Raw genomic sequence first — 144,179 nt, forward strand, 5'->3', positions numbered from 1 at the left:
GTTATGTCAACAGAGTAACTGTCCATGTTTGACCAAAAAAACAGAATTAAGAAATCGATTTTTGCGATTTACAGTGCATAATGGTTCAAAGTAGAGTTAACCTGTAGTTCAAGCAAAACATTTAGCACCGCAGAGGCCATTGTGAACACCATGAGTACTAAACACAGGAGCTCTGAACCCTAAACGGAATGGTGGAAATTCACAGAAAACCTTTAAGCGTTAAAAAAAATTGAAACAAAATTGAAGACCTCATTGAAAACAAAACTTCGGAAAATTTTTGTTTTAGCGAAAAACAACCTTAGCAAAACTTTAATGTTTTGTCTCATAACTAAATTGGAATCATTTTTATTGTCCATCTACTATCTCTGAGTTGCTTTTGACTTAATGAAGCTAGATATAGCGAAAAAAATTGTCAATAAAATTTTAATTGACTTAGTTCCTTAACTACAAATTTAGAAAATGAACCTGCCCAACAATGGAGAATAATGGCTGGTCGGGGCCTTCCCAGCACTACTTCTTCAGAGCACATTTCTTATATTTCAAATGCACCAAGAAATGAAAATATTACGCAAACATTAGCTCTGTGAAAATTGAAAAAAGACAACACATAAAAACAAAGAACCAATGGCGATAGCAGAGGATTTAATCTAATGAATTCCCTTTTTCAACGACAACTCTAATTGAAGCATCATCAGTTTCCAGCCACCTATGCGTTCCCGAACGAAAACAATAGAGCTTCATAAGAAATAGAAGCTGATGGTTTATCCTCAAATATGACAAGTGTGCGTAGCTGTCCTATCTTCGAGAAGAGGGTGTCAATGTGAGTTGTTTTAGCGTTTTCGGAGCTGTTGGGCAAGCTCCAACAGTGCATGTCTGAGTGTCACACGTATATGAAAATAATACTACACACCATGGGCTGCAAGGTCAAAGACTTAGTTTAAAAATTAATTCATTACCTTATTTTTGGCTGACACAAGTTCGATAGGTGTCAAGAAAACAAAATGGACATCTGATTAAACAAAGCTCGGGCTTCGAGCAATATCAACAAAACTGACATTTCACTGTTGATTTGAAATTCATCACGATGATAGAATCGATATTTGGTACTGACCAAAGCAGAGGATTTTATTCCTTCATAGACCACCAATCCTTCTTCCCATCTAACCACTCTGTCGAATCCTAATTTAAATTAACACTTTTAGTTTTCGCATAAGTTACTTATACATTGGACTTCTTCTTTGTGTTTTCACAAAGAATCACGCTTAATTAACTACACTCATAATATATTGCGCACGTGCGGCCATCATAGTGACGACAAAGAGTGAATGTCAATTGAAAACCACCTGATATTGATAGTGAGCTGAGTACTAACTGCACAAAGAATCAAAACTGCTACAAAATCGAGCTTTAGCGCAAGTTTGTTGACGTCCCAACATCACAACCAGGAAAAACCTGGAGCGTTATCGGGATGTGGCATGAAAGACTGACATCTTCTCATTTTCACGTGAGTACCCCCAAAAAAATTCGAATAGTATAAGTCGGGTCTCAAATGTTTTCTGGATTAAAAAATTTCAAAAGCATTCGTACTTGAATTTGAGATATTTTGAAAAAAGACCTATAAACCTCAAGTTTTTTTGCCACTTGGTCAATAAAACAATACACAATCAATGAGATTTGTAATCTGTTTTAATTTGGGTGTTAAAAAGTTCGGGTTTCGAACACAACTATGGAATTATTCTGAAAAACAATTAGCCCCTATATAAAACACGTAGGGCCCAGTATTTCTCAAACATGCCGTTACTGGAGCCGTTTACAGGATCAAATGTTTTTAAAAGTTAGGTTACACACTTTGAGCTATCATCACATCTTCAAAATTGGCAAAAAAAATGGCAGCGAGACCGCACCGAAATTTATTTTGAAGCGCCGCATTTTTCACGTTAAATTACGAAAGGTGACTATTAATTTTTATCGTACATTTTTGTTGGACACGGGGAAGAGCTATAGTGAGACAGTAAAAGCCTTCAGACAAAATTACCAAGAGAAACTTATACTGCTCCGGTGAGGCCAGCTAGGAGAGTCCAGCAGCTTGATAAAAAATATTAACAATTTTTCTTGATGATTTGAAACAGCTAGATTGGAAAAAGCACCCCCAAGGGACTACTGAAATAAGAGAACTTTTTAAGACTATTAAAACATAGATAATAGTGAAACTCGACCTTAGTACGAACTTAGGTGACGCGGATCGGACTTCAGAGAAATCATTAGAAAGAGCAATATCAGAATAGAAGCAGTCACTCGAATTGAGGAGGAGGATATTGAGCCGCGGACTTCGGCCATCCAGTCGAATGAACATTCTCAGTTAGTTCATTTGATTTATGGTTTTTTGATAACATTGCAGACTAGTTAAACCAACAGGAAAGATAATGAGAAATTTTCATTGCCAGGTGCGTAGTCAAAAGAATTCAAATGAACTCTGACTGGTGATATAAATAGAAACCATAATGGCTATACCAGAAACAGTGCTGATAATAGACTAACCACGTACAAAACTAGAGCGCGATTGCCAACATCAGAAGGCAAACACAGTGGTCCAGATTAGTTGGACGAGAAATGTGCCGAACAGCCAAAATCAACATTGAGTTTTGAAGAAAAAAGTTGCCAATGCTGTCAAGGATACCATGCATCAGGAAAATGCAGGAAAAGTTTTTTATTTGGGAGCCCAAGTCTTGCGAAAATAAATTGTCCATTTTGAAACAAGAAATAACACAAAATGTTAAGTCTTCTTTTTCATCTCGCTACGCAGAAACATTGCCTGCCGGAAAAAGCACAGTTGAGGCCTTGCGTGCAAAAATAATGATCAGCCCATTTGATAATGCCCCCAATTAATAGTGGAAATACTGTTAATTGTTTAAGCGACACATCTTTTAAGTATATGAGCAGCTGGGAGAACTTAGCCAGATCCGAATGAGAAATAAAAATTTAACAGTTGCCATCAAAAGAAAATGTGCTTGTAAAGTGGTCAGCAGTTATCCATTTCCAACTTCAGAAGTTCACCTCTGAAATAATTGTTGAGTTTCTGCTGACCAAAATTGAGATAACGCCTTGTTTATTAGGAATGGAATTCTTATGCAGTTTTGATTATTTTTTGAATCCGAGAAAAAATGAAATATTTTGCTAGACAAGTGGGAATAACTTACAGTCAATGCCATCACAACGCGGCGTCAAGCATTTGTTTGTAATTGCAGCAGAAGACCATGAACCACCACGTCACTGAGAAGTTTCATTAAATGCAACATTGTTAATGAAGATGTTACACGACTAACTGAAAATTTAATCGAATCAACAAATAATTAGAGACAAATCATTTTCATTAATAGCGACATTGCTAATTAACATGGTTCATGAGGTTTTAAGGGTTCAAGTTTTGAATCCCACTTGAAAATACAGGTTTTTTTTTATAAAAAATTGAGGGGCGGAAACCATTGAAATATTAAAAAAAAACTGCAAAACAAATCTGAATTAAAAAAGAAATCAAAGGTGGAATTTGATTTTGAAAACCATGTATACTCGAGTCTGAGTAATTTGTCCAGCGAAGAAAAGACGATAATTAGGTCTCTCTGCAGAAAATATGAGACCATAATTTCGCGAATTTCATTATTAGGAATCTCAAATGATAAAGATCCGTAGACATTAATTACGGATGCTTTTTCAACAGGCACTGGGGCAAGTTCTACACAAAAAAAAAAAGCCGAAAACATAGATAGTGCATGTTCCAGCAAACATCTGAATAAAGTCGAAGTACTTACTCACCAACTGAACGGGAACTTTTTCGCTAATGTTCATTTAACGAAACAGTTTAAAAATCTATTTTTTTGGTCAACACCTTCGAATTATAATTGACCACAGAGCGGTCGTCTGTCTGGATCTAAAGTTTCAAAGAACCCGACTGTGTGGTTGCAAGACCGATAGAAGAAATTGAGTGAGAAAACTTTGAGAATCATAGAGCTGGAAAAAACTCCGGCATGAACACCTGTGATGAGAAACAAACAGTCTTTTGTTAATCTCAATGAGCTGGACGCAGAGCGAGTCAATATGATCTATGGGAGCCGAGGTTGGTGTTCACACAAACTGCAGACCGTGAAACTGTGATATTCAAAGCACAGAAACAACCTACTCAAAGAAGTGCACTCATAGTTCAAAAAAAAAGACCAAAACCAAACAAATGGAGCATCCAACCGAGACAAATGGAGCATCCATGTTGTAGAAGGACTGAATTCAGCATACAATTTTCCGCCTCATGGACCGGATTTTATCTCAAAATCACCAAACGGAACCTAACTTTAAAACTGTTCACAAAATGCTAGTACTGTGTGAGAAAGCTTCCCACGAGCTTGAACTGTTGCATGATATTACTAGCGCAGGTTATTTTCTCATGAAGAAAACATACCAAAAAACATATAAAAAGCTCTGTTAGCCGTTTATGAAATGTGACGCCAGAATTTGGATAGAAATTTAAATTTTTGATGGGTGCTTCAGAGAAGACACCATGCAAAAGCATCAACATTCACTTGCTTACAGTGGGCCTACTGCCCGAGTCTTGTGCAAACAAGTACACTTTGCTTACCTGAGATCAATTCAATAAATGGTATAAAACTTTAGCTTTACCCATTCAAGAGGCAGAAACCGTGACAAGAGAATTTGTTGAACACTGGATAGTGAGGTTGTGTTTTCCAATTAACTTACAGAATGACCAGGGTTCGAATTCTATGTGGAAAGTACTCCGTTATCTTTATAGTTATTAGGAATACAGAGGGCATCTACATTTCACCACACACAAAGGAACGCGATGTTTGAAAGAAAAAACTGGACAACAAAAGAAGAAATCTCCAAATACATAGGCCAATACCAACAAAATGGTCAAATTTTCTACCTTCAGCGATGAGGTCTACCAATCATCAATGCATAGTATACCAAACAAATGGGTTTTTCCTAGATCTATAGCAGACCCCTGACCGCAATACGTCAGACACCAAGTGACCATGTTTCCGCAAGAAAACAAAAACTGATTCAGTTGATTCAAGATTTGTGGGACGTCCAGCATTAACGCCAGAAAAGTTAATGTGATTGCTATAAGTAACGACCAAAGTACAAAATAGAGGTGTTTGTTTTTAATCCAGCTGGAAAAAAGGGAGAAGAAAAAAATTTACCTCTTTCTATAGAAGACATTATGTCTTGGGCGAAGTCAGAAGTTATTTGAATTTCAATGTGGCGGATAAAAAGACGAAGAAAAAGTTAAGATCCGCCGCCAAGATTGATTACCAAAATACTGAAGAAGAGAGAAAATACATTTGCACCTGAGTCTCAGGCAAAAAAAACAACAGTTAAGGATGAGGAAAATATTTTTTGGAAAACTCAGAAAATGATGATCTAATTGAAATATAAAGATTCAATTACAGTGAAAGTAATCTAAAACCAGAAAATCAACCCGAAGCCGAGAATGCTTAAATCCACTAAATGCTGCAAACGAAACGTTTGAGAATGAATCTAAGGAATCCGAGCAAAAAACTCCCGAAGGCAAGAGAAGGCAAAAAAGATGACGACTAAGGAGTGAATAATCTTTGGGGCCTAGAGACAAAACTATAAAGAAAACAGCACAAAACACGAATTTCAAAGTTGGAGAAAAAGCTGCAAGAATCGAGTAGTAAAACAAAAAGTACAGAGAAAAAATTTAAAAGATTTTCGAAGGCGCAAAAAATTGCTACAAGATCTAGCAGCAGATATAAATTGGTTGCTAAAAGTTTGAAAGATTAATATTTAGCAATTTTAAGAGTTCTTCAGTAGTCACAAAACTAATGATATTTTTGTTTCAGGAAAAACACAAAAGAATTAATGGATTCTAAAATCTAAAAGAAACACAAGTTCGTTGGGGTCATCGTGTGAAGGAGGCTCACATTGTTTGTAACTGTTAATACTAGCCAACCTTGCTTCTCCTTCACTTTGTATCAAATAATACGGGTTCAATTAATACAATATGATTTCAACAAAAATGTATTCTCTGTTTCACAGTACAAACTGTGAGAAGAGAATTCGAATATCGAAAAAATAGCAGAATGTTTATATCTCAAAATTTAACCATAGATAAAAATAAAGTTTTTGAAGTATGAAGCCTTATACACAGTTTCTGCACTCAAAAATAGCTACGCATATGAGGATGTTGTTTTTGTCAAAGAAAACGAAAGCCTCTTAATATCAGAATACCTTTAAATGATGGAACTTGTAGAAAGGTTTGGCACAACAAAACTTCTGCCTTACCAGGTTTTGGAGATACGACCTTTAAGAAAAACATTTTTGATGTATGACAACTTTTCTTAGCTAAACCAATTGACAGGCGATTGAAACCAGTTAAATTGAGGGGATAGCCAAACCTTCATAAAAAAGATACCCTCTATGGTGCTATGTATGCTGAACCTTTAGAGTGGGTTTCACCTGCAAGAGGAAAAATAAACGGAAGCGTTGAATCAAGACAAAAGTTTACATTGGAACAATTTGGGGATAACCGCTAAAAGAAACAAATTCAATTTCAAGGTTCCCATATGTTTTTGAAAAATTGTTTTCATCAAAACATCATTTTTTGAAAACGGACAAGTAAAATGTTTTTTTTTTGATAATCAGGAAAACCAAACCAAAGTAAATCTATTAAACGTTTTAACAAGGATGACTCTGCAAAAATTTTTGGTAACAACAAGGCGACCCTTATTAGCTAGAAATTTGTGCAATAAAAAAAATTGAGGTTTTTCATTAGAAATTTTAGAGGAAAAAGTGGTTTTCGTGAGGACAGCAGATAAAAATAACCTGAGTTCCATTTGTTTTTTACTTCAAAAAACTCAGAACTAGCAATTGGTAATTTTTAAGTAACCATGGAAATGCTTCTTTTGAGCTCTATTGACAACTTTAACTTTGAACAACCCGAAGGGAGGGAATTTTTCTCATTCAGATCAGAACACATCAATTTCAGATTCAACGATGGAAAAATCAAACCATGCTTAAATTTCCAAACATGTTGTGATTTTGTCATAAGCGTTCTTTGAGACCGGAACTCATATTGAAAGAGCAAGAGCCGTTTAATTAGTTCGGTAATAAATTTGCCAAGACGGGAGCATCAATAACTGAAATTCCATTTTGGTCAGATGAATTTCCTTTGTTGATACAGGGTCAAATTGTTTCTTTTATTATATAATTGGACCTTTTTATCAAATATTTAAATCTTATTTGTACCTTCACTGCATACAAACTGCTGTACACAATTGTTTTCAAAATAGAAGATGGCAATTACTTTCAACAGTATGGAGAGAAAATGAAGAAACTCAATGACGAAATAAATCATTGGCCAATGAATATGGCTTTAAAAACTAGTAATAAGGATCTAAACCTCAGCCGTTTTAGTCAGTCTCAAAAGTCTACCCCTTGTCTTATTTTGTAATATTTTTGTAATTTTTTTGCAATATTTATAATATTTTTCCAAAAATATTCATCTACATAGGATTAGTCACTAATGGAGCATCTTGTAGCAAATTTTTGCCGATTTTTAACCCCGTGACGAGAACACATATTTTTAATCATATACCCATATCAAATAATGAACGCCGAGCGCAAAAAAAAGCCAACGCCGAGAGAAAAAGAATTGAAGAAAAAGAGTATTCAAAAGAGTCGGTTGTGTAACAAAAGCGATGAAAATGTCTCGAGTTCAAGACTAACCAAAAAAGGGATTTTTGTGAGATCAAGACCAAATGAAAGAAAAGTTTTAAGTAAAAGACCAAAAAATGAGAAAAACGTCAATGTCAGAAAATGTCTAGTGGTCATGATTAAAAAATATTGAGAATATACAGAATAAAGGAAACAAGTTGTTGAAGAAAAAAGTACTTGAAAGTGTTGGTTGTGTAAAAAAATAAAAAACGGTCTCGAGTTCGCGTCTAAATCGAGATAGAATTTCTTGATTTCAAGACCAAAAAAAGAATAGCCTTGAGTACAAGACCAAAAAAAAAGTGAAAACGTCAAGTTCAAATAAGAAAAGTCTAGTAATCAAGACTAAAATTAATGAAAAAATACAGAAAAAAGCAAAAAAAAATGTTTTTACAAAAAAACATTCAGCGAGACCCACAAACGGTGAATATGTAAAGTACATGCCAGAGTTGTGAAAAGTTAAATCCGAGTTTTTCCCTAGAGTATACCGAGTGGAGTTTTGTCTATACCTGACTCGGAATGTGTCCATGACAGTAATTCTGGCACCTGTAGATTTTTGTTCACGAGCCTAACAGACTAAAGTAGATCTGCAAAGCCATTGCGTGAAAATAAAAAAGTTTAAAGGTAGTTGTTCGTTATGGCAAAAAAGACTTTGTCGAGCATCGATAAAAATTGGGCGATCCTGATAAGGTCAAAATGGCAACAAAAGAAGCAATGGGCAAAATGATTGCTGACTGTAAGGCGCTAAGAGATAGTCTAATTCCAGCGGCAGCTAGACATGCCAAACAAAAGAAATCAATCAATTTATTGGAACAAGAGGTGTGTAATTTAAAAATTAATGCTGCTATAAAGCGCGAAGCCACCGCAAAACTGGAAGATGGAGAGTGACCAATTGTGTGGGTTTCACCTACAGGAAAAAACTAATTTGAAACGTTGTAATCAATGCAAAAGTTTACATTGGAACAATTTGGGGATAACCGCTACAAAGAAGCAAATTCAATTTCAAGGTTCCCCTATGTTTTTTAAAAATTGTTTTCATCAAAACATCATTTTTTGCAAACGGACATAAAAAGTGTTTTTTTTTGACAATCAAGAAAACCAAACCAAAGTAAATCTGTCAAACGCTTTAATAAGGATGACTGCAAAAATTTTTGGTAACAACAAGTCAACCTTTATTTGCTAAAAATTTGTGCAAGTAAAAATTTATGTTTTTATAGTGGTTTTCGTGTAGACAGCTAGTGGAATTAACCTAACTTCCGTGTATTTTTACTCCAAAATTTCATAACTGGCAATTGGTAATTCTTAGGTAGCCATGGAAATGCTTCTTTTGAGCTTTATTGACAACTTTAACTTTGAACTACCCGAAGGGAGGAAATTTTTTCATGCAAATCAGTACACATCAATTTGAGATTCAACGATGGAAAAGTCAAACCATGCTTAATTTTCCAAACATATTGTGATTTTGTCATAAGTGTTCTTTGAGCCCGGAACTCATATTGAAAGAGCAAGATCCGGTTAATCAGTTTGGTAATAAATTTGCCAAGATGAGAGCATCAGTAACTGAAATTCTCTTTTGCTCATATGAAGTTCCTGTGTTGATACAGGGTCAGAATGTTTCTTCTATTACATATTTGGACCTTTTCATAAAAAATTATAATTGTAATTGTACCTTCACAGCATACCAACCGCTGTACACAATTGTTGTCAAAATAGAAGATGGCAAATTTTTTCAACAGTATGGAGAGAAATTGAAGAAACTCAATAATGAAATATATCATTGGCCAATGAGGTTGGCTTTAAATGCTAGTGATCAGGATCTATACCTCAACCATTTTAGTCAGTCTCAAAAGTCTACCCCTTGTCTTATTTTGTAATATTTTTGTAATTTTTTTTGCAATATTTACAATATTTTTCCAAAAATTTTCATCTACTTAGGATTAATCACTAATGGAGCATCTTGTATCAAATTTTGCCGACTTTTAACCCCGTGACGGGAACACATATTTATAATCATATACCCATATCAAATAATGAACGCCGAGCGCAAAAAAAAACGCGAACGCCGAGAGAAAAATAATTGAAGAAAAAGAGTATTCAAAAGAGTAGGTTGTGTAACAAAAACGATGAAAACGTCTCGAGTAGAAGACTAACCAATAAAAGGGATTTTTGTGAGATCAAGACCAAGCTTTAAATAAAAGACCAAAAAATGAGAAAAACGTCCACGTCAAAAAATGTCTAGTGGTCAAGATTAAAAAATATTGAGAATATACAGAAAAAAGAAAACAAGTTGTTTTTGAAAGTGTTGGTTGTGTAAAAAATACAAAAACTTCTCAAATTCGCGTCTAAAGGCAGATAGATTGTCTTGAAAAAAGGGAGAAGAAAAAAATTTACCTCTTTCTATAGAAGACATTATGTCTTGGGCGAAGTCAGAAGTTATTTGAATTTCAATGTGGTGGATAAAAAGACGAAGAAAAAGTTAAGATCCGCCGCCAAGATTGATTACCAAAATACTGAGGAAGAGAGAAAATACATTTGCACCTGAGTCTCAGGCAAAAAAACAACAGTTAAGGATGAGGAAAATATTTTTTGGAAAACTCAGAAAATGATGATCTAATTGAAATATAAAGATTCAATTACAGTGAAAGTAATCTAAAACCAGAAGATCAACCCGAAGCCGAGAATGCTTAAATCCACTAAATGCTGCAAACGAAACGTTTGAGAATGAATCTAAGGAATCCGAGCAAAAAACTCCCGAAGGCAAGAGAAGGCAAAAAAGATGACGACTAAGGAGTGAATAATCTTTGGGGCCTAGAGACAAAACTATAAAGAAAACAGCACAAAACACGAATTTCAAAGTTGGAGAAAAAGCTGCAAGAACCGAGTAGTAAAACAAAAAGTACAGAGAAAAAATTTAAAAGATTTTCGAAGGCGCAAAAAATTGCTACAAGATCTAGCAGCAGATAAAAATTGGTTGCTAAAAGTTTGAAAGATTAATATTTAGCAATTTTAAGAGTTCTTCAGTAGTCACAAAACTAATGATATTTTTGTTTCAGGAAAAACACAAGAGAATTAATGGATTCTAAAATCTAAAAGAAACACAAGTTCGTTGGGGTCATCGTGTGAAGGAGGCTCACATTGTTTGTAACTGTTAATACTAGCCAACCTTGCTTCTCCTTCACTTTGTATCAAATAATACGGGTTCAATTAATACAATATGATTTCAACAAAAATGTATTCTCTGTTTCACAGTACAAACTGTGAGAAGAGAATTCGAATATCGAAAAAATAGCAGAAAGTTTATATCTCAAAATTTAACCATAGATAAAAATAAAGTTTTTGAAGTATGAAGCCTTATACACAGTTTCTGCACTCAAAAATAGCTACGCATATGAGGATGTTGTTTTTGTCAAAGAAAACGAAAGCCTCTTAATATCAAAATACCTTTAAATGATGGAACTTGTAGAAAGGTTTGGCACAACAAAACTTCTGCCTTACCAGGTTTTGAAGATACGACCTTTAAGGAAAACATTTTTGATGTATGACAACTTTTCTTAGCTAAACCAATTGACAGGCGATTGAAACCAGTTAAATTGAGGGGATAGCCAAACCTTCATAAAAAAGATACCCTCTATGGTGCTATGTATGCTGAACCTTTAGAGTGGGTTTCACCTGCAAGAGGAAAAATAAACGGAAGCGTTGAATCAAGACAAAAGTTTACATTGGAACAATTTGGGGATAACCGCTAAAAGAAACAAATTCAATTTCAAGGTTCCCATATGTTTTTGAAAAATTGTTTTCATCAAAACATCATTTTTTGAAAACGGACAAGTAAAATGTTTTTTTTTTGATAATCAGGAAAACCAAACCAAAGTAAATCTATTAAACGTTTTAACAAGGATGACTCTGCAAAAATTTTTGGTAACAACAAGGCAACCCTTATTAGCTAGAAATTTGTGCAATAAAAAAAATTGAGGTTTTTCATTAGAAATTTTAGAGGAAAAAGTGGTTTTCGTGAGGACAGCAGCTAAAAATAACCTGAGTTCCATTTGTTTATTATTTCAAAAAACTCAGAACTAGCAATTGGTATTTTTTAAGTAACCATGGAAATGCTTCTTTTGAGCTTTATTGACAACTTTAACTTTGAACAACCCGAAGGGAGGGAATTTTTCTCATTCAGATCAGAACACATCAATTTCAGATTCAACGATGGAAAAATCAAACCATGCTTAAATTTCCAAACATGTTGTGATTTTGTCATAAGCGTTCTTTGAGACCGGAACTCATATTGAAAGAGCAAGAGCCGTTTAATTAGTTCGGTAATAAATTTGCCAAGACGGGAGCATCAATAACTGAAATTCCATTTTGGTCAGATGAATTTCCTTTGTTGATACAGGGTCAAATTGTTTCTTTTATTATATAATTGGACCTTTTTATCAAATATTTAAATCTTATTTGTACCTTCACTGCATACAAACTGCTGTACACAATTGTTTTCAAAATAGAAGATGGCAAGTACTTTCAACAGTATGGAGAGAAAATGAAGAAACTCAATGACGAAATAAATCATTGGCCAATGAATATGGCTTTAAAAACTAGTAATAAGGATCTAAACCTCAGCCGTTTTAGTCAGTCTCAAAAGTCTACCCCTTGTCTTATTTTGTAATATTTTTGTTATTTTTTTTCAATATTTATAATATTTTTCCAAAAATATTCATCTACATAGGATTAGTCACTAATGGAGCATTTTGTAGCAAATTTTTGCCGATTTTTAACCCCGTGACGAGAACACATATTTTTAATCATATACCCATATCAAATAATGAACGCCGAGCGCAAAAAAAAGCCAACGCCGAGAGAAAAAGAATTGAAGAAAAAGAGTATTCAAAAGAGTCGGTTGTGTAACAAAAGCGATGAAAATGTCTCGAGTTCAAGACTAACCAAAAAAGGGATTTTTGTGAGATCAAGACCAAATGAAAGAATAGTTTTAAGTAAAAGACCAAAAAATGAGAAAAACGTCAATGTCAGAAAATGTCTAGTGGTCATGATTAAAAAATATTGAGAATATACAGAATAAAGGAAACAAGTTGTTGAAGAAAAAAGTACTTGAAAGTGTTGGTTGTGTAAAAAAATAAAAAACGGTCTCGAGTTCGCGTCTAAATCGAGATAGAATTTCTTGATTTCAAGACCAAAAAAAGAATAGCCTTGAGTACAAGACCAAAAAAAAAGTGAAAACGTCAAGTTCAAATAAGAAAAGTCTAGTAATCAAGACTAAAATTAATGAAAAAATACAGAAAAAAGCAAAAAAAATGTTTTTACGAAAAAAACATTCAGCGAGACCCACAAACGGTGAATATGTAAAGTACATGCCAGAGTTGTGAAAAGTTAAATCCGAGTTTTTCCCTAGAGTATACCGAGTGGAGTTTTGTCTATACCTGACTCGGAATGTGTCCATGACAGTAATTCTGGCACCTGTAGATTTTTGTTCACGAGCCTAACAGACTAAAGTAGATCTGCAAAGCCATTGCGTGAAAATAAAAAAGTTTAAAGGTAGTTGTTCGTTATGGCAAAAAAGACTTTGTCGAGCATCGATAAAAATTGGGCGATCCTGATAAGGCCAAAATGGCAACAAAAGAAGCAATGGGCAAAATGATTGCTGACTGTAAGGCGCTAAGAGATAGTCTAATTCCAGCGGCAGCTAGACATGCCAAACAAAAGAAATCAATCAATTTATTGGAACAAGAGGTGTGTAATTTAAAAATTAATGCTGCTATAAAGCGCGAAGCCACCGCAAAACTGGAAGATGGAGAGTGACCAATTGTGTGGGTTTCACCTACAGGAAAAAACTAATTTGAAACGTTGTAATCAATGCAAAAGTTTACATTGGAACAATTTGGGGATAACCGCTACAAAGAAGCAAATTCAATTTCAAGGTTCCCCTATGTTTTTTAAAAATTGTTTTCATCAAAACATCATTTTTTGCAAACGGACATAAAAAGTGTTTTTTTTTTGACAATCAAGAAAACCAAACCAAAGTAAATCTGTCAAACGCTTTAATAAGGATGACTGCAAAAATTTTTGGTAACAACAAGTCAACCTTTATTTGCTAAAAATTTGTGCAAGTAAAAATTTATGTTTTTATAGTGGTTTTCGTGTAGACAGCTAGTGGAATTAACCTAACTTCCGTGTATTTTTACTCCAAAATTTCATAACTGGCAATTGGTAATTCTTAGGTAGCCATGGAAATGCTTCTTTTGAGCTTTATTGACAACTTTAACTTTGAACTACCCGAAGGGAGGAAATTTTTTCATGCAAATCAGTACACATCAATTTGAGATTCAACGATGGAAAAGTCAAACCATGCTTAATTTTCCAAACATATTGTGATTTTGTCATAAGTGTTCTTTGAGCCCGGAACTCATATTGAAAGAGCAAGATCCGGTTAATCAGTTTGGTAATAAATTTGCCAAGATGAGAGCATCAGTAACTGAAATTCTCTTTTGCTCATATGAAGTTCCTGTGTTGATACAGGGTCAGAATGTTTCTTCTATTACATATTTGGACCTTTTCATAAAAAATTATAATTGTAATTGTACCTTCACAGCATACCAACCGCTGTACACAATTGTTGTCAAAATAGAAGATGGCAAATTTTTTCAACAGTATGGAGAGAAATTGAAGAAACTCAATAATGAAATATATCATTGGCCAATGAGGTTGGCTTTAAATGCTAGTGATCAGGATCTATACCTCAACCATTTTAGTCAGTCTCAAAAGTCTACCCCTTGTCTTATTTTGTAATATTTTTGTAATTTTTTTTGCAATATTTACAATATTTTTCCAAAAATTTTCATCTACTTAGGATTAGTCACTAATGGAGCATCTTGTATCAAATTTTGCCGACTTTTAACCCCGTGACGGGAACACATATTTATAATCATATACCCATATCAAATAATGAACGCCGAGCGCAAAAAAAAACGCGAACGCCGAGAGAAAAATAATTGAAGAAAAAGAGTATTCAAAAGAGTAGGTTGTGTAACAAAAACGATGAAAACGTCTCGAGTAGAAGACTAACCAAAAAAAGGGATTTTTGTGAGATCAAGACCAAGCTTTAAATAAAAGACCAAAAAATGAGAAAAACGTCAATGTTCAAGATTAAAAAATATTGAGAATATACAGAAAAAAGAAAACAAGTTGTTTTTGAAAGTGTTGGTTGTGTAAAAAATACAAAAACTTCTCAAATTCGCGTCTAAAGGCAGATAGATTGTCTTGATTTCAAGACCAAGAAAAAAATAGCTTTGAGTACAAGACTTAAAAAAGGTGAAAAATTCAAGGTCAAAAAAGAGTAAAGTCTAGTAATCAAGACTAAAATTAATGAGAAAATACAAAAAAAAGCAAAACCGTTTTTGAAAAAAAAAGAATTCAGCGAGACCCACAAACGGTGAATATGTAAAATGCATGCCAGGGTTGTGAAAAGTTAAATCCGAGGTTTCGCCTAGAGTATACCGAGTGGAGTTTTGTCTATACCTGACTCGGAATGTGTCCATGAAAGTAATTCTGGCACCTGTCGGTTTTTGGTCACGAGCTTAACAGACAAAATTGGATCTGCAAAGTTATTGCGTGAAACTAAAGAAGTTTAAAGGTAGTTGTTCATTTTGGCAAAAAGTCTCTCGAGCATCGATAAAAATTGGGCGATCCTGATAAGGCCAAAGAGGCAACAAAAGAAGCAATGGGCAAACTGAATGCTGAGTGTGAGGCGCTAAGAGATAGTCTAAAATTAACGTCAGTCAGACATGCCAAAACGGAGAAATCAATCAATTTATTGGAACAAGAGTTGGGTATTTTTTAAAATTAATGCTGCTTAAAGGAGCGAAGCCACCGCAAAACTGGAGAATGGAGAATGACCAACTGCGGGGGTTTCACCAACAGGAGAAAAAATATTTTGAAACGTTGTAATCAATGCAAAGGTTTACATTGGAACTATTTGGGGATAACCGCTATAGAGAAGCAAATTATAGGTTCTCCCTATGTTTTTGAATAATTGTTTTAATCAAAAACAACATTTTTTGAAAACCGACAAATCAAATGTTTTTTTTTTGATAATCAACAGAAACAAACCTAAGTCAATCTAATAAACTCTTTAATAGGGGTAACTCTGCAAAACTTTTTGATAACAACAAGGCAACCTTTATTAGCTAAAAATTTTTGCAAAAAATAAATATTGAGGTTTTTTATGGGAGGTTTTAGAGGAAAAAGCGGTTTTTGTGCGGACAGCAAGTTAAAATAACCTGAGTTTCAAGTGTTTTTTTACTCCAAAAAATTCAGAATTGGCAATTGTTAAACTTTAAGTAACCATGGAAATGTTTTTTTGGAGCTTTGTTGACGACTTTAGCTTTGAACTACCCTAAGGGAGGGAGTTTTTTTCATGAAGATCAGAACACACCATTGTGAGATTCAACGACTGAAAATTCAAGCCATGCTTTTAAAATCCAAACCTGATGTGATTTCGTCAGTAGCGTTCTTCGAGCCAGGAAATCTTAATGAAAGAGCAAGATCCGTTTAAGTAGTTCGGCAATAATTTCGCCAAGATTTGAGCATCAATAATTGAATTTCCTTTTCGCACAGAAGAAGTTCCTTTGTTATTAGAGGGTCAGAATGTTTCTTCTATTACATATTTGGACCCTTTTATCAAAATTTTGTATCGTATTTGTACTTTCAAAGCATACAAACCGCTGTAAACAATTTTTTTCAAAATAGAAGACAGTAACTTCTTTCAACAGTATGTAGAGACATTGAAGAAACTCAATAATAAAAAGTAATGTTAGTCAATGAACATTGACTTAAATGCTACTAATCAGCATCTTCATTTCAACCGTTTTCGTCGCTCTTAAAAGTCTACCCTTTGTCCATGTTTGTAAACTTTTTCCAAAAACGTTAATCTTTTTAGAATTAGTCACTAATGTAGCATCTTGACATCAATTTTTGCTGAATCTTAACCCCGTGACGGGAACAAATATGTATAATAATTTACTCATATCAATTATTGAACGCTGTGAGCAAAAAATGCGAACGCCGCGAGCAAAAAGATGAAGAAAAAGAGCATTTAAAGTGTCGGTTAAATAACAGAAACGATGAAAATGACTCAAGTTCAAGACTAATAAAAAAAGGAAGTTTTGTGAGATCAAGACCAAATAAAAGAATAGCCTTAACTAAAAGACCAAAAAAATTAAAAAAACGTAAAGTTAAAAAAATAATCTAGTGGTCAACACTTGAAAGCATTGAGAAAATAAAAGAAAAAGAAAACTAGTCGTTGAAGAAAAAAGTGTTTCATAGTGTTTGTTGTCTAAAAAAGACAAAAACATCTTCAGTTGGCGTTTAGGAAGGGAAAAATTATCTTGAGTTTAAGACCAAACAAAGAATAGCCTTGAAAAATAGACCAAAGGGTGAAAACGTCAAGGTCAACAAAAAGAAAACTCTTTTGATTAAGACTAAAATTAATGAGAATATACAAAAAGAAGCAAAACTGTTTTTGCAAAAAAGCATTCAGCGAGACCCTCAAATGGTGAATATGTAAACTACATGCCAGAGTTGTGAAAAGTTAAATCCGAGGTTTCCCCTAGAGTATACCGAGTGGAGTCTTGTCTATCCCGGACTCGGAATGTGTCCATGACAGTAATTCTAGCACCTGTCGATTTTTGGTAACAAACCTAACAGACTAAAGTGGATCTGCAAAGCCATTGCGTGAAATTAAAGAAGTTTGCAGGTAGTTGTTCGTTATGGCAAAAACACTTTGTCGAGCATCGATAAAAAAGGGCGATCCTGATAAGGCCAAAGAGGCAACAAAAGAAGCAATTGGCAAAATGATTGCTGAGTATGAGGCGCTAAGAGATAGTCTAAAATCAGCGGCAGCCAGGCATGCCAAACAGGAGAAGTCAATCAATTTATTGGAACAAGAGTTGTGTAATTTTAAAATTAATGCTGCTATAAAGCGCGAAGCCACCGCAAAACTGGAAGGTGGAGAATGACCAATTGTGGCCGCTAGAACATGACAATCAGTAGCTGGCCAGCGAATGTCGACAACCACATACTGCCATTTGTAGCAAAAAGAATTCATTGAAAAACGATAAAGCTAAAACAAACACCAGTGAATTTGTCCTTTCTAGATTTGAGCAAAAATAATATGTATCGGCTTGTAACCCTTCATGAAATCTTCTTGCTGAAATGTTCTGCACCTAAAGAACAAATTGAGAACCACACAACGGGCATACTGACGCACCCTGCTTCTGGTGAAGATGAAGAGTTTTTAACACCACCAGTCGGGTTCAATAAATCTTGACTTAAATGCAGCGCTAGATTAGTACCAGGTTTTGGACTTGAAGAGGCAGAGAATGCTTTGAACGGGAGAGAACTGACCTTAGAACCGCTTATATGAAAAAAAAATGTTTTTTTTTGTTTTAAGACCTTCATGTATTAAGAAATTTATATGAAAATGTTTCTTGATTTTGTGATTGTGTGGCACACTTTATTCTTATAAAGAGGGGGCAGCAAATGTCAAATTTTTTAGAAAAAATACTACAAATCATGCGCTTCAAGGTCAAAGGCTTAGTTTCAAAGATCACTATTGCCTGATTTATGGCTGACACAAGGTTGATGGGTGTCAACAAAAAAATAGACATTTGATCAGACAAAGTTCGGGATTCGAGTAATATCAACGAAACTGACCTATGATTGTTGACTTGGTTAATTACCACGGTGATAGAACCGATAATTGGCACTGATCAAAATAAGAATTTTCCTGCATTGAACACTAATCCTTCTTCCAAGCTAAACCCAACTCGAATCTTAATTCATTCTACCTTTAGCATAACCAAGACTTCTTGTTTGTACGTTCACAAAATAAAAAGCTCAATTAAATACAAGCATCATTTATTGCGCAGGGACGGCCGCTGTACTCGCAAAGAGAAGCCGACAAAACGATGCTTTCTCAACATTATTTTTTGTTCAAATTTTTCTGTTTTTTGTTTCTGTGATACCTGTAGACATTCTGCTTACAACTTTCGAGGCAAATTTTTGCTGGCTCAATGAAAAATTTCACTAATTATGTTTTGAACCTGGAATCTCAACGTCCGTTAGCCTTACCGTCTAGGGAGCTTCCCATAATAGCCCCCTCCCCTGTCTGATGTGCCTGTATCTTCCTTTTGAACAAGGGAGGGCATGTTCCACTGCGAAGTTTTCATTGCAAGCGAATAGTCATGGCATCTACACTGAGTTCGAGCCATAGCAAAGAACAATGCCATAACGAAACCCGCTTTTTGTTAGGTCAATTTGATAATATCGCTTTAATGACAGAGCTTCCTACCAGTTTGATGCTCCTTTCTCACTAGCTGTTTCAAGTGAGGGAATGTCGTTTTTATTCAATTCGCTCTGTCTTTTTTTCATACCAAAATCGTTTGCCTTTTTTTCATATAGGATTTGTTCTTGCTTTAATTCGGCTTTGGGCGGGTTAGGGATAAAGTGCTCGAACCGGAAAAAGTCTCGATAAGCAATAAGTACACGCTGTTTAAGATAACAGGAGCAAAATAACCACGATCAACTGGTCAAGTAAGGCACTCCACTGAAAGATGGCTTAACTTATTTTTTCGCTGTTTGTTCAGTTTTCGGATCTTTCTCGTTTGTGCCCCCCAGTTAAGTGGGCGCTTATCGTTTGCAAACCCCGACGCACGTGCCACATTTTTACTTAATGATTTACTATGTAATGTCACATGCTCTGTAATTGGGGACATCATAAGCACGGGGGAGACAAACGCAAAGGATCCCGTTCTCTCTCTTTCTGTGATGACGCGTTGTTCTTTGATGCTTTCGTTCTCACCAGACACTAGAAAGGAGTTGGGTCTCAAGTGTGCGATGCAACTGTACAAGGTTGGAGATGTCTTTGTTATCCCTCTGTTATGGGTGAACGAAGCTTCTCTTTCAGAGTCTTATATAATAGCTTCAATTTATTGTTGGAGCTATTATATAAGTTTCGTGCCATAACGTTGAATCTATTATATAAGTTTTATGCCATAACGCACGACAAAATTGAAATAGTTGAAGAGTACTTGGTTGTGTATTAGGTTCTGATAATGATGTAGAGAAATTTGTAGACAGATCACTAAAATAGCAGAAATCGTTGTTTAAAAGCGGCGAAGCGATAGCTGAGGCTATTATTGGCCTTCTCTTGTTCGCACATTTTCATGAGTTTTGAAGTCAAATTGGAGTGGTGATTTTGGTCACGTCCAAACAGGAAATGGAGAGCGAAAAAGCGAGTGGTTTTGCGGCGTGAAATTTTTTCGCTCTAATTTTAAAGTCGAGTGAGAAAACGGTGTTTGAACAAAAATTCTCTTTCTCGCTAGTGATTTTTTGTTTACATGCGGCAATTTCACTTTGAGTTTTACTTTTTTTCAAATTTTTGGATCGGATTTTTTTTCCCAATCCATTCATAATTCTTGGTTTTCCCATTCCATTCATAATTCTTTCTAGACGTAGTTTTTTGTTTGAGCCAAATTTCTTTTTCTCGCTAATGGTTTTTCGTTCACATGCGGCATTTTTACATGGATTTTCGGTTCTTTTATGTTTTTTGATCTGATTTTTTGAAATGGCTTTCTCAATTCACTCACAGTCCTTTCTAGGTCTTTTTTTGTTGAGTCAATGAAAATTTTTTGAATTGTACGTCAGTATTTTTCCTGCTATATTTTTTTTCGTCGTCAAGATTTTGTCACGACCATATGACGTCACAATCAATTAAAATCTTCTTTTTGTTCATTTGTTCATGCCATTTCAACTGAATTGCCTGCGTGAGGTCAATTTCACTCTTAGTGGAGCGAGTTTTTTGTTTATTTGCGTTATTAAATTTTTGGTCACAAGTGACTTACCTCACTCACAAAAATGACTACTGTTCCTAAATTGAATTTTCAAGTGGGAGATATCAAGTGGGTGCATTGAGATAATGTCAAATGGGTGCATATCACTCTGATTGAAGGTTCATTAAGAGCAGCTCATAGAAGCAGTAATTAGTTATACAGATTCTTAATCGAAATATAACATCTCATTTTTTAATGAAACGACTAAATATTTTTAGTCCTGTCTATTTAAATCTCTTTGAGAATGGAAATCATCTGCAAAGCTATTGTGGCTATCTTTCTGGCAATCTGCCAGCTATGTTAAAAAATCTGGCCTTTCATACCAATTTTTCTTCAAAAAACTTTTATAAATTGTTCAGCTCATCGTTTGAGCATAAATTGACGTTCTTAGCTCGTACAAAATCTTATATTGAAGACCTGTTAAAAAAATGCGAGAAATCATTCAATGATGAAATATTAACTAATCGATCAAAGAATCCCACAATCAAAAATACCGGAATATGTTTTTATTGCCGATAAGAGTGTGTGACCTGAGCATTCTCTATCCTGGAGACCGTTTTAAGGAATATGAACGATTATTTCATCTGTCCAGTCCTTTATCCCCAACTTTGCCGGAAGCCAAACTAAAGCAACAACAAATCCTAAATAAAAACAGTTGGAGAGCTTGGTATCAAATCAAAAAGACGCGAATTAAGAGCGAATTGATGAAGAACGAGAATTAAAATTACTTCTGATATTAAAAACAAGCGTTTTCGAACTTTACGTTCATCGTCAGGTTAAAATTGTTTCACAAAGTGTTTCACAAAGACAAAATGAATATGCACTAAAATTTGTCTGAGACCACATTTAAAACATTTTTGGGAACTATCCTAAATATTAAATTGAAACTTTGTTCCATATTTAGCCTATTTACAACTCATATTTACATCTGTTATCAATTTCTTTTTAATTTATTCCTATTCCGGATTTTTCGATTTTGGCTATGTTTTTTGTGACTCTAGCGTAATTCCAAAATTGCCATAAGCCTAAGTATCCCTCATGTAGAGGTTTCACAAATTTCGTTTTGTCATGCACAAATTGTTTTTTGCCCTATGTATCTTTCTCAAGTCCAATTTTATTTGAACGAATAATTTAGCATGAGTTCCCGTCTCCTATATTCAATGCGTGTGCTTAATGCTGGCTTCAGCTTGCTGATTTATATAGTTTCGATAGTCATGAGCTTCTCTACTGTTCGATAGGCATCCAGAATTTTCCATTCAAAAAAGTTTGGAGCCCCAACAATCAATAAAATGTGGAGCCACCAAATGTGAATCCCTCTTCTAAGATTCTGATAACCTTGTGGTGACATGCCTGCTTGTTTGCCCAACATAGAAGGATTGGCATCCAATACATTTTATCTCATATACCACGTAGGTTTTCAGGCCTCCTTCGAAAGATGATTTCAGGGTGCAGACAAATTCATAATTTTCGCATTATAAAAATCACTTGCAAGTCTATAGTATCTCCAATTTTACTGCAAAACTTTGAGTAAGGTTGCTTCTTTATTGCAGAGAAGCAGTTCGTTTATCGTGAGATCTAGTCTTGTTTTTTTGATGCTCTTTTGGTGTTGTTTTCAATTGTCTTTACTGCCACTTGTTATCTTTTCTACAGTCTGGTTCACTTTTTTTGAAGACCATTCCTCTGGATAATGATATTTGGTCCAGCAAGTTTTGTCTTTTTCAAGAGCCTAGTCGAAGGCTAATCAATTAGATGTTTCATTAAAAATTCCGTCAACCGCCCCCTGAATCACATTCTGAATCAATGCTGAAGCGCTGCACAGCTGTGAAAATTCAGTATTATTCCAGTGTCAGTTGGTTTTTGATAATAATTTTTCTGCTCACATTTACGTTGATATCAAGAAAAGTAAAATCACTCCATGTTAACGTTTCTTAAGGTAAATTGCAGGTTTATGTGTAAAGATTTTCAAATTTTAAGTACTCGTCCGGGTCACCACGAACCGTGCATATAACATCATCCACATACCTGTTGATCATTTTCATCTTGTCATACCGCCCCTCTGTCTGTTGATTGCAGCAATTCGTATAAATGCAATCAACATCCTGCATGTTGGCGTATTCTACATTTGCTATATTTTGGCATTTTGCTTGAAACCAGTTTTCGCATGACTCATATTCTACTCCACTTCCTCGGAAAGTCATTCTCCAGTTGCAGTCTTTGTACTTCCCGTTTTGATCAGATCTAGAGAAATTTTAACTAAGCTCTGGTTTTTGCAGTGATGCTTTAAACATTTTCATCCACATGTTTGCTAGTATTACTGCCAGTGATGCAACCATAGCCTGACTATCTGATTCTACATACAAGTACTCGTTACATTCAAAACGAACATTTGTCACCACTAGCTTTTACAAACATTTCATTGCGGACCTTGGGATCTCTGCAGCCAAGTTGCTTGAATAGAGTTCTCTTAGAGAAATTTCTATAGCCTCTCCATCCGACACGTTGGTGTACAAACTTTTTTGTCAGGAGATACTATCTGCTCGTTATCTTCAAGAGAGACTCTAAGGCCTTTCTAGTATCTTGCGAATTGGTTTCAATGTTTGCCTGTGGTAGTTTCTGGAAAAACGGTACCAGGAATCTGCTTAATTTTTTGTAACTGCTAGCAGGTATTGAGAGAACTGGTCGGATAGGTGTATCTTTTTTGACAAAGCTTCTCACCCTCACTTTCATTCTCGCGTAATTCACATACAATTTTGTCCACGTCTGTGAGCAAGTGCATCTTATTGAAACTGTCTCTCGATGGGCGTTTAGCTCCCAACGATATGATGTCAAGTACAAATTTTGGAAGTTTACCGCCATCCATTACCACAACATTAATATGGGGGCGATTCCGAAGTGGTCTATCCTGTCTCTCTGACAGTTTATCAAGTTTTCCAATAAGTCTACTTTGAACTATTGCAGAGTGATTCCTCATTTCACGCCTAATGCTGCTAACAACGAAAAACATAAGTTCTGGTCTCACATTCTCCCTAAGTTATTCCTATCTGTTTCATGTTTGTCCTTGAATACTCTACGGCTTTTTTCCGCAAGGTTTATTTCTTGTTTCAGGAGTTCTAATTCAAAACTTAGCACCTTGTTTAGAAAAAAAATCAATTTTAGGAGCACGAAACCTCAAAGTATCCGGAGATATATCATTGATAATGCCTTGTTTCTCAGTGTGGTAAAACTCAATTCGGTAATTGTAGCTTATGGCCTTATTTGGGGTTTTCAAGTAATCAATATAAAGTTTACAAAAATTTGATATTTTTTTCAAAAATATCTGATCCACGTCTCCGGTAGCAGCCTTGGCTCTCGCTTTCCTCTGCCTCTTGCCCAAGTTCTTGCCTTTTCTTTTCTCGAGCAAGACTTTTCAATTGTGTTGATGACATCACTGTGCGCGTGCAATGAAAAATTCATTGTGGAACATGCCCTCCAGTGTTCGAAAAGAGGATTCACCCACATGTGAACAAAAAATATCTGAGGTTGAGAGAGCAACATTTTGTCCGTTTATGTTTGAATGCTCTGGTGGTGCTGGCCCATCAACATATAAAGCGCTGGAGCAGCGCATCAAAGCTCTCTGCGCGAAAAGAGGACAGCTACGCTGATATCATATAAAATCTAAGGACAGAAATCTGCTTTGCTCTCCTAAGGAGTTCCATCCTCTGCATTCATGGGTCAAGGACGTTTAGGCGGCGCAAAATTATTGATAATTCAATGGAAGCTCTGGTGAAAAAAGGAGGCGGTTAGTTTGACTCTTCTTTTCTCCTTAATTCTTGATTTTTAATGCTGTCTGTCTTTTTTAGTGTCTCAGCTGATGTTTGTATGTTTTTTGAGTAATTTGAAAACATCTCAGGGGTTAATTAATACAAGTTTAAAAGGTTATAAACCAATTTAGTACAATACTATCGTTTTTTTGATAGATTTAAACAATACGAAATGCTTTATGAAGACGTGGTGATGGGAGGGCCTGCGGACCAGTAAATATTCACCACGGAGAGACGGAGCTTTTCTTTATTTACTTTTTCATTTAAACTTGTTGTTTGATTGTTGGGAGCTTTTTGCATAAATCGTTTACGCTTCAGTTGATGTTATTGTTGCTTCACTGTTTTGTAATTGAATAAATAATGTTCCCTTATAAATGTGGCCTTAGCGGCTTGTTGCTTTTTGCAGATGTTTTGTGCCCCCCGCTTTTTAACCCCCTGCTTCCAAGTAGGTAGGGCTTTTCGCAAATGACGACTTTTGTAATTCCATGTTTGCAAATTTTTCAAGTTAGGAATGACTTCATTTACGTCTGTCCTTTAAGACTTTACGCCCTTTTTCCGCACTGTTTTTTTCTTGTTTCAGGATTTTTAATTTAACACTAAGCACCGTTTATTCAGAAAACAAACTTCATTTTTAGGAGAGCGAAACCTCAAAGTATCCCTCGATAATGCCTTGTTTCAAAAACTCAATTCGGTAGTTGCAGCTTCTGACCTTATATGAAGTTTTCAAGTAATCAAGATAAAGTTTGTAAAAGTTTGATTTTTTTTCAAATATACCTAATATGTCTTTGGTAGCAGCAACGCGTACCTCAAAGAAACTCAAGGTCAGTGGGCAATCAAACCCTATTGTTCAGGAGCTCCTAATTCTGTGTCTAATGCCCCTCCCTCTGCCTTTTGCCCAAGTTCTTGCCTTTTCCTGTCTTGAGCAGGCCTCTTCAATTGTGTTGATGGCGTCACCATGCGCGTGCAATGAAAACTTCGCCGTGGAACATGCCCTCCAGTGTTCGATAGAAGGATACACCCAAATGTGACATAATAAACTTCAGAAAGCAGATGGGAATGAAAAAAATCACTTTTCAGGAATAGAAAGCCTTATACCCGGGATTTTCATAAAATCCGGAATAAAAATTGAATTGGATTTAGTGTAATAAGTGTAAATAAAATGTTGTAAATGTGATTTTAACTGTAAATAATTTCAAAAATTCGATGTTACTTTAACTCATTTCTTAGAATTATAGTCAAAGACAAGTTTATATACGTCGTAAATGATTTCATTTAATTTTTTAATCCTGACGATGAACGCAATGTTCGAAAACGTTCGTTTTAGTTAATCAATATAAGATTTAATTGACAATTACTTCTCTGCATAATAAACTTCACGTTTCCTTTGCGAACTTGTTAAGTGATGCCTGTCATGATGTCGAGTTCAGCCGTTGCTAGGTGAAACCTTTGCTCTTAAATCAACGACAATTGATGACGATGATCTAATTTTAGATATCAAGGCCAACGGGAGTCCAGGTTCAACAAAATATATTTTGATGCAAAAATTGTCACCTCGCTAGAAATAAGTTGCCCTGAAAGCAGTAGCGAAGCCTATAAGTATCATGAATCTATTAAAAAGAACAAATATGAACAAAGAGTAACTGAGGTTGAGAGTGCAACATTTTGTCCCCTTGTCTTCGCATGCTTTGGTGGAGCTAGCTCATCAGCTGAAACAGCCGATCAAGGCTCTCTGCGTGAAAGGAGGACAGCTACTCTGATAACGTGTCTAAGGACAAAAATCAGCGTTGCCCTCATAAGGAGTTCCATCCTCTGCATTCAAGGGCCAAGGACGCTTAGGCGGCGCGATTTTTTAAATACTTTATAGTGAACCATAATGTATGACATGGTCATAAATTACATATTAAACGCATAATTCGAAATTTTCACAAACAAATAGTAGAACAAAAAGAGATGGTTACTAATAGTAAACCGGATTTTAACAATATAGAGAAAGCATCATAAATAATGATGGGAATCATCATGGAATCTCATCTTGACGGGACACGTCAAGGAATGTTTGTTCATGACGGCACATAAATAATGATGGGAATCATCATGGAATCTCATCTTGACGGGACACGTCAAGGAATGTTTGTTCATGACGGGATTCGTCAAGATGAGATTCCATGATGATTCCCATCATGGAATCATTATGGTTCACTATACTCGTAAACAGTGCACGAGTATAGTGAACCATAATGTATGACATGCTCATAAATTACATATTAAACGCATAATTCGAAATTTTCACAAAGAAATAGTAGAACAAAAGGAGATGGTTACTAATAGTAAACCGGATTTTAACAATATAGAGAAAGCATCATAAATAATGATGGGAATCATCATGGAATCTCATCTTGACGGGACACGTCAGGGAATGTTTGTTCATGACGGGATTCGTCAAGCAGGTAAACCTGTTATCTGTTAGTTTAACTAACAGGGACCCGTGCGGTAGAAAATAACTATGAGAAAATCCCATAGAGATTAACGAAAATGGGTAAAAATAACCTAAGATTAACTAACCATTGATAGGACTGAAACCAAAGAACATTAAAAACAAAACCTTACACAATCGAGCTGCCTCCCTTTAATTGCTTTACATTTCTCATCTTCACAAAACTTCTAATATTTACAAGCAATAGTTCTAACTTTGTATTAAACTGATTGTGCATATACATCTGTTCAATTAAATTCAAGTCTGAAACTTGGAAAATTTTACTCAGTATCTCCGAGGTTTAAAGTGCTTAAGAATAACATCCAACCCACACCGTAACCGTAAACAGTGCACGGATATTACACTGGCGACAGAGATTTAAAGGAAAGTTAACATTTTAAAATCTTTAACAAATTTGTCGGTAGGGAGACGCAAATAAAAAGCACTTTAACCCCAAAAACTCCGAGAATCGAATTATTCTCGAAACAAACACAAAGATTTGGGATAACAAATCTTCAATTACCAACAATTTCCATCAACTTTTGTGGGAATCAATTGCAGAAGCCACAGCGGAGGACATCAGCCACAGGACATCAGTCGCAGGAAAACAAGTGAGAAATTACTCGCGTGGTGCTATCTTTTACTCGTTGGTGGAGACAGAAACTTCCCAGTGCACGGATATTACAACTTCAATGGGAGCTCTGGATGAAGAAGGGAGGCTGTTAGTTTGACTAATCTATTTTTGTCCTTAGTTGTTTGGTTTCTAATACTGTCTGTCTTTTGTTTTACTTTCTCAGCTGATGTTTGTGTATATTTTTTTAATCAGGTAAATTGAAAATATAACCCAGGGGTTAAGTACTACAAGTTTAAACTGTTATATACGAAATTAGTACAATATTATAATTTTTTGATAGATTTAAACAATACGAAATGCTTTATGAAGACGTAGTGCTGGGAGGGCCCCCGAACCAGCCAATATTCACCCAGTGTTGGGGAGGGGCTTTTCTCAATTTACCTTTTTTCAATTTGTTGTTTGAATGATCGGAGGATTGTGCATAAATCGTTTACGCTTCATTTGCTGTTATTGTTGCTTCAATCTTTTGTAATTTTATAAATAATGTTCCCTTATAACTGTGGCCTTAGCGGCTTGTTGCTATTTTAGATGTTTTCTGCTCCTGCTTTTTAGACCCCTGCTTCCAAGTAGGTAGGGATTTTTGCAATTAACGACTTTCGTAATTTCATGTTTGCAAATTTTTCCAGTTAGGAATGACCTCATCTACGGCTTCCAGTCCTAACAAGTTGCGAAAGCAATGGACTATGACAGCAGAGGAACGCGAGGAATATCTTCAAATCGACGAAACAGAACTTCTGGATGAATTGCAGGACGAAGACATTGAGGAGCTCGCTCAGTTTCTAGATGATATAGATCCAGAGGTTTGTTGCAACAGTTTTTGTGATTTTTAATACTGTTTTTTAGGGATCCTTAAAAGGGATCCTTTTTAGGGACCCTTAAAAGGAATCAGAAGAACAAGTTTGAAGCAATCATTGTAAACGTGAATTTCATTATGCACAATTTGCTTGAGAGTTTTGACTTTTACCGCCTTGACTTTTTGCAAGATCTGATTAATAGCCGCACAGCGATAGCTGGGGCTATTATTGGCCTTCTCTTGGTTTTTTTTACAATTCAAAGAATTTGAATTGTATTGGGGCGCTGTCTTTTTTTTACGACTCGAAGAGGAGTATTGGTTTTCTCTCGGTTTTTTTTTTTACATGAAGTAGATTTGTTCACGCGGCATTTTGACCTAAAAGCGAAAGTGAGCAAAGCTGTCTCGGTGAACAAATTTTCGCTAAGCGAGAGAAGTTTTTCTGATCATGCGCTGCGTTTAGTGAATGACTTTTTGACTTTGAAAAGTAGTTTTTGACTGAATTGCACATATAGATAACCGTTTTTAGCCGTTTTTTCGTCTAAGTGGCCCAATTTTTTTGCTTTTAATTTGGTTTCTTGTAGAAATAAATTTTATTCAATATTATATTGAAATGTCAACCTCGGAAATTGATACCACAGTCTTTTGCAGAGCCTGAAAATGCGTTTCAAGTTGAAAATTGGCACATAATTCTTGATTTTTTAGTTAATTTTTGGCTATTTTTTAATTTCTTCATTTTTGGTTCTTTTAACCGTCTTTATGTCAAAAATCAGTTAATATGGCAACTTCTCTTCGATAATTCCTATAATGAACGCCTCTTTCTACATCGATGTAATTTTGTTTCATAAAATTTTACATATGATAATCCGATTTTGGTAGTTTTTTTTCTGATTTTTGTCAGTTTTTCGTTTGTATTTTGGTTGTAATTGCTAGAAATAGTTTTTTGTGCAACACGAGGGACTTTAATTTCGGTTCAATGAAAATTCAATCATTTTTTAGCGTTAAGTTTTGAAAAAACAGTTAAAACTTTTTCATAAATGCAGTCTTAACTTAAGTTCTTTGACCATTTTTTTTGCAAAATGTCTCAAAATGTTTCGTATTTTTGAATTCTACTTTTTCCTATTTTTTGTTCTCTTCAGAAGGATAGATCTTTGTATCGGACGTGTAGTTATCTTTTTTATGTCTTGAATGCTGAACAATGAAATGAATTCGTTTTTCTTGAATTTTTTAAATTGATTGTTAACTTTCAAAAATCAAGAATGTCTTTTTGTTACGAAGTTCCTTACATTGTACCCATATTAACATCCTAGTTAGTATCATTCTACATCATTAGTTAGTTTCGTCCTGGCACCTTTATTTATTTTCGGTATATTGATTTTTTTAGTTGTAAAAAATGAATGATTTCAGCTTTTTCTTAGATTTTCGTCATTTCTTTGATTTGCTATTGATTTTTCAACTTACGGCAGTACTGAGAGTTTGACAGCAAGCTTTTTCCAAAATATCCACTTATGACTAATTACTACAGCTTTCTTCCGGCCTTGGTATTAATCTTAACGATTTTTTGCCTTTGAATATTCTGCTGGCTGCTTATGTCTTTTCTATGATCAATTTTATTTTTTGATTTAGTATGAAATCATGTTGTCTAGCTTATGTACAACAAAGAACATGTGTGTGTTGTTTTTTGTCTTAATCGGAGTGATTCGAAGTTTTATTTTAGGTTTTTTCTGATTCTTAAATTTGAGCTTTCTTTTTAAAAGATTTAACTTAAATTCTAAGATTATTATCTGCCGTTTGCTTTCGCGATCTTTTTCAGATCAGAATCATGAATTATTTGAGGGCTATTGATAACCTTGTCAGCTTTTTCAGACTATCAGGTTGCTGACCACCTTAATTGTTTTTAAGGTTACCAAACGTTTTCAATAATATAAAATTTTGCTGCATTTCTCTTGTTGACAGTGGTTTGAGTTTCACCAATTTTTATAGCACACCTGGAAAGGTAGTGAGTTAATGGTTTAATACAAAAGTTAGTGGCTTCCGTTGCAATTACGGTTTTTTAGTGAAGTTCTGACGCTTCGAGTCGCTTCCGGAATTCTTCCGTCTATGTTTTTTTAAGATCTGTTCAAACATTTTCATGATTTTTGAAGTCAAATTGGAGTAGTGATTTTGGTCACGCCGAAACAGAAAGTGGAGCGAAAAAGCGAGTGGTTTTGCGGCGTGATTTTTTTCTGCTCTAATTTTAAAGTAGAGTGAGAAAACTGTGTTTGAACAAAAATTCGCTTTCTCGCTAGTGGTTTTTTGTTCACATGTGGCAATTTGACTTTGATATTTACTGTTTTTTTGGATCGGATTTTTAAATGGTTTTTCAGAATCCATTCAATGCTCATTCTAGGCCTAGTTTTTTGTTTGAAATAAATTTTCATTTCTCCCTAGTTGTTTTGTTCACATGCGGCATTTTGACATTGATTCTTTGTTTTTTTTCTTATGTTTGATCTGATTTTTTTTTAAATGGTTTTCTCAATTCACTCATAGTCCTTTCTAGGTCTAGTTTTTCTGTTTAGTCAATGAAAATTTTTTGAATTACACGTCAGGACTTGTCCTGCTAGGTTTTTTATTTCGTCGTCATGGTTTTTGTTTCGACCATATGACTTCATTTTTCGCTCTTAGTGGAGCGAGTTTTTTTGTTCATGCGCGTGATTATTTTTTTGGTCACACTTGACTTACCTCACTCTCAAAAATGACTTCCTCAATTTGAAATTGACTTTTATTTACTTTAATTCAAAGAGATAAGGTCAAATGGGTGTGTGTCACTCTAAATGAAGGTTATTTGAGATCAGCTAATAGAGGCAGCAATAACTTATACAGATTTTTAATCGAAATATAACAGATCAGCCTTCAATGAAAAGACGATTTTTTTTGGTCTGTCTTTTTTACTGTTTTTTCAGACTGCCGATCTACGAATCTATTGCGGCTATTTTCTGGCAATCTGCCAGCTATGTTTTTCATTGCCGTGAATATTAGCCGAAAGGAAAAGTAGCCGAAAAATTGTGTTTTTCATGTCAGGTGACTATCATCAAATTCAACAGAATACAAATTTCGGCTAATATCAGATTTTCTATCCCAATTTTGCTGAACAGACAAATTACCACCTAGATACAATTGTTTGAGACGAGTTATTTTCTTGTGTCTTTCTTGATATTTGCGGTTTTTTTGTCCACCTGTTTTTCACCACGAGATAACCGATGGAGATTGAGTCGAGATTTGCACTCTTGATTGGTAAGTTTTGACAAAGCAACACAAAAACTTGGGTTTCTGTGATGAAATTCTGCATTCCACTGTGAGTTCCAGCCTTCGAAATAATTTTTTTGTCCTGAGAGTTGGCGGCGATCCAAAACACAAAAAAATTCCATTTAAATGTTTCATTTTATCCCAAAATCTCATACAAAATTTAAAAAAGACGAGAGCAGAGGATGGTTTTGAAACATGTCCGCAATTGTTGTTTTTTTGGAACTAAAAGGAGGAAGCCTTCTCGTGTTCGGGTAAAAATGGCAGAGGAAAATTTAAGTCTTTTGTGTAGGCTTTTGAAATACCGAGCTCTTGCAATTTTCGAAAAAAAGGCACTCGGTCGAGTGGAACCAGCATCCATAATGAATTGGAACCGGACGAGTTGTGTTTCAGGCCATTAATAGTTCGAGTTTCGTAGTCAGTCAGCAATGTTTAATTTCTGTGAAAATTTCTCTAAACATTTTGTCCAATTTTAAAAATTGTAAATTGTGATTTTGCACCCAGAACCGCCCATACTATTGTATTGGAATTTTTCACTCATTGTTGCGCCCATTTGTTCGAATTGTGTAAATTTGCGAAAATGGTGTAGGAGCGATTTTGAACGGACCGAAAATTCTAATACTTACTTTGTCGCAAAAACTAAAATTCTTTTCTGATTTGGAAATCTTTGATTGTTTGTTAATCTCCAATTTTCTGGTAGCAAAATATCTTGCAAAATTGGACGGCGCTGGAGGCATGCAATCTGATCGTTTGTGATTTAATCCACGTCAAATCTTAAAATACGTGGGTGGAAAACTTTTTTGATCAGTTTCCTGCATTTTTTTGTAATATGGGCGAAGTGGTGTAGCCGGTCTCGGAAAACGAAATCTTTCTCTTTTTTTCAATTTTTGTCGCCTCTGCATTAGCTTTTTTCAGTTTCATCTGGGCTAGAAACCGCAAAATATTTGAGTGACAAGGTGGAGTTCTTGTAAGATAGTTTCGGTTGCGTTTTTCTACTCTTCTCACTAATTAGTTCTGCTGATAGGCATCGGTGTGAATTTTTCGGCTGATGTTCACGATGTTGTTGTGGCTGTCGCACAGAGCTGGAATTCGCAGGCAGTTTTGGCGGGATGCCGGCACTTATTGTCTTTTTTTAATGGTGACTTAGTGGCATTTGTATCGTAATATAAATAAATGTATTAGTAGTTTCTGCCCTGTTTCTCCAGATATTAGCCCTGCTTATTCTCCTCATCCTCGGTGGCATTGAAAGTAACCCCGACCCAGCGCCTTGTGCTATTAGTCATCGTAGCAACTGGAATCAATATGGCGACGGGAGTGGCCGCGGATGATGAGTACACCTGAACTGCATCAACTTTAATCCGTAGAGCAATGGAACAAGTTCGACTCTAAGCGCTGCTTCCGGTGGAAGATAATAGAAGCAAATCATACAAGGCAAAGTTTCCGCACGACATTACACTTCAGCATTATTCAACTGAATTGTATTGGTCTCAAATAAAAACTAGACAACATCGTAGACTGGATGCAGAAAAATAACATCCAAATAGCTGCCATTCAAGAAACCAACCTCAATGAAAAATCCTCCCTCAAAAGCCCACCTGGCTACTGCATAATCCAAGAGATTAGGCCCAAAGAAAGAGGAAAAGGTGGCGGGGTAGCTTTTATCATTAAGGGCACAATTCTGTTCCAGGAAATCAAACTTAAGATTTCTGACAAACACCTAGAAGTCCAAGCTGTAGAACTCACCTCAGGTGGTAATGACATGAAATAATTGAACACCTACATTCCACCTTCTTCTTGCGGTGATGCAGAATACAAGACATCCGTCAGTAAACTACTAGAGTTAGATGACTGCATTGTTGGCGGTGATCTCAATGCGCATAGCCCTCTATGGCACTCGAAACTACTGGAAGGAACAAGAGGGAACAATATTGAAAGTGAAATAGACCTCTCTAATCAGTACTCAACGAAAAGGCCACCACAAGAGTAATGTTCCGTACACTGTTATTTTTCCTCTCATTTGTGAATATTTTGGTGCCCATTGAGAATAAAATACGCGAATAAAGTTACGAGAAATTTTGATGGGAGAAGAGAAAATAACGAGGAGGATAGAAAGTACGGATTATTATAAACTGATATTTCAACCTCTCAGCCCTAAAAACTTACCAAAACTTCAGAACATACGATCAGTTTATAACTAGATGTATATTGTCGGAACTTAACCAATTATGGTTAATGTTGGTCTTTTCATGTAAATTTTTGCTCGACTTGACTTTTCCTTTCTGACTCCTTCGTTTTGCATAATCTAAATGAGTCTCTCATCCGCAATTTTGAGCAGCTGAATTGCATCCGTCTTACAATGCGATAGGAGATAATGATATCGTCTTATCTGTGAGAAGATACACATGGCTATTTCGGCTTATGATTTCGATGCCATCAAATCAAAAAATGTGAGCTGTTTCGAAGCAGAAATCTTTATTCTCACTTTTAATTAAAACCACCTATTCTTCAACGAGTTTCTATAATTCATGTACGAGATACTTCTGTATTCAAATTTTTGGCTTAAAGTTTCAAGAAATTTGAATTTTTTAATTTTTAATTTCAAAAAAAAGCATTAACAGCTAAATTAGAGGGGGCATTAAGTTCGCTTAGAGCTTTACAACTCACTAGTTTCTAAGTATGCGATTGATTGAAACTGTTCAGGAGGCATAAATTCACGGTGTGAATAGTGGTTTTTAGAATTTGAAAACCCCGGGGGTTATGTTTTTCATGTAGAATAGCCAGCCTGTTATAGCCTTAACATTCTGATTTTTAGATGTGGATAAGAGGCCGTCTTCGAAGATGGATCTTTGAAGCCTCCCTTACCTTAACAGTTTTTATTTTGTCTAAGGTGTCTAAACTTATAAGCTCTATGCTCCATTTCAGAGCGGCTTCGCGATTAGCCAGTTTAGATGCTGTTTATCCATTATTGTTTGCACTCGAAAGATTTCGCAATCGTAGAAGTGTTTAGGAGACCTATTGAACCAACATAGTTAAACGACCTCATCAGTAGCGCTCAATGACCGAAAATGCGCACAAAAAGGCCAATGCGCGCAAAAGGTCCAAAAAAGTAATTCGGCCAATGATCGAAAAGAGGCCAAAAGGTCAAAGATCGAAAGCGAATGTACAGAAAGTGGCAATGACCAAAATTCAGTCATTGGTAGAAGGGTCCCTACAAGATGTTGATAAAAACATTGCTGAGCACAGAAAGCTGTGCAGTGCAAAACTTTCGAGATTTGAGGAAACCGCTAATGTTTTTTCTCCCCTTTTCTCCCTTAAATTGCTTCTGCTTTCTTGATATTTTCTCATTTCTTTGATTTCTATTTTCTCTTCCTGCCTTTGTTCTTATGTCTCTCCTTTCTTCTCTCATTATATCGTTTTTTTCTTTATTCCTGTAATTCATTCTTTTTTGCTGTCTTTCTTGGTGTTTCTTTTTCTGTTTTCATTTTTTTCAGTATTTCTATTTCTGCTTTTCTATATTTTTCTTGTTTCCTGTTTCCATTTTTGTTCAATCAGCTTTTTGGAGTACTTTTTACTTGTTTTCGACCAAAGTTTGAGGCATTCATAAAAAAAATTGTGCGTCCTTCTCATTGAAATAGGGCCTTGTGATCGTTTTTGCAATTTTGTTCTGGAACATCTCATTTTTTTCAATCTTCCTGATTTTGCATTATCAACTTTCATGCTAAAGCAAAATTCATGCTAAAACAAAAGGAGTTGTTAGATAGGATATTTCAAGGCCCTGATAGCCGAGTGGTTAATGTGTCCGTCTAGCATACAGAAGATTGCGGGTTCGATGTACATGGAATAGTTTTCAACTTTAATTTTTGCATTTTTTTTATAAAACTTGCATTTTTTTGAACTTTTTGACAATTTTTGTCATTATTCAGATTTTTTCTGCCTCAGGGGTCATGAAACCTCCTTAAGGGTTTGATAATAAATTGCTGAAAAATTGTTATTGGCCATGGAATGCTTTTCAACTCTTTAATATCACAAATGCTAGCAATTTTCGCTAAAACTTGCAAATTTTTTCAAACTTTTCGTCGTTTTTTGAGTTATCAACCCTAGGTGTCAAGCAGCCTCCTCTAGGGTTTGATAATATATTATATAATAAAGTATATAAAGTTTTTTGTCGTTCTACAATTTTTCCAGACGCAGGGGCCAGAAATTCTCCTTGAAAGTTTGTAAATTAGTTATTGAAAAATTTTTACTGGCCATGGAATAGTTTTCAACTTTTTAATATTACAAATTTTAGCAATTTTTTTTGATAAAACTGCGATTTCAAGTTTTTGAAATTTTTGTCTTTTTTTAGGTGTCTCCAACCTCAAGAGCCTCCTTTAAGGTTTGATAATAGGTTACTGGATAATTTTTGATGTAATGAAATGCTTTTAAAGATTATAACATCACGAATTTTAGCATTCTTTTTGACAAAAATTGCAATTTCTAATTTTTTGACAAATTTTGACTTTTTTGACAAAGTTTGCCTTTTTTTCAAATATTTTTTAATAAAACTTCCAATTTTTTCAAATTTTTTGTCATTTTTTGAGTTATCAACCCTAGGTGTCAAGGAGAGTCCTCTAGGGTTATCCTTGATAATATATTATTGTACTGTTCTTAGTGGTAACGGAGTGGCTTTCAACATTTTAACATCTCAAATTTTGCTTTTTTTAATAAGTTTATGTAAAGTATTTTAAGTTTATTTGTCCTACTTCAATTTTTCCAGACGCAGGGGCCAGAAATTCTTCATGAAAAATTGATAATAAGTTACTGAAAAATTTTTACTGGCCATGGAATAGTTCTCAACTTTTAATATTACATATTTTAGCAATTTTTTGATAAAACTGCAATTTTTTTCAAGTTTTTGAAATTTTTGTCTTTTTGAGGTTTCTCCAGCCTCAAAAGCCTTGGAACCTTCTCTAAGGTTTGCCAATGGGTTACGGTATTGTTTGTAGATGTAATGGAATGTTTTTTACGAGTTAAACATTACGATTTTCAGCATTTTTTGGACGAAATTTGCGTTTTTCCAATTTTTTTTACCATTTTTTGTCGTTGATCAAGTTTTTTAAGCATCCGTTGTGAGAAGACCTCCTTAAGGGTCTGACAATAAGTTACTTAACTTGTTGCTTAAATAAGTTACAATAAGTTACTTAAAAACTTGTTGCTGGCCATGGAATAGTTTCATTTTAATATCACAAATTTTAGCAACTTTTCGATAAAACTTGCAATTTTTTAGGTTTCTCCGGCCTCACGAGCCAAGTAACCTCCTCTAGGGTTTGATAATAGTTAATGCATAGTTTCTAGATGTAATGAAATGTTTTTAAAGATTTTAATATCACGAATTTAAGCATTTTTAAAAAAAGTTTGGAGTTTTAAAAGTTTTTTGAGTTAATTGTCATTTTTTTAGGTTTCTCTGGCCTCAAGAGCCAATGACCCTCCTCAAGGGTTTGATAATAGGTTACTAAATTTTTCACGATTGCGAGATCACGATTTTAAGCAATATTTTTGAAAAAAAAAAATTTGCATTTCAAGTTTTTTTTCAATATTGTTTTTTTTTTTATTTTTTCCGGCACCAGGGATCTCCTCCAAGGGTTGATAATAAGTTGCTACATAGTTTTTAGAGCTAATGGAATTTTTATCATTATTTTAAGGACGCAAAATATGGACTCTCTTGCTTAAAATTCAAATACTTAATTTATTTTTAATTTTCGGAAAAATTATTATCAGGTTTCACTTTTATGGCTCTTTATGTGCCCAGAAAATTTTTTGAGGCTTAAAGTAGGGATACTGGATAGTCTCTTGGGTCATTGAAATAGTTCTGAAGATATTAATATCTTGAATATTTGCAAGATTTCGTTAAAATTTGCAATTGTTAAAATTTTTGTGAACATTTTTGTCTTTCTGAGTTAAAAAATCATTACGGCCAACGAAACCTTTTAAGTCCTGCTGGTTGGTTAAACGACAGATTTCCTCAGACGAAAAATAGTTTTGAATTTTTTTTTCACTGCGAAATGTTAAAACTTTTTTTGAGTTTTGGATTTTCAGTTTTTTTCTCTGATTAATTAACAAGTTTAGAAAACTAGAAGTTGCAGAGTCGAAGCTCATCATGGAAAATATTATCTCTCTCTCTCTCTCTCTCTCTCTCTGCTCTTTCTCTCTCTCTCTCTCTCTGTTGGTTGGGGTTTCTTTCCTTCTCTTTCTCGTTTTTTTTTATCTCGTACACTATCTCTATATCGCTCTCTGTCCTTAGCTCTTCTGTTGATGCAGAACTTCAGCTGTTGTGTGGCGTGATGTCATCACCTGTTACCCTCGTCTCATACCCCTTCAATAAAGCTATAACTAGCCTCACTAGACGAAGTCAGCCGCTCGCCGGTCGTTTGAGAGCAATTCGCCCGACGTTGGTAGGTTATGTTTCTTCTATCTGGTTCGGCGACTTTTTTCGGTCTGCTTTTTTTGTGAGTGTATGTGATTGCTTATTAAGTGCTCTCTAAGGAAATTTGTAGCAACAATTATATTAGTCCTGTGGGCTTTTTAGTTTCGATTTCTCGCTTGACCTATTTTTCGTCTGACCCATTTGTCCTTATAAACAGGATAAACAGTTAACGCCCAGCGGGCATTAAGTGCTCTTAGGGCCTTTCAGCTCATTGGTCTCTAAGTGTGCGATTCACAGAAACTGTTTTGGAGACTTATACTTATGGTGTGAAGGGTGTTTCCCCAACGATGTAGAATCTCAACCCCTGCACGTCGTTCAGGCCTCAAGGGCTTCGTGCAGCCAAAAAAAACCCTCTCACCGTTGCCCCTCCCCCCCCCCCCCCCCCCCCCCACTGTTGGACCCTCAAGTTTTATAGTGACTGGATGAAGCATTTATCTCTCATCGATCACCATTTTTATCAAAAGTTGTGATCTGCCTTTAACCTATCTCTTCCACATCATGTTTTCTTAAAATTCAAATACTTTGAATGTGAAAACTTTCTGAAAAGGGAACGTAAATGAAAGTTGTTCCGTTGATATCATATTGTTTGCTGTTATCTGTAGAACAATGCGCTGCCTGCTCGTGACAGAACCAGATACCAGAACACAAAAGAGCCCACAGGAGATTACGACCGAGATAAACTGATGAATTACATTGACGAGCTAGCAGACAATTATCTGGAACCCGAAGACTATGTCCCGTACACCGGAGAGAAGAAAGGTAAGTTTTGAGTGTTTCTATTTCTAGTATTATATTGAAAAGTTCATGGGCAAATTTAAAGTACTATTAAATAGAAGTCAAATTTGCTCAACAGCTTAATTAGTCCAAAATGGTGTGCAAGTCATGTTACCGATTCAATACTGCTGTTCAATGACTGTTTTTAGTTGCTCTCGAACGAAGTTAGAAGCAATTATTGTAAACGTGTTTGTGTGTGTGTGTTTGTGAACTTATTATCGTAAACTTCTTTTATTAATAGCCGCACAACGATAGCTGGGGCTATTATTGGCCTTCTATTGGTTTTTTACAATTCAAAGAATTTGAATTGTATTGGGGCGTTGTCTTTTTTTTAAGATCTGTTCACACATTTTCATGATTTTTTCTCGCTAGTGGTTTTTTGTTCACATGTGGCAATTTGACTTTGATATTTACTGTTTTTTGGATCGGATTTTTTTCTAAATGGTTTTTCCAATCCATTCATAGTCCGTTCTAGGTCTAGTTTTCTGTTTAGTCAATGAAAATTCTTGGAATTGTACGCCAGGACTTGTCCTGCTATGTTTTTTTATTTCGTCGTCATGATTTTTGTTACGACCATATGACGTCACAGCCACTTTTTGTTCATTCGTTCATGCAATTTCAACTGAATTGCATGTGTGACGTCATTTTTCGCTCTTAGTGTAGCGAGTTTTTTGTTCATGCGCGTGATTAAATTTTTGGTCACACTTGACTTACCTCACTCTCAAAAATGACTTCCTCACTTTGAAATTGACTTTTATTTACTTTAATTCAAAGAGATAAGGTCAAATGGGTGTGTGTCACTCTAAATGAAGGTTATTTGTGATCAGCTAATAGAGGCAGCAATAACTTATACAGATTTTTAATCAAAATATAACAGATCAGCCTTCAATGAAAAGACGAATTTGTTTGGTCAGTATTTTTTAATGTTTTTTAGACTGCCGATCTACGAATCTATTGCGGCTATTTTCTGGCAATCTGCCAGCTTTGTTGAAAAATTTATTGTTGACCGTTTTGTTCTAGGACATTTTTACTTGTGACTTTTTCACGCTTGAAATCGTGGTTCACAAGGCTACCTGAAAGCTGAGTGTTTAATGCTGAAGTCTATAACGTCGAGGTTGAGAAACCCTGCTTCGACGGAATTTTTCGCACCCATGAAAAGTATCTAGCGTACAACCCCTTCTGAATTAAAATTGCGCACCGCCTGTTGTTTGAGAGCAATTTGTCCGACGTTAGTCGCTTTGTTAATATTTCACGTTATTGTAACCAACCCAATTACATTTTACCATCTCAAATTTCAAATGTTTTCGTCGATTTTAGGTACTAAAATAGCGTGTGCAATGAGAAAAGAATTTAACTTTAACATGAAGCCGCAACGCTTGAGAGATTTTGTGGGAAACCAACTTTTGTTTTCAGTTGCTTGCACTTTGTGGTCAAATTTTTGATTTTTTAAGCCGCTGTCAGCTTCTCAATGGATATTTTTAGGTGCTTTCCTATTTTTACAATTCAGGAAGTTTGAATTGTATTGTGGCTCTGTCTTTTTTTCAAATTAGTTCGCACTTTATGATTTTTAGAAAGCGAAAGAGCAAAATCGAAATAAACGGGATAAACCGATAAAGCCCGGTCATTAAGTCATAGTGCATTTGTTTATCCAAGCTCATTAGAGCGTTGCCATCTGGCATCAGCATTGAGCTTTATAGGTTTCAGTTAAGAAGATGAGTTAAATATAATTTTAGAATATAACTGAAACTGCGCACCGAATAAGAACAATTTTTGACATTTAGAAAACAAAATCTTTTATCTCTTCTCGTGAACGGCAGCTATTTTCGGGCATATTGACGGCTATGTTATCTTTCAAGTCATTTGCCGAGCTCAATTGCTCATTTCGGGTTTTTTAAAATGTCAAAAATTCTCGGCGTTTTTTTGTGTATATAGAAACTTCTGGTATTGTAACTTAAAACTTAAAGTGTAATTAGTGTACGTGATTCTGTTCTAAGATACCGAGGACTTCTGGTGCTTATCGAGAACCCGGTAGCCGTTTGAGGTATTGAACCGGAATTTCGATATTACTCCTACGGAGTCGCGTAACGTGAAACACAAGCTTTGCGAGTTTTGAAATGGCACAGTTAATTTCATTTTGCAAATAGGTCCGCTTCCTCAAAACTTGTAAAGGTTGATTAGCTAAACCTTATATGATCTCATTTAGGTAAAATATGGATAGCCCCGGAGCAGCCAGAAGAAGAGGAGGAAGAAGAACCGGACGAAATCAGACTGGAAGACGAGAGTTGGGAACATGCTTTTGAGACTGTCACGGGCGACGATCTTATTGACTTAGCCTGTAAGCAAAGCAGACAATTTTATTTCAAACAGCCCACACTTTCAAAGATGTATGACAGCAAAAAGTTATGACAACTTCGATATTAAATTTTGGTTATTACTATGTTTGGACGCACTGATTTTTGCATGTATTATCTACCGGCAAAATAGTTGTCACACTATTTGACATAATCCGTGCTTTGTCTGCCAAAATAAATGAGGGCTTTGATATGATAAAGTTATTTTAAAATTACCCGAACAGAACGAGGGTCCTTGAGTACATTAATGTTCAAGGTTGGATCAAAAATTAATCAGTTGTGGAGGACGCAGCTGGGAGACAATTGTTTTTTTTATCGTTCGTTATTAAAGTGCTACCTAGCCGATAGCATCTTGAGTCAATGAGATATTTAAAGTTGTGGCTCTCAACTAGGTTGTTGTATTTTCAGCTATTTTGGGCATTCACCAGATGGTAGACCAGACACAGTACTGGGCAGCTCAGACGGCCATCAAAAAGGGAGGATATGACGACAGTCAAGTTTCTGGTAAGCTTATTACCACACAATCTATTACCACCCAAAGAGTAAAAAAAATTAGCATTCACGATGACCAGACCAAAGTTATCGGATGTTTTATGGTCTGCATATGTGTTTCTCCCCATTATTGTCATCCCCGCCTCCTATGCAGATTATAACTCATTATAGTTACATTAAGTTTTCGGGTAGAGGAATTAGACTCTACTGTAGTAAGTTTGTGGATCTTATGGGAAAGAACCTTCATTACTTAAGTTTCAAGCTGATGATCTCTTCTTTTCTTACATCTTATAGTTCCTTCTCTTATGAATAACCAAACTGTTCAAAATAATAAGCTTGATCTTTATTCTGTCTTTTTCCTCTTTCAGCGCTGATTCCTCACGGCAAGTACTACTAATGTCTGATGGCTGTGAGGAAACGTGAATAACTGAGCTGTCCTGACCAACAGCTGCAACTTAAATCCTTCTCAACTAACAGTGTGAAATGATATATGCTCAACCAGTACAGCTAACATCAGCTTAACCCCCAAGACACCCGTCAACGATCGCGCACTTTGCTTCTTCTTGGATCTAATCAAATGCATGCTACTGAACACTAACTACTCGGCTTAAGTTCATTTTGACTAACTGAAAGGATCTGCTCGTATGCACATACAGGTAAAATTTCGTAGACATTTTAACGATGTACAGGGTTGCAGGGTATTTGGTAAAAGTATTAAGGGATTAAAAGGAAGGGCGTATTTGGAATAAATTCTTACGAAATTTGATTGGAGATAGAAAATAATGAGAATAGACAATAGCAAAAATTACAAGAATTTTTGAGCGTCAAATGAAAATAATTACAAGGAGGATCGGTAATGTGCGTGCAATGACATCCAACCCAAGCAACTTATCCCAGCTTCAGAGCCTAACATCAATTTATACCTAAATGCAGATTGACAGAACTTTATTTAAAAACAGTCAATGTACACGAGAAGTTTATCAATTGCTTTCAAACGCACGTTAAACAATTGTTGTATGCTGTTGTCTTTTTAATTAGAAGCAAAGCGATAGCTGGGGCTATCATTGCCCTCCGCTTGATTTTTACAAGAAGAGTTTAGAAACTGGTTGAATAGTATTGGCGTGCTCTTTTTTATTCTTTTCACAGTTTTCGACCTTTTCTTTTCAACGAGAAGTCAAATTGGAGTAGTGACTTCAGTCATGATGGAGTAAAAAGAAGAGCAAAAATCGAGTAGTTTTAGGGCGTGCAAATTTTTCAAACTGCTTTTAAAGTGAAGTGAGAACCTGGTGGTTAAGCAGATTTTTGATTTTTGAGAGCAAATTTTATTTCACGTGCGGCAATTGTTCTTCTGTTGTCGTTATTTTCTGTCTAAATACTATTTTAATAATGCATAGTTGCAGTTGTTTGCACCCCTAAAAATGGATTTTTTGTTTTTAAGACTTCGACGCTATTTCTTTTCATGAAATGTAATTTTCTGAGATTTGCCTATTTCTGTAGTTCTTTTTGTTGGTTTAGTACTTCGTCTGATTAATGACAGTTTCTCCAATGAGTCAAATCAATTTAATCGCGATATTCATATCGAATAGTCTTTACGACTCTGATGCTACTCGTTCCCAGAAAATTTTGTGGTTTTTGCCAAACCACAATTTTGTGGTTTTTGTCAATTCTTTTAGTTCTTTTTGTTGTTTATTGTTAGTCACACGTATCACACGTCTCGCTGGCCCCCTATTGAGTCCATTTTGAGTCTTCTTTTCATGTTCGTTTTTGAACTTGTTTTTGTTCTGTGGTGTGACTAGTCTCAATAATAAAAGATCATTTGATCTCTGATAATTGAATCCATTTAAGGGTTTTATTGTGTTGCAAATGATTAATTGCTCTCGAACGTAGTTTTTAGCAATTATATTAGTCATGTCAGTCTTTTTTATGCAATTTTTCGCTTGACCGATTTTTCGTCTGACGCATTTGACTTTTCGTCCTCAAAGCGGGATAAATAAGTAGCGCATTAAGTGATCTTAGAGCCTTTCAGCTCTGTTTCAGCTCAAACTGTTTTGGAGACTTAAACTTATGATGTCAAGGGCGGTTGTTAGAGATTGAAGACCCCCCTCCCACTGTTGACCCACCCACTACTGCCATCCCCCGCCGCGCTGTTGCCCCCACATCAGCCCCCGATGCATCCCCCTTCCCGCCCTCCCCCGTGGCTAGCTGACCAACCACCGCTCGCTAAAAACACGCAAAAGTGTACTAATTTTAGCAATTGTTTCCGGCTTTTTGAAAACTTTTGATTTTTATCAGCCCTAGGTGTCGAGGAACCTCCTCTAGGGTTTGATTTTGGTTACTGCATAGTTTCTAGTGGTAATGGAATCGTTTCAACCTCTCAACATCATGAATGTTAGGATTATTTTGGCAAAATGTTATAATTTTTTCAATTTTTTGGCATTTAGTTTTCATTATTCAAGTCTTTCCAAACCCAGAGGCCAGAAAACTTTTTTAGGGGTTTGATAATAAGTTACTGGAATTTTTTTCTTTGCCATGGAATAATTTTCAACTTTTTAATATCACAAACTTTAGCAATTTTTTTTAATTTTGTCTTTTTTAGGTTTCTCCAGCCTCAAGAGCCAAGAAACCTCTTCTAAGGTTTGACAATGGGTTACTGTATAATTTGTAGATGTAATTGTATGTTTTTCAAGATTTTTTATGATTTTTTATGACAAGACTTGCAATTTTTTTAAATTTTTTGACTATGTCTCTATTTAAGTTTTATTAGCCTCAGGGCTCAGCAAGTTTCCGCTAGGGTTTGATAATAAGTTTTTGAAATTTTTTTGGCCTAGAATTAGTTTCCAGCTCATTACAAATTGTAGCAATTTTTTTTATGTAACTTGCAATTGTTTCAAGTTTTTTTATTTTTTTTTTAATTTTTAGGTTTTTTCAGCCTCAACAGCCACGGAACCTCCTCTAGGGTTTGATAATAGGTTACTGCATGGTTTGCAAATGTAAGGGAGTATTTTTCACGATCACTAATTTAAGCAATCTTTTGAAAAAAAAGTATTTGCTATTTCAAGTTTTAATCTTTGATTTTTTTGATTTTTTTCCTGTATCAGGGGCCCAGGGACTTCCTCCAATGTTTAATAATGAGCTGTTGCATAGTTTCTAGAGTTAATGGACTGGTTATCAATATTTTAATAATTCCAGTTTTAGCTATTTTTTTGATAAAATTTAAAATTTTATGGATCTTAAAAAGGCAGTGAAACTATTTAAAGTTAAAATAGAAATAATGGATAGTCTCTTGAGAATGAAATGGCTTTGAAGATATTAATATCTTAATTTTTGGCAAGATTTTTAAAATTTGCTATTGTTTTCCAATTTTTTCGATTGTTTTCGTTCTTTTCTGAGTTTAATGATCATTGGTGGGCAGCGAAACTTTTTAAGTCATTCAGTAGGTTTGCTTGACAGAACTCCAGAGACAAATAATGGTCTAAAACTCCAAAGGGAAAAATCTGGAAGCTTTTATAAATTTTGCACTTATCAGTTTTTTATTTGATTAAATTACTATCAAGGCTTGAAAACTAAAAGTTGCAGAGTCGAATCCCATCATGGACAATATTCCTAGCTCTCTCTCTCTCTCTCTCTCCCTCTGTCGGTTAGGGTTTCTTTCCTCCTCTTTCTCGTTCACATTTTACCTCACACACTATCTCTCTCTCTCTCTCTCTTTCCTTGACTTTTTGTTGATGCTGCACTTCAGCTGCTGTTATGTGGCGTGATGCCATCATGTATTATCCTTATTTGCGTTGAATTATAGTAGACATGTTTTTATCAAAAATGATTTAACTGGCTTTTTCAAGAAATAATTTTTAATTGCTCTCAAAGGCAGTTTGTAGCAAACTTATTAATCCTGTTTGTCTTTTGCAATTTTTCGTCCAACCCATCTGATTTTTCGTCCTCAGAAACGGATCTACAGGTAGCGCCCAGTGGTCATTTAGTTCACTTAGAGCCTTCCAGTTCAATAGTTTCAAGGTATGCGATTCACAGAAACTGGTTTGGAGACAAATTTATGGTGTGAAGGGCTGTTCCGCTTCCTCCCACGCTGCGGTGCACAACCGGAAGCCAACCGCTCGCCGGTCGTTTGAGAGCAATTTGGCCGTTGTTTGTCGGTTATGTTTTTATTGGCTTTGACAGTATTTGTTTTTAAAAATTTCGAATTTTTGATTGTTGCCTGAATTTGTTAACTTGTTGCGTGGTTGCTGAATTGTTCTCAGTTTTTCTGATATACCCCTTGTATTGATGGATAGTGCGATAGATGAAGATTTTTTTGATGCATTAGTTGCGTGGGCAATGACTTTGATACTTTGATGATCTTTTTTCATAAACGTATTTGGCAAATGTTTTTGTCCTTTTACTTTGTCTCTCAGTAGTTATCTGAATAGTTGAAATTTGATGTCGAAATTGTCATTGTTAAAAGTTTTTGATTTGATCGATACGGTAGCTAATAATTTTAATAACACTACTTTCCTAAAAATGAATTTAAAGTTTTTGTAGTTTTTTGCTGTTTTTTTTTCGTGGACATCTTAGTATATGATTTGCTTAATGTCAAAGGTTGTTCTTCCGAAGATGCTGACGGTTTTGTTTTCAGTTTGTTAATTGCTTTTAACTGTAATTGAGGACTTGTCCTGCTATGTTTGTCCTGTTTGTAAGTCAGCCTTGTCGTGCTCGTAACATATGACGTTACGATCACTTCAAATCTTGTTTTTGTTAATTCATTCCTACAATTTTGTCTTTGTGGAGATAATTTTTTGTTCATTCACGAGATTAAGTTTTTGGTTACACGTGACTTACTTCACTCTCAAATGTGACTGGACTGTCTTTGCTTTCAAATGTGACTGTCAATGTCAAATTGACTTTTCTGCAATTCAAATAAATTGGTTCAACTGTGTATATGCCACTCTAATTGAAGGTGTGTCGTTCTAAGAGAAGCTATTAGAGGAAGCAATCACTTAGGCTGATTTTACTCAAAATATAGCATCTCTGCAAGAGAAGTTTCTTTGTCTGTTTTTAATGATTGCTCTCGAACGAAGTTTGTTGCAAATATAATAGTCCTGCGGTCTTTCTTTTTGCGTTTTTTCGCTTGACCGATTTTTTTTGTCTGATCCATTTCGTCCTCAAAAACGGGATAAACAGGTAGAGCGCAGAGGGCGTTAAGTAGTCTTAGAGCCTTTGAGCTCACTTTTGTCCAATTATGCGGTTCACAGAAACTGTTTTGGAGCCGTATACTCATGGTGTGAAGAGCGGATTTTGACGACCCCCCCCCCCCCACGCCCTCTTCCCCCTCCCACATCACCCCCCCCCCCCCTCACTGCACCCCCTGCACATTGTTTAGGCCCTAAGAACGAGGCCCCGTGCATCAGCCCCCCTCCCCCGCTGCGCTCACCTCACGCTCCTTTAATTAAGCTATAGCTAGCTGTCATTAAATGGTAGCTAGCTGCTGACGAAGCCAACCGCTGGTCGTTTGAGGGCAGTTGGAAGTATTTAAATAGTTAGACCATGAAAGTGACAGATACTTTACAGTTCTGAAGAAAGGATTTTTACATAAACGCAGTTGAAATTAAGCCTTGAACTATTTTCAACCGTAGCTTGAAGTTCGAAAAACAAAATGAACTACCAAATTATCATATGCTTTTAGGTTCTGCTATTCAAAACTTCTATATTAGTCGTTTCGAAAAAAATCGTTGCGAAACGTTTAGTTTTTTTTACAATTCATTTTTTTCTTTGATTTGTGGATAATGTACAAGAAATAGCCGATTGAGCGGAATTTTTCTGGTATCAATTATTTTAATGTTTTTCTCAAAAGTACATTTTGTGAAATTCGGCTGAGAGAATAAACCAATCAAGATCAAAACTTCCCAGTTCTTCTTAGAGATTGGCGGGATTTATATTGGCTTGTATTCCAAATACTTGGAGTCACACAAAGTTTATACTTGTTCTCAAGGCTGGTATAATAAGGAGAATCTATGGTCAGATTAATGCAAAAACTGGAATTCTTCGCTAAATATTTTAACATGAGTGAAATTTGAAAAAAAAGTCTAATGTTATTAAAATTTTTGATTAAATCTTTTAGAATGTGCTGTTTTAACCCGTTGACCCTTTGAACACTAAAATCTTAACAATTTACTGTTGAGTATACCCTTTTTGTTTTAAAATAATGTAAAAAATCTGGGAGAAATTGAACTTAATTTGATCACAAGCATTTTGAGAAAATACACAAGTTTCGAAAAGTTTTGCAGACCTTTTTGTAAATTTTTTCTACCTTATTCACCAAATCTGTTTTCGTATTTCAACCACATTTTAAACCTATATTAACTGACATACATTATAAAGAATCAATGCTTTTATAGCCGCCCTCATTTGCTTAGCCGGGTATTATAATGGCCTTAATTTTTTCGGATCTTCTGTTTCGGCCCCCCAGCTTGGTGGGAATTTGTTTTATGACTCCTAAGCGCACGTGCATTGTTTTTACATTGTAGTGTGCTATATAAAAACACATAACTTGTAACGGGGGGTCATAAAAAACACTGGGGGCCGAAACAGAATAGAACCATTTCTTACAATTCAAAGAATGAGTCCTTTTCGGGTGCTCCCATTTTTTAAAGATCTGTTCAATATTTTCACTGTTTTTGACGTCGAATTCAAAAAGTGAAGGTCAAGCTAGAACAGGAAGTGGAGCCAAAAAGTGCGTGGTTTTGCGGCGAGATATTTTCACACTATAATTTTAAAGGAGAGATAGAAAACAATGTTTGAACAAAAGTTCGCTTCTCCATTATGCATTTTTTTGTTCATGTCCGGCTTTTTGAATTTGATTTTTTACTGTTTTTAAATTTTTTAAATCGGATTGTTTCTAATATGTTTTCTCGATCCAATCTTAATCATTCCTAGGTCTAGTCTTGTTTAGACAATGAAAATTTTTGTTTTGTAGTTCAGGTTTTGTGGTGCTATGTTTTTTCCTTCGTCGAACAACAATTTGTTTCGCTTTACCTTTGTTCACTGCTTGTTCAACATTTTGTGCAAAATCTTTCAACGTTTATGCTAGTTTTACTCTTCTCTCCCTCTAATCAAAGTTCTTTGGAGCATTTGCTCAGCAAAGTAACATAGAATCAAACTAGACAATATCGAAAAACGAAATCGGAGATAGAAGATGGATAATCCCATAAACTCGCTTTTGGGTGCCGTATACTTGATTTTTTTTCGTATAAGACTTAGTTACCATCCCTAATGCTGATTGGCATAGGTACTAGTTCCTATATAGGAAAGTGTGCAATATCAAAATAGTTGCGCCTTAAAGTTTTTGGTTTATAACAATCCATTTTTGTCGTTTTTTTCTGTTCATTCATTCCCAATCCAAGTTATGAGAATCAATGGCGATTGTTTTTTTTGCAATTTTCCGTGTGTTTTTTAGCTGAAAATTTGAGCAAGTAACACCCTATTTGGATTTCCCTTGTTTTTTTACAATCCAAAATATTTGGATTTTAATGGAGACTTTAAAATCGTTTGAGTTGTTGGATGTAAAGGATGTAAAGGTCAATGATACCGCATGAGTCTCGCAATGAGAAGTCTCGTCAATAGGCGGTTCGGTTTTCTTAGGGATTTCCCATGATACCATTTTCGTATCTCTTCGAAAAACATATCGATCGGTCAAAATTGGCTGAAAAAAGTGCACTAATGTAAAGATCCTAGCCCCGCACGTCAATCCGAACAAAAATAATCCCGCAATTAAATTGGGACAAAAATTAAGTTGGAACAAAAGTAATTTAATTCGTCTTGTGTAAACGGAAACAATATTGTTTAGTAAATCAAGGAAATTTTAAACCATACATGACTCTACTTAACAGAAAGCCTGTTAGATGCTTGATAAAGGCAGCCCGACGATATCCAACACCATTGAATCAGAAAAACCATAAATGTGAACAAATTATTGAGCTAAATACATCATTTTTCAAAATTATGAAATATACATTGTATAAAATAGGTCGAAAATGAGATTATTAAAGTGGCATATCGGCCAATCAAATTTAAGCACTCTGTTTGGTTTCTATCGACTAATAGCAAGTCCTACGAGTCGCTAAGGCATGGCCATGGCTCGTGAGTAAATATCAGCCCATTAGTATACAATAATTTTCGATCTTTTGTCCCAATTTTTCGATCTACTGTCCAGTCATCGTCTTGAAGAGACCCAGTCACCAAAATTGGTGATAATTAATGCGTTCGTAACAACATCAAATGTTTTTTGTTTCCTGAGAGTGTATTTTATGTGTAATTTTAGGCGTACCGTGTTTTTCGATACCTGCACGTTTCGACCCCGAGGCGAAGAACGAGACAGACGTAGAGCTCACAGTCCAAATGGTCAAAGATAATGACCCAAATTGCACAGAGGTCAACTTCAACAACATACCTGTTAGTAGACCAAAATCTCTTCCAAAAACGAAATCTTTGGTTAACAATCTTTGGTTAACAAAGTGGAAACGGCAAGCTTTTTAAAGACTAGAGGTAAATGATTGTAGACCTTATTTTACGTTTCAGGTTTCATTTTACAAGTAGGTCAAACGCGATACACTATTTTCAAGGTTAAATGTAAAGCATTTTAATCAGTTGCCGCTGATGCCTTAAGAGTCAAATTGCCAGAAAAAAAACTTGCGGTTTAATATAAGAACCAAACTTAGATCGGATTATTTGGACAACGAAGAGATTTTTCAGCTTTTATGCTACGTATAGCACTTTTATTGTGCTAATTTCTTATCGCTAAATATTTAATATCTAACTGGGCACCTTCATAAGAGTCATTGGACTCGTATGGTGTCCTAGATTGTTAGTCGCTCTCAAACGGAGTTTGGAGGACTTATATTAGTCCTATGGTCTTCTTTTATGCGATTTTTCGCTTGACGGATTCGTCTGACCCTTTCTTTTCGTCCTCAGCGGGATAAACAGGTAAAGTCCAGAGAGATTAAGTGGCCGAGCAGCTCTCATAGAGCCTTACGCCTTACTAGTCCCTAAGTATACCCTTCACCAAAACTGTTTTGATGAACCAATTTCATGGTGTGAAGGGAGGTTTTTGATCTTAAAAGTTGTACACCCTCAGTCACCCCACCCAACCTTTCTAAAGCTAGAATGCATAAGCTCCAGCTGGCTACTAGCAAACCCAACCGCTCGTCGGTCGTTTCAGTTTCTTTCGTCGGACGTAAGTCAGGTTATATTTAATGTTTAGAAAATACCCAAACACCTGTACGGTGAGTTTCTGGACGCACTCAAGGAAAATACATCAGTCAAAAGTGTCAACTTAGCCAACACGGGCATGGATGATCTTCTCGCTTATGTAAGTTGATTGTATATTTTTGATGTTAATTTTTAGAATTGATTGGGCTCGAGAAATGGCGCGCAAATCTTTTGCAAATGCATGTTATGTTTGATAGACTGTTGATTCTATTCATATTCAATGAACGACGAGCTAAGGTTATGTGCGCTATAATAATAAATTATTAGCTGTTGTCAAAAACAATAAAAGTACTCCTTTATTTTTGAGCATGTACGACTTTAAAAGAGATCACTCATGTCTCCGAAAAATAGATAAAAATTGCCGTTGATGTTACGCAGGACACGTGAAAGCTAATTCAACATTGAGGTAAATCAGGAACAGGAAAGCAAAATATGTAGCTTGATTGATAAATATAAAAGGGAAAAATAATGCAGGCAGTAAATATTCATAATTTCAATTTTTAAAATTGCCACTCCGATATCCAGTTAGCGCGTATCGAAGTGCAAAATAACCAAAATTTAGAGTAGAAATCGGAGCGTTTTGCCTCAAACTAAGCACTCGGAGAAACTTCGTGCAACATTTTGAATGAATTTGCATTTTAGCAACCATTGTTAGTGAACCATTAGCTAGCCTAGAGTAATATAAAGAAGCCTAATAGCAGCTTATGATAGCTAGAAGCCACAAATAATGTGTAATTATTTCAAAAAATTACCAATTGGTGGGCTAATTGGTTGATAATGCGATCTTCTGCCGACAGCAGTTTTTTTTGGAAATTATTGTTGTGTACTTTGCTTTCTGGAGGAAGTTTAAATGGTTGATCACTCGCCATAAAGTGCTGTTCCCCCGTTTAACTCATTGCGAGCTTTGTAAGCGCATGCTGTGCAATTAAGCTATAGTTTTTCTCCATTTTGCATATCTATAGCAACTATGAATCCTACTACTGATCAACCAGGTAAATATTTATTAATAGCCGCACAGCGATAGCTGTGTTCACACATTTTCACACAAAGATGTGTTCACACATTTTTCAATGACTTTGATCTTTCAAAACGGGATAAACAGGTAAAGCCCAGCGGGCATTAAGTTTCATTAGAGGCCCAAAGTGGACGTTAGTAGTCCTTCAAGTGCTTAGAGTGTTGCGGCTGCTCGGATGGGCTCAATTCAAGGTTAAAAGGTCATTTTCAGGAGTTTTTGGGCTCAAAATGGTGCAATTTTTCATGTTTTTTATGATGTTTTTAATTGCTCTCAAACGAAGTTTGTAGCAATTATATTAGTCCTGTTGGTCTTTTTTTTATGCGATTTTTCGCTTGACCGATTTTTCGTCTGACGCTTTTGACTTTTCGTCCTCAAAAACGGGATAAACAGGTAGCGCCCAGCGGGCATTAAGTGCTCTTAGAGCCTTTCAGCTCTGTTTCAGCTCAAACTGTTTCGGAGACTTATACTTATGGTGTGAAGGGCGGTTCTGAGAGGTTGAGAACCCCCCACCCCCGTTGACCCCCATCCCCACCGCGCTGTTGCCCCCCCCCCAACCCAGTGTTGCCCCCACCAGCCCCCAGTGCACCCCCCCCCCCCCCCCCATGGCTAGCTACTGACGAAGCCAACCGCTCGCCGGTCGTTTGAGAGCAATTCTTCCGACGTTAGTCGGTTATGTTTGAGTTTTTTGTTTGATTAGTCTTAGGTTGAAGTTTTTAAAAATTGATGAAGGCTTTTTGTGAAGCAAAATTGCCTGTTATGACCATTTTATGAGCTATATGTTTTGGTATTACAAACACAAACACACAAAATGATACCAGTTTTTGCAATTTTTTTCAAGATTTTTGAAAATTTTTGTCATTTTTTGCCTTTTTCCAGCTTCAGGGGCCAGCAAATCTCCTTTAAGGTTTGATAATAGGGCACTGTATAGTGTCTAGTAATAATGGAGTGGTTTTAAACATTTTAATGTCTCGAATTTTAGCATTTTTTTAAATATAATCTGCAATTTTTTTGAGGTTTCCTAATAAAGTTTGGCAATTTTTGATATTTGTCAATTCTCAAGTGCCAGGAAACCTATTCCACGGTCTGAAAAAGTTACTGCATAGTTGTTAGTTTCACTGGAGTTGTTTTCAACAATGTAACCTTTCGAATTTTGAAAATTTTTTGATAAAACTTGCAAGTTATTTAATTTTTTTCAAAACATTTGTCTCTTATTCAGTTTTTTTTGCCTGAGTAGCCAGATAACCTAATACAGGGTTTGATAGTATGTTATTAAATAGTTGCTAGGGGTAATTGGATGGTTTTCAACATTTTAATAGAACAAATTTCTGTTTTTTGAAATTTAAAATTTTTTAAAATTATTGCCTTTCGATCTTTGAACCAATTAATTTTTTAAAGCTTGGAATTGGTTTACTGGATAGGCTCTAGAGACACTAGAATCATTTCTTAAGAAATGCTTCTGAAGATAATAATATCGCGACTTTCAGCAGCCTTTCATTGAAGTTTGCATTTGATTTCATTTTTTTTAAAAATTTTTTGGTCATTTTCGAGTTAATCGATCTTCAAGGGCCAATTGATTTTTTCAGGCCTTGCAGATATAATACTGCACCAATTTCAGAAACAAAATTTGGTTTTGAACATATTCTTGAAATAGGTATATTTAAAGGGATCAAATTTTGCCTTAGGGGTAAAAGCTTAAAAGTTTTAGCAATGATTATATATTTGTTTAGTTTGATTGTTTCTGTTTTTTTGTGATAATTTTTGATTTTGTTTGTGTTTTAGCTGGCATCGTTGATTTGATCTGCTGGTCGAGCAGAGTAATTCTAAGTTTTCATTCAATTCTTTGAATTGTATTTCAGGACTTGTCCTGCTATGTTTTTTTTCTTTTTGTAAGATGTTTTCACATCTTTTCATGACTTTGAGCTTTCAAAACGGGATAAACAGGTAAAGCTCAGCGGGCATCAAGTTTCATTAGAGGCCCTTAGCCGCGTTTAGTTGTCCTTCAAGTGTTTAGAGTGTTGAAGCTACTGGGAAGGCCGTAATTCAAGGTTATAAGGTCATTTTTAGGAGTTTTTGAGCCCAAAATGTTGCAATTTTTTGCATTTTTTCGTCATTTTTCCAATTTTTTGTTGGACCAGTCTGAAATTGAGCTTTGTAAAGCTTCATAATGGTGTTTGGCGTGAGGTAATTACGTTTTATGGCCATTTTAAGAGCTACATATTTTGGTACTCAAAACGTAAACGCGCAAGTTTAGACAATTTCTTAACAAATTTTTCAAGGTTTTTGACAATTTTTTTCATTTTTTGAGGTTTTCAACCCCTGGTTTCATGAAGACTCCTCATGTTTATAATAATAGGTTTTTGCATAATTTCTAGTGGTAGTGGAGTGGTTTTCAACATTTTAACATCACAAATTTTAGCAGTTTTTTGATAGAAATTTTTTCAAGTTTTTGAAAATTCTTCTCAATTTTTGGGTTTCTCTAAGCTCAATGGCCAAAGCATCTCCTCTAGGTTTTGATAATAGTTTACCGCATAGTTTTATTTGTAATGTGGAATATGTTTTAAGATTTTAGTATTCAGAATTGAAAAATTGCATTTTTAAATTTCTGTAAAATTTGGTATTTTTTCTCACTGGTCAGGGAACCTCCTATAAGGTTTGCAAGTATGTTGTTGCATAGTTTCTAGTGGCAATAAAATGGTTGTCATTTTTTTAATATCACAAATTTTAGCAGGTTTTTAAAATAAAACTTGCAATTTTTCAAGTTTTTTTTTTAAAAATGCATTGAAAATTTTTGTTTTCCCTGCACCAGGGCCCAGGAACCTCCTACAGAGTTTGATAATAAGTTACTGCATAGCTTATAGAGGTGATGGAATGGTTATCAACGCATTAATAACACGAATATCAGCAATATCTTGATAAAATTAAATTTTTTTTCAATTCTCCGAAAATTATTATCATGTTGCAATTTCGTGGACCTTTTTGAGCCAGTGAAGCTATTCAAGGCTTGGAGTAGGGATAATGGATAGTCTCTGGAGACAATGAAAGGGTTCTGAAGATTATAATATCACGTATTTAGCAAGATTTTATGAATTTTTTTTTTCTTTTAAATGTTTAGAATTCTTTGTCAGTTCTGAGTTTAATGACCTTTACTGTCCCACGAAGCTTTTCTAAGTCTTGCAGATGTGTTACATGACAGAATTCCAGACATAAAAAATTGGTTTTTACTTTTCTCCAGCGATATTTAGAACCTTTCTTTAAATTTTGCTTTTCTCAGTTTTTTGAAGCATTTGTCATATCTCTCGAGTTTATCTACCTTTGGTGGCAAAATAATCTCTTTCAAAGCTTGTGCTTGAACTAATGATAATTTTTAATTGTGTCATTTATGGCCTTCAGGTTAAAAGCTTCAAGAGTTTTAGCATTGATTATTTTTTTTTGTTTAGTTTGTTTGATTCTTTTGGGCTCTCAACTTTTGAGATTTTGTCTTTATGGTTGGGATTGTTCAATTGATCTGCTGATCAGGTACATTAGGTCTGTTTGTCATTCAATTTTTTGGATTGTATTTCAGGACTTGGCCTGCTATGTTTTTTACTTCGTCGAATAAAAAAATGTTTCGCTTTACCTCATTTTGCCGCTTTTTCAACATTTTGCGTGATATCTTTTTGACTTCTCTAGGCTAGTTTCTGTCTTCTCTCATTCTGCTAAAAGTGATTTTGAACATCAGTTGCTCAGCAAAGCAATTCAAAATGAACAGAGTCAGTTTAAAAAAATTGAAGTCAGAAGTAGAAACGGGATAAACCCATAAAGCCCAATTTTAGATGCCCGCTATTTGAACGTCGTTCGTATAAGTCTTAGTTACCACCTCTAATGCTTATTGGTATTGATAGTAGCCCCTGTACCCTCTCTCTAAGAAACAGAAGTACGTTATGTTCAACTACGAAATGCCATCAAAATAAATCGGACTTAAAAAATGTTTTTGTACAGAAGTCTTTTTTTTCAATATCTATTCTTTCAATCCCAATCATGCTTATTGGAATCAACGGCGGCTATTTTCCGGCATTCTGCCGGGTATGTTCTAATTAGTTTTCCAATCCATTCATAGTCCGTTCTATGTCTAGTTTTCTGTTTAGTCAATGAAAATTCTTTGAATTGTACGTCAGGACTTGTCCTGCTATGTTTTTTTATTTCGTCGTCATGATTTTTGTTACGACCATATGACGTCACAGCCACTTTTTGTTCATTCGTTCATGCAATTTCAACTGAATTGCATGTGTGACGTCATTTTTCGCTCGTAATGGAGCGAGTTTTGTTGTTCATGCGCGTGATTAAATTTTTGGTCACACTTGACTTACCTCTATCTCAAAAATGACTTCCTCAATTTGAAATTGACTTTTATTTACTTTAATTCAAAGAGATATGGTCAAATGGGTGTGTGTCACTCTAAATGAAGGTTATTTGAGATCAGCTAATAGAGGCAGCAATAACTCGTACAGATTTTTAATCAAAATTTAACAGATCAGCCTTCAATGAAAAGACGAATTTTTTTGGTCTGTCTTACTGTTTTTTTTAGACTGCCGATCAACGAATCTATTGCGGCTATTTTCTGGCAATCTGCCAGCTATGTTTGAATTCTGCTATTAAGTCTTGTAGTATATATCTCTCGAGCTTGCTATCAATCCTCTAAATTCTCTGCTGATCTTGCAGGGCTTTAATTTCTAGGTCCTGCTCTGTCGTCTTTTGGTTTAAAATGCGATTTCAAAATACGTACTTTGTTTGCATTGATAGTAAAACTCACTGCAATGGGTGAGGATTGAGACTTTTTTTCTATCTCGTACAGGAAGCAAAACTGGAATTAAGCCAAAAAAATAATTTGTAATATATCAGATAGCAATAATAGTTTTGAAAGTTCTTCTGAAAGCAGTGCCACTGTTTGATTTTAATGATTGTTAGCCGAAGTTAAGAGTGATAGGGTATGCGATAAGAATTTCAGCGATAAGGTATGCAAATTATTGCAGCTGAATTTTTTTCGAGCTCATTTAATAACAGTGTTTTGGCTATGTAAAATTGCAGTTTCAATGTTTAATTAGTAGAAAAATTGAATGCTTGTTTTTATTAGCCGCCTCAACTTCTCAGCCGGCTATTATAGCGCTCCTAATTTTTTACAATTCAAAGAATTTAAATTGTATTGGGGCGCTGTCTTTTAAAGATCTGTTCACACATTTTCACAAATTGGATTTGTGCTTTTGGTTACGCCGAAACAGGAATTGGAGCGAAAAAGCGAGTGGCTTTGCGACCTGAAATTTTTTCGTTCTAATTTTAAAGTAGAGTGAGAAAACGGCGTTTAAACAAAAATTCTCTTTCGCACTAGTGATTTTATGTTCACATGCGGCAATTTCACTTTGGTTTTTACTGTTTTTTAATAGCCGCACAGCGATAGCTGAGGCTATTATTGGCCTTCTCTTGGTTTTTTTTTATTTCGTCGTCATGATTTTTGTTACGACCATATGACGTCACAGCCATTTTTTGTTCATTCGTTCATGCAATTTCAACTGAATTGCATGTGTGACGTCATTTTTCGCTCTTAGTGGAGCGAGTTTTTTGTTCATGCGCGTGATTAAGTTTTTGGTCACACTTGACTTACCTCACTCTCAAAAATGACTTCCTCACTTTGAAATTGACTTTTATTTACTTTAATTCAAAGAGATAAGGTCAAATGGGTGTGTATCACTCTAAATGAAGGTTATTTGAGATCAGTTAATAGAGGCAGCAATAACTTATACAGATTTTTAATCAAAATATAAAAGATCAGCCTTCAATGAAAAGACGAATTTTTTTGGTCTGTCTTTTTTACTGTTTTTTTAGACTGCCGATCTACGAATCTATTGCGGCTATTTTCTGGCAATCTGCCAGCTATGTTTCAAATTTTTGGATCGGATTTTTTTCTAAATGGTTTTCCCAATCCATTCATAGTTCATTCTAGACCTAGTTTTTTGTTATAATCAAATTTACATTTCTCGCTAGTGGTTTCTTTTGTTCTCGCTAGCGGTATTTTGACATTGATTTTCTGTTTCTGTTTTTTTTGTTTTGTCTGATTTTTTAGAAATGGTTTTCCGAATTCACTCATAGTCCATTCTAGGTCTAGTTTTTTGTTGAGTCAATGAAAATTCTTTGAATTGTACGTCAGGACTTGTCCTGCTATGTTTTTGTTTCGTCTTACCCTGACTTCTTGGAATTGACTTTTTCAATGACTTCAGTGACTTCTACTGCTTTGCAGTTAAAATTTGTGTTCGTTCATTTCTGCTTTTAGACTTATCTCACTCAAAAAAATGACTTCTGAACTCACAAGTGCCACTTATGGAACTTTAGGTTTTATGAACATTTACTAATTAAAGGTCAATAGTGTGCATCTAAGTAGTGCCAAAATTATATGCCCTTATTCCTGAGTAACAGAGTCTTGAGTTTTAATATCGAATATTAATTTTGAAAAAGCTCCATTAGGGCTTTTTTCCTTGTGGAGCAATTATGTCTCATAAAAATGACAGTCCGAATCTAACCCAAAAAGTCTAGTGGTCTATTAAAGATCTGGTGGTCGATCTGTCAATCTTATTTCTTTAGTTGTTTCAATTCAGGGTAGGCCACAAGCGTCTATCGCGGGTATTTTCCGGCAATATGCCGGCTATGTTTAGCATTTCCCTACAGTTGCGTATCTTTAAATGTGTCTTATCTTCTCAAACGAGTATATAAAGGGAGAATACTAATGCAGGGATCACTTGTGCAAATGCTCTTTTCAATAAATGACTAGAATTTAGTATTTATTATACACTCAGTATAAAATTGAATTTTATTTGGGTAAAATAACGTGAGCTAATCTAATTTTGCTAGACATATTGGTTTGCAATCCATAGGCGAACTTCTGAATAGCTCGAAAGTGACTCAAAAGACATCACTCTGTCGAGTGATAATATTGCAAACTTATTCTAAGATGAATAATTTGGTTTAAGGCCCTGGCAGATGTTCTGGAAATGAACAACACTTTGGAGGCCGTGAACGTGGAGAGTAACTACATCACAGGCGATGGAGGCCTCACTGTAAGTCAACTCAAACTTTTCTGTGGGTCAGAGGTCCCGATCCTCAACGCTATTTCGATTTCCGTTTCCGTATTAGAAACCCCATGAAGTTATAGTACCCTTTTCAACTGAGTAGACATTAGCTGCTGTATTATATTTCTTAAACATGGTGGACTTAGTTAAGCTATTATTTCGACGGTCTAGCAATAACAGTGACTCTAGAGAATTGACCGTTGAAATTAATCAGACAAACAAGAAGCACATCAAGTTGAGCAATGCAGTTGCAGATATCTCTACAAATACCTGCTTTTTCTAATATATTGTTTTTTCTATGATATTGGATAAATAAACAAATCATCGCTCCTTATTTAAGCTCATGGTTTTTTATGAGACCTAAATCAGTACGACCGAATTTTTAAAATCTGGTGTCTTCATTCCCACTCTGGTTGGAAATTTTACTTCAGCCTTCAGGACTCCAGCAAAATCAAACAAAAAAGGTGTTGAATTGGAGAGGCAATGTTACACACAAATTAAAAATCAAATACAAATCTTGCGAGTTCCTGATTGCAAACTAAAAATGAACACTTCAACATATGGCAAAAATTAGCAATTTCGCCTAATGTCTTCGCTTCAATGTCTGCAGGAATATTTTTAGGCTTTTCAATTTATTGTATAACTTTGTTGCACGAAATTTGATTGAACAGCGTTCTATTTTTCTTTTACATAAAGGTTGTTTGAGTAACTTAATTGCCGATCCCCTAGTTTGTCTTTCTATGGTATAAGGCACTAACAAGTCATTACAAAAATTTTCACAATGAAGGCCACTGATTGCTTTCAGAGAAAACTTAATCAATTCATACACGCGCAGATCATAAGCAGTCAATATGGAGTGCTTCCGGAATATGTCCTCACTTGAATCGGTTGTTTTCTTGAAATAAATGAACTTTACAATTTTTTTCTGTAATTGATAAATAGGCAGAAGCAAAGAGTAACTACAGCAGCCATAGACTAAGACTCCATATTGAACAATAGGCCTAACGTTTGATTCGTAATACTATATCAACAGTTTCCTAGGCAAAAATTGTCTCAGTTTTGCGATAATACCGCATTGCTTGCTTAACTTCTTTATAACTTCTTTAATATGACTTCCAAAAGAAGGCTTGGAATCAACAACTTACAAACTGGTTCCTTTTTTATTTCCCTCGAGATAAAAGAGAAACTGTCTGACGCATTAGCTGCTAAAGTGATACCCATCTGTACCGTTTTAGCTAAATTGAGCTCTTATGTATTTGAATTGAGCCACTTGCTAATATCTGATTTTGTTATCAATTGTATCAAAAGTTTTCCTCAGTTCCAAGAAAAAACTAAAAAAGTTTCCTCTTTTATAGACAGATCACAAATTTTCCGTAAATTCAACAAGTGCATCAATTGTAGTGTTTGTTTTGAAATCCGAATTGTCTATGATAAAACAAAGAAAATCTTTCAAAGTAAGAGTATACCCGATTAAACATAATTTTTCCATAAACCTTGCTCCAAAAAATAAGTAGTGAAATAGGCCTGTAATTATTTTCTTCTAACTTTGAACCAGATTTGTGCAAAGGAAAGAGTTTTGTTTTTTTTTAAGCTCTTGTGGGAATTCGCCCCTGTGGAACGAAAGATTTATTAAAAACGTAATATACTCAATAGTTACAGGCGCTGACATTTTTACCAAATGATTATTAACAAAATCCTCAGCAGAGGATGATTTATTATCCAAATTTGATATTACTACTTTAACTTCCCTCCTTTGTAACTTTAAACAGAAACATCGATTGCTGACTTGGAACTTCCGGTTCATTTTCAGCACCGACTTGCTTGCTGATTTCAAACCCAACATTGGCAAAGTAATTGTTAAACGCTATTGCGTTATCTTGATCATTCGGCTGACTAATACTGTTCGTCACAGTTTCCAGAACAGGGACTTTGGAACTGTTCATTACTTTAAATCACAGCTTAAATCATTTAATTTAATAGACTTGTCGTTTGTTACCGAGGCAAGATTTAAATTTGTTTTAATAGAAGTCTTTTTTTTTGGCTGCAGAGCATTGTTTTTCAAAGCTTTATCTTAATCCCTTGAACTTTTCTAGCCAACTATTATCATCACTTCCTTTCCAATAACGATAAGCAATGTACTTCTTTTTTTTGAGATTTTTCCAGTTTAATGCTGAACCATTTAGGCTATTTGTTTCTCTCTACCGAGCTGTATTAAGGGAGCAAATCTGTCCGTAACATCCAAAAAACACTACTAAAGGCATTGAATGCATTTGAAGGATTGGTACACGTTGTTATTTTTTTCTTTTCTTAATGCCAACTCTTTATCTAATTCATCTAAATAGCGTTTAACTTTTTCTGGATCGTTTGCAAACTTAGTATATCTAAAAAGTAACAAGTCTTTATTTGTTTTTGTTCGAACTCTGCAACTGAGTTGAATCGGGTAAAGATCTGAGAAGCTTTGATGTAGCAGGACTTCGGTTTAACAATCAGGTACATTTCGATAAATAAAGTGATCTAAGCATGTTGAAGTTTTATGCGTTACTCTAGTTGGCTCGTTTACTCCGAATACAAAACCATTTGAAGCTATTATATTCATTTAGTCGTTTATATAACGATTCTGCTCCAAAATGTTGATTTTGAATTCACCGCATATAATAGAAGGTTTTGTATTGCTGCTCCATGACTCCAAGAAATTATCAAAAACCTTTTAGAAGTCCATTTTGGGCCTGCTAGATTTATTGGCACTAAGTTCTATAACAGCAGCTTCGTTGAAAGGATTTTTGTGTGCTCTTTTGAAATCATGATCACTTTTCAACTGTTTCTTAACACCACCACCCTTCGAACTTCTGTTTTTAGCGCATACTGATGATAGCCTGTAACAAGTAAACTATTGGCATCGTCGCCGCTGTTCAACCAAGTTTCTCTCGAACACAAAACGTCGGGCATTTTTTCGAGTCGGTGAATTAAAGTTTCTAGTTCACCGAAATGTGTCTTAAAGATCTCACATTTAAGTGAAGCACCTGTTTGCATATGTATTTTTGGTTGTTATCTTTATGATGTTAAACTTGAATAGGAGTATTAGTTGTCTTTCCGAAATGGCCCGGAAACTTGTCCAGTCTCTTGAAATGAATTAAATTGGCTCAAAAATTTTCGGAAGCATTCAAACACGTCTCACAAGCCGTATTTAAGATCTATAGCACACTGATTATATAGATTAAGCCATCTTGCCTCCATTCAAAAAAAATTGTACCTTCTCTTGTCCAAGCTGAATTGACTCGTACATCAGTGTTTATCATCCTCAGGAAATTAAGCCTTGCTTTCGTTATATCTTCAAAAATACGAACATCAGACTGGTTTTTCTTGTTTTTAAGATCGCCAATTTTTGCCATACGTCGAGAAAATTTTGCAATGACTGGTCTATTTTGTATTCTAGTTGAAGCAGCAAGCCGGTATACAATTGAAATGTCGTTTCTGTTACCGATACGTTTAGTATTCTTGCTAAATCTACGAAAGCCGCTGTTGTTTACTGGTAAGACTCCCTTTGTCCCCTCTGATGGCTTTCCGGCAAATCCAGAATTTTGATGTTTTCTCTTCTGTTGTAATTTTCGAGAACTTCGGCTTCAGATAGTGCGATTAATTCAAGCTTTCCAGGTTCAAAATCATTTCGCAGCCGCATCTCTTCTTGCATTTGCTACAAGTGGTCTTCGACAATCTCGTTTATAGTTGATCAAAGCTCCGATCGTATACATTGGACTATGGTTGGAATCAAACTTCCTACCGCTTTTGGGACCCCCTACTCAATTGCTTGGGCGATGTCTACATCGTTGAAAGCGTTATCAGCTGGGCTTAGAACATTGAGGCCACGTTTGTTTGGCTTATTCAAAGAAATTTGGCCTTGATATTTAAGAGTAGGGATTCCATCTTTATCAGATTCCTTTTCTACAGTGAGCGACTCGTGCTGAGTATGATTAAGTACTTCGTTGTTCATTTTTGTGAGTAAAAAGCTGAAAATCTTGTTATGTTGAGGATTGATAGAGGTTAAAGATGTACTAAATGATGAAAAACCGCACAAAAGATAATCAAAGATCAAGCACGTCGAGAAATATAAATTAAGGCAACTCCCTGTGAATTTCAGGTCTCGGATCGCACCAAGATAATAATATCTCAAATGCTACGGATCGGAGAAATTCACAAAGAATTGGCTGAAGAGATGACGCACCTTTATTTTACTGGCGTGCCTCCAAATCGCCTTCGCCCGTCTTTTTCTGCTTTTTCAACTTTTTAATTTTTGATTTCCGTTTTCGTGACTTTGATCTCTTCTTCAAAGATAGTTGCCGTAAATCCTTTTCGTGATTAATAACAATCGACAATAATGAAGTTCTATATTAACGTTTGGACGCACTTTACGTAGTTCGTCTTTGAACCAGGTTAATTTCTGTTTGCTCTTAGATAATAGGTGTTTCTTTACTGAAATTATTGAACAAACTTGTGCGTTTCACAGTTTTTCAAAAATATCTGTTTTTCCAATTCGTCTATTGTACACAATCGCTCGAAAATGTTCTTCAAAATTGTCAATGGTTCCAACAATTGTTCAACAGTCTGTGGTGAGAAATTATTACTTCGATGCCCACTTAGTGAGTTGCTTAACACATCATGCCATAAAATTAAATCTTCTGTTCGTTGAAGATTTCCACGTAATATCAAATGCTGTAAGTTTTTGTGCGGTGAGACAGTATTTGGATTGAAACTGAGACCTGGTCTAGCAAAAGTTGATATCTGAAATTTCTTTTTGAACCAACTCTGAGATTTTTCGATAACTTGGTATAGACAGCTGGCGCCAACAATGAATACATTGGGTTCTTTCAACGAAGAACGCGAGCAGTTCACATTCGTCTATTTTAAACAAATTGATGACGGACAAAGATAACTTTCAAATCTTCCGCCGGAATCTAAAATCCCTTATAAGCGGTGCTACCCAATGAAAATCCGGCCTCTATCAACATGCAATAATTATTCAGGACAAAGCTGAAAATACAATTAAATAGCCTCCCAGGTGCAATTGAAGAGTATTTAATAAGTTTATCACTACAATTAGGCTGAAGTGGTTGAAGCAGATACAATTACATGTTCATCACAAGGGACCTTCTATTTCGATGAGTCATTCTGGAGATATGCATCACATCGACCTCGCCAACGCATAGAAGCTGATCCTCTGATAGCAACAAAAGATAATGACAGACAACCTACTTTAGGCCACCAATAATCCCTCAGAATAGAAACTTCGATTATCTGATAGTACGGCCATTCCCTCTGGATTTCTTGCAAGTTTAGAAAAACCACTCAGAATTTCAAGAGGAAGGGATATGAACAAAATATTTCTCACACATCGATTAAGGAGCATTGTACTTCCGCTCCTCAGCAATGTCACAATGGCGTAACCTGACTTCAGTGACGTATGAGAAATTGTGTTTGGTTGCAGTGACGGAGTAACGGTATCGTCGAAGGCAGCTGGGTTGCCAGTATTCCTACAAAAATGTCACTGGCTGGCTGTGGCTATCGGGAATCAATATTTGTTCCTCCAGAACCGGCGATAAAGCTGCAATTAGACTATCCGCTCAAATGCGATCGTGTCTAGCTATAACGTCGACTCTACCTTGTCAAGCAACTTTGCGAGCGCCAAAGATGTCTATTGCTCCTCATGCAATACTTACAACTAGGTTAACTTTTATATGTCGGAATTACTAGACGGTATTTTACACTGACTCGGACTTCGTTCGTATGCATTTCTAAAGCGCGATTAGGGGAGCATTAAGTCAGGCCCCTGCTTGTAGGAGTGACGGGTCAGCGAAAGGCAAAAATTGTCTCAGTTTTGCGATAATACCGCATTGCTTGCTTAACTTCTTTATAACTTCTTTAATATGACTTCCAAAAGAAGGCTTGGAATCAACAACTTACAAACTGGTTCCTTTTTTATTTCCCTCGAGATAAAAGAGAAACTGTCTGACGCATTAGCTGCTAAAGTGATACCCATCTGTACCGTTTTAGCTAAATTGAACTCTTATGTATTTGAATTGAGCCACTTGCTAATATCTGATTTTGTTATCAATTGTATCAAAAGTTTTCCTCAGTTCCAAGAAAAAACTAAAAAAGTTTCCTCTTTTATAGACAGATCACAAATTTTCCGTAAATTCAACAAGTGCATCAATTGTAGTGTTTGTTTTGAAATCCGAATTGTCTATGATAAAACAAAGAAAATCTTTCAAAGTAAGAGTATACCCGATTAAACATAATTTTTCCATAAACCTTGCTCCAAACAATAAGTAGTGAAATAGGCCTGTAATTATTTTCTTCTAACTTTGAACCAGATTTGTGCAAAGGAAAGAGTTTTGTTTTTTTTTTAAGCTCTTGTGGGAATTCGCCCCTGTGGAACGAAAGATTTATTAAAAACGTAATATACTCAATAGTTACAGGCGCTGACATTTTTACCAAATGATTATTAACAAAATCCTCAGCAGAGGATGATTTATTATCCAAATTTGATATTACTACTTTAACTTCCCTCCTTTGTAACTTTAAACAGAAACATCGATTGCTGACTTGGAACTTCCGGTTCATTTTCAGCACCGACATGCTTGCTGATTTCAAACCCAACATTGGCAAAATAATTGTTAAACGCTATTGCGTTATCTTGATCATTCGGCTGACTAATACTGTTCGTCACAGTTTCCAGAACAGGGACTTTGGAACTGTTCATTACTTTAAATCACAGCTTAAATCATTTAATTTAATAGACTTGTCGTTTGTTACCGAGGCAAGATTTAAATTTGTTTTAATAGAAGTCTTTTTTTTTGGCTGCAGAGCATTGTTTTTCAAAGCTTTATCTTAATCCCTTGAACTTTTCTAGCCAACTATTATCATCACTTCCTTTCCAATAACGATAAGCAATGTACTTCTTTTTTTTGAGATTTTTCCAGTTTAATGCTGAACCATTTAGGCTATTTGTTTCTCTCTACCGAGCTGTATTAAGGGAGCAAATCTGTCCGTAACATCCAAAAAACACTACTAAAGGCATTGAATGCATTTGAAGGATTGGTACACGTTGTTATTTTTTTCTTTTCTTAATGCCAACTCTTTATCTAATTCATCTAAATAGCGTTTAACTTTTTCTGGATCGTTTGCAAACTTAGTATATCTAAAAAGTAACAAGTCTTTATTTGTTTTTGTTCGAACTCTGCAACTGAGTTGAATCGGGTAAAGATCTGAGAAGCTTTGATGTAGCAGGACTTCGGTTTAACAATCAGGTACATTTCGATAAATAAAGTGATCTAAGCATGTTGAAGTTTTATGCGTTACTCTAGTTGGCTCGTTTACTCCGAATACAAAACCATTTGAAGCTATTATATTCATTTAGTCGTTTATATAACGATTCTGCTCCAAAATGTTGATTTTGAATTCACCGCATATAATAGAAGGTTTTGTATTGCTGCTCCATGACTCCAAGAAATTATCAAAAACCTTTTAGAAGTCCATTTTGGGCCTGCTAGATTTATTGGCACTAAGTTCTATTACAGCAGCTTCGTTGAAAGGATTTTTGTGTGCTCTTTTGAAATCATGATCACTTTTCAACTGTTTCTTAACACCACCACCCTTCGAACTTCTGTTTTTAGCGCATACTGATGATAGCCTGTAACAAGTAAACTACTGGCATCGTCGCCGCTGTTCAACCAAGTTTCTCTCGAACACAAAACGTCGGGCATTTTTTCGAGTCGGTGAATTAAAGTTTCTAGTTCACCGAAATGTGTCTTAAAGATCTCACATTTAAGTGAAGCACCTGTTTGCATATGTATTTTTGGTTGTTATCTTTATGATGTTAAACTTGAATAGGAGTATTAGTTGTCTTTCCGAAATGGCCCGGAAACTTGTCCAGTCTCTTGAAATGAATTAAATTGGCTCAAAAATTTTCGGAAGCATTCAAACACGTCTCACAAGCCGTATTTAAGATCTATAGCACACTGATTATATAGATTAAGCCATCTTGCCTCCATTCAAAAAAAATTGTACCTTCTCTTGTCCAAGCTGAATTGACTCGTACATCAGTGTTTATCATCCTCAGGAAATTAATCCTTGCTTTCGTTATATCTTCAAAAATACGAACATCAGACTGGTTTTTCTTGTTTTTAAGATCGCCAATTTTTGCCATACGTCGAGAAAATTTTGCAATGACTGGTCTATTTTGTATTCTAGTTGAAGCAGCAAGCCGGTATACAATTGAAATGTCGTTTCTGTTACCGATACGTTTAGTATTCTTGCTAAATCTACGAAAGCCGCTGTTGTTTACTGGTAAGACTCCCTTTGTCCCCTCTGATGGCTTTCCGGCAAATCCAGAATTTTGATGTTTTCTCTTCTGTTGTAATTTTCGAGAACTTCGGCTTCAGATAGTGCGATTAATTCAAGCTTTCCAGGTTCAAAATCATTTCGCAGCCGCATCTCTTCTTGCATTTGCTACAAGTGGTCTTCGACAATCTCGTTTATAGTTGATCAAAGCTCCGATCGTATACATTGGACTATGGTTGGAATCAAACTTCCTACCGCTTTTGGGACCCCCTACTCAATTGCTTGGGCGATGTCTACATCGTTGAAAGCGTTATCAGCTGGGCTTAGAACATTGAGGCCACGTTTGTTTGGCTTATTCAAAGAAATTTGGCCTTGATATTTAAGAGTAGGGATTCCATCTTTATCAGATTCCTTTTCTACAGTGAGCGACTCGTGCTGAGTATGATTAAGTACTTCGTTGTTCATTTTTGTGAGTAAAAAGCTGAAAATCTTGTTATGTTGAGGATTGATAGAGGTTAAAGATGTACTAAATGATGAAAAACCGCACAAAAGATAATCAAAGATCAAGCACGTCGAGAAATATAAATTAAGGCAACTCCCTGTGAATTTCAGGTCTCGGATCGCACCAAGATAATAATATCTCAAATGCTACGGATCGGAGAAATTCACAAAGAATTGGCTGAAGAGATGACGCACCTTTATTTTACTGGCGTGCCTCCAAATCGCCTTCGCCCGTCTTTTTCTGCTTTTTCAACTTTTTAATTTTTGATTTCCGTTTTCGTGACTTTGATATCTTCTTCAAAGATAGTTGCCGTAAATCCTTTTCGTGATTAATAACAATCGACAATAATGAAGTTCTATATTAACGTTTGGACGCACTTTACGTAGTTCGTCTTTGAACCAGGTTAATTTCTGTTTGCTCTTAGATAATAGGTGTTTCTTTACTGAAATTATTGAACAAACTTGTGCGTTTCACAGTTTTTCAAAAATATCTGTTTTTCCAATTCGTCTATTGTACACAATCGCTCGAAAATGTTCTTCAAAATTGTCACTGGTTCCAACAATTGTTCAACAGTCTGTGGTGAGAAATTATTACTTCGATGCCCACTTAGTGAGTTGCTTAACACATCATGCCATAAAATTAAATCTTCTGTTCGTTGAAGATTTCCACGTAATATCAAATGCTGTAAGTTTTTGTGCGGTGAGACAGTATTTGGATTGAAACTGAGACCTGGTCTAGCAAAAGTTGATATCTGAAATTTCTTTTTGAACCAACTCTGAGATTTTTCGATAACTTGGTATAGACAGCTGGCGCCAACAATGAATACATTGGGTTCTTTCAACGAAGAACGCGAGCAGTTCACATTCGTCTATTTTAAACAAATTGATGACGGACAAAGATAACTTTCAAATCTTCCGCCGGAATCTAAAATCCCTTATAAGCGGTGCTACCCAATGAAAATCCGGCCTCTATCAACATGCAATAATTATTCAGGACAAAGCTGAAAATACAATTAAATAGCCTCCCAGGTGCAATTGAAGAGTATTTAATAAGTTTATCACTACAATTAGGCTGAAGTGGTTGAAGCAGATACAATTACATGTTCATCACAAGGGACCTTCTATTTCGATGAGTCATTCTGGAGATATGCATCACATCGACCTCGCCAACGCATAGAAGCTGATCCTCTGATAGCAACAAAAGATAATGACAGACAACCTACTTTAGGCCACCAATAATCCCTCAGAATAGAAACTTCGATTATCTGATAGTACGGCCATTCCCTCTGGATTTCTTGCAAGTTTAGAAAAACCACTCAGAATTTCAAGAGGAAGGGATATGAACAAAATATTTCTCACACATCGATTAAGGAGCATTGTACTTCCGCTCCTCAGCAATGTCACAATGGCGTAACCTGACTTCAGTGACGTATGAGAAATTGTGTTTGGTTGCAGTGACGGAGTAACGGTATCGTCGAAGGCAGCTGGGTTGCCAGTATTCCTACAAAAATGTCACTGGCTGGCTGTGGCTATCGGGAATCAATATTTGTTCCTCCAGAACCGGCGATAAAGCTGCAATTAGACTATCCGCTCAAATGCGATCGTGTCTAGCTATAACGTCGACTCTACCTTGTCAAGCAACTTTGCGAGCGCCAAAGATGTCTATTGCTCCTCATGCAATACTTACAACTAGGTTAACTTTTATATGTCGGAATTACTAGACGGTATTTTACACTGACTCGGACTTCGTTCGTATGCATTTCTAAAGCGCGATTAGGGGAGCATTAAGTCAGGCCCCTGCTTGTAGGAGTGACGGGTCAGCGACAACAGGCGATTGGCTCTATCACACATGTATGTTTTTCCTATCAGCAACTGGAAAGAGGTACTGTTGTGGGATTCGTGATTTTTACTTGAGTGAAACTTATTACTTCAAGATGAGAAGTGGCATCAACCAATTGTTTAACAGTTCCTTTCTGTATGAATATCTGATATTTTACTAGAAATGACTTGAACCTGAAGAAACACAGCTAATGTAAGCTGCTCTAATCAAACAACTGTAAAACTTCAAGTACCTTCTCTAAAGTTTTGTGGCATCTCATTGAGTAAACCATTATTGCGGCGAACCCAAACAAAATTGCAAATTGCCTAGTGCGCATTCGGGGTCATCAAGATAACCAAGACACTCTAGCAGCGAAGATAGTTCTCCAGTTCTTTACAGACAAAAGCGACATGCTCTGGACTACCAATTGCAGAAACAAGTATTTCTAGCCCTTCGTTATTGTTTCTATTGATTGCTTTGTCAAACATTAGCAGCTCAGAACTGACCATATCTCACATTTGTCCTAACGTAGAATTAGACCTCTTTTAGGATCTTCCTCGTAAAGGTTCCATCTGCTTTACTCCCGTATTTCTAGTAAGTTTACCTCAAAAACAAAAATCTGTCTCGAGATGCAGGAACTAAAAGCTGAAATACTTGGCATGTCATGTAATCTTCAGCTGCTTTCAAAGAAGAAAAACGTTGTACTGAATTGAAAGTTCCTAAAAAACTTCAGAGTTCAAAGAAGATCCAGCAAGCTTCGCAAGTATGCATTTTTGGGGAGTAGATAATTGCCTCCCTCAACAGCTACTCCAAGTTGATATGGCTCAAAGATCTCTTGCCACTCCTTGACTGAACTTTTTGATATGAGTCTTCTCAAACTTTCCCGGACAGCGATGGGACGGATATGACCTTTTATGTTCTTGAGAGCTGTTGAAGAGCATCTACACAATGAACCGGAAACGAACTGGAAAGCGGCATCTACAAGCATCGGTAACAAACCGAGAAAGAATTTTCAGCATTACCACAGATTAATCTTGTGCAGTGCATTGAACAGCATATAGCAAATTTTTTACGTGCTTTTTTCTCCGGTCCACCGCTGCATCATTTAGAAAACCCTTTACTTGTTCATGCTTGCTAAATTGGTTTGCTGCAGACACTATGTAAATGGTAGTTTCCTCAATTTTGTTGTCATAAATAATTCGTCGTTAAACTTGCTTCATTGAAGCAACCTCCTACCGAAGGCCAACAAAGTCACCGTTGTTCCAGCTCTCAATTCTGTGCAATAACTTTTGTTCTTGATGTAAACTTCTGTTCGTGCTGTGTTTTTCACCACTTCTATTTTGAGATCGAAGAACACACTTAGACTGAAAATATTTTTTATCAGTTTTTTAAACAAGAGGGTGTTTCACACAACCATGGAAACCATCGGCCAACAACAGGGACCGTTTCAATCAAAAGTTGATTTGATAGGAACAAAGCCTAATGTTGTAATAAGAGATGCTTTTATAGTTTTTACATCTGGTAATTCACTATACCGTTTTTCCTCTGCTCCTAGTTTACATAGAAACTCATCCCTATAAGCTCTCTAACCGCAACTGAAGAACATACAATATGATCTGATTTTTTGGGAATGGTCCTTAATTTTCATAGCTGTTTTTTGAAGCATGAATATACGCATCTTGTTTTGAGTAGACCTAATTTTCTCACAGATATACAACCAGTATACCGCACTTTTGTGTTGCTATTGCTTTTTTTCTAAAACTTGAATTCTGGGTGTTTTCTAAAACTTGAATTCTGGGTGTTTTCTAAAACTGGAATTCTGGATGGGGAAGTAGTTGAGCTGCAATCAATTGCTCTTTGAGTCAAAAACAACCAAGCGACGTGCCTCAATAATTTTGTTTTCAAGATGAGGGATAAAATTTTTTTATTCCTTGAAACGGTTTTTCTCGTCGGCCTAATTTCTCAACCACAGGAAAGAGCATTGAACCTCGTCAAATTTTCATTATTGAGAGGAGCACCGAAAATGATTTTGATTACCATTTGGTTCTCTAAATAAGTTAAAACGTAAATCTTAACCCCCACCCTATTTGTATGTAACCAGAGCGCGAGTGACTGCGCACTAAATACCCGGGCTGCTAAGATTGGTATTCTTCAATGCCCATACCTCTTGTCAACAGATATAAAAGTGAACAATTGATATGAACTGACGCGGTGTGAAATTTTCGTGTTTTAGAGAATTGTGGAAATGGTTGAGGAGAATCTGGTGCTGAAGGAACTGCGACTGGCCAACCAGGTTAGAATTAATCCTTAGAGTATATTCTATTTCGCCCCCAGTGGGAATGCAATGTTAGGAAGTACGAGCTTTTTATCCTATATTAAAGTGCAATGTAACACTACATAGCGAGGGCGGTTAGCAGCAGAGTGACGAATCCTGATTGAATTCGAAAAGTAGTTTAAAAGTTGTGCTGCGCTTGGAACAAACCCCAAATTCTGCACACTTTTTTAAGTATGCAACACGAAGCAATACAAAATAATCAAAAAATGTATAAAAAAGAATGTGAGAATAACGCTGCAAATTAGGTATACAATGTAACGACAAAATACATGGGTGTACCTCAACTTCCCGAAAGAGTGAAAGATTTGGTAATTCAACACCAAGAAATTAAAACCATTGGAATTGTATAAATATTCATAGCCAACGTCAGCCTCTCAACGGCTATTATTTAGGCGCTCTCCTTTTTACAATTCAAAGAATTTGAATTGTATTGAGGCGCTGTCTTTTTTATAGCTGCGAAGCTGTAAGCTGAGCGAAGCTATATTGCGGTGCTCTTGGTTTTTTTTTGTTTCGTCGTCTGACGCTCTTTTCGTTTTACATTTGTTCACACAGCAAAGCTGAAAAAGTCAAATTTTCTGAATGACTTCTTCCTCTCACTAACGGCATTTGCGCGCGTGACGTCATTTCTCACTCGCTTTAGCAAAAATTAGGTTATTTGCGTGATTAGATTTTGATCATACATGACTTACCTCACTCAATAAAATGACTTTTGCACTTTAAAACTTAAGTTTAATTTGAATTTGTTTCAGGTCAAAGGAACTCATATGTGCAGTAAAGGTCCCTAATAAGAGGCTTCTGCGGAATGAATTTCAACAAGCTTTATTAATTTATCGCTGAATGTTTTTTACCGAGTTTTTTTGAGCGGTGTCGATTTTTTTTTCATTTTAGATCTGTATCTGTTTCTATCTCTATTATATGGCATGCAGGTCTATTCTTTCGCAGCTATTCCGGCAATCTGCCGGCTATGTTTGAAAATGTTTTCTGTTTTTTATAGCTGCGAAGCTGTAAGCTGAGCGTAGCTATATTGCGGTGCTCTTGGTTTTGTTTCGTCGTCTGACGCTCTTTTTTCGTTTTACATTTGTTCACACAGCAAAGCTGAAAAAGTCACTTTTTCTGAATGACTTCTTCCTCTCACTAACGGCGTTTGAGCGCGTGACGCCATTTCTCACTCTCTTTAGCAAAAGTTTTTTGCGTGATTAGATTTTGATCACAAGTGACTTACCTCACTCAATAAAATGACTTTTGCACTTTAAAACTTAAGTTTAATTTGAATTTGTTTCAGGTCAAAGGAACTCATATGTGCAGTAAAGGTCCCTAATAAGAGGCTTCTGCGGAATGAATTTCAACAAGCTTTATTAATTTATCGCTGAATGTTTTTTACCTAGTTTTTTTGAGCGGCGTCGATTTTTTTTTCAATTTAGATCTGTATCTGTTTCTATCTCTATTATATGGCACGCAGGTCTATTCTTTCGCAGCTATTCCGGCAATCTGCCGGCTATGTTAAGATCTGTTCACACATTTTCATGATTCTTGAAGTCAAATTGGAGTGGCTATTTTGGTCACGTCCAAACAGGAAATGGAGAGCGAAAAAGCGAGTGGTTTCGCTCTAAATTTAAATTAGAGTGAGAAAACGGTCTTTGAACAAAAATTCGCTTTCTCGCTAGTGGTTTTTTGTTCACATGCGGCAATTTCACTTTGATTTTTACTGGTTTTTTAATTTTTTGGACCGGATTTTTTTAAATGGTTTCCCAATCCATTCATAGTCCGTTCAAGGTCTAGTTTTCTTTTTAGTCAATGAAAATCTTTTGAATTGTACGTCAGGACTTGTCCTGCTATGTTTTTTACTTCGTCGGATAACATTTTTTCGCCTTACCTTAGTTCACAGCTTGTTCAACGTTTTGCGTGAAATCTTTTTGACTTTTCTAGGCCAGTGGCACTTCTCTCATTCTGCTTGAAGTGTTTTTAGACAGCAGTTGCTCAGCAAAGCAATTAAAAATGAACAGAGTCAGTAGCAAAAAGGAAATCAGAAATAGAAACGGGATAAACCCATAAAGCCCAATTTTAAATGCTCGTTACTCGAATTTTGTTCTTAGTTACCATTTCCAATGCTTTTTGGCATTGATACTAGCCCTCTTAACGACTCGAAGAGGAGTATTGGGGATGTCCTTTTTTAACCAATTTTAAAGTGAATTTTGAAGCGGGGAAATGAAACATGTGAAAAAGTTTGTAGTGATTTTGTTGCTGAACAAAATGAAGAGTGGAGCAAAAAGAGAGTGCCTTTTTGTTCATATCGCAGTTTTCTAGAGAGCGAGAAATTGAGGTGTGAAAAAAAAATTGTAAGCGAGCGAAATTTTTTTTCAGGTGAGGCATTTTGAAGCATTTTTTTATTTTTTTTTGGTTAAGAGGTGTGGTTATGATTTTGTTTTATTTTTAGGCTGGTTTTGGTAGTGGTTTGAAGATTTCTGGAAATTCATTTGAAATTTATGCTAATTCGGAGGTTTTTCATGTATTTTGCTGATTTGCGCGCTTATTTTTGCGTTTTTTTACGATTGTTTTGTTTTACTGGCTCAAATGGTTGTTGAAAAGACCCCTTCTACTTGAACACTTTTTAGATAACAATTGGTTATTGTTTTGTGGATATGAATAATTTTTTTGAGAAGTATGACAAAATATGGCGAAAATTGGAACTATTTTTCTTGATTATTTGTTTTTGGTTTTCTTTTTTAAACAAGTATCTTAGCCTATTATGAATTGCATGTCGTTTTGCGAGCATCTGGGTACTCTATTGGCTGAATGGAATTTTTCTTTGGATTCATACGCTTTTGTAATATTAAAAAATAACTTTTTCCAGTTTTTTAGTGCAAGTTAATTGTAAGAGCCTTTTTTGGCTTCAAGTATTTTTAAAAAATTCACATATGTGGTTTTAGTAAGTACTAGTTGTTCGAAGTAATTTTGGCAGAGATAATTTTTTCGGGATCTCAATTTTATGGCAAAATTTGATCAGATTTTTTAAATCATATTTTAACAGACTTGATTTTCTTGTTTTCTTGTTTTTACTTTTTTTGTTTCATGGTTTTGGTTCAATATAAAATTAAATTGATGGAGGTTTTGTCTGATTAGTAGTTGGATGGCGTTGAAATGGATTTTCACTTTGAGAAGTTCCCGGAATTCTTCCGGCTATGTTTTTTTAAGATCTGTTCACACATTTTCATGATTTTTGAAGTCAAATTTTGATTAGTGATTTTGGTCACAACGAAACAGGAAATGGAGCGAAAATGCGAGTGGTTTTTCGGCGTGAAATTTTTTTGCTCTAATTTTTAAATAGAGTGAGCAAAACGTGTTTGAACAAAAATTCGCATTCTCGCTAGTGGTTTTTGTTCACATGCGGCAATTTCACTTTGATCTTTTTCAGTTTCGTCATTTTTTATCTGATTTTTTCAAAAAATTGTTTTTCCCAATTCACTCATAGTCCGTTCTAGTTCTAGTCTTTTGTTTAGTCAATGGAATTTCTTTGAATTGTGCGTCAGGACTTGTCCTATGTTTTCTAATTTGCTTTACCTTTTGATCACGTTTTTCTTCTACATAAGTTACGAATTCCTTGTTTGACTTCTGACTTACATCACTCACTGTTTCAACTGAATCGATTTAAATTTTTTTCCATGTTTTCGATTACGTAATGTAGTGAATACGGTCAAATGAGCTAGATCAAAAGAAACAGGATACGCATATAAAGCCCGGTCATTAAGTCATTGAGAATTAGGTCATCAAGTTTATTAGAGTGTTTGCTAGCTGGCATCGGCATTAAGCTTGTTGGCTTTCAGTTTAGTAGCTGAGTTGAGTATAGTTTTAGAATCAAACTGAAACTGCACGCCAAATTAGAACACTTTTTGACACTGAAAAAGGAACAGACAAAAATTTAGTCAATTTGTCTCTTCTTTCTTTTTCTGTTTCAATCCCGATGTGCAACAAGTGCATCAACGGCGTTCTTTTCCGGCCCTTTGCCGGCTATGTATAATTGCTCTCAAACTAAGTTTTTAGCAATTTTATTAGTCCTCTCAGTCTTTATTGCGATTTTTCGCTTGACCGACTTTTCGTCTGACGTTCTTGACTTTTTATCCTCAAAAACGGGATAAGCAGGTAGCGCCCAGCTGGCATTAGGTACTGTTAGAGCCTATCTTTTCTTTTTCAGCTCAAACTGTTTTGGATACTTACACTTTTGGTGTGAAGAGCGGTTCTTAGAGGTTGAAGACCCCTCAACTGTTGACCCCAACCACTATTGCCCCCACTCCCGCGCACTGTTAGCATCCCACCCCACTGTTGCCTCCACCCCCATCAGCCTTCGGTGCAACCCCTTCGCTGACGAACAACAGCTCGCTGAAAACATGCAAATTTATACTTTTTTTGCTCAGTTTTCAAGTTTTTTTGAAAATTTTTGACTTTTTGATTTTTATTAGCCTTAAGTGTCAAGTAACTCCTCTATGTTTTAATAATAGGTTTACTGCATAGTTTCTTATGGTAATGGAAGTGGTTTCAACATTTTGTCATCACGAATTTCAGTATTTTTTGACAAAAAGTCCAATTTTCAAATTTTGACATTTTTTTCCTTATCCAGATCTTTCCAGACCTCGTGGCCGGAAAACCTCCTAAGGGGTGTAATCATAAGTTACTGACAAAATATCACTGGCCATGGAATAGTTTTTCTACTTTTTATTGTCACAAATTTTAGCAATTTTTTGATAAAATTTGCTTTTCAAGTTTTTTGAAAGTTTTTGTCGTCCTTTTTTAATTTTTTTCAGACTCAAGAGCCAATGAACCTCCTCCGGGTTTACTGTATAATTTCTAGATGTATTGGAGTGTCTTGCAGGATTTTAACGTCAAAAATTTAAGCAATTTTTTAGAAGATTTTTGCAATTTTTTTCAAGATTTTAATAACACGAATTTAATCAATTTTTTTTTAAAATATTTGAAATTTTTCCATTTTTTACTTTTGTCTGGCACCAGGGGCCCTGGGACCTCCTCCAAGGTTTGATAATCAGCTGCTGACAGTTCCTAGAGTTAATGGAATGTTCATCAATTTTTTATTACTCCAGTTTTAGTAATTTTTGGATAACTTTTGGAAAGTTTTTATGTTCCAAGTGTAAGGATCTTTATGAGACAGTGAAACTATTTCAAGCTTGAAACAGGGAAACTGGATAGTCTCTTTAGACAAAAAATGATTCTCAAGATATTAATATCGTGAATTTTTTTAAGCTTTTGTTAAAATTTGCAATTGTTTTCAAAATTTTTCGATTTTTTTTGTCCTTTTCTGAGTTTAATGACAATTACTTACCGACGAAACTTTTATGTATTGAAGATGGGTAACTTGACAGAACTTTCGAGACAGAAAATGGTTTTCAACTTTTTTTACATCATGGAAAATATTCCTGTCTCCCTCTCTCTCTCTCTCTCTTTTTTTTTTTGTTGATGCCGCACTTCAGCTGCTGTTATGTGGCGTAATGTCAGCCTCTCTGATCATCATTAACAATGAGTTATAGTAGAAATGTTTTTGTCATAAATGAGCTAACAGGCAATTTTTCGGAAATCATTGTCAATTGCTCTCAAAAGCAATATGTAGCAAATGTTTTAATCCTGTTTGTCTCTTTTTTCGCAATGCAATTTTTCGCTTGGCCGATACGTCGTCTGACCCAGTTGACTTTCGTCTTCAGAAACGGGATAAAGAGGTAGCGCCCAGTTTGCATAAAGTTCTCTTAGAGTCGTTCAGCCCACTAGTCTTCAGGTATGTGATTAACAGAAACTGTTTTGAAGACTTATACTTATGGTGTGAAGGGCAGTTCTTAGAATTTAATCCCACACCCCCGCTGCGCTCACCTCACGCCCCTTCAATTAATTTAAAGCTAGCCCCACTAAACCGTGGCTAGCTACTGACGAAGCCAACCGCTCGGCGGTTGTTTGAGAGCAATTCGCCCGACGTTAGTCGGTTGTGTTTTAATTTTTCCGAAATTACTTTTCCCCACTTCAGTTAAAATTAATGACATTTTGTTAGTCGGATCTACTTTTTTTCACTGTTCTTGCACTGTTCTATTGGTATTCATTCGATCTGATTTCAACGGTCAAGAAATTAGTGTTTCTTGGCAATCAGCTTCTTAAACGAATACAAATACTCGCACTTGGAACCCGTTTTTGTTCCTATGTTTAAAGATTAAAGTTGCAAGCGTTGAAGTAAATTAATTAGTTGCTTAGCTGCCTCAAAATTGAACCAATTGGTCGCTGCTTTCCGTTCAAGGAAAGTTTGGTGCAACTTTGATACTAGTGACGCCATTTTATCATTTTTATCCGAGTTATATCACTGTTTTTGTTGCTAATTTACCTCAGCATTTAAGTAACTAATTTTCGAGGACTGCTTTCCGCGGGGACAAAATCAATTAGCCTAAATGTTGATTTGGCGAATTTTGGTGTCTATTGCTTCAGACCTTATTTTGTTCCCATAATTTACTCCTTAATTCCCAATCTGTAGTTTTTTTTGTTTTCTGAATTTAAATTACTCCTTAGTCCTCAAATGAGTTTTTATTATTTGAACAAAAACCCCGCAATGGTAATATGGTTGATAACAAACGCTAAACAAGTGCAGTTCTTTTTATTCACTCTGTAAAGTTTGTTGTCTGTGCTCTTCCAATTGCAATAAGTTAATTTTAAAGGTTAATTGAAAATAAGGTACCAAGTTGCTTTACAGCGCTTGCGTTAAGTAAGGAATAAGCGTTGTAAGTATACAGCTCACCAAAACTGTTAAGGATGTATGAATAATTTCATTTCACCGAGATTTTTGAGATATGGGTTTGAGAACAGTTTGAGAACAATTTGTCCGATGATATTCTATTATGTTTTGCTCAGCTTTTAATACTTGACAGTATGAAGGTAGCAGCTAATCGACTGATTGAAAGAGCCTGTGATATACATTATGAAGGTCGCTCAAATTATTTTCAACCTCTATAACTTTCAAGAAATCCAAACATTGTTAAACATAACCGGTAATTATCATTCCAGATTCAATATTTTTTTTTTGCATTTAAGAGTGACCTGAAGTCAGTTTTCAAAACAAAGTTAGAGTGAGTAAGTTTGTTTCAGTACCAATTAGCTGGTCAGAAGTGTGAGATCAGAATGGCAGAGATGCTGGAAGCGAATAGGACGCTGCACAAGTTTGGCTACACTTTCCACATGAGAGGACCTTGCCACAGAGCCATGAACGCCATCAAACGCAATGTTGAGATCAGTTAGTAGAACTACGTTCAAGTTATTTGAGTTTGCTCTCAACACTTTCAAGGTCTTTTAGAAGGGTCTTTTAATAATTTAAGGCTTTGTGAGAGGATGAAGTAGGTAACTTGAATTTTCCGCAGAATTATCTTCAAATTAATTTATTGTGTTCCGATGTTCCGCCTTCACTTATTTTTAATTGCTCTCAAAATGAAATATGTAGCAATTCTATTATTTCTGTTGGTCTTTCTTTGCAATTCTATGCGATTTTTCGGCTGACCATCTGACTTTCGTCCTCACAAACAGTATAGACAGGTGAAGTCCGAAGGGCATGAAGTTGGCGAGTAGCTCTCTTAGAACTTAACAGGCCTCTAAGTGTTAGTACTCCTCTTAGAGCTTTATTAGTCTCTAAAACACTGAATTTGCTCAAAAGGCAAATCATGGTGTCAGGGGCGGTGTCAGGACAATATACCCAATACCATAATACCCAATTCCAAAATACCCAATGTGCCAAAATACCCAATGCCATAATATCCAATTAAATTATACCCAAAGCCAAACTACCCTATTTATAATTTAATAGTTATAATCTTGAAATTAACGTATAATCCCACAATTAGGGTGCGAGTCTACCATTAAGTTCAAATTAATTCATTAGACGCAATTTAGGTAAACAAGACGCAAAATTATCACAGAAACTGAATTGTTCAAAGAAACTTGACGCGTTATTCTACTCATTGAACTTGGCCAAATATAGACGCTAAACATGAGCGAAATTACTTGGGGTACGTCCCAACAGAACCGATTAACTTTAATCCTTGATGAACATGAGTTTCAAAAGAAGTTAGAAACAAAAACTACTACGCATTGGAAATGCTCAAAATGGATCTCTTATAATTGTAAAGTTACGGCCATTACCGCTGGAAAACATTTACTATCCAAGAAAAACGAGCACAATCACGAATTTGTTCCCGGACATGTACGAGCGAAACAGATTATTGGTCAAATGAAGGAGACAGCGAGAACGGAACAGAACCCAGTAAATGATATGATAATTGCCAGCAGTCTGTTACCAATCGGGTCCGATATTGCAACGCAGCTGTCTTTGCCAACCAGATCTGCTGTAAATCGGACACTAAACCGCCAAAAATCATCCGGGAACTTACTGGAGCCGCCAATTACAGACAGACATTTCGAAGGGCCCGCCAAGTTTATATGAATTCTGCCTTTACGACACGAACAACTGACAACGAGAGAATGCTGATTTTTGGAACACAAGAAAATCTAATATCCTTGAAAACAAACAATGCGCTCTGACTCTGTGACGGAACTTTCAAAAAAAATATCTCCCATCCATTTCTTCCAATTATACACCATTCATATTCAGATTGGAGGATTTTATCCATCTTGTATTTATGCTCTACTTAGCAACAAAAGAGAACTATCGGAAGCTTCTTGTTGGCTTGAATCAACTCACTGGTGGAGTTTGGCCGGGAACAATTCTCCCGGATTTCGAAAACGGGGCAATCAATATCTCAGAACAATATCCAGCAAGTGAGATAAAAGGCTGCTATTTTCAAATGTGCTCAAGTTTTAACAGGAAGATATGCGAACTCAGCCCGAAAAAGATTTATGAAAACAACCCGGAACTAGCATTGACTTTGCGAATGATTCCTGCACTCAGTTTCGTCCCTGAACCAATGGTATTGGCCTCTTTCGATCTTGTAATTGAGGAAATACAAGATGTCTGTGAAATTGCTAAAACAGACAGTATTTGCAGATGATAGACGACCTAACTTGGTACTTTCTGAGGACGTATATCCGAGGTGAAAAAATTGGCCGGATCCGTGGAGAACCTCAGTACCCTTTGGCACTCTGGTACCACAACAAAGGTGCAGCGGAAGGCTTAGCAAGAACAACAAGTTCAGTTGAAGGCTGGCATTTGGGCGTTACATCCCTTTTTCAAGGCAACCATCCCGGCATCTGGACTTTTCTGGAGAAGATATCCCTCGATGCCGCTAACCAAAAATTCAACATCAAATCTTTAAGTGTAAAGGAGAATAAGAGCCGAAAGAAGTACAGAGTTCTGAATGAAAACGTCAAAAATTTTCAAAACTGATATTGTCCCATATTTACGTTCACTTGCTTACTATACTCATTCCTGAGCTTTTATACTTGTTATATGTGCGTTTGGTGGTGTTATTGAATAAATTTTTTGTAAAAAAAAATGCTGAAAAACTAGAAGAGCTAGACAGCTGATAATTTGACAGTAGAACTTCTCCGTGGAGTAGTTTTCCCATATTCCACTCCCCATCCACTCCCAACACCGCCCATAGCTGTTATTGGCAGGTTTTCCCGACTTCTTCCCAATTTTTTTGTTTCCAATCGTTTTATTAAGTCAACTTTTAGTTTTTCGTGAAAATTTTTTAATCACCGGAATTCGAACCTCTGCCGTGTTTTTTGTTGCGTGCATTAACCGCTGCGCCAATTCTGCATTGGCATTGGGTAGTATTTTGGCATTGGTTAGAACGGTGTGGGGGTATATTGTCATGTAATCGTCAGGGGCAGCCTCCCTAAGCGAAAAATGGTCACTAATTGAGCCAACGGCTCGCTAGTTGTTTGAGAGCAGTTAGCCCGATAGCCCGATATTCATTCATATTTTCTGAGGCACGCAAGTTTCTGTTGCCAATCGGCAATCTAGGGGCTATGCTTCGGTTGTACGTCTAACGTTATTTAATTGAACGGCTGGTTAATATCCGGTCATCTTTTATATTTTTGTTTACGTTTTACATTTTGTTTTTCGTTCCTTCACGCATTCAATTACGTTGTGGTGAATACAGTCAAAGTCAAGGAGCAAAAAAAAAACTGGATAAACTGATTAAAGCCCACTCATTAAATCATAGTGTATTAGGTTATTAATTGCTCTCAAACGAAGTTTGTAGCAATTATATTAGTCCTGTCGGTCTTTTTTTATGCGATTTTTCGCTTGACCGATTTTTCGTCTGACCATTTTGACTTTTCGTCCTCAACAACGGGACAAACAGGTAGCGCCCAGCGGGCATTAAGTGCTCTTAGAGCCTTTCAGCTATGTTTCAGCTCAAACTGTTTTGGAGATTTATACTCATGTTATGAAGGGCGGTTCTTAGAGGTTGACAACACCCCCACTGTTGACCCCCCCTATTGCCCCCACCGCGTTGTTGCCCCCCACCCCAATGTTGCCCACCCCCTCCATCAGACCCCCGGTGTAGACCCCCATCCCCCCCCCCCCCCCCCCCCCCCGCCTTCCGTGGCTACTGACGAACAACCGATCGTTAAAAACACGCAATTTTATACTAATTTTCACAAATTTTTTCAAGTTTTTGAAAATTTTTGTCATTTTTTGTGTTTTTTCAGCCCTAGTTGTCAGGAAACCTTCTCTAGGGTTTTATATCAGGTTACTGCATAGTTTCTAGTGGTAGTGCAAAGGTTTCAACATTTTAACATCACGATTTTTAGCCTTTTTTTTGACAAAACGTGCAAATTTTTCCAATTTTTTTGACATTTATATTTCATTATCCACTTCCTTCCGGACGGAGGGGCCAGAAAAAGTCCTTAGGGGTTTGATAATAAGTTACTGAAACAATTTTATTTGCCATGGAATAGCTTTCTGTTTTTTAATATGACAAATTTTATCAATTTTTTTTTTATAAAACTTGCTGTTTTTCAGGTTTGTTTTTTTTTTGGTTTCTCCAGCCTCAAGACTCGAGAAACCTCCTCTATGGTTCAAAAGTAGGTACTGTATATTTTCTAAATGTAATGAATTGTCTTTCCAGATTTCAACACCACGAATTTCAGCATTTTTTTGACAAAACTTGCAAAATTTATTGTCAGTTTATTATCGCTATTGTCTGTATATTTATCATTATTGTCATTTATTCAGGTTTTTGAGCCTAACAGAAAATCTTCGTTAGGGTTTGATAATGAGTTACTGAAAAATGTTTGTTTGCCATGGATAAGTTACAACTTTTTTCACAAATTTTAACAGTTTTTTTGCAACTTCTAATTTTTTTCAAGTTTTTTGAAATTTTTTGGTCAATTTCTTGGTTTCTCCAACCTCAACAGCCACATAACCTCCTCTAGAGTTTGAGCAGAGGTTACTGCATAGCTTTTAGATGTAAAAGAAGGTTTTTCAAGATTTAATGATCAACAGTTTTAAAATTATTTTCAATTTTTGCAAGTTTTTTGAATCTTTTTACTTAACATTTTTCCGGCACCAGGGTCCTAGGGACCTCCTCCTAGGCTTCATGAAAATTTGTCGCATAGTTTCTAGATTCATGGAATTGTTATCATTATTTAAGTGACTCCAGCTTTAGCACTTTTTTGATAAAATTTAATTTTTTAAATTTATATAAAATTATCATGTTCCAAGTTTGTGGATGTTTTTGACCAGTAAAACTAATTAAAGCTTGAAATACTGATACTGGATATTCTCTTGAGACAATGAAATGGTTTTGAAGATTTTAGTGTGTTGAATTTTGGCAGGATTGTAAAATTTGCAATTGTTTTGAGTGTTTTTGTCCTTTTCTGAGTTTAACTATCATTACGGGCCAACGAAGTTTTTCAAGTCTTGCAGATGGGTTTATTGACATAACCCAGGAGATAAAAATAGTTTTGAAAATTTTCACTGCAAAATCTGGAAGCTTTCCTTTTAAATTTTGCAATATTTTGCAAATTTTTTAAATATCAGTTTTCTATTTGATTTGTTTACTAACAAAGCTAGAAAACTAAAAGTTGAAGAGTCAAATCAAGCTAGCGCTAGCTTCAATAAACCGTGGCTAGTTACTGACGAAGCCAACCGCTGGCCGGTCGTTTGAGAGCAATTCGCCCGACGTTAGTCGGTTGTGTTCAAAGTTCATTGGAGCAATTGCTAGCTGGCATTATTATTAAGCTTTATAGCTTTCAGTTTAGAAGCTGAATTGAGTATAGTTTTAAAATCTAACTGAAGCTGGACACCGAATAACACTTTTTTCGAAACTCAGGGAAAACACATTTTCTGAGTCTCTCAATATTTATCTCTTTCTTTCTTTTTCTGTTTCAATCCCGATGTGCGTCAACGGCGGCTATTTTCCGGCAATCTGCCGGCTATGTTTATATAGTTTCGGGTTTTTGTAGCAATTTTTTCAATATAATTTATTAATTTTCCTCCTCAATCCCTCCCCCTCCCAAAAAAATGTTATCCTTTTCTTGTTTTTCATTTTAAAAAAACAGCTCCCTTTTCCAACCAGCAATAAAATTAATATTTTTAAAAAATCAGAAGTAGCTTTTAAGGGCTTCAAAATGACGTATCTATTTGTTCGGTACGAGTCGTAAACAAAAACTAAATATTTGACTGAAAATCTGCCGGCCTTGCATACCATTTTGAAAAAAAAATGTGGGGACATTTATCAGGGCGTGTCAAAAATTTATCAGGGCGGGTACCTTTGTCGTTCTGTGAAGCGATTAAGTTCGGAGCGAAGGTAAAGTAACTGCTCCAAAATTAAGGAAGTCGGTTGCAGGTATTTAATAGACAGCTTTGTAGAGTGCAAGGTGGTTTTCTCATTTTTTAAAACGTTTGACAGGCCTCAAATTGATTTGCCAATTTGCGAGCAACCCCTTTTTTCAACAAGCAATCAATGTCATTAATGATCGCTTATAGTTCTTTGTATGTAGTGGAAATTTTATAGACTAAATGTGGTCACGATGATTGACGTCTTAGAAGTGTAGATTTCTTTAGTAATTAGTCATAACTTGTTGCTATTTTGGAACTCTAGCCTTTTCACTGCACGCACCACAGTGTTTTAGGTTTGTTTAGCCTAACGGCATAAGAAGCCGTATTGTTTTATATGAATCAGTTATATTGAGTTTTGCGTGTTAGTTTAAGTGAATTTCCATTTTCGCTTGCTTATAAGGTTGGCGTGAACTAACAAATGGACCCAGTTCGAGTTCCTTAAAGCTGTTTTGAAGTATAGCACTGGCGGGCAACGTTTGCTTGTAGTACTCTGACCTAAATTGTTCTTCCATTGAAAAAGGTCAATATAGTTAGGCATAACCATGCTCGGAAATTTTGCTAATATTAATCCCTCTTTGTACGGCTACTGTTGGTTTCGGTTTAGTTGGAAAATTAAATTAAAAAAAATTGCAATTGTTTTTGATTCACTAAGCCTTTATGGAGATGTGAATTGAGTTTTTAAATCAAGATTTGATAAAAGTAAACAATTAGCAACTGGTTTAAAACAAATGCTCTCAGTAATAATTATTTCTCTGTTATAATCGTCATTTAACTTAAATTTGTGGTTAAGCAATAGTGATCTTTGTTAAGTCAAAGAAATGCTCAAAAACTCATGAGGCTAGAGCTCAAATTAAAGCTTAGAATATGAGGTTATGTGACGGAAAGGCAATGTGTCGTACTTGCAAGGAGAATGGAACAAAAAGGGTTTCCACGTGTCTAACGAAGTGTCTCTGTGTAGGTCGAAAAGTAGAACGAGGAGACGTGGAGGGAGATGGAACGAAGGAGAGGAAGCCCACTCCCAAAGTGAGAGATGATTTGCTACTGCAACTGGCGGAGAAGAAGCGACAGCAGATTGCAGCTCTCAGAGCCAAGAGGATCGAGAACGAAAAAGAGGAGAAGGAAAAGGAGGCAAAGAAAAGGTTAAACTCACATTTAATGAGTGTCTGTCAGTGTGCTTATTAATTGCTCTCAAAGGAAATTTGTAGCAATTATATTAGTCCTTTGGGCTTTTTTAATGCGATTCGTCACTTGACAGATTTTTCGTCTGTCAATTTTAACCTTTCGTCCTCAAAAACGGGATAAACAGGTAAATCACAGATGGCATCAGGTGGCTGAGCACGCTCTTAGAGCCTTACGCCTCACTAGTCTCTGAGTACACTATCACTTTTTAGCTTTTGATTGCCTTCCAAAACATTCCTGCTTGAATAATTTTGCCCCAGGAATCCCATTTCCATCCCCTTTTGTTGCTTATAGTTTTGATATAATTGTTTCAATGAACTGATCTAAAAATTAATAATCCGCGCTGTCCAACGATCCTTGTCAACAATTAAAAAACGGCATGGTGCCAATGCTCTAAGAATTCAGATGAAAACAGAAATCATAAAAAAATGAAGTTTAAAAACTGTGCTCTTATGATCAATCGTTCCCAGCATGACATTACCCAAAAAACTTAACCAATAGAGCACACTAAACTCAGCAGAGCACACTATACCTTTTGTTTTGAATCAGGAGGTCCAAGTTCGCTCCTCGGCTTCGCCTTTTTAGAGAGCCGTAGTATCACGCTTTAGTTTTTGATTGGTTGATAAAAAATAGAAAATAAAAAAATATTACACGCTGTAAAATTGTATAATTTCAGTTACTACTACCACCGTACTGCCGTTCAGTTGCTTAAATGAAGCACCCCTATTGCTTTAAAAATTAACTTAGCAGAAATCAGAACGTTTTTACCTTGTACCCCGCACTTGGGAAAAAAACACAGAATAGAAATCTTAATAAAAAGTATAGGAACATTATTAGCTAAGCTCCTTAATACGGGAGATGTCACATATACTGCTCTTAAACGAAGTTTGTAGCAATTATATTGATCCTGTTGATCTTTCTATGCGACTTTTCGCTTGACCGATTTTTCGTCTGAACCATTTGACTTTTCGTCCTCAAAAACGGGATAAACAGGTAGCGCCCATAGGACATTAAGTGCTCTTAGAGCCCTTCAGCTCAATAGTCTCAAAATATGCGATTCACAGAAACTGTTTTGCAGACTTATACTTATGATGTGAAGGGCGGTTCTTAAGAGGTTGACCCCACCCCCCCCCCCCCCCCCCAATCCACACCCCCTAATCAGCCCATGATGAACGTAAATTTTAGATAACGTTGACTAGATTTGAGTTTTTGAAAAACAAATTGTAATTGTTTTATCTGAGTATGTTTAAAGGAAGCGACAGCCAGTGTACCTGACACCTGATCACGTGCGCAGGAAGCAAAGGGTTGATGGAGTGCCCACTGGACAACAGGAGAAGGAGAAGGAAGAGGACGAGGAAGAGAAAGAGTTGGAAAAGGAGGCAGACGACGAAGAAGAGAAAGACGAAGATGGTGGTATGTAAAAAGTTCCAAGATCAATTTTGAGCTCGGATTAATTGTGAAAATAAACTGAACAATGACTCGGTTGTTTTGAAAGTAAATTTTATTGTTTTTAAAAACGGGGGGTTGAGATATCCTGAATTTAAGGCAAAACTTTAGAAACTAATGATAAAACTGCTTCTTTGCAGTCTTACAATATCAGTTTCAGAGCAATTAGAAGAGCAGGACAGTATGTTCAGGTTTATAAGAAGCACCCTTTTGTGTTTTCAATTTCGTGGGTGTTCATTTTTTTGTCTGGTTATCAATTGCTTTCGTAACTCTCGTAAGTTTTTTAGCTGAAGAGGAAGAGGATGAGGAGCAATCAGAGAAGAAGGCTAAGACGGAAGATGACGATGATGTAAGTATTATTTATTAATAGCCGCCTCGGCTTCTCAGCCGGCTATTATAGCGCTCCTAATTTTTTTTACTTCGTCGAATGAAAATTTACAGCGGTTGCTCAGCAAAGCAATTCAAAATGAACAAAGTCAGGAATAGAAACGGGATAAACCCATAAAGCCCGAATTTAGATGCCCGTTACTCGAACTTTGTTCTCAGTTACCATCGCTAATGATTATTGATACTAGCCCCTGTATCGTCTCAGTACGAAACAGGAGCATGTTCAGCTCCGAAATGACATCAAAATAGTTTGCACTTTAAAATTGTTTGTACAAAAATCATTTTTTCACTTGTTTTTTCTTTCAATCCCAATCCTGGTTATGGGAATATATTTTTAATTGCTCTCAAACGAAGTTTGTAGCAATTATATTAGTCCTGTCGGTCTTTTTTAATGCGATTTTTTGCTTGACCGATTTTTCGTCTGACGCTTTTGACTTTTCGTCCTCAAAAACGATAAACAGGTAGCGCCCAGCGGGCATTAAGTGCTCTTAGAGCTTTTCAGCTCAAATTGTTTTGGGGACTTATACTTATTCTTATGGTGTAAAGGGCGGTTCTTAGAAGTTGAGACCCCCCCACCCCCACTATTGCTTCCACCCCCACCCCCACTATTGCCTCCACCCCCATTATTGTCCGCACCCCACTATTGCCTCCACCCTCCACCGCGCTGTTGCCCCCCCCAAACCAGTGCTGCCCCCCATCAGTCCCCGGTGCACCCCCCAGCTCGCCGGTCGTTTGAGAGCAATTCGCCCGACGTTAGTCGGTTATGTTCCGGCAATCTGCCGGGTATGTTTGCATTTCTGTTGTTGCTGTCAATTTTATTTGCAAAGATTAGAACGTGTTTTCAACTTTTGTTGTCTAACTTAGTGTGGGGACTGATATTAATGAGCTTTCTGGTTTAATTGCTCTCAAACGAAGAATAAAGCAATATTAATCCTGTGCTCTTTTCACTGCAATTTTTTGCTTGACTGATTTTTCTGCTGACCCTTTTCACTTTTCGTCCTCAAAAACGGGATAGAACGGTACAGCTCGGAGGGCATTATGTGGCTGAACAGCTCTCAAAGAGCCTCTCAAGTCACCCCGTCCACCCTCATCCACCTAGACATTTTTCAGTTGTGAGTATTGTCACATCGAGGACGAAGTTGAGCTCGCGGTTATTGTTGTGACGTACCAAATCTTTCGAAGGGAGAGGAATTGTTGGGAAATTGTTTTTTAATAGCCGCACAGCAATAGCTGGGGCTATTATTGGCCTTCTCGTGTTTTTTTTTTGATAGCCGCGTCCTCAATTGCAGGCGGCTGTTATAGCGCTCCTAATTTTTTTCACAATTCAAAGAATTTGAATTGTATTTTAGTGCACTGTGTTTTTTTAAAAATGTGTTCACACATTTTTCAATGACTTTGATCTTTCAAAACGTGATAAACAGGTAAAGCCCAGCGGGCATTAAGTTTTATTAGAGGCCCAAAGTGGGTTTCAGTAGTCTTTCAAGTGCTTATAGTGGTGCAGCTGCTGGGATGGCCTTTATTTAAGGTTAAAAGGTCATTTTTAGGAGTTTTGGCTTAAAATGGTGCTTAAAAGTTTTCATATTTTTGTGATTTTTTGTTTTGATTAGTCTAACGTTGAAGTTTTTAAAAGTTGATGAAGGCCTTTTGCGAGACAAAATTGCTTTTTATGACCATTTTTTTGAGCTATATGTTTTGGTACTATAAACACAAGCACGCAAAATGATACTAATTTTTTTGCATTTTTTTCAGGTTTTTTGAAAAATTTTGACATTTGTTTTTTTAGCCCTAGGTGGCAAGAAACCTGCTCTAGGTTTTGATAAGCGTTTGATGATAGATTACTGCATTGTTTTTAGTGGTAATGGAATGGTTTTCATGTTTTTGCCATCATGAATTTTAGCATTTTTTGACAAAACTTGCAATTTTTTCCTATTTTTTGACATTTAATACCATTATTCAAGTTATTTGTGTCCCAGGGTCCAGAGATTTGTTTTCAACAATGTAACCCTTCGACTTTTAGAAGGTTTTGGATGAAATTTGCAATTTTTAAGTTTTTTCAAAACATGTTTTTTTTCAATTCTTTTTCTTGCCTCAGTAGCCAGGTAATCTCATCCACGGTTTGATAGTATGTTATTAAATAATTGCTAGTGGGCAATTGAATGGCTTTCAACATTTTTGATGATTTTGTTTGTGTTCTGGCTGGTATTGTTCAATTGATCTGCTGGTCAGGTAGAGTACGTCTGAGTTTTTCATTCAATTCTTTGAATTGTATTTCAGGACTTGTCCTGCTATGTTTTTTACTTCGTCTAACAGATTTTTGTTTCGTCTTACCCTGACTTCTTTGAATTGACTTTTTCAATGACTTACCTCACTCAAAAAACTGACTTCTGAACTCAATTATGGAATTTCAAATTTTATGAACATTTACTTGTTAAAGGTCAACAGTGTGCATCTAAGTAGTGCCAAACATATATGCCCTATTTCTTGATTATTAGAGTCTTGAGTTTTTGATTTTGAATATTAATTTTGAGATCTTCTCCGTTTGTGCCCCCAGTATGTTATGAGCCCCCCAGTTACAGAGTACGTGCCATTACATATTAAGTCATTATGTAAAAAGTATTGTACGTGCATCTGAGGGTTGCAAATAATATGCGCCCACTAAGCTGAGGGGGCACAAACGGAAGAGATCCTAATTTTGAAAAGCCCTATTAATGCTTTCTCCTTATAGAGCTTATGTGTCTCATAAAAATGAAAGTCCAAAGCTAACCCAAAAAGTCTAGTGGTCTATTAAAGGACTGGTGGTCGATCTGTCTATCTAATCTCTTTTGTTGTTTCAATTCATGGAAGGCCCCAAGCGTCTATCGCGGCTATTTTCCGGCAATCGGTCGGCTATGTTTATTTCGTCGTCTCGATTTTTGTCACGACCATATGACATCACAACCACTTCAAATCTGCTTTTTGTTCATTCGTTCATGCAATTTCAACTAGAGTGCGTGAGTGACGTCATTTTTTGCTTTTAGTTGAGCGACTTTTTTGTTCATTCGCATGGTTAAATTTTTGGTCACACTTGACTTACCTCAATCACAAAAATGACTTCCTCACTTTGAAATTGACGTTTACTTTCTTTAATTCAAAGAGATAAGGTCAAATGGGTGTGTGTCACTTTAAATGAAGGTTATTTAAGAGCAGCTAGTTGAGGCAGCAAAAGCTTAAACAGATTTTTAATCAAAATATAACATACCAGCCTTCAATGAAAAGACGAATTTTTTGGTCTTTTTTACTGCTTTTTTAGACCGCAGATCTACAGCTATTTCGGCTATTTTCTGGCAAACTGCCAGCTATGTTCAATCTGCCAGCTATGTTTGTTTAATTTAAATATTGAAATTTGACTTCTATATTCCTAATATTTTTTTGTTCTCCATAGAAATAAATTTTCAGCAGTTATTTGGGCCATATTGCTATTTTCAAATGTGCTATTTCGCCTGACTGAGGGTTTTTCGTTTATTTTTAATAGCATATGCTATTAAAAGAAACAGTCTAATCTGAACAGAGTCAATATCAAAAATCAACATCAAAAATAGAAACATCATAAAGCCCAGTTTTTTATGCTTTGTGTTTGAACTTTGATTGGTACTGATACTAATCCCTGTACCCTTATTAATTGCTCTCGTAGAGAAGCAATTATTTTCAACGTATGTGTCTTTTATGAAAAATTTTTGCTTGACCGTTTTGACTTTTCGAGTGACTTTTGCGCCCTTGGCTTTTTGCGTGATCCAAAATTCTCTCTCAATCACAATTTCAAGCAGCTGAACTCAGTTGGCAGCAATTTAATACTCAAAGTCAAATGAAAAGTGAGCCGAAACTGGTGCCATTTTTCACTTTAAATCTTAATAGTGGTATATATTAATCTCTAATGTGGTGTTATTCGAAGCCCACTATTGATCATCTTAGTCCAATTTCGCCCCCCCCCCCCCCCCCGACTAAAGCAGGCTGCAATTGATTAGAGCTCCCACTAGTCGTTCGAGAGCAATTCTTCCGACTTTTAGTCGGTTATGTTTAGTAAGCAGGAGCATGTCTACCTACAACATCTCATTAAAATAGAGTGCATTTGAAAAAAAATCTCTTAAAGCCCCCTTGTGAAGCTGTACCTCCCTACGAAAAGGGCTACAATGACGCTTGTATTCAAGATACGCTTATATTCATTGTCATTTTTCTTATCTGTTGTCCTTTTAGTTTTCTTCAAAGTTGGTGTTTCCTTTTAAATACTATACTGTACGCGTATATGACATGCTGTCATTGCGATTACTGAGTTATGCTTGACTTGTGGATGGCCTCAGGCACTGTTTAAACTAAATGTTGTATGCAATTTGTTCCGTAAATTTACGCAATTTAATGAATAGTTTGAGGTCCACAGAGCAAAATCCAAGGAAACAGGGTAAACCGATAAAGTCAACTCATTAATTAATTTTGCAATTTGTATGAGTCAGTGCATTTGGTTGTCGAATTTCATTACAATAATTGCTATTCCGTTTTGGTATTACCATAATATCTTCGATTTAGAATTTGAGTTCTTTACTGTTGTGTAATCTGGACCAAAACTGCTCACTAAAATAGAACACTTTTTGCCTAAGTGAACAGAACAAAAAAGAATGTCAATTTCTAGCTTCTTTTCATTTCTAATCGACGACAAGCGGATCAAGTTTTTCTTTTTTTCTGGTTATCAGCCAGCTATTCTTGATAGTTATGTCTCATCAGCAACTTTGTCCCTTGAAACTATGGCTTTGTTAATTTTTTGCTTTTTGAGAACTTCAAATTACAAATGTGCAAGCGCATTAGAATGTTTGATTGCGCGGAATTCAATGCTTTGTTTTTATCAGCAATTCAGGAATTTATCTGTGGGGTGGGGGTAACCCATTAATGTACCGTGCCCATGAATATAGTTTTTTTTAGGAGAAAGACGAAGACGAGTATACAAAGGAAGAAAAAGAGGACGAAGATGAGGATGAGGAGGAGGAAGATGAGAAGGAGTCATCGACGAAAGTGAAAGAAACGAAGGATGATGATGACGACGAGGAGGAAGAGGAAGAAGAAGAAGAAGAAGGCGACGAGGATGAGGAAGAAGATATTGGGAAAGTCTCGAGTAAGACTAAAACCGATGACGATGAGGACAGTTCTAAGAAAAAAGATGTGGACGAAGAAGAAGAAGACGATGAAGAGGAAGAAGACGAAGAAGAAGAGGACGACGAAGATGAAGAGGAGGAGGACGAAGAGGAAGATGACGAATGAAATCAACTCAATTCGAACCAATTACGTGCTTCCTTACTGCTGTTGTTTTTGACTCATCACTGTTTACTCGATTTCAGCTATCATTGCTCCTCTTGAGACTTAATATAAGTGGACTCTATCGTGTACCAGAAGAACCGCTCGTGCTCCAACGCCAATCGAACCATCAAAATGTCTTGGCGAATATAGTTGACTCAGAAATGCAATATCCATTGAAATGGTAAAACTCGGATTGAAAAGATTATTTAAAAAAGGCGTAACAGTGTACTATTAGATCAGAAAAAAAACGAATTATTGATTATGGGGACATGAGCACATTTGTATACTTTACAGTTGTGACTTGAACATAGAAAAACTTGGTTAGCTTATTTATTATCACTGCGCTATTTTGTATACAGATTTATTTAAATCAATCACCCCCCCCCCCCCGACACCCAACCGATTTATTAATCTTAAGTGATATTCAACGATTTCCACTCTGGTCTCCGCACATTTGTTGCTTCGCTGAAAAACAAAAATCAAGTTCTTCAATCCACCCGCCCACCCACATAACTTGCAGTTGATATTTTGACTGCTAGATGCTATTTTACGTGCAATTTGAAAGTGACCGATAATGATGTTCAGAATAATTCCAACGAGACGTTTCACCCGAGAACTGAGAATACCTAAATTTACCGAATTATGCAACAATTATCATAAATTTACAAATTTAATTTCAGTTTTTATTGCTTTCAAACAAAGGGTGTTGCAATCAAATGAAGTCCGCAGCAATTATTTTTATAGCTGCGAAGCTGTAAGCTGAGCGTAGCTATATTGCGGTGCTTTTGGTTTTTACGACTCGAAGAGGAGTATTGGTTTTCTCTCGGTTTTTTTTACAGGAAGTAGATTTGTTCACGCGGCATTTTGACCTAAAAGCGAAAGTGAGAAACGCTGTCTCGGTGAACAGATTTTCGCTAAGCGAGAGAAGTTTTTTATCATGCGCTGCATTTAGTGAATGACTTTTTGACTTTGAAAAGTAGTTTTGACTGAATGGCACATATAGATAACCATTTTTAGCCGTTTTTTTTTCGTCTAAGTGGCCCAGTTTTTTTTGCTTCTAATTTGGTTTTTTTTGAAATAATTTTTATTGGATGCTATATTGAAATGTAAACCTCGGAAATTGATACCGCAGTGTTTTGGAGAGCCTGAAAATGCGTTTCAATTTCAAAATTGGCACATATTTTTTTTTGGCCTTTTTCTATTAATATCTTCATTTTTGGATCTTTCAGCCGTCTTTTTGTCAAAAATCAGTTAATATGGTAACTCCTTTTTATAATTCATTTACTCAACACCTATTTCTACCTCGATGTAATTTTGTTTTATAAAATTGTACACATGCTAATCCGATTTTTAGTAGTATTTTTTTCCAATTTTTGTCAGTTTTTTGTTTAAATTTTGTTTTTAATTACTAGAAATAGTATTTTTATTCAATATAAGGGACTTTAATTTCGTTTCAATAAAAATTCATTCATTTTTTGGCGTTAAGTTCTTGAAAATCAGTTAATATTATTTTCATAAATGCAGTCTGAAATGTTTTTTGACCTTTTTTTTGCAAAATGTTCCAATTTTTCGTATGTTTGAATTCTGCTTTTTATTATTTTATTCTGTTCAGAAGGATGGATTTTTTCCCGGATGACTCGTTGTCTTTTCGATGTCTCGAATGCTGAACAATGAAATGTACTCCTTTTTCTTGACTTCTTAGTTCGATTTTTAACTTTCAAAAATCAACAAAGTCTTCTTGCTACGGTGTTTCTTACATTGTGTCCATATTCTTCTCATTTTAGTTGTTGTCATGCTAGCTTTGTCCTGGAGCCTACATTTATTTTCGGTATATTGATGTTTTCAGTTGTAAAAAATGAATGATTTCAGCTTTTTCTTAGATTTGCGTCATTTCTTTGGTTTGCTATTGATTTCATTCAACATATGGCAGTACTGAGAGTTTGATAGCAATCTTTTTCCAAAATTTCCACTTATGACTTTGTACTGCAGCTTTCTTCCAGCCTTGGTAATAATTTAAACGATTTTTTGCTTTTGAATATTCTATGATCAATTTTATTTTTGATTTAGTATGAAATCATGTTGTCTATCATATGTACAACAAGTAACAGGTGTGTGTTGTTTTTTGTCTTAATCGCAGTGATTAGAAGTTCAAATATAGGTTTTTTCTGATTCTTTAATTTGAGCTTTCGTTTTTGAACAGATTTAACTTAGTTTCTAAGATTATTATCTGCCCTTTGCTTTCGCGATCTTTATCCGATTAGAATCGTGAATTATTTGAGGGCTATTGATAACCTTGTTATCTTTTTCAGACTATCAGGTTTTTGACCACATTAATTATTTTGGATTTTATAACGTTACCAATCAGTTTCAATAACATAAAATTTTGCTGCATTTTGTTTCTCTTGTTGATTGTGGTTTAATTTTCACCAATTTTTAGAGCAGACCTGGAGAAGTAGTTAATGGTTTAATACAAAAGGTAGTGGCTTCCGCTGCAATTACGGTTTTGTTAGTGAAAATTTGACGCTTCGAGTTGCTTCCGGAATTCTTTTGGCTATGTTTTTTTGTTTCGTCGTCTGACGCTCTTTTTTCGTTTTACATTTGTTCACACAGCAAAGCTGAGAAGTCAAATTTTCTGAATGACTTCTTCGTCTCACTAATGGCATTTGCGCCGTGACGTCATTTCTCACTCGCTTTAGCAAACGTTTTTAGGTTATTTGCGTGATTAGATTTTGATCATGTGTGACTTACCTCACTCAATAAAATGACTTTTACACTTTAAAACTTAAGTTTAATTTGAATTTGTTCAAGGTCAAAGGAACTCATAGGTGCAGTAAAGGTCCCTAATAGGAGGCTTCTGCGGAATGAATTTTGACAAGCTTTAATAATTTATCGCTGAATGTTTTTTATCTAGTCTTTTGAGTGGCGTCGAATTTTTTTTTTTCAATTTAGATCTGTGTCTGTTTCTATCTCTATTATATGGCAGGCAGGTCTATTCTTTCGAAGCTATTCCGGCAATCTGCCGGCTATGTTAATCCTGGTGATCTTCTCTATGCGATTTCTTGCTCTACCAATTTTTGTCGAATGCTTTTTTATCTGACTAACTTTGCCTAACTTTTACCTGTAGGCGTACGTTTACGTCGTAAATGGCAAATTTATGTAATTTGGATAGCTCCTACGCACTTATGACACTATCGTTTGAGCCCCCACACCGCCTCCATTTTTATGCGCCTTCTCCGCTTTACGTGGCCAATGTCCAAAAACCAAAAAAAATTGAGTATAGGTCGTTTTCAAAGACGTTAAGATGTTTCAAGTCTTAAGCGCTTGTAGAAACGAGTGACACTATGCTAATTTTGTTCAAATTTCCTTCAAAACTGTCAATTTGCCCCCACTTTTCACAACTCGCTATCGTGAAAGCTTGGGGCAATCTTTTGTCACTCGTTTCCACGTCCTAAGTCGCTAGTTTCCACACTATAAGTAACTCATTTCCTCGTCACCCATTCCCACCTTTACAGTATCTAATTACTGTAATGGCTGAAAGCCTAATTGGTGAATAATTTCAGAAATTTCCCTCTCGCTACTATTCGTGGATTAAGAAGACAATTAGCGGCTTTACAATTACACGTAGCACTGTACACAAGAACAATTGGGTCTTTGGATTTGGTCTCAATTAATAACTAATAAAATTAGGCAATAAAGTTTTATGCTAATTACATGCTCAAAATGATGGATTTATATCCATAAATATTCGTGACAAAATGTAAGCCCTTTCCACGATATAAGTAACTTATTTCTACGTTTTGCGTAACTGAATTTCATTGTTGAAAATATATATAAATAATGAAAAGTGGGGGACACCTTTTGCTTTCTTCGATTCCACAAGACGCCACGTTTATTAAAATTTTCCTTTTTGGCCGTCTAATTCTTGTGAAGATTGGCTCCCGAGTTTTAAGCGGGCGACTAGGAAATCCAACCCCTCATCAGTCGTTTGAGAGTAATTATAGCTGGTTATATGGTAGATGTCTTAAAACACTTACGTGCACATATTAAAATGCCGAAAGTCTGCAGTGCCCGAAGTCAAAATGCCAGAGATTGCTACTTATCCAGAAGTTGAATTTCGTTGACTTTCGTCATTTTAAAACGTGCGCGTTTCGTGTTTTAAGCATGGTTAAGAGACTCTGCAGAAGTTTATTCGAAATTTTGACTTAATATTTCGAACCGCTTCGCGGTTCTCGATAAACGCCAGAAGTTCTCAGTGACTTCAAGCAGAGTCACTTAACCATTACTTCTGGATCTTCCGCGTGTGTGTGTGTGTGTGTGTGTGTGTGTGTGTGTGTGTGTGTGTGTGTGTGTGTGTGTGTTGAGGGGGGGGGGGGCTTTTTATCAATTCAAATGTTTTTCATTGATATTCAATTCAGGGGTCGTTTCAGATAGGAATGAGTTTGTTTGAAATCTCTCGAAAGAGGAGGGAAGAGCTGTTAGCGCTACGGTCTAAGCTGAGGAAAACTGATCACAATCAAAACGAACCAGATGATGAAGATGAAAGTGCGAATGGGATTAGTGGTAGCTCGGATCAAGAGAATGTTAAACGTCGGCCTAAGTTCAGAAGTTATCAGCCTACTTCAAACACACTGAAGGAACAAATGATGTCCGCAGCTGAACCCAGTGATATTGGTGGAAGTGTGAACGGGCAGGTTGCAAACAGACATCTGAGGTACGTTTCATGCTTAACGGTTTTATAGTGAATGACGCTCAACGTCGATTTAACCGAATGTTCGGTTAGCAGAATTTCCTAAAGTGGGTACTGTATGACAACCTTTCTCATTGTCTTATTTGAAAATCTTAAATTGTGATTTTTATAGCTGCGAAGCTGTAAGCTGAGCGAAGCTATATTGCGGTGCTCTTGGTTTTTTTTACAATACAATAGAATTGTATTGGGGCGCTGTCTTTTTTTTACGACTCGAAGAGGAGTATTGGAGAAGTCCTTTTTTAATCAATTTTATTGGAGTGATTTTTGAAGCGGGAAATGAAACACGTGAAAAAATTTGGAGTGATTTTGGTGATGAAAAAAATGAAGAGTGGAGCGAAAAGAGAGTGGTTCTTTGTTCATAACGCTGTTTTCTAGAGAGCGAGAAATTGAGGTGTGAAAAAATTCTGTAAGCGAGCGAAATTTTTTGTTCACGTGCGGCATTTTGAAGCAGTTTTAATTTTTTTTGTTAAGAGGTTTGGTTATGATTTTCTTTAAATTTTAGGTTGGTTTTAGTAGTGGTTGAAGGTTTCTGGAAATTTATTTGAACTTTATGCTAATTCGGTGGTTTTTCACTATTTTGATGATTTTTGGGCTAATTTTTGCGATTTTTTTTTCAAATTTTGTTTTGTTTTACTGCCTCAAATGTGCACTGAAAGGATTCCTATTACTTGGGCAATTTTTAGTTTACAAGTGGCTACATTTTTGTTGATATAAAGCTTTTGTTGATAAATATGACGAAAAATGGAGAAAATTTTAAATATTTTTCTTAATTTTTTGCTTTTTTTTGTTTTTTTCTGGACTCTAGACAAGTTTCTTAGCCTATTATGGCTTGCCTATTGTTGTGCGAGCATTTGGATACCCTATTGGCTGGAAAGAATTTTTCTTTGAATTTAGGTGCTTTTGTAATATTAAAAAAATTATAAACTTTTACCAGTTTTTTAGTGCAAGTTACTTGTAAGAGCCTTTTTTTTAATAATTTGGCTTCAAGTATTTTAAAAAATTCACACATGGGGTTTTAGTAAGTACTAGTTGTTCTGATGAAGTAATTGGAAGCGTAGTGGCAAACACCCATCTTCAAATCAACCTCGAAAAGCGACAATAATAACAGGGATTTTTGGTCATACCTCTCCCTTGCACCCTTTTGAGGTTGACTGTAACAGGCACTACAAGTAGCTTTTGCGTCAACATTTTTCGGAGCAACGCCTCAAACAATTTCATCTGATCATTTTGCCCTGATGGATTTTTCAAGATGGGGGAAGTTAAGTTTAACCCAAAACCAAGGGTGTGGCAATTAAGAGAAATCTGGAATTGGTTATTGTAGCTGCGAAGCTGTAAGCTGACCGTAGCTATATTGTGGTGCTCTTGGTTTTTTTTACAATTCAAAGAATTTGAATTGTATTGGGGCGCTGTCTTTTTTTAAAGATCTGTTCACACATTTTCATGATTTTTGAAGTCAAATTGGAGTAGTGATTTTGGTCACGCCGAAACAGGAAGTGGAGCGAAAAAGCGAGCGGTTTTGCGGCGTGAAATTTTTCGCTCTAAATTTAAAGTAGAGTGAGAGAACGGTTTTTGAACAAAAATTCGCTTTCTCGATAGTGGTTTTTTGTTCACATGCGGCAATTTGACTTTGATTTTTACTGTTTTTTTGTTTTTTTTTGGATCGGATTTTTTTCTAAATGTTTTTACCAATCCATTCATAGTCCGTTCTAGGTCTCGTTTTCTGTTCAGTCAATGAAAAATTCTTTGAATTGTGCGTCAGGACTTGTCCTGCTAAGTTTTTTTGTTTCGTCGTCTGACGCTCTTTTTTCGTTTTACATTTTTTCACACAGCAAAGCTGAAAAGTCAAATTTTCTGAATGACTTCTTCCTCTCACTAACGGCATTTGCGCGCGTGACGTCATTTCTCACTCGCTTAAGCAAACGTTTTTAGGTTATTTGCGTGATTAGATTTTGATCATACGTGACTTACCTCACTCAATAAAATGACTTTTGCACTTTAAAACTTAAGTTTATTTAGTTTGAATTTGTTTAAGGTCAAAGGAACTCATATGTGCAGTAAAGGTCCCTCATAAGAGGCTTCTGTGGAATGAATTTTAACAAGCTTAATTGATTTATCGCTGAATGTTTTTAGCCTAGTTTTTTGAGCGGTGTCGATTTTTTTTTCATTTTAGATCTGTATCTGTTTCTATCTCTATTAAATGGCATGCAGGTCTATTCTTTCGCAGCTATTCCGGCAATCTGCCGGCTATGTTGAAAATAATGATCGTGTTTTAGGTCGCTTGATAGCATTGAAGTGGCTGATTTGGCACCCAAAAAGCCCGACTGGGATTTGAAGCGGGCGATTGAGGGCAAGTTGAAGAAACTAGAGCGGAGAACAGAGAAGGCAATTGGGGAGATAGTGCGAGAGAGACTTCAGAAAGAGGCGGAGGCTGAAGCAGGAGGAAAAGTTGACGAGGAAAATGGCTCAATGGAGCAAGATTCTTAGAATATCACCTGTGTGAAAAAGCAAAATGTTTTTGATATTTCAACGCGTTATTTGGCGGACACTAGTGCAAGCGTCAAACAGAATTATCAATAATCGAAAGTTATTCAATTTGAAAGAAAACTGGAAATGTGTTTCAAATGATGCAAAATTAAAGCAGTTGAAAAAGAACTCTGATCTGGCTACAATATATGCAGTTATGAAGTACCAAGAAATGGTTAAACGTGAAGAGCAGTGCTTTCAAGTTAAAACACTGCATCGTTTGAAGTTGAAATGTAAATTGATGCCAATAGAGATTGTTAAGCGATGGAAATTAAACGACCGCTTAATTGGAAGAAAACGAAAAGTACGTACTAAAAACGAAGCTTTCGAAGCTGTGATCTGTCGCAATTTGAGTTCAAGTATTAACTTCCAGTTGGAGCCAACAGTTGTTCCTGTCATGGGAAATTGAGGATGCACAAGAGCAGATGAGAACGATAACGAAACTTGAACCCAGAAAAGCTGGAAAAGTGCAAACTTTTAATCATTGTTAAAGCCCAGAGAGGAAAAACATGTAATCAAACTTGTGCCTAATCTGGAGATAACAGAACTTCTTGCAATGTGTATATACGATTATTTAACCCTTTATTGAAATCCATTTATTGAAACAATATGGATTGCTGGTTGCATTGTAATTTTTGGTGTTTTGCGAGTGCCAGCTCGTAATGTTTGTGTTCCATTACAAATTAGATTATTTGTATTAGCAAACTCTTGAAATAGATATCTTTATTAGTGTCGCTATTGCAGGACTTTTAAACGACGTACTGATTTGAAACCATTTGTTTAAAGGTTTTTGTGTTTACTGTACGAAATTCAACAATTCTTTTAATTTCAAACTACCAGCGTATAAGTCATATAAAGCGCTCGCTTTAAATTGAAACAGTTCGATTAATTTTTATTGTAATCAGCAGATGAGACCTGTCATTTAGGAACATTTAGTGTCAATGTCAGGAAAATTTTTACCAGTGACGTAAAAATTTAATCAGGTGCATTTATGCCTCATTATCAATCAATGTGACCAGCCATTAATGATACTAAGTGATAAAAGAACAAATAAATAAGGAAGGGCAAAAATCATGTTTTCACGAACATTTTATACCAAATAGACACAAATCATTAGCTGATGTATTGAAGCAATTGCAAATCAGCGCAATTAGAACACAATTGTCACATTAATCGTACTCAAGAAAAAACCGAAAACAGAAGTCAAATTGCCACAAGAGAAAATCTTTCAAAAACCAAAAATTTGTTTGAAAATTGATTTCCGCCTCCTCTTTAAATGTACTCTGTGAACTTACCTTCAAACCTGCTCGATTAAAGCATTTTCTCACTTCACGTCAAAAAGCACTTTGAAGACTTATTGCCTTAAAACTACCCGCTCTTCTCGTTGAAATTGCCATGAAAAATAGTGTGAACTGATAAAAAAACAGCCCTAAGGATGTTCCGATGGAAGAAATTGACCAACATAATTGACATAATGAAAATCCTAATTAATTGCCCTCAAACGAAGTTTGTAGCAATTATAATAGTCCTGTCGGTCTTTTTTAATGCGATTTTTCGCTTGACCGATTTTTCATCTGAAGCTTTGGCTTTTCGTCCTCAAAAACGGGATAAACAGGTAGCGCGCAGCGCGAATTGAGTACTCTTAGAGCCTTTCAGCAAAACTGTTTTGGAGACACTTATACTTATGTTGTGAAGGGCGGTTCTTAGAGGTTGAAGATACCCCACCCCATTTGTTGAACCCCCCCCCCCCCTCTTCCCCCCCCCCCCCCTATAGCTTTCATTATCACAAATTTAAGCAGTTTTTTATGCAACTTGCACTTTTTTCAAGTTTTTGTCATTTTTTGGTTTCTCCTGCCTCAAGAGCCACATAACCTTCTCTAGGGTTTAATTATGGTTTAATGCATAGCTTCTTTTTGTAATGGATTGGTTTTCAAGATTTTAATATCAGTAATTTAAAAAAAAAACATTTGCAAATTTTTCAAAATTGTTTAATTTTTTTGACTTTTTATCACTTTTTACAGCACCAGGGTCCTAGGGACCTCCTCCAGGTCTTGATACTCATAGTTTCCAGAGTTAAGAGAATGGTTATCAAAATTTCAATGACTCCAGCTTTAGCATTTTTTTTATAAAAGTTAATTTTCTTCAATATTTCGGAAAATTTTTGTTCCAAGTTTAAAAATCTTTATGAGCCAGTGAAAATACTTAAAGCTTGAAATAGGAATACTGGATAGTCTCTTGAGACAATGAAATGGTTTTGAGGATTTTAATATCTTGAATGTTAGCAACATTTTGTTAAAGTTTGCTATTGTTTTCAGAATTTTTGAATTTGTTTTTCCTTTGAGTTTAACGATCATCACTGGCCAGCGAAGCTTTTCAAGTCTTGCAGATGGGTTAATTGACATAACTCCAGATACAATAAATATTTTTTAACCTTTTAAATGCAAAATCTGGAATATTTTTTTTTTGAAATTCGCAAAAATTTGCAAATTTTTAAAATATCAGTTTTTATTTGATTTATTTACTAACAAGGCTAGAAAGCTAAAAGTTGCAGAATCGAATCAAGCTAAAACTAGCCTCACTCCTCATCAGCCCCCGGTTCACCCCTCCCACCGTGGTTAGCTACTGACGAAGCCAACCGCTCGCTGGTTGTTTGAGAGCAATTTTCCCGACGTTAGTTGGCTATGTTTAATGATTTCGATACAATAACAGAAAACAACAAATCGAAACAAAAGTCGGTACTCAAAGAAAACTATTGGCAAAAGACAATGTTACAAGGCTAGTTCGCCTTCATCAAGTCATTCATTCACTATGGCAGAAAAATCAAAAAAAATCTTTCATTTAGAGAAAATAAAGTAAAAGGAAAGAAGGACAAAATCAAAAACATTCTTTACGAAGTTTCCACAAAAAGAGCTACGAACTAAACTATTCAAAAATTGCTTACAACTTAGTTCTCCACGATTATTTGAAAAAATTCTATCATATATCTGCTTCTCGTTGAGCTTTCACCCACAGGTCCATACTGGGAACAATAAAACGGCAGCGAACCAAAACAGAAAACAAAAACGTTAAAACTTTGTGTTACTTATTTTGTGTTACTCAAGTATCGCTATCTAGCTTCTAGAACCACTCACAAAAAAACCGATTTGAAAAGCTCTAAATTAGAGATTTAGCAAGAAAAAATTGCGGAAAGAATGCAGTCAGAAAAAATAAGCAAAAACAAGAACAAAAACAGAGGAAAGTCGGTAAAAATTTGAATATAATTCCTCAATTATCTCTGATAAAAAAACGAAATAAATTGATTCAATCACAAGGCCATAAATGACCAGCGTTTCTTAAACAATCTCATTTAAAGCAAAAAAAAAACAAAGTACTAGAAAAAAATTGCTCGTAAAAGCTGAACGTGAACACAAAATTTTGCTGGATTGCCGAATATTTTTGCATTCCTCAATTTCTCGCCCTCTCAAAAACAGCTCTCCCAATCTCTCCAAAAGAAATAATAGTTTGCTTTTCAGATTTACAGCTGTTATTTTGTAAAGCAAACTTTGACATAGAGGCTTACTTTTAAAGTAAGTTTTGAGGCGAATTTTTTCTATTATAGGAAAAAAGCATGATGAAATAACTTTATCGTTCAAAAAATGAACTGAATCAAGATCCACAGTTTGTTCTTGTCTTCACATTTTGGACACGTTTATGTATTATATTTTGTGTTTTTTAATGCAACAATCCAGGCATTTTTAAGAGATGATCAAGATTCGCGACATCAGGATTTTCTCGAAAAGCGTTTCATCAGAAAATTTTGCTTTGTCGACTTTTGATGCTTTGTGCATTTATGAGAACCAATCTCTTATTGAAACCTTAAAAGTCTTGATATATTTGCAACACACTTAGGGTAAAATGTTTATTTTAGTTTCAGTACTCACAGACTCTTTTTTAGACCGAAAGCAAAAATATTGCGTCGGAAAATTTCAACCAATGTTTATGCTCCATAAAATGTGAAAGTTATAAAAAGATTCAACCGCAAGTTGTGTAAGCTATAGGCACCCATTAATATCAGCGCTTGACTATTGAGAGAAATTTTATGTGTGTTAACTGGCAATTTGTCCTAGAGCCTGAAGCGAGATCCAATCTTTTTTTCATCAGATTAATCTTTATTTCTTAGTCAAATGTTTCAGTAATAGAAACAATTAACTCAGTTAACGAGAGAACGAGAAGACAGAGAGAGAGAGAGAGAGAGAGAGAGAGAGAGAAAGAGAGAGAGATTCAATGACTGCCGAATGTACAATGCAAAAGTACAAGGCAAAGATATCAATTTGATTTTCAGTATGTCAATAAAAAATGATATTTTTTAAATTAAAATAATAATGCAGTGAGACGCAATACTTTGCTGATTAAAAGCGCAGAGCTCTTTTTTGAAAAAAAATTTTTGTTCTCTCCTTGTACCCCTCGCTTTACGTTCTAAATCAAACCTTTCTATAAAACTAAAAGGAGCGAGAAAAAGAGCAAAATTGAATATATTTCAATCATATTACCTGGTCAAACGATTTATCTCACATTAAAAATATAAAAAAACTTAAATTACTAAATATTTGACAGTAAAATTAAAGCAATGAGAGCAAAAATGATGAAAAACTTTGGAAACTCATGCAGTTGCACCAAGTCAATTCACATATTGTTCAACCGTGCAGCCACATAAAGTTGTTTATTTGAAATTTGTATTGATAATTTGGATTGCCTTCAAAGTACATTTTCCACTTTTTGAAATTAAGATAAATTTTTTCTTCCTTTAAATTGTATTTTGAGAAAAATCCTGATCTACGAAATTACAAAATAATTAATGATGGACAAACGATTCCAAACAGAAACAAAAACCATGTTGCCAGATTTGACAGAGAGATCGGACTTTTAAATACCTGTAAACCGAAACTTGTATGTTGCAGGCACAAAGGTGTCAAATTCCATTTCAAAAACAAATTAATAATTAACCAATTGATACAAATAGCCATTTTTGTCATACCGGTTTTCACCTCTTTTTGACAAGTGAGGTGATTATCAATGGTAATAAATATCTACATTGGATAGATATCTTTATTCTAGATTTTTCTGCAACAACCCGGACTTGATGAGCCTGTTATCGTAATTGGGCGACTTAATTTTTTGCATTCATTTTCGAAAATCAATAGAAAAATAATTATCTAAGTTTCTTATCGGAGTTTTTCGATCTACAAAACAAAAAACCCAATCATCATTCTGCGAAATTTTACAGGTTTTTCTTACTTCCTCTGTGACGTCAATAGTGTTTAAAATGAAAAAAACTTGGTGCAAAAAATGTCTCCTGAAGAACACCTTGCTTGGGAGACTATTTTTCAACTTTGTAGCAGGCAATAGAGCTATAGTTTACGTGTCTTCCTTAGATGTCTTTGTATAAAAATGATGTTATTTTTTTTAAACGATGTGGGGAATTACAACTTTTTTGAGCATCACAGGAAAGACACTGTCTTCAAAGCAATGATTTCAAACCAACGTCACTTGGTGGCTACAATTTGCTTAACAACAATAATGTTGTAACTTGTAAGTATAAAAAAAATTGACCCCTTTCATTAATGGTATACATCACTTGCATACGCGTTTTAGACACCATTTGCGAAATTAATACAAAAAATGCATTAATCTAGTTCACAATTAGCCGATGCTGTGAAAACAAGATTGAATTTGATTTCCAGAACCGGGAATTTTTGTTGTCACCAAAGGATTCAATACTATTTGAGCGCACACAAAAATTGTCAGGGTGCAGAGTGATGCGTTATGTCTCCAACTGTTTCACAAAGAGAACTTTGACGTATTTTCATAAATCTGAGGGCAACTCATTATCGAATTTTAATATTGTAAGACATTTTGAACACAGTCTTTTCGTTATCCCGCATAAAAAATTTTTACATTAACGCTGAGGCAAAAATCGGGTTTGGGTCACCATTCGCAAACATTTTGTTAGTTTGTTTTTTTTTCGTCATCAACTTATGTTTGGTATCACGCGTAAAAAAACTTGGCAACGATTGGATGTTGGCCTTCACTTCCACTTTGTAGGCGATAACATTTACGAACAATATTTGCCCGTATTTACGAAAACATAAAGTCCGTTTATCTTCGCAAAAACTAAGATAATCTATAAGCTTGTCAACCTTTAACGTATTTTGAAAAGATTTGCATAATGATTGGTCTGTATTAGTCAACAATTGCTCAAAAAGTTTTTTGATATTACTTGAGGGGAGAGCATGTTATAATCCAAAAATTTTTTGACAGGCATTTGTTTGAAAAAGTTGCACCAACATTCAACTTACAATGAGACATATTTTGATTGAATCCATAGGTGTGGATCACTACGTTCACTAGGAGCAGGTTTCAGGGAAAAAAGCGGCTGACCTGCTCCTTTTGTATTTGAGTTGATTAATCTTTTATCTAAATAGTTCTTGAAAATTGGGAGATGAGTTCCATATGGACACTTTTCCACTTGCTATGAGCCAATTTTCCGATATACGCATAAACGCATATTAACGTTTGTATTTCACTTGCGTACACTATTTGGATACGTTTTGAAAAATTAATGCGAACTAGGCAATATTTTTGTATGTATTTCTAGGACGCTGTGAAAAAAGATCTGTATTCAATTTCAGGGACCGGAATTTTTTAATCTCACAAAAAGGACTGAAAGACATTTAAGCGCAAAAATAAAAACTCAAGGAAAAAACGGTTGCTTCAATTATCCAAATATTTCTGAAAGAGAACTTCTCCTACCTCTTTAATACATCACAGAGTAAATCATTATCCAAATTTGTAATTTTTAGATATTTTGATCACAGGTTTTTGCTGTCCCGTATAAAGACAAAACAGCGAGGATTCTAACACAACCTTACCTGTTCTTCAGATCACGCTTTATATTGGCACGAATCGGGTTTATCTAAGCATTTAGAAACCTTTGGTTTTTTATTTGTTGTTTTTTCGTCATCAACTGATATCTGGTATCACGTGGAACAAACTTGTTATTGAACACTTTTTGGCTTGTAACTCAACTTGGTAGGCCATGAAATTTACAAAAAAATGCGTCGAATACGACACCAGCACTCTCAGCTGCACTCATCATTTTTTCCAAGAAATGATCAACTAGCTCCTCCTCCACGCTTAAAAAATCCCATTTTCCCAAATACCGTCTTTCAAAACTAAAATATTCTATAACGTATTCAACCGTCAGCGCGCGTGGAAAACTTTGCATGATGAATTGTCTGTATTAGTCAACAATGGCTCAAAAAACAAATTTCGTGATTTAACTTGAGTGCATGCTGTTTTCCAAAACAGTACAGACAAACATTTGTCTGAAAAAAGTTGCACCATTTTTCGACCAACAATTATATGTACTTAGAGTTAATCAACAGGTATGAATCCTTACTTAGGAGCGAATGTCATAGGCACAAAAAGATCTAAATAATTGAGAACTAATTTCAGAACTAGTCTGTGAAAATTGAGAACTAATTTTCGTTAGGAAGTTTTGCCACTTGCTATGAGCCCATTTTATGATGAAATGACATTAGCAATTGAATTCATCTCAGAAATTAAAGACTTCAATTGCATACATATGCTTCTTGTATCAATTTTTTCACGACATTACGACAAACATTTCGCTGTCCCGCATAAAGACAAGTATTTTAACATTAACAGTGAGGGCTATTACATAATCTTACTTGTTCCTCAATTCACGCGTTATCTTGGCACGAATCGGTTTAGGTCACCATTCACAGGCCTTTTATCTTTTTTACTTTGTCTCTTTTTCCTCAACAACTTATTTTTGGTATTACGTTTAACAAACTTGGCAATCAGTGGATTTTCGCCTTTTAGTCCCAATTTTAGATGAAGACATTTAGAAACAAAGGTTGCACTGCATACATACTACACTCGATGTCTCAGCTGCACTCACCACTTTCCACAGAAATCTTAAACTAGATTCTCCTTCAACAATGATATATACTTTTTCCTTGCGCCCGTGCTTTTCGCTAAACTCGTTTTTTCGCAGTAAGTTAAGATAATTTAAAACTTAGTCAATCCTAAGCGTGCTTGGAAAATATGCGCATGATGAAAAGTCTGTAAAAGTCAATAACTGGCCAAACAATTTTTTCTGATATTACTTGAGCTGTGTGCAATTGTTTTCCAAAGCATTACAGGCAGGCGTTTGTTTGAAAAAGCTAAAGCTGCACGCAAATTCAACCAACAGTTAGTTGTTTTTCGAGTTATTCAACGGGAAGCAATCCTTACGTTCCCTAGGGGCAGATGTCTTAGGCACAAAAAAGGTTACACTACCTCCTTTCCTTTTTGACTTGATTGATCTTCTATCTAAATTGTTCACGAAATTTGGGAGCTAATTCCCATTAGATCATTTTGACTGTTCATATGAGGCTTTTCAACCCCTACCATCAACAAAATACTACATTTGCATACAATTTCAGGACACACTTTGAGTAATTAATACAAACAATGCATTATTTATATATATATATATATATATATATATATATATATATAATATATTAAAAATATAATGAAAATCATGCAATGATGTTGCATCAATTTTTTCTGACGCTAGTATAAATGCCTCTTTACAATTTTATTTTCTCTACATTTTTTTTTGACACAAATCCTTTTTTTAGCATTTAAAAGTGAAAACAAAAGTTTGAGAGCAGAAAAAATTGAAACACTTGTCAAAAGTTTTGCCGTCACACCCAGTGGGTGATTTGAACATCTGCTATGATGATCTCGATTGATTTTATAGCGGGTTTTTTTGACCTTCTGGTTAACAAATTTTCTTCAAATCGAAGATGCTTTTTTCTCTTTTAATTTTTAAAGTAATGTAAAGAGTTCTACTACTTTGCGGATGAAATAAGATGAATTAGTTCTGTTTTAGAAAATATTGGAAAACAAATACTGAAGGCGGTCATTTTGACAGACAATGTTTCGTCCGATTTTTTTCTTGAAAACTAAGTTGTTATTTTTTTCGATTTAACGGCTATTAGAAAAAAATTCTTTAAAAATTTTAGTTTTGTTTCGCAAAATGTCATTAAAACAGTTTTTTCCGCATCGAATGTTAGCTGATGTGAAAGCACTTCAATATTAACTTGTTTTGACTTGACATGCAATTCATCTGTTTTGATTGAAAATGCTTGGAAACTGTATCCCTGACTTTTTCAAAAATTTCAAAAACCTATTATTTTAATCATGATTAAAATCGCATTTTGCAAAGGTTAATCGAAAATTGATTTAGTATTGTTTATTTATTAGCCTTATTGTTGTGATCAAGAGATGAATAAGAGTCATGTCAATTGTTATCTTAATGTTTTTGGCTCGCATAAATAACCGCAAATTTTTTAAATGTTGGCTCACAATTCCAGGGGACAATGATCTAGGCAACTCTTACGACTTCTTACACCTTTTAAAAAGAATTTCCCTAATTTTGAGAGAACGAGTAAATCTTCTAATGCGATACCCTTATCGCAGCTGAAAATCGTTGGTATCATAGGCTTAACCGAGCAAAAAGTTTCCCCCTTAGATTTCATTATTTGTTGGCAGTGATTGTTGGATCTAATATGCATCAAATGTAAATGATTCAATGTTACTGCGCTTTATTACACTATCTTGTCTTCTGCTGAAACTAACAAAAAACAACAAGCTAAACATTCTAAGTTTTGACTTGAATGCAATTATTTTCATTTTCATCCCCTCTATTCTGAGTATCATTTTTTGTCCTAAATGTGACTTCAAATATTTTTTTGAAGATGGTGTTCATTTTTTTGTATTATGGCAGTCAATCTTTCCCACAGTTGCAATTCTTAAAATGTACTTTTGCTTCTTACGTAATCTCTCTGCTTTACCTCCTTCATTGTGTTTATGTGTCTGGTTCTTAATATAACAATCTCAGAGATCAGACAGAGTGTAAGACATTCCGGAAACAGCTTAGCAGTGGCGGTATAAGATGCAATTCTTGAGAAAAGCCCCATGTACAACGAAGCAGACTGAATCGTGCTGTTCGCCGCCCTCCCGGATTCTAATGTGCAAGTTGTCAGCATTCGCATCAAGTTGTCAGCATTCGACTGACACTCAAATTAGAAAGCCCCGTAAGCGTTCATTGCCCCCGAATGTCTAGATGCAGTTCGTTTTATGCAACCCTGTTACAAGGCCATCTTTAATGCCCTGCTCTGTAACGAAAATCCATCCAATTATACCTAGGATTTCTTGCACAACATCGAAGAACAGATTGAGCAGAAATAAAAAGAAATTTGCACTTGCCGAATAAGTTCTCAGCAAAAACAAGTCGGGACAAAAAATGTTGTTTGTTTTGGCCAAAATTTTATTTTTTTTTAACAAAAAAGACCAGTTTTGCAAGCTTAGAATTTGGGGTTGCAGCAATCAGTGTTAACTCTTACCTCTCTTACCTCGCATGCGTAAAAACTGTAAATGATGGGCTTGTGACCAAAGCTCTACCAAGTCGGCTCTAACAGTGGAGTGAAAGTCAACTCGACATACTATGCCTTAAATTGAAGCTCTGCGAAACAGTAGTTAAAAACGGAGCTTTTAGCGGCAAGCAGAATGGCTTGAAAACGTTAAGCAAGATAATGGAACAAAAAATATCCAGTTCAGTTAGGCGCCTAACAGGATAGCTATCTCCAAAGGACGCAATAAGTGAAAAACTGTACTTCACTCTAAAATTTTCTCGCGTGAGATCACATAAAAAATCATGTGCCAACACACGATTTTTCAGTTAAAAAGTGACACACGAGAAAATTGGAATTTACGTGATTTTTCGTGTGAAATCACACGAATCTCTCGGGTTGGCCTTCACGAGTTTTCATGTGATTCACACAAGTTTTCACGTAATTTCTCATGTAGAATCACACGTTTTTTCATGTGAGCCCACGTGATTTTTTGGGGGATTTTCAAACGAAAAATCGTGTATTTTTACATAAAATTTTACACGATTTTTTGCGTAAAAATTACCGAAAAATCATGTGAAAAACCCCGAAAAATTATGTGGGGTCACACTAAAACTCGTGTGACTTTACATGAGAAATTACCTGAAAAATCGTATGAATCACGTGACAACTCGTAAAGGCTAACCCGAGAGATTCGTGTGATTTCACACGAAATATCATGTAAATTGCAATTTTTTCGTGTGTCACTTTTTAACTGAAAAATCGTGTGTTGGCACATGATTTTTTATGTGATCTCATATGACAAATCATGTACTGCTTTTTTACAAAACTCATTCAAAAAAAGGGGCGGTCGCCCCAAAAAGCACTTGTTATTTGTGCTGTTAGGAGAAGTTTTATTCATGTACGTCTCTAACTACCTTCTAAAAATACAACATTAAAAATTTTCTTCGAAAAATTGGAGGCCACGAGCTAATAGCAAGAAATAGAAGAGAAGACACAAAAAGAGTTCAAGCTGGTCAATTTTATGGCCCAACAGTTAAGAACACTTTTTGCCACCATCGCTTTAACAAAATTGTTTCACAAAATTGGAGGCCACGAGCTAATAGCAAGAAATAGAAGAGAAGACACAAAAAGAGTTCAAGTTGGTCAATATTATGGCCCAACAGTTACAAACACTTTTTGCCACCATAACCTTTAAAAAATTTGTTTCAAAAAATTGGAGGCCACGAGCTAATAGCAAGAAATAGAAGAGAAGACACAAAAAGAGTTCAAGCTGGTCAATTTTATGGCCCAACAGTTAAGAACACTTTTTGCCACCATCGCTATAACAAAATTGTTTCACAAAATTGGAGGCCACGAGCTAATAGCAAGAAATGGAAGAGAAGACACAAAAAGAGTTCAAGTTGGTCAATATTATGGCCCAACAGTTACAAACACTTTTTGCCACCATAACCTTTAAAAAATTTGTTTCAAAAATTAGAGGCCACGAGCTAATAGCAAGAAGTAGAAGAGAAGACACAAAAAGAGTTCAAGTTGGTCAATTTTAAGGCCCAACAGTTAAAAACAATTTTTGCCACCATAACCCTTGAAAAGTTTGTTTCAAAAAATTGGAGGCCACGAGCTAATAGCAAGAAATGGATGAGAAGACATGAAAAGAGTTCAAGTTTGTCAATTTTATGGCCCAATAATTAAGAACACGTTTGCCACCATAACTAATTCAAAAATTTGTTCAAAAAATTGGAGGCCAAAGGCTAATAGCAAGAAAAAGAAGAGAAAACACAAAAAGAGTGCAAGTTGGTCAATTTTATGGCCCAACAATTGAGATAACTTTTGCTACCATAACCTTTAAAAACTTTGTTTCAAAAAATTGGAGGTCACAAGCTAATACCAAGAAACAGAAGAGAAGACACGAAAAGAACTCAAGTTGTTCAATTTTATGGCCCAACAATTTAGAACACGTTTGCCACCATAACCTTTAAAAAATTTGTTTCAAAAAATCGGAGGTCACGAGCTAATACCAAGAAATAGAAGAGAAGACACGAAAAGAACTCAAGTTGGTCAATTTTATGGCCCAACAATTTAGAACACTTCAAAAAATGGAGGCGACGAGCTAATAGCAAATTTAAAAGAGAACAAAAAATAAATTCAAAAAATAGGTTATGAACAAGCAATAAATATGAAGGAAAATCAGTTAGGAAAGTTTATTGTTTTTGACACAACTAAGGAAATTGTTATAAGCAATTCTATTACGTAGCACAACGTGCCCGAAGAGGCAGTTCTGGTCAAAACACCGATGGATTGAATAGCAATGGTAATCAAAAATGGAGTTAAAGTTCAGGAGATCAATGTTGGAAGTTTCAGAAACAAGAAAACTCCAAGACTGTTCAGAGAAATTTGACGTTTTCAAGTACGAACCAAAAAAATAAAGCTCGTCGGAAATGTTGAGAATCTTTTCGATTTTCAGGAAATTTGGTTCATCAGTTTCGCAATTGTAGCTTGCAAAGACTGCATCTTGACACCTGAACCATACGCCGCATCTCAGGGCTCTCTTACATTCGTAGATCCATTCTAAATCGAAGCCCAATCGCATTTTGAAAACTGTTAGAGATTTCTCATGAAAAGCAACACGAGTCGACACAAATTTTCCTGGTCCAAACTCAAGACCTTTGAGGTCTTTAGGTGAGCTCCAGTAAACGTACTGCTGCAGTTGATGGCGATCAAGCATAGTTTTGCAAATGTTTTTAAAATTACAAACAATATGTGCCAGTCGCTTAAAAAACTGATGTTTGCGTTCGTATTTCAAAACACATTGATGTATGAAAGGTCCTGATTTTTCTAAGACAGTCGGGTAGTGTAGTAGCCGGTGCTGTTTGAACACTATTGGTTGCTCTGGAAACAAGCGCTTAAACCATCGCAGGTGAGTAGCTAAAACGAAACTCCTTCAAAACAAAAGATTATAGCCCTATCGAGAGGGTGAGGTTGGGAATCAAAGTTAACACAGCAAATATGCTTTATGTTATTTTTCTGTTCACCCCCTTTATTGTTATATGCTGCTACAGATCTCACGAAAAAATTTATCTACTTACTAATCTGATGGGACATGATAGCGAGATCAGATTCGAGAAACGACGGAGAGAGAAGCAGGTTGACCAATTCAAAATATTGAAGAAGAAATTGCCAATGTTCGTTGACTTCTGGAATTAGGTCACATATAATCAAGGGGAGAAATCTGAACAAAGTGAAGATCTGATCAGATTTTCCACGTATGCTGTGATCTTTGAGATCGCGAAGTCTGAAAGTCAAAAAAGTGTTATGATTATAGAATTTTTAGTTAACCTATTAAGTCACAAGTTGATCTTACTTGATGATGTCAATTTCAGTAGGTTTACCATCTTTCTCTCTGGCGTATGCGAACGAGTTTAATCTGTAATTAAGCATGTCGCATGAGAAAATTTTCTGAACAACAACTAACTGATGAAGAACCAATTTTACTGTATACTGAACACCCCCTTCAAACAGATCGTGTTGTATATCTGTCGTCCAGTTCCTGTAACTACTAAAATACCTGGTTTCCAGATAGCATTTTCCTTTAACGCCTTTTGATGGTCTCTGTGTGGATTGCGCTCTTTGTAAATGTCGCTCGAAACTCGAAACTTTGCGAATCGGACAACTTGATTCAATGAGGTAATTGCTAAAGTTTTCAGCGCTAACAAAACATCTTTCGCAGCAAAAACCTTTCGCAAAGTTTTTGACAAAACCCGAAGCAGAGTGATATTCTGCATTGTCTGCAACGAAAGAAAAATGTGCACCGAGAACTGATATCGTAGAACCGCCTTTCGTTAAAACATTGAAAGGTCTTTCAAGTTTTTTTAGGTCTTCACTTATTTTATCAAGAACTGGTTTATATCCATATCTGCACAAATCTAAAGTATTGCACGGGGCAACAACATTTACTTGATTTATTTGCGAATTGAGCCAGGGAGGCAAATTTTTCAAGATCCAATAGAAGCAGGTAACTTTATGAATGGACTTGCGCGAACCAATTGGATTACTTGGTTCAAAATCATCAGAGTAGAGCTGCAGACATAGTTTGAAAGAAAAGGATGTAATTTCTATCTCAGCAAGGTGCTCGGAATTGCTCGGTGTACCGTTTTCTTCAAACCTTTTGCACTGTTGCAAACCAACCAGCAAGTTGCCGTCTGTCATTTTTCTTAGAAAATTATTATAAGCCAAAATTTGCTCAACAATAGCGTCGTCTCTCAACATAACTTTTTTGATTACTTCAGAGATTGGAACAAAATAGAAGTTGTGTTCCATTCGTACCTGCTTCGGCCTTCCATCTTTAAACATCGTTTCTTGTCGGCTGCCTAAATAAATTTCTTGAGCTGGAACATGCACTTCCTTAGTTGCCAAAAACTTTTGAATGTCCCTGACGTTTTTAATAGTTTTTAGACAACTATTATTGAGCAACGATGCAAGGCGTGAATAAATTGTTGGATCCTCTGGGACAATTTTTGAATCCGAGCTGATAAGTTCAAAAATCAACTTCATTGTTTGACTAAACAGTCCGCCAAAATGTTCAACGAAATCGAAAGCTTTTGTAATCGTTATTGAGGATGAAGATAGAACTTTGATTAAAACATCATCGCCTACAGAGCCACTTGTAATTTTTTCCAGCAACTGCAGTTTTACATCAGCGCCTTCTGCAGGAAAAACCTCTTCGAAATCACAAGGAGAGTTTTCTGAGAGCGGCTCTTTGAGTTTTCCCTCTGTTTTCGAGTGGCATTTAGTCAAATGCTTGCGTAAGCTGTTCACATGAGGATAAAAACGAGGACAGAAAACACAATTAAATTTCTTTTCGTAGCAGTGATCTAAATATAGGCGGCTCAAATAAAACCGAACCGTCCCACAGACAACAAAACACTTCTCTTGAGCACATAGCAAAGTTCTGTTTTCATTTAACTCTATTTTCCTTTTGTTGCGAACCGGTAGCACAATTTCGTCATCACCTAAAGGGAGCGGCAAAAATTGAACAAAGCCGGAATCTGGATTGTGCAGCACTAGATCATTTTCCTCGTCTGTGTCCGTTTCATGGAGTTGAGAAGACTGAGAGTATATTGGCGGGCTCTGCTGACTAGAAATAGCAGTTTCCTCTTGTTTTTTCATAGGATTGCCATTGGTTACTTGATTTTCCTCGTGCGTAAGCTTTTTAATCACCTCGGGTACATGACTGTCGAAATGGCGAACAAAGCTCCGACCAAAAACGAAAAGATGAGCACAAAAAGGACAAGGTATTTGCGCCTCGTAGCGGTGATTCATATTCATATGATACATCATATTGGCAACATCTACTTGAATTTCACATATCGTGCAGTTAAGGGAGAAACTTTTCTGATCATTTGAACAGTCTGTCCAAAAACTTTCAAACGTTTCCAATTTCCTTTGAGAGCGTCTCGATTGTGTACACTGCATTTGGCTATCTACACAATGCGCATCCTGTGGCGCGTATGATGTAACGTTTTCAGCAACTTCTGGCTCCTCAAGTGCAACCTCGTCCTCCAAAACCTCAACTTGAGCTTTCATATCATTATCGTGTTTGTTGCTGTTTTTCGTTGAGCGAATTTTTTTCCGGACGTGCATTGTCTCGTGAGGGCATTGACAGGTAGATACACCATTAACATCAAAATATTTTGCACCATACGAAACTGTGATTTCCTCACCTTCGCCAATGGAATGCAATGCTGCCAGTCGCACAACTCCAGGTTTTGAAATATTTATTTTGTAGGACGCATTTGGTATACAAGAATGGTTAACGAATGAAATTGGACCGAGCATTATACGACTTTGCTTTGTAAATTGACAGACAAAAGTGGAAAAGTTATGCTCGAAGGGCAGGGCATGATTGATCTCACCAACAACACCAGTTAGTCCATCGATTATTTGTCCTTTTTTCAGGGCTGTTTTTGCGACAACTGAAAAACCACAATGACCACGCTGAGTGTCGTTTTTAAATTCATTAAAGCAAGGTTTATAAGTAACAAAGTCAAACGATCGAGTATAGTTTTTTTCAAGAAAAACGTAAAGAGGAAGTTGGTCAGGAAAGTTCACTAAATTTTCGGAGCTGATGGCTTTATGACTTCGTATTTCTGACGAATCAAGAAGTGCTTCGGTGATTCTGTAGTCTACCGAAGCTAACAATGGGTAATTTTGAACACAACGTTCAATACTCAACTGCTCATCAATCTGACCAATCTCTTCTTGCATTTTCTCCTCCGGAGCTTTGTATAAAAAGAAGCCTTCAGGCGAGCAGTACAGTTTTATCTGTCAGGTCAAATTTATGGCCCTGAAAGCTCGCAAAAAATCTTTGATCTTTGTATTTGTTCGAAAATTGGTAGGAACGTTAGCAAAGACAACGCTTAGGTCTGTTGAGATATCGCACGAAAAAGAGACGGATCAGGTCAAATTTATGGCCCTGACATTTTCTTTTCATTTTTCCAATAATTCCAATATCTGAAACAAAGAAATGGGCTGTGGTATTTCAGCAAAAAAAAACAGATTAATTCAATAAACGACCACGATTAGTCTGTCAAAAGAAAGAAGGTCAAATTTACGGCCCGTATTGTCTTTTTTTAATTGATGCTGCTTAAAAAATGCTGTTAAAAAGTAAAGTTTACGCCATTTCCTTTCATATACGTAATTCTTTTCATTTCAAATCGTTGAAGATTTGAAAGCTCTGATCAATACCGGGCCATTTATTAGACAGTCCAGTCTAGCATCTAATGCATTTGTTCATTTTTCAAACGAATAATTGAAAGTTGTTCAGGTCAAAATTATGGCCCTGACAAATATTTTTAAAACTGATTATCATTTTTGTGGTTTCAAATACGAAGATATGAGCAGATATGATTTTTATTCCAAAAACGCCAAAAACAAAATCTATAGTCTAACTTTTGAAAAAAAAACAAATTTACGCCTTTTTCTTTCCTCTTTGCTTGCGTCAATTAAAAAAGGAGTAACGAAGCTGTCAATTTCTGAGAAGAATAATAGTTTTTGCATGAACAACAGTACTGAAGAAATATAAAGCACAACAACAATCAACTGTAAGAGAGATCCAATAAAAATGAAAAATCAAATAAACTTGAAAGCTGTGACCTGGCTGACAAATCACTGTGCCGGTCAAATTGTATACAAAAGAGAAGATGAACCTCTTTTCATTAGAGATATATTGGTGGCAATCAGCAGGTACATGAAAAGCAATGCAAGAAACAGAATACGATAGGAATGAGCTTTGAAAACGAAACATTAGCAACAAAGATGATTGCTGGAAATATTATTAAGTATGCAATTCGCTCAGTTTGTTGGCTTTCGAAGTAGTTTGATAAGATCAGGCAAAGTGCAGTTTAATAGCGAAGGTCATTTTTATGGCCCTTCGACTGCTGTGTTTTTCTTTTCCCAAGCTTGATTCAGCCCTCTTACGAAATCCTCAACTGCTGGCACCATTAAACAGTTATCCCTGCGCCACACGAACTTGTCAAGGTAACACCAAATCACCGACACAGGGCCAGGGTATTTCAAGTTCACACATGTGAAAAACTTGTGACTCAGTTCTACAGCCGATGTCAACGAATCGCACTCTACGACTTCACATCCGCAGACGACGAAGTTCTGTTAAAAGGAGACAAGCGATGCAAACAACTTAACTAAGCATATGACATGGCGCAAACTTGATGCCTCTTGTTGAGGGCTCAACCTTTTTAATGATAATTTAAGAAGTGAAGAATCAGGTCAATTTTATGGCCCGGCTGTAAAAATTTAAAATCCAACGAAAGAAAATGAAAGTAAGGAAAAATCTGTTTCTACCTTCATTGAAGTTTTAACAATCGCACCGTTGGAGAGTTTCCACTTATTGACAAACTCATCAATGTTGTCTTGATCCTAAACGAAAACCAAATTTAGGAGGCAGAAAAAAATGTTAGGTTGAGTTTAGGAGAATGGTACATCAAAATAATTACAGTAGCTTCACTGATAAAGTTCAGCTTCATCCTGGAGCGTGACTCCGTGTCACTGAGTCGGTGTTTTCCAACTGTTCTTCTTTGGGGCACAAGATAGCTCAACAGAAGAAGCGCAGCAGTATTTCGATCGACTTCTAAAAGTTTTTTTTAAACCACAAAGAAATAAATACCTGAATAAAATACAAGAAAAATAGAAACCTGTTAGCAGTTCGCTTGCTTCACTGGGCAACTTCTCTGAGTTTTCAGCCAAATGAATTATCTTTTCTCGTTCTTGAAGGAAGAGTACTTCGAATTTTTCCTCATGAGATGTTTTTATCCATCTGCGGTATTCGTTATCAACCTGCAAAAAAATCATAAAGATAGGAAATTTGAGAAAACCGCATTAGTGCATTAGGGAACTAACATGGAGGGCGTTGGTGAAGGAGAGTCCTATTACTGAGCAATATTGGTCAATATCGACACTCTCCTTTGTTGTCTGCAAAAACTTTTGCCGTTGAGCAAAAGTTAACGAGCGTGTAGTTTCAGACGACTGGTCAGTGCGGTTGAACAACCTTTTAAGCTCTGAGAGGTTAGCTGATTTGTTTTTAGCAGGAACGTTTAGTTTTCTTTTTACTGGCCTGGTCACTTCAACTAGAAGAAAGAAAAATGAAAAAAAACAGGTTCCAATTTTAAAAGCATGATTGTTTTTTTACCATTATCGCCTTCTGAATCGTCTGCTGGAGGTTGGTTTTCCTTTTCCTTTTGTCTTAGAGTTCTTAACTTATGCTCAAATATTCCTGACTGAGGCACGACAATGTGTTCGCCAATTTTGTGGGACGGTTGAAAGAACAATCCCTGAAAAAAATATCAGGGGAATTACAATGTCCTTTCGTAAACTTGATAAAGCTACTCACATATGGATATTTTTGGCCTTGAACAAGGTATGTAGGGAAAAGCTCAACGCACATCTGAGCATACAGGCATTTTATCTCAGTGCTTGGCTTTATTCCATGGAGCTGAAAGAACACTTGCGGAGAAAAGAAGGCGCAAATGGAAGTCATATTTATGGCCTTCCATATTAAAGACAAAAAAAACCTTTCGAAGCCTACCTCAACCATCTTCGCGCAAACAATTGAAGCCAGCTTCAGTTTGTGGCTGTCAACCTCGGGGTTGATTTTCGAAGTTAGCTTTTTCAGCTCATCTAACGTTGCTGGTGTGCTTGTCAAAATTGACTCCGGAGTAATTACAGCTCTTCGCACAGGTGTTGACACTGAAGTGCTCGGCGTCGATGCAGGTGTGTTTGAAGAACTCGTGGGGGTTAACTGATTAGCACTTGCTCTGGCTTTATCACGCACTGCATATATCACGGCAATAGGAATTCCCATCTTTTCAAGCCGCTCATCTGGGAGCTGGAGAAAAGAATTCAATTGCAGGAAATTATCGCGCACCATTTTTAGCAGCTGTCCCGTCTGCTCAGGTTCATAGGAGAGAGAATTGATGATTTCAGTCAGAGACATTGTCTAAAAATTGTTTTTTAGTTTCTCAATTTTGAAGTCCAATCTCCGAAACGATTAAAAGTTGAAGAAAGCTTTCAGTAAAACCTAACAACAGCTAATTCTAAATTTTCAACACCATCATTTGAAAAACAATATGCAACTTTCACAACAATAATTAAATATTTAAGAAACAGTCCAAATTTTGGCAATCTAACGCAGGTCAATTTTATGGCCCTGCCAAGTTTTTCAAGAACAAGACGAAACCGAAGCAAGTCAATTTTATGACCTTGCTTTTTGATTTGAAAACCTTGAAACAAAGCAGGTCAAGTTTATGGCCCCGCTAATTTTGACCAAAAAACAACCAAGATTTTATCTTTTTTGCCCAGTTGTCTGTCATGAAAAAAAATGTCAAAATTTCAATATTAATTTGCAAAGAAAGCGTCTATTAGCGCGAAAAAACGACGAAGCACTTCATATATACAAAGCAACATTTTAGCAGTAAACACGATATACATCATACAGGCATCACTCTAATCCAACACTTACTGCAGACTACATATACTTGTGGTTCATATCTTTCTGCAAGCATTTTTTTGGGTTGTAACAATGGATGCACTTCATTTCACAGCATGATATGCAGAGAACAACATCAGAGCGATCGTATCTTTCTTCACAGACACAGCAGAGAAATTTTTCTGATTTTTCCACACTTTTCTTTGCCCAAATTTTTTTCAGATGAGGGTACTTCTTGAAAAAATTTAGACACCAGTCAACGCCTGCCATCGCCTTCTGAATCCATGATTGGGGAATATGCGTTTCCTGTTCCAAAGCAACTTCGTACGCTATTCTTCGAACCTCAACACTAAATGAAGCAGTGATACTTCTTCTGAATACTTCTCTAGATGCATTTTCCGTCAAAATAGGCTTCCTGCCCCTAGGGACGTATTTCTGGTTAAGTTTTGACCTCCTCTGAAGCGTAGTACGAGGCAGACAATAGAGTTTCGCAGTTTCCCTAACAGATGTGCTAGTTTTTCTCATATATACAAGTGCTGCGGCTATTTTAACTTCCGAGAAATTTCTCTTTTGTTTGCGGTTGTATGTTCTGCTCATATTATTCTGCAAAGTAATTTTTTTGTTTTAACATGAAAAAATTCAAAATCGAGCAAAATGACGTTCTTTCAAAAATCCTAACATTTTTTCAAAATAACGAAAACCGACCAAAAATTACCCGTTGCCATGCAAACAATTGAAAAGGCCTACTGAACACAATATGGTCTCTCCATTTTCATGGACATGATCTGTAATAGAGAATGGGAAATAACACAGAAATCAGTAGCGCATCATCAACACTCTCAACTAGCTGTACACTAGGCATCGCAAAAGACTATTCAAACATTTTGTAGACGTGTTTTTTCAGCTTAGACACGTCTACTAGTTATAACCAACAGGTTCCGAACGTCAAAAGCCCATAATAAACCCAACTTAGAGAGATAGTTGCGAAAAAAAGAGGCTATATTTTTGAAGAGTCAGTACACCTAATAAAGCAAACACGGAAACCTAGAAGAAAGATACGATACGACTTTAAAATCAAAATCTGTCGTGTCCATAAGTTTTAAGAACGAGTAGACAAACTATCTACGAAACTATATTGTCCAATTTGGCTCTAAGTGGCCGAAAAAAAGTAAAAATGACCACTTTTTTTTCAAAAACCGACTTTTCTTCAAAAATCCTAACATTATATAGAAATTTTGAAATTCCGCAGAATTTTTGCACCATTTGCACTGCAAATAGTAGATACAGTTGAATGAACACCGTATTTGACCAAAAAAATAAAATATCTTTGATCCAAGAGATCTCTAAATTTAGAAGAATTTCGAGAGAAGACATTTTTGAAACATTGAGAAGCCCTATCGTTTCTTTGAGCTTTTTCTGCCTAAAGTAGGGTACTTTTTCAGCTTAGACACGTCTACTGGTGATAACCAACAGGTACCGAACGTCCATAGCTCGAAATAAACCCAACTTCGAGAGATATTTGCGAAAAAAGAGGCTATGTTTTTGAAGAGTAAGTACACCTAATAAAACAAACACGGAAACCTAGAAAAAATATACAATACGACTTTAAAATCAAATTTTGTCGTGTCCATAAGTTTTAGGAACGAGTAGAGAAACTATCTACGAAACTACATTGTCCAATTTGGCTATAAGTGGCCGAGAAAAAGTAAAAATGACCACTTTTTTTTTCAAAAACCGACTTTTCTTCAAAAATCCTATCATTATATAGAAATTTTGAAATTCCGCAGAATTTTTGCACCATTTGCACTGCAAATAGTGGGTACAGTTGAATGAACACCGTATTTGACCAAAAAAAATAAAATATGTTAGATCCAAGAGATCTCTAAATTTAGAAGAATTTCGAGAGAAGACTTTTTTGAAACATTGAGAAGCCCTATCGTTTCTTTGAGCTTTTTCTGCCTAAAGTAGGGTACTTTTTCAGCTTAGACACGTCTACTGGTGATAACCAACAGGTACCGAACGTCCATAGCTCGAAATAAACCCAACTTCGAGAGATATTTGCGAAAAAAGAGGCTATATTTTTGAAGAGTCAGTACACCTAATAAAGCAAACACGGAAACCTAGAAAAAATATACGATACGACTTTAAAATCAAATTTTGTCGTGTCCATAAATTTTAAGAACGAGTAGACAAACTATCTACGAAACTACATTGTCCAATTTGGCTATAAGTGGCCGAGAAAAAGTAAAAATGACCACTTTTTTTTTCAAAAACCGACTTTTCTTCAAAAATCCTAACATTATATAAAAATTTTGAAATTCCGCAGAATTTTTGCACCATTTGCACTGCAAATAGTGGGTACAGTTGAATGAACACCGTATTTGACCAAAAAAACTAAAATATCTCAGATTCAAGAGATCTCTACTTTTAGAAGAATTTCGAGAGAAGACTTTTTTGAAACATTGAGAAGCCCTATCTTTTCTTGGAGCTTTTTCTGCCTAAAGTATGGTACTTTTTCAGCTTAGACACGTCTACTAGTGATAACCGACAGGTACCGAACGTCCATAGCCCGAAATAAACCCATTTAGAGAGATATTTGCGAAAAAAAGAGGCTATATTTTTGAAGTCAGTACACCTAATAAAGCAAACACGCAAACCTAGAAAAAAGATACAATACGACCTTAAAATCAAAATTCGTCGTGTCTATAAGTTTTGAGAACGAGTAGACAAACTATCTACGAAACTACATTGCCCAATTTGGCTCTAAGTGGCCGAGAAAAAGTAAAATTGACCACTTTTTTTTTCAAAAACTGACTTTTCTTAAAAAATCCTAACATTATATAGGAAATTTGAAATTCCGCCAAATTTTTGCACCACTTGCACTGCAAATAGTGGGTACAGTTGAATGGACGCCGTATTCGACCAAAAAACTAAAATATTTTAGATTCAAGAGATCTCTAAATTTAGAAGAATTTCGAGAGAAGACTTTTTTGAAACATAGAGAAAGCCTTTCTTTTCTTGGAGCCTTTTCTGCCTAAAATATAGCACTTTTTCGGCTTAGACACGTCTACTAGTGATAACCAACAGGTACCGAACGTCCATAGCCCGAAATAAACCCAACTCAGAGAGATATTTGCGAAAAAAGAGGCTATATTTTTGTAGAGTCAGTACACCTAACAAAGCAAACACGGAACCCTAGAAAAAAGATACAATACAACTTTAAAATCAAAATCTGTCGTGTCCATAAGTTTTAAGAACGAGTAGACAAACTATCTACGAAACTACATTGTCCAATTTGGCTCTATGTGGCCGAGAAAAAGTAAAAATGACCACTTTTTTTTTCAAAAACCGACTTTGCTTCAAAAATCCTAACATTATATAGAAATTTTGAAATTCCGCAGATTTTTTGCACCATTTGCACTGCAAATAGTTGGTACAGTTGAATGAACACCGTATTTGAACAAAAAAATAAAATATCTCAGATCCAAGAGATCTCTAAATTAAGAAGAATTTCGAGAGAAGACTTTTTTGAAACATTGAGAAGCCCTATCTTTTCTTCGAGCTTTTTCTGCCTAAAGTATGGTATATTTCAGCTTATACACGTCTACTAGTGATATCCAACAGGTACCGAACGTCCATAGACCGAAATAAACCCAACTTAGAGAGATATTTGCGAAAAAAAGAGGCTATATTTTTGAAGAGTCAGTACACCTAATAAAGCAAACACGGAACCCTAGAAAAAAGATACGATACGACTTTAAAATCAAAATCTGTCGTGTCCATAAGTTTTAAGAACGAGTAGACAAACTATCTACGAAACTACATTGTCCAATTTGGCTCTATGCGTCAGAGAAAAAGTAAAAATGACAACTTTTTTTTCAAAAACCGACTTTGCTTCAAAAATCCTAACATTATATAGAAATTTTGAAATTCCGCAGATTTTTTGCACCATTTGCACTGCAAATAGTGGGTACAGTTGAATGAACACCGTATTTGACTAAAAAAAATAAAACATCTCAGATCCAAGAGATCTCTAATTTTAGAAGAATTTCGAGAGAAGACTTTTTTGAAACATAGAGAAAGCCTTTCTTTTCTTGGAGCCTTTTCTGCCTAAAATATAGCACTTTTTCGGCTTTGACACGTCTACTATTGATAACCAACAGGTACCGAACGTCCATAGCCCGAAATAAACCCAACTTAGAGAGATATTTGCGAAAAAAAGAGGCTATATTTTTGAAGAGTCAGTACACCTAATAAAGCAAACACGGAATCCTAGAAAAAATATACGATACGACCTTAAAATCAAAATTTGTCGTGTCCATAAGTTTTAAGAACGAGTTGACAAACTATCTACGAAACTACATTGTCCAATTTGGCTCAAAGTGGCCGAGAAAAAGTAAAAATGACCACTTTTTTTTCAAAAACCGACCTTTCTTCAAAAATCCTAACATTTTATAGAAATTGTGAAATTTCGCAGATTTTTTGCACCATTTGCACTGCAAACAGTGGGTACAGTTGAATGAACACCGTATTTGACCAAAAAAACCAAAATATCTCAGATTCAAGAGATCTCTACTTTTAGAAGAATTTCGAGAGAAGACTTTTTTGAAACATTGAGAAGCCCTATCTTTTCTTGGAGCTTTTTCTGCCTAAAGTATGGTACTTTTTCAACTTAGACACGTCTACTAGTGATAACCAACAAGTACCGAACGTCCATAGCCCGAAATAAACCCAACTCAGAGAGATATTTGCGAAAAAAGAGGCTATATTTTTGAAGAGTCAGTACACCTAATAAAGCAAACACGGAACCCTAGGAAAAAGATAGGATACGACTTTAAAATCAAAATCTGTCGTGTCATAAGTTTTAAGAACGAGTAGACAAACTATCTACGAAACTACATTGTCCAATTTGGCTCTATGTGGCCGAGAAAAAGTAAAAATGACCACTTTTTTTTCAAAAACCGACTTTGCTTCAAAAATCCTAACATTATATAGAAATTTTGAAATTCCGCAGATTTTTTGCACCATTTGCACTGCAAATAGTGGGTACAGTTGAATGAACACCGTATTTGACTAAAAAAAATAAAACATCTCAGATCCAAGAGATCTCTAATTTTAGAAGAATTTCGAGAGAAGACTTTTTTGAAACATAGAGAAAGCCTTTCTTTTCTTGGAGCCTTTTCTGCCTAAAATATAGCACTTTTTCGGCTTTGACACGTCTACTATTGATAACCAACAGGTACCGAACGTCCATAGCCCGAAATAAACCCAACTTAGAGAGATATTTGCGAAAAAAAGAGGCTATATTTTTGAAGAGTCAGTACACCTAATAAAGCAAACACGGAATCCTAGAAAAAATATACGATACGACCTTAAAATCAAAATTTGTCGTGTCCATAAGTTTTAAGAACGAGTTGACAAACTATCTACGAAACTACATTGTCCAATTTGGCTCAAAGTGGCCGAGAAAAAGTAAAAATGACCACTTTTTTTTCAAAAACCGACCTTTCTTCAAAAATCCTAACATTTTATAGAAATTGTGAAATTTCGCAGATTTTTTGCACCATTTGCACTGCAAACAGTGGGTACAGTTGAATGAACACCGTATTTGACCAAAAAAACCAAAATATCTCAGATTCAAGAGATCTCTACTTTTAGAAGAATTTCGAGAGAAGACTTTTTTGAAACATTGAGAAGCCCTATCTTTTCTTGGAGCTTTTTCTGCCTAAAGTATGGTACTTTTTCAACTTAGACACGTCTACTAGTGATAACCAACAAGTACCGAACGTCCATAGCCCGAAATAAACCCAACTCAGAGAGATATTTGCGAAAAAAGAGGCTATATTTTTGAAGAGTCAGTACACCTAATAAAGCAAACACGGAACCCTAGGAAAAAGATAGGATACGACTTTAAAATCAAAATCTGTCGTGTCATAAGTTTTAAGAACGAGTAGACAAACTATCTACGAAACTACATTGTCCAATTTGGCTCTATGTGGCCGAGAAAAAGTAAAAATGACCACTTTTTTTTCAAAAACCGACTTTGCTTCCAAAATCCTAAGCTTATATAGAAATTTTGAAATTTCGCAGATTTTTTGCACCATTTGCACTGCAAATAGTGGGTACAGTTGAATGAACACCGTATTTGACCAAAAAAACCAAAATATCTCAGATTCAAGAGATCTCTACTTTTAGAAGAATTTCGAGAGAAGACTTTTTCGAAACATAGAGAAAGCCTTTCTCTTCTTGAAGCCTTTTCTGCCCAAAGTATGGTACTTTTTCAGCTTAGACACGTCTACTAGTGATAAACAACAGGTACCGAACGTCCATAGACCGAAAAAAATCCAACTCAGAGAGATATTTGCGAAAAAAGAGGCTATATTTTTGAAGACTCAGTACACCTAATAAAGCAAACACGGAACCCTAGGAAAAAGATACGATACGACTTTAAAATCAAAATCTGTCGTGTCCATAAGTTTTAAGAACGAGTAAACAAACTATCTACGAAACTACATTGTCCAATTTGGCTCTATGTGGCCGAGAAAAAGTAAAAATGACCACTTTTTTTTTCAAAAACCGACTTTGCTTCAAAAATCCTAACATTTTATAGAAGTTTCGAAATTCTGCGGAATTTTTACGTTATTTGCAGTGCAAATAGTGTGTACAGATGAAAGAACACCGTATTTTACCAAAAAACCAAAATATCTCAGATTCAAGAGATCTCGACATTTAGAAGAATTTCGAGAGAAGACTTTTTTGAAACATAGAGAAAGCCTTTCTTTTCTTGGAGCCTTTTCTGCCTAAAGTATGGTACTTTTTTGGCTTAGATACGTCTACTAGTGATAAACAACAGGTACCGAACGTCAAAAGCCCGAAAAAAACCCAACTTAGAGAGATATTTGCGAAAAAAGAGGCTATATTTTAGAGGAGTCAGTACACCTAATAAAGCAAAAACGGAAACCCAGAAAAAAGATACAAAACTATTTTAAAATCAAAATCTGTCGTTTCCATAAGTTTTAAGAACGAGCAGATAAACTATCTACGGATTTACATTCCCCAATTTGGCTCTAGGTGGCCGAGAAAAAGTAAAAAAAAGAGCATTTTTTTTCCGAAGTCGACTTTTCTTCAAAAATCCTACCATTTTAAAGAAATTTCGAAATTCTGCGGAATTTTTACGTTATTTGCAGTGCAAATAGTGGGTACAGATGAAAGAACACCATATTTTACCAAAAAAACCAAAATATCTCAGATTCAAGAGATCTCGACATTTAGAAGAATTTCGAGAGAAGACTTTTTTGAAACATAGAGAAAGCCTTTCTTTTCTTGGAGCCTTTCCTGCCTAAAGTATGGTACTTTTTTGGCTTAGATACGTCTACTAGTGATAAACAACAGGTACCGAACGTCAAAAGCCCGAAAAAACCCAACTTAGAGAGATATTTGCGAAAAAAGAGGCTATATTTTTGAAGAGTCAGTACACCTAATAAAGCAAACACGGAACCCTAGAAAAAAGATACAATACAACTTTAAAATCAAAATCTGTCGTGTCCATAAGTTTTAAGAACGAGTAGACAAACTATCTACGAAACTACATTGTCCAATTTGGCTCTATGTGGCCGAGAAAAAGTAAAAATGACCACTTTTTTTTTTCAAAAACCGACTTTGCTTCAAAAATCCTAACATTTTATAGAAATTTCGAAATTCTGCGGAATTTTTACGTTATTTGCAGTGCAAATAGTGGGTAAAGATGAAAGAACACCATATTTTACCAAAAAAAAACCAAAATATCTCAGATTCAAGAGATATCGACATTTAGAAGAATTTCGAGAGAAGACTTTTTTGAAACATAGAGAAAGCCTTTCTTTTCTTGGAGCCTTTTCTGCCTAAAGTATGGTACTTTTTTGGCTTAGATACAACTACTAGTGATAAACAACAGGTACCGAACGTCAAAAGCCCGAAAAAAACCCAACTTAGAGAGATATTTGCGAAAAAAGAGGCTATATTTTAGAGGAGTCAGTACACCTAATAAAGCAAAAACGGAAACCCAGAAAAAAGATACAAAACTATTTGAAAATCAAAATCTGCCGTGTCCATAAGTTTTAAGAACGAGCAGATAAACTATCTACGGATTTACATTCCCCAATTTGGCTCTAGGTGGCCGAGAAAAAGTAAAAAAAGAGCATTTTTTTTTCCGAAGTCGACTTTTCTCCAAAAATCCTACCATTTTAAAGAAATTTCGAAATTCTGCGGAATTTTTACGTTATTTGCAGTGCAAATAGTGGGTACAGATGAAAGAACACCATATTTTACCAAAAAAACCAAAATATCTCAGATTCAAGAGATCTCGACATTTAGAAGAATTTCGAGAGAAGACTTTTTTGAAACATAGAGAAAGCCTTTCTTTTCTTGGAGCCTTTTCTGCCTAAAGTATGGTACTTTTTGGCTTAGATACGTCTAATAGTGATAAACAACAGGTACCGAACGTCAAAAGCCCGAAAAAAAACCCAACTTAGAGAGATATTTGCGAAAAAAGAGGCTATATTTTAGAGGAGTCAGTACACCTAATAAAGCAAAAACGGAAACCCAGAAAAAAGATACAAAACTATTTTAAAATCAAAATCTGTCGTGTCCATAAGTTTTAAGAACGAGCAGATAAATTATCTACGGATTTACATTCCCCAATTTGGCTCTAGGTGGCCGAGAAAAAGTAAAAAAAGAGCATTTTTTTTTCCGAAGTCGACTTTTCTTCAAAAATCCTACCATTTTAAAGAAATTACGAAATTCTGCGGAATTTTTACGTTATTTGCAGTGAAAATAGTGGGTACAGATGAAAGAACACCATATTTTACCAAAAAAACCAACATATCTCAGATTCAAGAGATCTCGACATTTAGAAGAATTTCGAGAGAAGACTTTTTTGAAACATAGAGAAAGCCTTTCTTTTCTTGGAGCCTTTTCTGCCTAAAGTATGGTACTTTTTTGGCTTAGATACGTCTACTAGTGATAAGCAACAGGTACCGAACGTCAAAAGCCCGAAAAAAACCCAACTTAGAGAGATATTTGCGAAAAAAGAGGCTATATTTTAGAGGAGTCAGTACACCTAATAAAGCAAAAACGGAAACCCAGAAAAAAGGTACAATACTATTTTAAAATCAAAATCTGTCGTGTCCATAAGTTTTAAGAACGAGCAGATAAACTATCTACGGATTTACATTCCCCAATTTGGCTCTAGGTGGCCGAGAAAAAGTAAAAAAAGAGCATTTTTTTTCCGATGTCGACTTTTCTTCAAAAATCCTACCATTTTAAAGAAATTTCGAAATTCTGCCGAATTTTTACGTTATTTGCAGTGCAAATAGTGGGTACAGATGAAAGAACACCATATTTTACCAAGAAAACCAAAATATCTCAGATTCAAGAGATCTCGACATTTAGAAGAATTTCGAGAGAAGACTTTTTTGAAACATAGAGAAAGCCTTTCTTTTCTTGGAGCCTTTTCTGCCTTAAGTATGGTAATTTTTTGGCTTAGATACGTCTACTAGTGATAAACAACAGGTACCGAACGTCAAAAGCCCGAAAAAAACCCAACTTAGAGAGATATTTGCGAAAAAAGAGGCTATATTTTAGAGGAGTCAGTACACCTAATAAAGCAAAACCCAGAAAAAAGGTACAATACTATTTTAAAATCAAAATCTGTCGTGTCCATAAGTTTTAAGAACGAGCAGATAAACTATCTACGGATTTACATTCCCCAATTTGGCTCTAGGTGGCCGAGAAAAAGTAAAAAAAGAGCATTTTTTTTTCCGAAGTCGACTTTTCTTCAAAAATCCTACCATTTTAAAGAAATTTCGAAATTCTGCGGAATTTTTACGTTATTAGCAGTGCAAATAGTGGGTACAGATGAAAGAACACCAGATTTTACCAAAAAAAACCAAAATATCTCAGATTCAAGAGATCTCGACATTTAGAAGAATTTCGAGATAAGACTTTTTTGAAACATAGAGAAAGCCTTTCTTTTCTTGGAGCTTTTTCTGCCTAAAGTATGGTACTTTTTTGGCTTAGATACGTCTACTAGTGATAAACAACAGGTACCGAACGTCAAAAGCCCAAAAAAACCCAACTTAGAGAGATATTTGCGAAAAAAGAGGCTATATTTTAGAGGAGTCAGTACACCTAATAAAGCAAAAACGGAAACCCAGAAAAAAGATACAATACTATTTTAAAATCAAAATCTGTCGTGTCCATAAGCTCTAAGAGCGAGCAGGTAAACTATCTACGGATTTACATTCCCCAATTTGGCTCTAGGTGGCCGAGAAAAAGTAAAAAAAAGAGCATTTTTTTTTTCCGAAGTCGACTTTTCTTCAAAAATCCTACCATTTTAAAGAAATTTCGAAATTCTGCGGAATTTTTACGTTATTTGCAGTGCAAATAGTGGGTACAGATGAAAGAACACCATATTTTACCAAAAAAAACCAACATATCTCAGATTCAAGAGATCTCGACATTTAGAAGAATTTCGAGAGAAGACTTTTTTGAAACATAGAGAAAGCCTTTCTTTTCTTGGAGCCTTTTCTGCCTAAAGTATGGTACTTTTTTGGCTTAGATACGTCTACTAGTGATAAACAACAGGTACCGAACGTCAAAAGCCCGAAAAAACCCAACTTAGAGAGATATTTGCGAAAAAAGAGGCTATATTTTAGAGGAGTCAGTACACCTAATAAAGCAAAAACGGAAACCCAGAAAAAAGATACAATACTATTTTAAAATCAAAATCTGTCGTGTCCATAAGCTCTAAGAACGAGCAGGTAAACTATCTACGGATTTACATTCCCCAATTTGGCTCTAGGTGGCCGAGAAAAAGTAAAAAAAAAAGAGCATTTTTTTTCCGAAGTCGACTTTTCTTCAAAAATCCTACCATTTTATAGAAATTTCGAAATTCTGCGGAATTTTTACGTTATTTGCAGTGCAAATAGTGGGTACAGATGCAAGAACACCTTATTTGAGCTAAAAAAGAAAAATATCTCAGATTCATGAGATGTCTACTTTTAGAAGAATTTCGAGAGAAGACTTTTTCGAAACATAGAGAAAACCTTTCTTTTGTTGAAGCCTTTTCTGCCCAAAGTATGGTACTTTTTCAGCTTAGAAACGTCTACTAGTGATAAACAACAGGTACCGAACGTCCATAGCTAGAAAAAAACCCAACTTAGAGAGATATTTGCGAAAAAAGAGGCTATATTTTAGAGGAGTCAGTACACCTAATAAAGCAAAAACGGAAACCCAGAAAAAAGATACAATACTATTTTAAAATCAAAATCTGTCGTGTCCATAAGCTCTAAGAACGAGCAGGTAAACTATCTACGGATTTACATTCCCCAATTTGGCTCTAGGTGGCCGAGAAAAAGTAAAAAAAAGAGCATTTTTTTCCGAAGTCGACTTTTCTTCAAAAATCCTACCATTTTATAGAAATTTCGAAATTCTGCGGAATTTTTACGTTATTTGCAGTGCAAATAGTGGGTACAGATGCAAGAACACCATATTTGAGCTAAAAAAGAAAAATATCTCAGATTCATGAGATGTCTACTTTTAGAAGAATTTCGAGAGAAGACTTTTTCGAAACATAGAGAAAGCCTTTCTTTTGTTGAAGCCTTTTCTGCCCAAAGTATGGTACTTTTTCAGCTTTGAAACGTCTACTAGTGATGTACCGAACGTCCATAGCCCGAAAAAAAACCCAACTTAGAGAGATATTTGCGAAAAAAGAGGCTATATTTTAGAGGAGTCAGTACACCTAATAAAGCAAAAACGGAAACCCAGAAAAAAGATACAACACTATTTTACAATCAAAATCTGTCGTGTCCATAAGTTTTAAGAACGAGCAGATAAACTATCTACGGATCTACATTCCCCAATTTGGCTCTAGGTGGCCGAGAAAAAGTAAAAATGACAACTTATTTTTTCAAAAACCGACTTTTCTTCAAAAATGCTAACATTTTATAGAAATTTTGAAATTCTGTGGAATTTTTACGTTATTTGCAGTGCAAATAAAAAGTACAGATGAAAGAACACCATATTTTACCAAAAAAACCAAAATATCTCAGATTCAAGAGATCTCTAAATTTAGAAGAATTTCGAGAGAAGACTTTTTTGAAACATAGAGAAAGCCTTTCTTTTCTTGGAGCCTTTTCTGCCTAAAATATAGCACTTTTTCGGCTTAGACGCGTCTACTAGTGATAACCAACAGGTACCGAACGTCCGTAGTCCGAAATAAACCCAACTTAGAGAGATATTTGCGAAAAAAGAGGCTATATTTTAGAGGAGTCAGTACACCTAATAAAGCAAAAACGAAACCCAGAAAAAAGATACAATACCATTTTAAAATCAAATTCCGTCGGGCCCATAAGTTTTAAGAACGAGTAGACAAACTATCTACGTATTTACATTCCCCAATTTGGCTCTAGTTGCCCGAGAAAAAGTAAAAAAAAGAGCATTTTTTTTCCGAAGTCGACTTTTCTTCAAAAATGCTAACATTTTATAGAAAATTTGAAATTCTGTGGAATTTTACGTTATTTGCAGTGCAAATAAAGGGTACAGATGAAAGAACACCATATTTTACCAAAAAAACCAAAATATCTCAGATTCAAGAGATCTCTAAATTTAGAAGAATTTCGAGAGAAGACTTTTTTGAAACATAGAGAAAGCCTTTCTTCTCTTGGAGACTTTTTTGCCTAAAGTATGGTACTTTTTCAGCTTAGACACGTCTACTAGTGTTACCAGCGAGTCACTATTGTGGCCCCGTTGGTAACACTTAACTAGTTTTGTAGTCAGAACATAAATATTAATTCATCCAAACCAATATTTCACGAAAACAAAATCATTGATACATTCAACAACATCATCATAACAGCCCGGCGTGAGATGTACATTATCCTTGGCGAAAAACCAGTCATCAAGAACTACTGGGATATAATAGTTCTTCCTTTGTTCCCTCAATCGTTTATTGAGCATACTGATGGCTTCAGCGAGCACTTTTTCATTTCGCCGGATGATTACCTCCATTAAAAGGATATCTTTACCCAAAGTTTTCCCAAACTTCATAAGTTCTAGAAGAGCTTGGGCTGTTTTGCCAATTGGCAGCTGATCGTTGTACTGCTTCTCAGGATGTTGGCTAACATCGTTTCCGCCTAGCTGAACAATAACAACTTCGGCGGAACTCTGCTCTAATACGTCACGAAAGTGACGAGACCAGTCATGAGCTTGGGCACCACCAACACCGGAAAACTTGAAATTCTGCCCAGCACGCATAGAATCACCCATCTTTTTGACGTGGGGGTCGCCAATAACTAAAACTTCTCCGATCTTGATTTTATCTCTGCCCAACTTTAAACTTATCGGAGCGGGTCGCTTCATAACAGAACTTGAAAAATTCATTAAATCAGACAACATATCATTACGTATTTTTTTATTTTTTTAACCTAGGGCTCTCCACAATTGTGGGAGCTCTGCGACAACCCGCGCAGTTAGGTAGGCACTTCCGAGTATCCCTGCAGTTTGCTTTTGCCCGGTAAGTGTAGCTACTAGGTGAGAGAAAACAACACTAGGATTGGGTGAATGGAAGTCATGCATGAAATCATGCATGACTTCCACTCAACCAAGCCGAGTAGTGCATTCTCCCAGCTAGCTGTACACTTTCCGCTCAAAAGCAAAAAGCAGTTCAACCATATTTTATCCGCTCTAAACAATACGTTACACAAATTGATGAAAACATATATTACACATTGAGAACAAAGTGTTGAAGAAGACAAGAACTCGCAAAATGTCGAAACGCAGCTCAGCAAACGAACCAAATCCCCAGCATGAAGTGCACAAACAAAACCAAAGCGGGGGGGGTGCCAGGGGCGTCAACTACGGGGCAGGGGGGGTGTGCACCTCATGTGGGCGAAACGCCCTCACCTTAATTTAATAGTAGTAAATAGTAATTCTCCAACGCCCAAACTATAATTATAATCAGATACGTGACGTGGCATGCAAAAGTGGCATACATAGGATCTATGAGACCAGTCCTATTGACACAATTTGTCAATTTTACTCAATTTCACAAGTGAATTACCACATTATGAGCACCAAATCAGAGGCTGGGGGGGGGGGGGGTCATTTGCAGAGTGAAAATTGACCCCCTAGATCTTGGAAAACCCCATACAAAATATATATGGGGAGATTCCCCATTATAAATGGAATTCAACGAGCCTATTCGTGCAGTCAAAACGTTAATTTTCAACATTTCACATGTAGAAACGTGAAACGTACCAGTCACTAAAAGGTAAAAATGACCGTATGTGTCTTGGCCAATTTCTCGAAAACGGCTGAAAGAAACAAGACGCTATTTACAGGGATTCAAGTACGGCTCAAGCTGAGTTCAAATCAACAAACAGATTGAAAATCGGTTCACTCTACGAGGAGATATTCCAACATAAAGGTACCGTACCAAATGACCAAAATGACCCATTTCGGGTCCTGTTTCGCTGTTATAATTAATATAAATAATAACCAACTACTATAACCAAGCCATAACAATAACCAAGAACATACAGTGGGTCTATGGGACCATTCCGGTGCCCCTGAAATTCAACCCAAATCAACGTTTAACATCGTACTCAAGTCGTACCCATGGTGTTGCCTCTTCTACAGAGGTGAAACTGGGGTCAAGTTTCCTGGCCAATTTCTCGAAAACGGCTGAACAAAAAAAACGCCTATAATACTGTTTGTAGCACTGCTTGAGATACGCATCATATTAAAAAATGAGCCCAATCGGTGCATTTTTCGAGGAGTTATAGCAAAATTAAGGTACCGTACCAAATGACTCTGCAATAGAGGTACACCACCTTCAGAGCTAAAATTGAACACCTAAACCTCTGAAAAAGCTATATAAAGTATACATATTCAGAATCTACGCTAGACGAGCTATTCAAAACACTATTTTGTTCAGTACAGTTCAAAGCTTCAAGGTGTCAACGGTGTCAAAAGCTGGTGTCAAGCGCTTCTGGGGCTAAAATCGAGGTCAAGTTTACTGGACAATTTCTCAAAAACGGCTGAACAAAAAAGAACCCCCTTAGTACAGTTTGTAGCACTGCTTGAGATACGCATCATATTAAAAAATGAGCCCAATCGGTGCATTTTACGAGGAGTTATAGCAAAATTAAGGTACCGTACCAACTGACCCCAGAAGCGGGACACGCCATATTCAGAGCTAAAATTGACCTTCTGAACTACATAAAATGGGGTGCAAACTATATATACCCACAATCAGCAGTATCAAACGAGTCTAACTAACTAATTATCGAGTCTAAATGAGCTAGTTTTAGTGGTCTAACATGTAGGTACAGCAAAAGTACCGGACACGAATAGGTAAAAATGGAGGTATGTGTCCTGGCCAATTTCTCAAAAACGGCTGAAAGAAACAAAACGCTATTTACAGGGATTCAAGTACGGCTCAAGCTGAGTTCAAATCAACAAACAGATCGAAAATCGGTTCACTCTACGAGGAAATATTCCAACATAAAGGTGCCGTACCAAATCAGCAAATAGGACAGGTACTGGTCATGTAACGCTGAAATTGACCATCTGGACTACATAAAACTGCATACAAAATATATATGGGGAGACTCCCCATTAACTGGGGATTCTAAAACACTAACACTTGTTGGGTAAATCGCTGGTTTTGTAGTACCGAAATTTGGGTCACCCAGAATAGCCCGAAATTTCGAACTATTTCAACTTTGAACATTAATAACTTTTTGATTAGGCCGATTTGGGAAACCAACCAAATACTGCAAGCAAGAGGGGTTCAGTGCTAACAAAATGCGACCACTCCCGTTTAATTTGGTCAAGTACTGTAGGAGATATTACCAAAGTACTGTTCTGTACCCCAATTTATGGGCTAAAATCGAAGCCCAAGATCTCCGGATCCGACGTAAAACAACGTGAAACAGCGTTCCCGGCATATTTGTGGGTGTAATTCTGGTCCACTTCCACGTTCTAGGTCACGGCAAACCTTCATGATGAGGTGGGAAAAAATTTCCCACCTCACCATGAAGGTTATGATGTTTTGTGTGTTTTGCCATAAAACAACATCCACTGAAATTTGATGAAATCGTGAAAAAAGAAAAATTGTTGAATTGATCCCATTGTTTGACACAATTAGCTTTAACAACCTAAATAGTGTCTAGAAAACCTAAAACGCACGCCGAAAGACTTGTTCAATTGCGCAAAACACCACTCAGCCATAAAATTTGAGAAGAGATTCGTTTATCCGCATTCATCATTGAATAACAGTTCCATAGAAAATTTCCAGGACAGTGATCAGCCATTCAAGAGAAGAACGTCCTAATAGCAACAGATTTGGCCTATAATCACTCGTTTGGGTCAAAAATTGAATGAGAAACTCGAAAATGACCAAAAATGACCCAAATTGACCAAAAATTGCAAATTTTCTCAAAGTTTGGAAATGAATAACTTTTTGCGGTTATGAATTCAGAAAGACAACCGAATACAGCAATCAAGAAAAGTTCAGTAGCAACAAAACGAGTTATGCCCGTTTTTTTTGGTACTTTAGTTTCTGAGAAATCAGCAAAGCACGTAAATGAACCCCATTTTTTCGCTATAAGCAAAGCCCGAGTTCTTGATGAAAACGCGCAAAATGGCTTGAAACATCATTTGCCGAGAGTTTCTGGAGGCATATTCAAATAGGTTCATGGCCTTCAAACATATTCAAATAACACAATATGCATGGATGTTAAACCAGTACATTGAAGAAACTGTCACCTTTGCATCACAACTTGTTCAATTACAAAAAAATTGCAAGTTTGAGCTCTAATAACTTTTTTGCAAGGTCAAATCAGGTTATCAACTGCATATTGAAATCACGACTGGGTTAATTGCAACAAAACGCGCCTATAAGCGTTCAAATCCGTAAAGTAATGTTTGAGTAATCAGCAGAGAACCGAAACTTATCCAAAGTTTACTGGTTTGACTGAAGTCAGAGTTGTGGTAAAAACATGCAAAACGGTTTCAAAAAGCACTTCCAAGACGTTTTCCACTACCTATTTGATCCACTGACTACTGTTAGACACCGAAAATTTCTGTCACGAAAGGGGAAAAAATCAGCCTCCTCATAAAGGCCAGTGTCTTTTGTGTGTTTTCGATAAAAAAAAATCAGCAGCTCAAAAGAGTCCGAAAACTACTTTAGATGATTGACTATGAAACTGATCTAAAACTATTCTACAATAGTCCATTGACTGCTTATAATCAGCTTGCCTGACAACCTACAGTCACACATAGTGATAAAAATAGTTTTTGAGAGAGGATTTTTTAATTGGCCAACTTTTTGTGACTTATTGTGTTTGCTGTACAACTATGCCTTGAAAAAGGGTTAAGAGATGACTGATACAGCAGTGGAAACTAAATAATAAACCGTTATAAGTTGTCTTAAAGCACCAATTGATGAGGTGAATTTTTCGGCTTTTCATTCTGGATTGTAGTTCAATATGTTTTAGCAGGTTCTCCGTAAAAATTCCGTCAAAAACTTGTCAAGAAAAGATTTTAATCATTTTATCCGTACATTTGTGTGAATTCACTTAGGAGAAGCAAGTCAAAATGCTAGAAGAACTTTTTCCTTGCTTTTCCGGTTGTGAAACTCAAAAATAATTACTATAGTCATATAGAAGTGATTTCATCAAATAAAAACGTCAGGTCCTGGCTCCGGTCAGAGTTATTCATAAGTAAAAGTCTCAAAGGCCATTAACTGCTAATATTCAGCTTGACTGACGAACTACAGTCAACACAAAAAGATAAAAACAGTTTTTGTGAGAGGATCTTTTAGGTGGCCCACTTTACCCCACTTTTTGCGATTCATTGTGTTTTCTCTACAACTATTCCTTGAAAGTGTGTTAAAAGATGACCAAATCAAAAATGGCAGCTCGTTATGAATCACAGCTATAGACTTAGCCGTTGTAAGTCATCTTAGAGCAACATTTGCTGATGTGGCTATTTCGGCTTTTCAGTCTGGGTTGTAGTTCAATATGTTTTTGCAGGTTCTCCGTAAAAAATCTGTCAAAAACTTGTCAAAAAAAGGTTTTATTCAAATTATCTCGCCATTTGTGTGTATTCACTTAGGAGAAGCAAGTCAAAACGCTAGAAGAACTTTTTCCTTGCTTTTCCGGTTGTGAAACTCAAAAATAAATACTATTGTCAAAACAGAAAGAAGTGATTCCTCTTTATCAAATAAAAACTTCAGGTCGTGGCTCCTGTCAGAGTTATTCATAAATATAAGGCTCAAAGGCCATTAACTGCTAATATTCAGCTTGACTAACAAACTACAGTCAATCTTAAGGATAAAAACAGTTTTTGTGAGAGGATCTTTTAGGTGGCCCACTTTACCCCACTTTTTGCGATTCATTGTGTTTTCTCTACAACTATTCCTCGAAAATGTGTTAAAAGATGACCAAATCAAGAATGGCAGCTCGTTATGAATCACAGCTATAGACTTAGCCGTTGTAAGTCATCTTAGAGCAACATTTGTTGATGTGGCTATTTCGGCTTTTCAGTCTGGGTTGTAGTTCAATATGTTTTTGCAGGTTCTCCGTAAAAAATCTGTCAAAAACTTGTCAAAAAAAGGTTTTATTCAAATTATCTCGTTATTTGTGTGTATTCACTTAGGAGAAGCAAGTCAAAACGCTAGAAGAACTTTTTCCTTGCTTTTCCGGTTGTGAAACTCAAAAATAAATACTATTGTCAAAACAGAAAGAAGTGATTCCTCTTTATCAAATAAAAACTTCAGGTCGTGGCTCCTGTCAGAGTTATTCATAAATATAAGGCTCAAAGGCCATTAACTGCTAATATTCAGCTTGACTAACAAACTACAGTCAATCTTAAGGATAAAAACAGTTTTTGTGAGAGGATCTTTTAGGTGGCCCACTTTACCCCACTTTTTGCGATTCATTGTGTTTTCTCTACAACTATTCCTTGAAAATGTGTTAAAAGATGACCAAATCAAGAATGGCAGCTCGTTATGAATCACAGCTATAGACTTAGCCGTTGTAAGTCATCTTAGAGCAACATTTGCTGATGTGGCTATTTCGGCTTTTCAGTCTGGTTTGTAGTTCAATATGTTTTTGCAGGTTCTCCGTAAAAAATCTGTCAAAAACTTGTCAAAAAAAGGTTTTATTCAAATTATCTCGCCATTTGTGTGTATTCACTTAGGAGAAGCAAGTCAAAACGCTAGAAGAACTTTTTCCTTGCTTTTCCGGTTGTGAAACTCAAAAATAAATACTATTGTCAAAACAGAAAGAAGTGATTCCTCTTTATCAAATAAAAACTTCAGGTCGTGGCTCCTGTCAGAGTTATTCATAAATATAAGGCTCAAAGGCCATTAACTGCTAATATTCAGCTTGACTAACAAACTACAGTGAATAATTAAGGATAAAAACAGTTTTTGTGAGAGGATCTTTTAGGTGGCCCACTTTACCCCACTTTTTGCGATTCATTGTGTTTTCTCTACAACTATTCCTTGAAAATGTGTTAAAAGATGACCAAATCAAGAATGGCAGCTCGTTATGAATCACAGCTATAGACTTAGCCGTTGTAAGTCATCTTAGAGCAACATTTGCTGATGTGGCTATTTCGGCTTTTCAGTCTGGGTTGTAGTTCAATATGTTTTTGCAGGTTCTCCGTAAAAAATCTGTCAAAAACTTGTCAAAAAAAGGTTTTATTCAAATTATCTCGCCATTTGTGTGTATTCACTTAGGAGAAGCAAGTCAAAACGCTAGAAGAACTTTTTCCTTGCTTTTCCGGTTGTGAAACTCAAAAATAAATACTATTGTCAAAACAGAAAGAAGTGATTCCTCTTTATCAAATAAAAACTTCAGGTCGTGGCTCCTGTCAGAGTTATTCATAAATATAAGACTCAAAGGCCATTAACTGCTAATATTCAGCTTGACTAACAAACTACAGTCAATACTTAAGGATAAAAACAGTTTTTGTGAGAGGATTTTTTAGGTGGCCCACTTTACCCCACTTTTTGCGATTCATTGTGTTTTCTCTACAACTATTCCTTGAAAAAGTGTTAAAAGTTGACCAAATCCAGAATGGCAGCTCGTTATGAATCACAGCTATAGACTTAGCCGTTGTAAGTCATCTTAGAGCAACATTTGCTGATGTGGCTATTTCGGCTTTTCAGTCTGGGTTGTAGTTCATTATGTTTTTGCAGGTTCTCCGTAAAAAATCTGTCAAAAACTTGTCAAAAAAGGTTTTATTCAAATTATCTCGCCATTTGTGTGTATTCACTTAAGAGAAGCAAGTCAAAACGCTAGAAGAACTTTTTCCTTGCTTTTCCGGTTGTGAAACTCAAAAATAAACACTATTGTCAAAACAGAAAGAAGTGATTCCTCTTTATCAAATAAAAACTTCAGGTCGTGGCTCCTGTCAGAGTTATTCATAAATATAAGGCTCAAAGGCCATTAACTGCTAATATTCAGCTTGACTAACAAACTACAGTCAATCTTAAGGATAAAAACAGTTTTTGTGAGAGGATCTTTTAGGTGGCCCACTTTACCCCACTTTTTGCGATTCATTGTGTTTTCTCTACAACTATTCCTTGAAAATGAGTTAAAAGATGACCAAATCAAGAATGGCAGCTCGTTATGAATCACAGCTATAGACTTAGCCGTTGTAAGTCATCTTAGAGCAACATTTGCTGATGTGGCTATTTCGGCTTTTCAGTCTGGGTTGTAGTTCAATATGTTTTTGCAGGTTCTCCGTAAAAAATCTGTCAAAAACTTGTCAAAAAAAGGTTTTATTCAAATAATCTCGCCATTTGTGTGTATTCATTTAGGAGAAGCAAGTCAAAACGCTAGAAGAACTTTTTCCTTGCTTTTCCGGTTGTGAAACTCAAAAATAAATACTATTGTCAAAACAGAAAGAAGTGATTCCTCTTTATCAAATAAAAACTTCAGGTCGTGGCTCCTGTCAGAGTTATTCATAAATATAAGGCTCAAAGGCCATTAGCTGCTAATATTCAGCTTGACTAACAAACTACAGTCAATCTTAAGGATAAAAACAGTTTTTGTGAGAGGATCTTTTAGGTGGCCCACTTTACCCCACTTTTTGCGATTCATTGTGTTTTCTCTACAACTATTCCTTGAAAATGTGTTAAAAGATGACCAAATCAAGAATGGCAGCTCGTTATGAATCACAGCTATAGACTTAGCCGTTGTAAGTCATCTTAGAGCAACATTTGCTGATGTGGTTATTTCGGCTTTTCAGTCTGGGTTGTAGTTCAATATGTTTTTGCAGGTTCTCCGTAAAAAATCTGTCAAAAACTTGTCAAAAAAAGGTTTTATTCAAATAATCTCGCCATTTGTGTGTATTCATTTAGGAGAAGCAAGTCAAAACGCTAGAAGAACTTTTTCCTTGCTTTTCCGGTTGTGAAACTCAAAAATAAATACTATTGTCAAAACAGAAAGAAGTGATTCCTCTTTATCAAATAAAAACTTCAGGTCGTGGCTCCTGTCAGAGTTATTCATAAATATAAGGCTCAAAGGCCATTAACTGCTAATATTCAGCTTGACTAACAAACTACAGTCAATCTTAACGATAAAAACAGTTTTTGTGAGAGGATATTTTAGGTGGCCCACTTTACCCCACTTTTTGCGATTCATTGTGTTTTCTCTACAATTATTCCTTGAAAATGTGTTAAAAGATGACCAAATCAAGAATGGCAGCTCGTTATGAATCACAGCTATAGACTTAGCCGTTGTAAGTCATCTTAGAGAAACATTTGCTGATGTGGCTATTTCGGCTTTTCAGTCTGGGTTGTAGTTCAATATGTTTTTGCAGGTTCTCCGTAAAAAATCTGTCAAAAACTTGTCAAAAAAAGGTTTTATTCAAATTATCTCGCCATTTGTGTGTATTCACTTAGGAGAAGCAAGTCAAAACGCTAGAAGAACTTTTTCCTTGCTTTTCCGGTTGTGAAACTTAAAAATAAATACTATTGTCAAAACATAAAGAAGTGATTCCTCTTTATCAAATAAAAACTTCAGGTCGTGGCTCCTGTCAGAGTTATTCATAAATATAAGGCTCAAAGGCCATTAACTGCTAATATTCAGCTTGACTAACAAACTACACTCAATCTTAAGGATAAAAACAGTTTTTGTGAGAGGATCTTTTAGGTGGCCCACTTTACACCACTTTTTGCGATTCATTGTGTTTTCTCTACAACTATTCCTTGAAAATGTGTTAAAAGATGACCAAATCAAGAATGGCAGCTCGTTATGAATCACAGCTATAGACTTAGCCGTTGTAAGTCATCTTAGAGCAACATTTGCTGATGTGGCTATTTCGGCTTTTCAGTCTGGGTTGTAGTTCAATATGTTTTTGCAGGTTCTCCGTAAAAAATCTGTCAAAAACTTGTCAAAAAAAGGTTTTATTCAAATTATCTCGCCATTTTTGTGTATTCACTTAGGAGAAGCAAGTCAAAACGCTAGAAGAACTTTTTCCTTGCTTTTCCGGTTGTGAAACTCAAAAATAAATACTATTGTCAAAACAGAAAGAAGTGATTCCTCTTTATCAAATAAAAACTTCAGGTCGTGGCTCCTGTCAGAGTTATTCATAAATATAAGGCTCAAAGGCCATTAACTGCTAATATTCAGCTTGACTAACAAACTACAGTCAATACTTAAGGATAAAAACAGTTTTTGTGAGAGGATGTTTTAGGTGGCCCATTTTACCCCAGTTTTTCATTTTAAAGTTCTATCTTAATCACTTAAAAAAAGCCCGAAATAGCATGAGAATACAATTGACAGAACATTCTTGTGTTCTAAAAGAAATTCGGATGAGTAAAAGACCCACAGAGGTTGCATTATTCAAGACACGTTTTGAACATATAACTCTTGAGTGCGCTACATCTACGTTGAACACATTATCCATTGAATTTTTAAACTCTTTTTAATTGGCTCTTTTTGTTGGGTGTTTAGTCCATTGAAATCACCATTGATTTCACGTATACTACATTGAAATAACCAGATTCTCTTTTTAAATGACAAAACCAAGAAAAAAATGCACTTTATACCCAACTTTTTCAATTTAAAGTATTATCTTTGGTTTTAATCACTTAAAAGACCCCAATGTAGCATGAAATTATCATGGATAGATCAGCCATCTGTTCTAAAGGAAATTAGGAAGAGGAAAAATCTGAATTTTCTATAAAAATTGCTTCATTTCCTCATACAGTCATTCACATGAAAA

General features: G+C 35.8%; 2 protein-coding genes across 3 annotated transcripts; both read left to right on the forward strand.

Annotated features, from left to right (window-relative positions):
* Positions 1-28,176: 28,176 nt before the first annotated feature.
* Positions 28,177-93,843, forward strand: LOC142352020 (tropomodulin-1-like). Of its 2 annotated transcripts, XM_075404353.1 has the most exons (14): positions 28,177-28,346; positions 38,684-38,840; positions 41,059-41,190; positions 41,615-41,710; positions 42,067-42,081; positions 50,007-50,137; positions 50,946-51,053; positions 58,964-59,050; positions 71,950-72,009; positions 79,174-79,318; positions 85,785-85,965; positions 87,258-87,418; positions 87,739-87,800; positions 92,786-93,843. In XM_075404353.1, the coding sequence occupies exons 1-14, from the start codon at positions 28,179-28,181 to the stop codon at positions 93,119-93,121; spliced, it is 1,839 nt and encodes a 612-aa protein (XP_075260468.1). In that variant the 5' UTR covers positions 28,177-28,178; the 3' UTR covers positions 93,122-93,843. The 2 variants fall into 2 exon arrangements, with proteins under 2 accessions (XP_075260468.1, XP_075260469.1); XM_075404354.1 differs by lacking the exon at positions 42,067-42,081.
* Positions 93,844-97,583: 3,740 nt separating this feature from the next.
* LOC142351490 (coiled-coil domain-containing protein 12-like) lies at positions 97,584-101,132 on the forward strand. Its single transcript, XM_075403534.1, has 2 exons — positions 97,584-97,868; positions 100,178-101,132. Exons 1-2 carry the CDS (start codon positions 97,591-97,593, stop codon positions 100,386-100,388), a joined length of 489 nt encoding a protein of 162 aa, XP_075259649.1. The 5' UTR covers positions 97,584-97,590; the 3' UTR covers positions 100,389-101,132.
* Positions 101,133-144,179: the final 43,047 nt, after the last annotated feature.

Source organism: Convolutriloba macropyga, chromosome 13, assembly GCF_964194025.1.
Source record: "Convolutriloba macropyga chromosome 13, txConMacr16.3, whole genome shotgun sequence".
In the NCBI taxonomy this organism is placed as follows: domain Eukaryota; kingdom Metazoa; phylum Xenacoelomorpha; order Acoela; family Convolutidae; genus Convolutriloba; species Convolutriloba macropyga.

What these genes read in the sequence shown, in the direction of transcription:
- LOC142351490 (XM_075403534.1), top strand. Translation starts at nt 97,591, where the DNA reads ATGAGTTTGTTTGAAATCTCTCGAAAGAGGAGGGAAGAGCTGTTAGCG. An exon ending in GTTGCAAACAGACATCTGAG is followed by an intron (nt 97,869 to 100,177) that starts GTACGTTTCATG and finishes ATCGTGTTTTAG; the next exon opens with GTCGCTTGATAGCATTGAAG.
- LOC142352020 (XM_075404353.1), top strand. Translation starts at nt 28,179, where the DNA reads ATGACCTCATCTACGGCTTCCAGTCCTAACAAGTTGCGAAAGCAATGG. An exon ending in TAGATGATATAGATCCAGAG is followed by an intron (nt 28,347 to 38,683) that starts GTTTGTTGCAAC and finishes TGTTATCTGTAG; the next exon opens with AACAATGCGCTGCCTGCTCG. An exon ending in CGATCTTATTGACTTAGCCT is followed by an intron (nt 41,191 to 41,614) that starts GTAAGCAAAGCA and finishes TTGTATTTTCAG; the next exon opens with CTATTTTGGGCATTCACCAG.